Below are 141,410 nucleotides of genomic sequence, written 5' to 3'. Positions count from 1 at the left end.
GCATCCCTGAGCTGAGTGGGGAAAGCATCCCTGAGCTGAGTGATGAAAGCACTGAGCTGAGTGAGGAAAGCACCCCTGAGCTGAGGTGAGGAAAGCATCCCTGAGCTGAGGAAATCATCCCTGAGCTGAGAGGGGAAAACACCCCCTGAGCTGAGGTGGCTCCTTCAGGGCCATCAGGAGGTTTGTGTGTGGTACCACACTGTGACAGCGGATTAGAGAAGTACCTGAGCAGGAATTTGTGCTGCTGATGGGTAATTGCTCTCCAGCTGCAGCAGTTCCTTCCTCATCCTGATTTGTGTCACAGCAGCCAAGATATTTCCCCTCTTTCTGGGGAGCGGATCTGCTTAATTATTCCCTTGGTGTACGGATAATAAAGGGATGGAGCCAGGCAGGTACCTTGTACTTCTGGAATCTGTGCACTAATGAGATTTCTTGCATGGGCAATTTTGGGCAAGTTGTATTTCTGTGCTCAGTTTTAGAAGGCAGTGGCACCAGGCAAAGCCTTCCCCAGATGTTCCACCCTTGAGCTGGCTGCACGCCTGATGCTGAAAGGTTTCGAGGAAAATGGAAATGTGCAGCAGCACAAGTCTTTATCGAGGGCATCTCTGGGTTCAGAGTGCAGAGGGGCAGATCCTGGGGATGGACTGGACAGACCTGTTCATAGAAACCATGAGCCGTGTCAGAGCTGCCGTAAGGAGGGAGGGCCTTGGGTCCATCCGTTTGTGTCCCTGTCTCCAGGCTGAGGGGACAGAAGGAGCTGGGAATGAGCAGTGAGTGGCCCCTGCCATGGGATGTGCTAACATCAGCTCCTGTGTGACATTCCTGTGTGCCATTCCCAGTATGATATTTCCAGTGTGACATCCCCAGTGTGACATTCCTGTGTGCCATCCCCTGTGTGCTATTTCCAGTGTGCCATCCCCTGTGTGCCATCCCCTGTGTGACATTCCTGTGTGCCATTCCTGTGTGCTGTTTCCAGTGTGCCATCCCGTGTGCCATCCCCCGTGTGCCATCCCCTGTGTGACATTCCCAGTGTGACATTCCCAGTGTGACATTCCCTGTGTGACATTCCCTGTGTGATATTTCCAGTGTGCCATTTCTGTGTGCCATTCCCTGTGTGCCATTCCTGTGTGCCATTCCCAGTGTGACATCCACAGTGTGACATTGGCCCTTGCCTCTCACCCCTTTTCCCTCATCCCTTCTCCCAGCCCCTGTCCCTGTCCCTGTCCTTGTCCCATCCCCTGTCCCCGTCCCTGTCCCCATCCCTGTCCCTGTCCCTGTCCCTGTCCCTGTCCCTGTCCCTGTCCCATCCCTGTCCCTGTCCCTGTCCCTGTCCCTGTCCCCATCCCTGTCCCTGTCCCTGAGATCAGCTCCTGTCCCTGTCCCCATCCCTGTCCCTGTCCCTGTTCCCGTCCCTGTCCCTGTCCCCACACCTGTCCCTGTCCCAGTCCCTGTCCCGTCCCATCCCTGTCCCTGTCCCCATCCCTGTCCCTGTCCCTGTCCCTGTCCCTGTCCCTGTCCCTCTCCCTGTCCCCATCCCTGTCCCTGTCCCTGTCCCTGTCCCTGTCCCTGTCCCTGTCCCTGTCCCATCCCTGTCCCTGTCCCTGTCCCTGTCCCTGTCCCCATCCCTGTCCCTGTCCCTGAGATCAGCTCCTGTCCCTGTCCCATCCCTGTCCCCATCCCTGTCCCTGTCCCTGTCCCTGTCCCTGTCCCTGTCCCTCTCCCTGTCCCCATCCCTGTCCCTGTCCCTGTCCCTGTCCCTGTCCCCATCCCTGTCCCTGTCCCTGTCCCTGTCCCTCTCCCTGTTCCCATCCCTGTCCCTGTCCCTGTCCCTGTCCCTCTCCCTGTTCCATCCCTGTCCCTGTCCTTGTCCCTGTCCCTGTCCCTGTCCCATCCCTGTCCCTGTCCCTGTCCCTGTCCCTGTCCCTGTCCCTGTCCCTGTCCCTGTCCTTGTCCCATCCCTGTCCCTGTCCCTGTCCCTGTCCCTGTCCCTGTCCCTGTCCCTGTCCCTGTCCCTGTCCCTGTCCTTGTCCCATCCTTGTCCCTGTCCCTGTCCCTGTCCTTGTCCCATCCTTGTCCCTGTCCCTGTCCCTGTCCCCATTCCCATCCCTGTCCCTGTCCCGTGCTGGCTCTGTGTCTCAGAACAGCCTCCTCAGCCCCATCTGTTCAGGACCCTCCTGATGCCTTTGGAAGCACCAGGGAGTTCTTGTGGGTTTTGTTCTTTTCCCTCCCTTCCCTTGCCCACTGCAGGTTTGCCTTTGGCTCCCACTGGGCATTTTCCCTCTCTGCTCTCCCTGTCCCATCCCAGACTGTCCCTGCCCTGGCCATCGCCTCTTTGTTTGCTCCTTCCTCTGCACAAGGACTGGGTTCCACCTTTTGGCTGACTGCTCGTGTTTTTCAGCAATTTCTCTTTTTTTTTTTTCTGGTCTTTCTGTAGGATTTTTCGCGTGCTTTCCAATAGCTCTTCATCAAATGTGATTAATCTGGATTTGATTCTTTGGCAACTTTCCTCACTCGTTTCAACGAGGGATTGAAACACATTTATTGCAGTACCAGGGTGGGAGGAACTCTTGTTATTGTTTATGGTTTACCTGTTCTTTGGAGAAAACACTTTCATCTCCAGCACCACCAGACTTTTATAAACATTAACTGTGTTAATGAGAGTGAGAAAAGAAATTGCATTTGTGCCAACAGTGGGAAAAAAAATGTGTAATTTCTCCATTAGTCGATCAGGTTTGCTCATGTAAACAACATGATTAAATTTGTCTGCGTGCATCGTGCTATGTGAATAATAATGATCATTAAAAAGCCATGCCAGGCTCACAGATAACAAGATTGTGTTAGGGAAGAGCTGGGAGGGGGTGGCAGTGCTGGAGCAAACAAAGCTGGGCTGAATTTGTCAGTGCCAGAGCCAGCTCAGGGCTGGTGGGGCCACTTGGGGTGGCTCAAGTCCCAAAGCTGAATTTCCCCCAGGACCCTCTGGGACAGGGTCAGGGCTGCAGGAAGGGACAGATCCTCGCTGCTGAGGGACTCTGCTCGTGTGGAGAGCACTGTTACCAACGTGGGGGCTCTGAGGTTGAAACCTGCTTTGTGTTAAACACAAAATGCTGTTCAGACCAGGGCTGGCAATGCTGCACTGGTGGGCAAGGAGAAGGGTCAGAGTGCATTGGAGAATGGTCAGAGTGCACTGGACAATGGTCAGAGTGCATTGGAGAATGGTCAGAGTGCATTGGAAAAGGGTCAGAGTGCATTGGGGAATGGTCAGAGTGCACTGGAGAATGGTCAGAGTGCACTGGAGAATGGTCAGAGCGCATTGGAGAATGGTCAGAGTGCATTGGAGAATGGTCAGAGTGCATTGGGGAATGGTCAGAGTGCATTGGAGAAGGGTCAGAGTGCATTGGGGAATGGTCAGAGAGCATTGGAGAAGGGTCAGAGTGCATTGGAGAAGGGTCAGAGTGCATTGGAGAAGGGTCAGAGTGCATTGGGGAATGGTCAGAGAGCATTGGGGAATGGTCAGAGTGCACTGGAGAAGGGTCAGAGTGCACTGGACAATGGTCAGAGTGCATTGGAGAAGGGTCAGAGTGCACTGGACAATGGTCAGAGTGCATTGGGGAATGGTCAGAGTGCATTGGAGAATGGTCAGAGTGCATTGGAGAAGGGTCAGAGTGCACTGGACAATGGTCAGAGTGCATTGGGGAATGGTCAGAGTGCACTGGAGAATGGTCAGAGTGCATTGGGGAATGGTCAGAGTGCACTGGAGAATGGTCAGAGTGCATTGGGGAATGGTCAGAGTGCATTGGGGAATGGTCAGAGTGCATTGGGGAAGGGTCAGAGTGCATTGGGGAATGGTCAGAGTGCATTGGAGAATGGTCAGAGAGCATTGGGGAAGGGTCAGAGTGCATTGCCCAAACCCTCAGACAAGGTTTGGAGCTCGTGAGTGCGAGGGTCCAGTGTGGCACAAAGGTTTGGCTGCTCTGCAGAGTTTCCATGGCTGTGGCACTGTGTCACCGTGGGCTGGAGCACTGGGAAACGGCTGTGACGTGTTTGTGTGCTGAAACTGGGGCAACACAGCCTGGAAACGCCACAGAAACTGGTATTTGGGTTACACAGAAACTGGGTATTTGGGTGTTATACAGAAACTGGTATTTGGGTGTTATACAGAAACTGGTATTTGGGTGTTATACAGAAACTGGTATTTGGGTGTTATACAGAAACTGGTATTTGGGTATTATACAGAAACTGGTATTTGGGTGTTATACAGAAACTGGTATTTGGGTGTTATACAGAAACTGGGTATTTGGATGTTATATAGAGAAATTTGGTATTTGGGTGCTAAATGCAGAAACTGGATATTTGGGTGTTATGTAGAAACTGGGCATTATATACAGAAATTGGGTATTTGGGTGTTATATACAGAAATTGGGTATTTGGGTGTTATATAGAAACTGGTGGATATTTGGGTGTTATACACAGAAGCTGGTGGATATTTGGGTATTGCAAACAGAAACTGGTGGATATTTGGGTGTTATATTAAAAAACTGGGTATTATACACGGAAACGGTGTTTGGGTATTATATAGACACTGGGTATTTGGGTATTTTATACAGAAAATGGGTATTTGGGTGTTATATACAGAAACTGGTGGATATTTGGATATTATATCAGAAGCTGGTGGGTATTTGGGTATTGCACACAGAAACTGGTGGGTATTTGCAATGCCAGGTTTAGTTAGTGGTGTTTGCTGTGATAATGTCGGTGTCTCCACCATGGAAAAGGAAAACTGAAACACGACTTGAGGCTGCTTTATCCTTTTTATCCCTGTGAGGCTCCCCAGAGTGCAGAAAGCCGAGGTGCAGATGTGTGTGTGCAGGTCTGGGGATGAGGAGCAGTGGGTGGCAGTCCCTCAGGGGGTCACCCCATGTGTGATGTGTCTGAGGCTGTCCCTGGGCTGAGGTCCCTGTGTCCTGGCAGGGATGGGCACCCCGAGCATCCACAGCCCTGCCAGGACCTGCCCATCACACACTTCAGAGCCTCTGGGAGGAAGGTTTGTAAATCCTCCAGAAGGAAATACCCACACGGGTGTTCCCTGATGGATTCCCTTTCTTTAGAATGTTTATGTAAATAAAATTATTTATTTAGAAATCCAAAAGTTGGATGCCTGAGGGTTTGCTGTGCTGTTCAGAACTGAGATTTTTATCAGAATTCTCAAACTCTGTAACAAAAGAAAGGGACAGTGCCATGTGGGCTGTGGAGCACTGCAGGTTTGGGGCTTCCCTGAAAGCCTGGGGAAGGTTCCAGCAGTCCCTGAACCCCTGTGGAGGTGTGGGACACCCGTGGGGCTGCAGAAACCCACCTGCTCAAAGTGTGAGTGCTGTGGGATCAGTGTCAAACACCCCAAGAGCAGAGCCAGGGCCAGCTCTGACTGTGGCTGCAGGGAGATCGTTGGTGTGAGAGCAACAGGAATACAGTCGTGGGGGCAGGACCCTCCTGCCCAGGGGGCTGGGAAGGTTTTCCTGGGATCCACAGCCCTGATGCCCCAAACCCCACATCTCTGCCATCCAGCACCTTGTCCTGCTTTGATTGCATCCTCCATCCCGTAATTACAGCGGCCAAACAAACCCAGCCCTGCCAGGGATCTGAGGCAGCACCTCCTGCCCAGGAGCTGGGGCTGCCCTGGACCCCTGGAAATGTCCAAGGCCAGGCTGGACACTGGGATGGGATAATGGGATGGGATGGGATGGGATGGGATTTGGGATGGGATGGGATTTGGGATGGGATGGGATTTGGGATTTGGGATGGGATAATGGGATGGGATTCGGGATGGGATAATGGGATGGGATGGGATTTGGGATTTGGGATGGAATTGGATGGACTTTGAGGTCCCTCCAGCCCAACTCGTGCTGGGATTCTGGGGCTGGAGCTGGAGTTTGTGCTGAGGGTCCTGCTGAGTTTTGAACCCTCTGATGCAGCTCGGGAGGCAGCTGAGCAGATCTCCACAGCAACCCCATGTGTGCCATAAAATTGTGAATTGCCTTGTTTGGAAGGGGTTCATTAGGAAGATTAATGAGGTATTATTCCTCCCTCATTCACTGTCCTGATACAGAGGGGACACAGTAATTTTCCCAGCTGTGCACAGCAGCGATTGCTCCTCTCCAGGGTTCCGGCAGCGCTGCCTTGTCATCACTTAAACTGCTCAATCTCTGCAAGTGTTATTTGTCAGCTTAATTAGCCCTAAAGGAAGCACTCCTTTTAAAATGAGACAACAGTTTTGTTTTTCCCTGAGAAAGACATAATGTTCCTAGCAGAGGCAGCTTGTTTAAATAAAAGAGCTTTTAAGCTGAGCTTTGTATCAGCCCTAAGAATCATTGCTAGGTTGTTCCTCACCTTGTCTGTACCCTGTGCCTTGTGTGTGTGTGTCTGTGTGTCTGTCTCTGTGTGTGTGTCTCTGTGTGTCTGTCTGTGTCTGTCTGTCTGTGCACACACAGCCCTGTTTGCTGTTGCTCTGTGGCTGTCTGTGTGTCTGTCTGTGCACACACAGCCCTGTTTGCTGTGTCTGTGTGTGTGTGTCTGTCTGTCTGTCTGTGCACACTCAGCCCTGTTTGCTGTGTCTGTGTGTGTGTGTCTGTCTGTCTGTCTGTGCACACACAGCCCTGTTTGCTGTGTCTGTGTCTGTGTGTGTCTGTGTGTGCTTCTGTGTGTCTGTCTGTGTCTGTCTGTCTGTCTGTCTGTGCACACTCAGCCCTGCTTGCTGTTGCTCTGTGTCTGTGTGTGTGTGTGTGTTTCTGTGTGTCTGTCTGTGTGTGTCTGTCTGTCTGTCTCTGTGTATGTGTCTCTGTCTGTGTCTGTCTGTGTCTGTCTGTCTGTGCACACTCAGCCCTGTTTGCTGTGTCTGTGTGTCTCTGTGTCTGTCTGTCTGTCTGTGCACACACAGCCCTGTTTGCTGTGTCTGTCTGTGTGTGTCTGTCTGTCTGTGCATACTCAGCCCTGTTTGCTGTGTCTGTCTGTGTCTCTGTGTCTGTCTGTCTGTCTGTGCACACTCAGCCCTGTTTGCTGTTGCTCTGTGTCTGTGTGTGTCTGTGTGTCTGTCTGTGCCCACACAGCCCTGTTTGCTGTCTCTGTGTCTGTGTCTGTCTGTGTGTCTGTCTGTGCACACACAGCCCTGTTTGCTGTGTCTGTGTGTCTCTGTGTCTGTCTGTCTGTCTGTGCACACTCAGCCCTGTTTGCTGTTGCTCTGTGTGTCTCTGTGTCTGTCTGTGTGTGTTTCTGTGTGTCTGTGTCTGTCTGTCTGTCTGTCTGTGCACACACAGCCCTATTTTCTCTTGCTGGGGGCACAGATGGGAGCAGGAGCAGCAGGGAGAGCTGGGAACCTTCCCAGAGCTGACACGAGAGCTGAGCTGCAGAGAGAACAGTTCTGGAAATGTTTTTATTCCAGAGAGAACAGTTCTGTGAATGTTTTTATTCCAGAGAGAACAGTTCTGAACACGCTTTTACTCCTTGGTGGGATCCACGTTCTCCTCATGGTGCCTCCCCAAGCACCAGCTGGAGCAGCCCCTAATCGAATTTCCCGACTGGTCCGAGGGCACAGCCCCAGACAGAGCCTCGAGTGCCCAGCAGGAGCCTGGGCAGGCTCTGGGGACACTGCTGTGCCCTGCAGAGGGACAGCACCCCAAACACCAGCAGCACAGCTGGACAGAGGTGTCCCTGTCACTGCCCGGGGCTGCCCACTGTCCCTGTGTCCCTGTGTCCCCACTGTCCCTGTGTCCCACTGTCCCTGTGTCCCCTCTGTCCCCGTGTCCCCACTGTCCCTGTCCCTGTGTCCCACTGTCCCTGTGTCCCCTCTGTCCCTGTGTCCCTCTGTCCCCTCTGTCCCTGTGTCCCACTGTCCCTGTGTCCCCTCTGTCCCTGTGTCCCCACTGTCCCTGTCCCTGTGTCCCAGTGTCCCTGTGTCCCCACTGTCCCTGTCCCTGTGTCCCCACTGTCCCAGTGTCCCCTCTGTCCCCTGTGTCCCTGTGTCCCCACTGTCCCTGTGTCCCCTCTGTCCCCTCTGTCCCTGTGTCCCCTCTGTCCCTGTGTCCCCTCTGCAGAACCAGCCCATCACAGACAGGAGCCACAGGAACGTGCTCAGGTCCCGTGGGCTCAGGGAGGAAGAGTTTAGGAAGAGTTCATCCCAATTATCGTGACTTTTCTTTCAGGAGTTTTTACTTCCCAGCCAGGGAAGTCCTGAAGGAAAGGCACATTCAGAGGTCACCAATTCAAGCTGACTTTGCTGATTCCACCCCATTTTCCACTCCCCATCCAAGTGCCCAAGCTCCAGGGGATCCCTCAGGGGTGCAGGATCAGCCCCAGAGCTCAGCCACGTGAGTGATGATTCTTTATGAATAACCTGCCCCCACCAAGGCGCAGAGCTTTTCATTTCCATGGTGCTCCCCGTGCATTAACCAATAAATCTCCACAGAATCCCAGAGAGAGTGGGAAGTGCTGTTATTCTTGTTTTATGAGAGGCAAAATGAGATGCAGAGAGGTTAACAGCAAGTCTAATTGGACAATAATTACCCACTTACCACATGAAAATTAAGAAATAATCCTCCCATTGTCATTACATCAGCAGAACAAGGCGAGAGCAGTGCTCACGTCCTCCCCATCCCACCATTCAGCCAAACAGCTGACATGCAAATGAAAGCAAAGGGAGCACAAGAGCAGATAAATAAATTGTTCTTTCCTTGTTTAACATCTATTTTGCACCATTGAGTCACTCAGGATAGAAGAAAATTATTAAATTTCCTCTGGAATCTATTAGGACATGACAAAACAAAGGCAAGCTCCATTTGTAGAACACATCTGTTGGAAAAGAAATGGAAGAAATAGGATTTAATTACTGCTATGGACTGGTTTCACTTCATTTTGCTGGGGAGGAAAAAAAATGTAGGATAAAAATTTCTGCCTTAAAAAAGACCAATGCTCTGATGATCCTGTTTCTCCTTATGTTTTGCCTTTCCTCTGCCAAGCAAATAATCCCAATTATATCAATGGCACCCCCTGTATTGATTGAATACTCTGAATATTGGCTCTTCATTGACTCAGTTTACAAAGGGAGTTTTTCACCCAGGTCAGCACTTAGAAGCTGTTCTGGCAAGCAGTGATACTCCAATTTCAGTGCTGTGAATGAAACTGTCCCAGGCTGCTCCAGCCCCCGTGTCCAGCCTGGCCTTGGGCACCGCCAGGATCCGGGGCAGCCCCAGCTGCTCTGTGAATTCCAGCCCAGCCCTGCCAGGAACAATTCCTGCCCCATCTCCTGTGGCAGTGGGAGCCATTCCCTGTGTCCTGTGTCAGGGTTAATAAACCTCCAGGCGCTCACACATTGTCGAGTTTTTAAAACTCTCTGAATTAATTTGGAAATGTGGGTTGAGTCCTAAGGCCGGCTTTGGCAGCTGGAGTGTTCCAGGAGGGGTTACTGGGAGGAATGGCCCAGCCCTGGCACAGAGACCCGGGCCAGCAGAGCAGCTCCCTGTGAGGCCTTTATGGAAAGATCAGCTGGGGTGGGAAAGCTCGAGGAATCGCGCACACCACGGCTCCCGACGGATGGCCCAGAGCAAGAGGAGCAGCACAGCTTTGTCTTGGAGAGCTTTGTCTCTGTCTGCAGAGCAGAGCAGGGGCTGCCATCCACACAGGAACCCCGAGGGAGCGGGGGCTGGCTCATAGTCCAGGCCATGCTGGCAGGGTGCTGCTGAGGTCATGGCGATGGAGAAAAGCAGCTCGGGATGATAAACTCACATTCTGCACTGTTTTTCCAACCTGAGAACACTACTCTCAGCTCCAATTGTCATTTGGGTTCGTTGTTTTAAGGGGTTTTTAACTCTGAATAGTGTCCCAGTGTCCTTTGCACCCCTTTCATTTGCATACGGATCGATGACGTCACCTCCTCACCGGCGCCATTTCAGGGCAGCAGCAGCAGCGTTACCCAACGGGAGGGAAAGGGCAGAGAGGTGACAATTGGGGACTGAAACAGATTGGGGCCAATAATTTAACATTAACAATTAACATCAATTAGCAATCAGAACAGGGTAAGCCTTGGAATCAAACATTAACAATTAACACGAGAACCGAACAAACTTGGGAACTTGGTCCTAACACTGGCACAGCCCTGGCACAGCCCAGCACAGCCCTGGCACAGCCCAGCACAGCCCAGCACAGCCCTGGAACAGCCCTGGCACAGCCCAGCACAGCCCTGGCACAGCCCAGCACAGCTCTGGCACAGCCCAGCACAGCCCTGGCACAGCCCAGCACAGCCCTGGCACAGCCCAGGCACCCTGAGGCTCCAGTTTGTGGTACATTGTGATCAGCACCACTGGGTTATTTGTGAATAAAACTTAGCAAACTCACAATAACAGAAAAGCATTTTGCAGGTTTTTCAGAAGTCTGTAACATCCAGAACAGAACCATCATCTCTATCTGGCTGTGAGTTCTGTAGCACAGACTTAACTTCAGATTAAATCCCTAAAGGTGATCGATAAATCTGCAGAATCCAGTATTTGCAATTAAATTCTCTAGAGCTGCTGTCTAAGTGCACAAATTGGGAGCTCAAAAAGGACCTCTGCCTCTTGATGCATCATTTTTTGCTGCGAATGCTCCTCCAATGAAAAATGATGGCAAACAAAAATAGATTTTCTGTCATGGGGGTAATTGTTCTTTTTCTTAGTGCACTCCAAATATTTCTGTAAAGCATAATCTGCTTTTTAAACACATGCTGTAGAACATCAATGGAAGTCAATACCTTTTGTCAATGAGTAAAATATTAAAAGTAATGAGCTGACCTGTTCCTTATTTAGCTATTGATCCTGCCTCTGCCCTGGTTTGCCTGCTGCAGGTGCAAGGTTTGGGATTTGCTGCTCAGCCCCAGCTGGCAGGGACTGACCCAGCTCACAGGGTTTGTTCCATTCCCGTGCTGAGGGGGGAATTGCACTCTTAATTATTCTTAAATTGTCTTGAGTAAAGCAATCAATGAGGTGCTGAAAGGCAGGGGCTTCTGGTTTTATTTACACTGATGTTGCTGTTAGTGGGGAAATGGAAGTTCTGGTGTATAGATTTTAATTAAGGCTGCGAACAACCTCTCAGAGATACAACTGAGATTGGAGGGAAAAATTAATTTTTGTCAGCCTGAACTGCTTTTTTCAGTAATTGTGAGGATTAAAAATGGAACTGGGGAGTGGAGATACCAGATTAAATAAACAGTAGAGTTTCATGTTGCATTCAGTGCTGCTGCAAGTGGCTGGCACAGGAGAGGCAGGAGGGCAGCAATTGTCACCCCTTGGTCACTCCTGCCAGTCACCACGGCAGGGATTCATCTGCTGAGCTCTGGGAAATGCTCTGGGCACTTCTGGGAGCCCCCAGTTCCGTGGAAATAAATTCCTTCCCCTGGGGCTGTGGGGCACTGGCTCAGCCCTGCAGGATTTTATTTCTCTGGATGGTTTTGGGGACAGCTCTGCCCCTGGGGAGGGTCCCTGAGCCTGCTGGGGAGGCAGGCGTGACCCACCTGGCAAAAACACACCTTTGTCATCAGCAGTGAAAACACACCTTTGTCATCAGCAGTGAAAAACACACCTTTGTCATAAATAGTGAGAAAAACACCTTTGTCATTAGCAGTGAAAACACACCTTTCTCATAAATAGTGAAAAACACGAATTTCTCATAAATAGTGAAAACCACACCTTTGTCACCAGCACTGAAATCTCCCTCCCCACTTTTGGGGTCTGCACTGCTTCAAGCCTGTCTCTCATCCAGGGATGGATTTCCTTATTTCTCTTCTCTCCTGCCACCCCCCAGGAATGGGGTTAAATCTCAAAACCTGAGAAGTGCAGTGAATTTTCAGGGGAGGGAGGCAGGGCTGGGCTGTCCCCCCAGGCTGGGCATTTGGGAGTCCTGCAGGACAAAGTTTTCCTGAGAGATTTCTTGTCTTGGCCAGCCTGGGGCTGCTCCAGAAGTGTGGAAACCAGTCCAGGCAATATCCCAGAAACATCCCCTGGACAGAAGGGATAGGACAGGGTTACTGTCTGGGGGCTCTGGACTCCCTCCCATCTGCTGGCAAGGTAAAGTCTCTCCTAACGTTGCAGGAACTTCCAAATCCCCAGCAGAGGCTGTGTGTGAAGAGGGGGAGTTATTGACAGTTTAGCAGTGACAGAGCAGGAGAGAGAGTAAATGTTAAGTGCGCTTTACTATACAACAAATTTTCAGTTTATGGCATCCCAATACATCAAGAAATGTTGCTAGCTTCTGGCCAGGAAAATGCCATTCATTTTGCTATTCATATTGCTTGGAAAAAATAAGTGCAGTGCTCATGGTTATTTACAGCCTGCCAGCCCCTGGGAAAAGCTGCTCCCACCCTTCCCTGAGCGCAGAATTCCTGCTCCTCCCTGAGCTCTGGAGCTGTGCTGCCGGCCCAGGACGGGTCTGCTCCAACAGGCAGGTCCCAGCTCACCCCTGGGAGGGAGAGCCAGGCAAACCTGCCCGTGGAGGGACCAGACTCCAAAAACCAATTCCAGCCTGAAGGAAATGGGGCAGGACAGCTCTGTCAGCTCCTGTGCTGCTGTGTCCCTCACCTGGGGCAGGGGAGCACAGAGCTCAGGGACATCTGGGTTATAGGGCAGAGCTCAGGGATGTTTGGGTTATAGGGCAGAGCTTTCCCCCAGGGATATTTGGGTTATAGGGCAGAACTCTCTCTGCCCCAGGGATATTTGGGTTTTAGTACAGAGCTCTCCCCCAGGGATATTTGGTTTATAGGGCAGAGCTCTCTCTCCCCCAGGGATATTTGGGTCACAGTGCCCTGATGAAGACCCTTTGTCCCTCCTTTGTCCAGCACTCACAGCAGGGCAGGGCTGGAGTTTTGCTGCTCCTGATCTGGGCTCTGGGGGTTCTCAGCCTTGCTCTGCAGTTTCTTGCCCAGGACTGCTTTGGACCAGAAGCCACTTTAATGAAGTGAGCTTGGTGTGCCCTGTGTGCCACTGCCCCTGTTGCACATAGAGTGAGTCCAGACAAAATGACAAATTCGATGTGTTTGCCTCTTGTAGCAGATCATGGCTGTAAAAAGCACAATAAATAAAGCCCAGTCCCCTCTCTGGAGCCCTTTGCAGCCACGTCCCCTGTGGGATGGGGACACCTGGCAGTGCTCTGATGGGACAGGACACTCAGCTCTCAGGGAGGGTCCCTGTGCAAACCCAGAGCTGTGCCTGGCAAGGTTCACTGCTGGACTCGCTGCTCTGAGTGCTGCTGGCAATTACTGGAGTGAGATAAAAGTGTTCCAGGAAGAGAGGAGCAGGAAGGAGAAAACAACCCCTCCAAGTGTGCAGAGGAGTGTCTTGGTTTTACAGCTGCACACAGCATCCATCAAAATGCCACCTGCACACCCTGGCTGCTACCTGGAGTTACACAGATCCCTCGAGCTTACAGCATGCATAAAATGCACATTTAATGAAGCAGGCTCTGTCTGTGCATCCAGGAGCCTTAAAAAGTGAAGCACAGAGTACACGTGTCCAATGCCTGCTCATGGCAGAGGAAAGGGATTCATTTCACCAGCTCTGGTGGTCACAGTTCAGAAAGTGAGTTCTGGAGTGTTCACTCTGAGTTCAGGAGCTCTCAGAGCCTTTGGGGCTGTGCAGGTCCTTGTCAGGTGTGCAGCAACCCTGGGCAGGCTGAGCAAAGGCAGGTGTTGGAAATGTCAGAGGTGTCTGCACAGAACAACCCCAGACTGGGCTGGGCTGGAAAGGACCCTGCAGCTCCTCCAGGGACACAGTCTGTCCCCGTCCAGCCTGATGACCAGTGGCTGAGGCCAGCCCCGAGCCCTCAGTCTGTGCAGCTCTGTCTGTCGCTCCTCACACCCCCAGGGCTGAGCTGGGGGAAAATGGCAGGAAAGAATAGGCTATTTTTATTTCTGTGTGCATCAAATCCTGCTTTTATAACTTATTAATGATAAATTGATCTCAGGAGATATTAACTCTGTATTTACAGAGTGTTTAGACATGCTGGGGGCTGTTTTAAATGTACCAGCTGCTCAGTGCTGATTTAAGTACACAGATGTTCTTATTAGCATAACATTCAAATCCGATGCCCTCCTTCTCTGCATCCTGCCAAAACACAAAAACAGCGGCTCCAGAGCCCGGGAACAGGAACAGCCCTTCCTCCCCTGGGACCTCGTCAGCTCCTGTCCCAGGGATCCCATGGATCCCATGGATCCCATCCCATGAATCCCATGGATCCCATGGATCCCATCCCATGGATCCCATGGATCCCATGGATCCCATGCTATGGATCCCATCCCGTTCCATGGATCCCATCCCATGGATCCCATCCCATGGATCCCATCCTATGGATCCCATCCCATGAATCCCATGGATCCCATGCCATGGATCCCATCCCATCCCATGGATCCCATGCCATGGATCCCATCCCATGGAACCTATCCTATGGATCCCATCCCATGGATCCCATTGATCCCATCCTGTCCCATGGATCCCACAGATCCCATCCCATGGATCTCATCCTATGAATTCCATGGATCCTATCCTATGGATCCCATCCTATGGATCCCATGGATCCCATGGATCCCATCTTATGAATTCCATGGATCCCATCCCGTCCCATGGATCCCATCCCATGGATCTCATCCTATGAATTCCATGGATCCCATCCCATGGATCCATGGATGCCATGGATCCCATGCTATGGATCCCATTGATCCCATCCCATCCCATGGATCCCATCCCGTCCCATGGATCCCATTGATCCCATCCCATGGGTCCCATCCCATGGATCCCATCCTATGGATCCTATCCCATGGATCCCATTGATCCCATCCCATCCCATGGATCCCATCCCATCCCATCCCATGGATCCCATCCTATGGATCCCATCCCATGGATCCCATTGATCCCATGGATTCCAACCTATGGATCCCATTGATCCCATCCCAAGGATCCCATTGATCCCATTGATCCCATGGATCCCATCCCATGGATCCTGTGGATCCCATCTGGGGAACCTTTTGGGCACACAGAAGGAACCTTTTGGTGTCCCCACAACAAACACCCGGCAGCAGAAGCACGGGGCATTGACCACTGGCAGGGATGGAAACGGCTTCGAAGTCTGGCTGGGGTCCTGAGCACCATGAGGGGAGGAAATCTCTGAGGATCTGCCAGGCTTTGTTCGTGCCCCTGCCGAGGCAATCAGGACTAATGGGGACATTAGAGCAGCCAGGAGCACACATCAGAGAGTCCCCGGGGCAAATAACACACCCAGGAACTGCAGCATCCCCAAACCACCCCCCTCTGCTCAGGAATGAGTAAAAGCGTCGTAAACAGCAGAGAGAAAATTTTTGCCTGGTGACTGCAAATAAGCACCCAGCAGAGCTGTTAAAAGTTGCTTGCTGAAGAGAAAAATATGATTCTTCCAGTTTTATGGGCCATGTTCAGATAGCTCTTACTCCTGGGCCATAAATCCAATTTTCACATAGATGAAATGGAAAGGCAGCAGAGGCTCTGCTGAATAATGCACGGGTTGTGGCGGGTCTGTGAGGGGCAGGGACGGATCCAGCTCAGGGATGGATCCAGCTCAGGGATGGGCTGCTCCAACTGCCATCCACAGCCTCAAACATTCCCAGGCTCTGTCCAAACCAGCACAGGTACATGGGGCTCATGGAATTCCAACTCCAAAGTTACTCTGGGGCTGCTCCAGCCACCACCCACAGCCTCAAACCTTCCCCAGGATCTGTCCAAACCAGCACAGGTTCATGGGGTTCATGGAATCCCGACACCAGAGTTGCTCTGGGCTGCTCCAGCCACCACCCACACCCTCAAACATTCCCAGGCTCTGTCCAAAACTGTGCAGGTACATGGGATTCATGGAATCCCAACCCCAGAGTTATCTGGGGCTGCTCCAGCCACCACCCACAGCCTCAAACATTCCCAGGCTCTGTCCAAATCCATGCACAGGTTCATGGGGTTCAGGGAATCCCAACCCCAGAGTTGCTCTGGGGCTGCTCCAGCCACCATCTCTATCCTCAAACATTCCCAGGATCTGTCCAAATCCATGCACAGGTTCATGGGGTTCAGGGAATCCCAACCCCAAGGTTACTCTGAGGCTGCTCCAGCCACCATCCCTATCCTCACACCTGCCCCAGGCTCTGTCCAAACCAGCACAGGTTCATGGGGTCCATGGAATTCCAACTCCAAGGTTACTCTGGGGCTGCTCCAGCCACCACCCACAGCCTCAAACCTTCCCAGGCTCTGTCCAAATCCATGCACAAGTTCATGGGATTCATGGAATTCCAACCCCAAGGTTACTCTGGGGCTGCTCCAGCCACCATCCCCAGCCTCACACCTGCCCCAGGCTCTGTCCAAACCAGCACAGGTACATGGGATTAATGGAATTCCAACTCCAAAGTTAATCTGTGGCTGCTCCAGCCACCATCCCCATCCTCAAACATTCCCAGGCTCTGTCCAAAACTGTGCAGCTACATGGGATTCATGGAATCCCAACCCCAAGGTTACTCTGGGGCTGCTCCAGCCACCGCCCACATCCTCAAACACTCCCCAGGCTCTGTCCAAATCCATGCACAGGTTCATGGGATTCATGGAATCCCAACCCCAAGGTTACTCTGGGGCTGAAGCCGGAGGAGCAGCCTGAGCACAGCTGGCTCCTGCAGGAGGATGCTCTGCAGGATGTACCAGGGAGCAGGGACACACAGGAACGTCCCCAGGGTGACATTTCTGAGCCATCTGCTGTGTCTGTGTCCCCAGGGCCCGTCAGCACCCTGCAGGGCTCAGGACCAGCAGGGCTCACCTGTTCTGGGCTCAGGGGCAGAGGTCACATCCCTGCTGTGGGGTTTTCCTGCGGCTCCACGTGCAATTCAGTGCTGGAATAAGTCCAGGTTTGGTGAGGACACGTTTTCCCTCTGGGAATGCTCCTCAGTGCCCCTCAGTGCCCCCCAGTGCCACCCAGTGCCCCCCAGTGCCCCCAGTGTCCCCAGTGCCAGGTAACCCAGCAGGGATGGGGGTTGCAGGGGGGATCCCCAGGAGGAAAGAGCTGAGGTGTCCTGTGGGACAGGACATTTGGGTTCATTTGGGTCCATTTGGGTTTACTTGGGTTCATTTGGGTTTATTTGGGTCCATTTGGGTTTATTTGGATTTATTTGGGTTCATTTGGGTTTATTTGGGTTCATTTGGGTTCATTTGGGTTTATTTGGGTTCATTTGGGTTCATTTGGGTTTATTTGGGTTCATTTGGGTTTATTTGGGTCCATGTGGGTCCATTTGGGTTTATTTGGGTTCATTTGGGTTCATTTGGGTTTATTTGGGTTCATTTGAGTCCATTTGGGTCCATTGGGCTCCATTTGGGTTTATTTGGGTCCATTTGGGTTTATTTGGGTTCATTTGGGTTTATTTGGGTTTATTTGGCTCCATTTGGGTTTATTTGGGTTCATTTGAGTCCATTTGGGTCCATTTGGGTCCATTTGGGTTTATTTGGGTCCATTTGGGTCCCTGGGCCCTGCTGACACCGGTGGTGTCCCCAAAGCCAGGCTGTGAGCGGGTGGGGGCTGCAGCCTTTGGCTGGAGGGGCACAGAAAGCAGCACAGGGAGCGATGAATGTTTGCACTTCCCTGGAGCACCTTTCATCTTTGTCCCTAAATACCCCAGGAACCGAGCTGTGGGTTCTTCTCCTGGAGTGGAGAAGGGCTGGTGGCTGTCCCCAGGGTGGTGGCTGTCCCCAGGCTGGTGGCTGTCCCCAGGGCGGTGGCTGTCCCCAGGGCGGTGGCAGTGCCTGCTCTGCTGTTTGCTGTTGTGTCACCGCTGTGTCACCGTTGTGTCCCTCCCTGTGGGACAGACCCTGCCGAGCCCCCAGCCCCCCCTGCCCTGGGCCGCTCTGCTGAAGGGGTTAATTTGTTTAAACACAGATTTGTTCTCCTGAGTTAGGGCTGGCTCCTGCCAGCCGGGTGGAAAAGCGATTTGATTTTCCAGTTTGAGCGTGGCAGATGTGTGTGTGGGAGGGCTGCGAGGGAAAGGGGGGCTGTGCTCGTTTGGGGGGTGACCAAAATCTGCTCCACAGATCGACTCCAAGCCAGCTCCAGCCCACTGGGTGTGACAGCTGACACGGCACTGCTGCCAGGGGGGCACGGGGACAGAATGGGGGGGACAGAACAGGGGGGGACAGAACAGGGGGGACAGAACGAGGGGGACAGAACAGGGGGGACAGAATGGGGGGGACAGAACAGGGGGGACAGAACGGGGGGGACAGAACAGGGGGGGACAGATCAGGGGGGACAGAACAGGGGGGACAGAACAGGGGGGGACAGAACAGGGGGGGACAGAACGGGGGGGACAGAACAGGGGGGGACAGAATGGGGGGGACAGAACAGGGGGGACAGAACAGGGGGGACAGAACGGGGGGGACAGAACAGGGGGGACAGAACGGGGGGGACAGAACAGGGGGTCCCAGGGCAGGGGTCTTGCTGGGGGTGAGGGGCTGGGGACCAGGGATGGAGTGGGGACAGATTCAGGGCAGGGATGGGGTGGGAGCAGTTCTCATCCCTGCCCATCCCTGCCCTGGATCTGCTCCCACACCATCCCTATTCCAGAAGCTGCTCCCACCCCTGCACCTGGAGCTTCTCCCACACCATCCCTGCTCTTGGAGCTGCTCCCATCCCTGCCCATCCCTGCCCTGGATCTGCTCCCACACCATCCCAGTTCCTGGATCTGCTCCCCCCATCCCTGCCCATCCCTGCTCTCCCCATCCCTGCCCTGGATCTGCTCTCCCCATCCCTGCCCATCCCTGCTCTCCCCATCCCTGCCCATCCCTGCCCTGGATCTGCTCTCCCCATCCCTGCCCAGACTCTCCCTGCCCATTCTCTCCCTGCCCAGACTCTCCTCGTGCCTCCTGCCCTCTGCTCCCCCAGGATTTGCACATTATTTGCCTGAAAATGCGTCTTGCTTTAACGCTCAGTGAAGTGCTGTGAAGGTCAGAGCCCTGCCTTGAGCTGGGCCTAACAGGTGAAAAGCTGTGATAAAACACCCAGCGTCAGAAAGCTTTTCCACTTCCATCTGTCAGTGCAGGGAACACTTGGCTGGTGCCTGCAGAGCCCTGGGCAGGAGCTGCAGCAAAGCTGAATTCTGTGTTATGCTTTTCTTTCTGTTCTCCTTTTAGAATAATCTGTTATTAATAGATAATTTAATAGACAATAGTAATAGATAATAATCCTATTAGAATAATTAGGATTATTCTGCACAAAACAATCTTTGCGAACCTCATCTTTCTTTACTCTCCAAAAGGAGTCTCTGCCCTGGGGCTGTCGGTGAGGGAGCAGGGGGCAGGGAGCAGGGTTTGTGTGGTGGCTGACAGGCATTTCTTTGCCATGAACAAATGCAAGCTCCTCACAAACACCAGGAACGAACAGCAAAGGGTGCACATGCACAGCCAGGCAAGGAAAATGGGCAATCAAGGTAAATGGGTAATCAAGGTAAATGGGCAATTAATGCATCAGAGCCACCAGGGCTGGGGACACTGAGCCCACCAGGGGTCTGCACACCTCAGGAGAGGAGCCCAGGGCTCTGGGGTTGTGTGTCTCTGTCACACCCAGGGGCTCTGGGCTGTGTTTGTGTCTCTGGGCTGTGTTTGTGTCACACACCCAGGGCTCTGGGCTGTGTTTGTGGTTCTGTCATACCCAGGGGCTCTGGGCTGTGTTTGTGGCTCTGGGCTGTGTTTGTGGCTCTGGGCTGTGTTTGTGGCTCTGTCACACCCAGGGCTCTGGGCTGTGTTTGTGTCACACCCAGGGCTCTGGGCTGTGTTTGTGGCTCTGGGCTGTGTTTGTGTCCCTGTCACACCCAGGGGCTCTGGGCTGTGTTTGTGGCTCTGGGCTGTGTTTGTGTCACACCCAGGGACTCTGGGCTGTGTTTGTGTCACACCCAGGGGTTCTGGGCTGTGTTTGTGTCTCTGTCACACCCAGGGGCTCTGGGGCTGTGTTTGTGGCTCTGGGCTGTGTTTGTGTCACACCCAGGGGTTCTGGGCTGTGTTTGTGTCTCTGTCACACCCAGGGGCTCTGGGGCTGTGTTTGTGGCTCTGGGCTGTGTTTGTGTCACACCCAGGGGCTCTGGGCTGTGTTTGTGTCACACCCAGGGGCTCTGGGCTGTGTTTGTGGCTCTGGGCTGTGTTTGTGTCACACCCAGGGGTTCTGGGCTGTGTTTGTGGCTCTGGGCTGTGTTTGTGTCACACCCAGGGGCTCTGGGCTGTGTTTGTGTCACACCCAGGGGCTCTGGGGCTGTGTTTGTGGCTCTGGGCTGTGTTTGTGTCACACCCAGGGCTCTGGGCTGTGTTTGTGTCTCTGTCACACCCAGGGGCTCTGGGCTGTGTTTGTGGCTCTGGGCTGTGTTTGTGTCACACCCAGGGGCTCTGGGCTGTGTTTATCTCACACCCAGGGGCTCTGGGCTGTGTTTGTGGCTCTGGGCTGTGTTTGTGTCTCACACCCAGGGGCTCTGGGCTGTGTTTTTGGTGATTCCTGCTCCGTCCTCCCATGCTGGGCAGGGGTGGCAGCAGGGCCAGGAGAGGGGACCCTGCTTTGGGAATGCTGGCAAGTGCTGGCACTGGTTTGGGGTCACATCGGGCTGGAGCTGTCCTGGGGCAGCACACAGGGCTCTGTGTCCAGCTCTGGGATGCCCAGGGGCAGCAGCAGGGTCCTCCCAGGTCTCTGGGGGCTGGGGGAGGTGGCTCTGGCTCTGTTTTTGTGAAATCAGCACAGGAACTGCTCTTGTACCTCTGCTACGTCCAGAACTCAAACTGGGAGAGGTTGGAGGAGATTGTTTTTAGAGGTTGTTTTGAACCTTCTCTGGTTTTGCAAATTAAATGAATCTTTCCCAACAGATTCAATTTCTACTTCCAATAAGCAGTGTTTAGGCTGGGGAAAAAACTCTTGAGACCGCAGAGGAATTGAGCAGTAAATCAATGGCAGAGGCAGTTAGTGATGCTGAGGGGCTGAGAGGGACAGGGGTTGATTGGAGGGCTTTGGGAAGACACAGAGTGAACCCCCCTTTGGGGTCAGAATTCCAGAAATCTGGGCAGTTGATCCTTCCTGGGTCCTTCTGGATCCTTCTGGAACCTTCTGGATCCTTCCTGGATCCTTCTGGATCCTTCTGGATCCCCCCAGAGCATGGTGGTGTCTCCCTGAGGAGGCAGCAGGACTGGTTCCACTTTTCCAGGGCTGAACTCTGGGACAGTCCCAGAGCTGTCACATCCCTCCCTGCTGCTCCTTGCTCAGTTTCTGTTCCCAGCCCCATCCCTCAGCTAATCCTTCCCCACACCAGCCCCCAGTGTCCTCTCCTGTGCTGGCTCGACATGTCTGCTTGTGATTAATCTGTCTCCTGCCTGAGCTCTGAACCCATTTAAACAGCCTCAGCAGCCTGGGACTTCCTACAAGGTTTTCCATTTTCTTCTGCTATTTACTGTAGAAAATTGCTGATGGAAGAAAAGAAGAAGTTCCCCTCTGGCTCAGTGCCCACAGCTTGAAGGGATGAGGAGCTGAGGTCCATCTGGCTGGGATGGGAAGGCAGCAACAAAAAGGGAGAGATGAGAGTGAGAACATCTGGATTTGTGTCCCACGGTGTCCCTGTAACAGATTGAAGCCCTGAAACACCAAACCCACCACATTAAATGGTCCTGGTCCGTGTGGCCCTGCTGAAAGAGAGGGATGGAGAGAGGGGAAGGAGGATGAGCAGGGAGTCCATGGAATATTAACCAGTGCCAGGCTGCCTCTCAGCAGCTGGGCCTGGAAATTTTGGGTTTCCTCTGGAGTCAGGGAGTGTTTGCATCCTGCCAGCCTGTCCTGCTGACCCTGCCAGGCTCTGTGTGTGTCCCTGCTGTGTCATCAGCTCTGTGAGGTTGGGAAACACCTCAGAGGTCCTGAGTGCAGCCACTCCCCAAGAGCCCAGCAGGAGCAGCAGCTCCCAGAGCCCAGTGCAGTGACCTTGTCAGAAAGTTTTGTGCACTGCAACACTTGGAGGTGACTTAGAAAGCGATGCTCAAGGTTTTTATGGCTGGGAGTGTTTATCACTGTCTCAGCAGTACCTCAGGACACGAGGAACATCGCAGCAGCACTTTGAGCTTATTTGACAGTAAATGTTTTGTGGCCGTTCTCTGTTCCTTCCCCTTGTATTTTAAGCTGCTGAGCTGTGCCCTCAGTGTTTATGAGCCCAGAGTGCAGAGCTGTGCTGGGGGGAGATGGAGCCTGGCCAGCACTGGGCTCTGGGGGAGCCTGGGGGGCCCTGCAGAGGGCAGGGGCTGCTCAGGCCATCCCATCCTGGCTCCATGGAGAGCTCTGCAGCTCCCATGGCAGGGGAGGAGTGGCACATCTGTATTGCATGTGGCACATCTGTATTGCATGTGGCACATCTGTATTTCATGGGGCACATCTGTATTTCATGTGACACATCTCTAGTTCATGTGGCACATTTGTATTGCATGTGGCACATCTGTATTTGATGTGGCACATCTGAATTGTATGTGACACATCTGTATTGCATGTGGCACATCTGTATTTCATGGGGCACATCTGTATTGCGTGTGGCACATCTGTAGTCAATGTGGCACATCTGAATTGTATGTGACACATCTGTGGTCAATGTGGCACATCTGTATTTTGTGTGGCACATCTGTAGTCAATGTGGCACATCTGTATGTCATGTGGCACATCCGTAGTCAGTGTGAAACACCTGTATTTGATGTGGCACATCTGTATTTGATGTGGCACATCTGTATTGCATGGGGCACATCTGTATTTGATGTGGCACAGGGTGGCCATGCTGGAACATCTGGGATAATGACCTGTACAGCTGCTGGCCCAGAGCAGCAATAATTCTGAGGTGAATGGGGGAAGAGCATCAGTGCCCATCCCTGGAGTGCCCGAGGGGTTCTGGGGGTGGCCCCGAGGGCTCTGGGCTGGGACAGGGTGGGGATGGGGCACAGCTGGCACTCCATGGTCTTGGGGGTCTTTTCCCCCCCCGGTGGCTCTGGGGGAGTCCCCTGTGCAGCACACTGCTCCTTGTGAGAGCAGCAGTTCAGCCATGGAGCCGTTCAATCACCGAGGAAAAGCACATGGGGAAAGGGAAGGAAGTCTGAGTGCAGGGAGGATAATTTTTTTTCCCTTGTCTTTTTGAGTAAACGTTGTGGAAATCAAGGGCAGGCTTGGATGGCAGGCACTTAACCACTAAAGATTTTTGCAAGAGTCATTTCCACAAATGTCTTACAGCCCCTCTATAGATCTGGAGCCCGTGCTTTTAATGGACTGACAAATGTACACTAACCCCAGCTGACTGCTGCTCCATTGCTTGGCTATCCAGATAAGAGGAATGCTTTCCTTTGATTGAGATCTTAAATCAATTGTTTCTTTACCCAGTGCCTGGTGGTTATTATCCAAGGAGAAGATAAAGTTCAGATGGTAAATTGTTAATATTGTAAGAAAAATGTCTGTTGTGTCCTGCTTAAAGTTTCCTGTCTGGATGAAATACTCTCTGCTCTAATATTTCCCATTGTGTGCCATCCATCAGAGCCTGTGCAGCAGTGGCACTGCTGCCATGGCCTGCACTGCTGTCCCTGCTGTCCCTGTGTCCTGCTGTCCCCATGTCCTGCTGTCCCTGGGCTGTCCCCATGTCCTGCTGTCCCTGCTGTCCCTGGGCTGTCCCTGCTGTCCTTGTGTCCTGCTGTCCCTGTCCCTGTGTCCCTGTGTTGTGCTGTCCCTGGGCTGTCCCCATGTCCTGTGTCCCTGTCCCTGTGTCCCTGTCCCTGTGTCCTGCTGTCCCTGCTGTCCCTGGGCTGTCCCCATGTGCAGCTGTCCCCATGTCCTGCTGTCCCTGGGCTGTCCCCATGTCCAGCTGTCCCTGCTGTCCCTGTGTCCTGCTGTCCCTGCTGTCCCTGGGCTGTCCCCATGTCCTGCTGTCCCCATGTCCTGCTGTCCCTGCTGTCCCCATGTCCTGCTGTCCCTGGGCTGTCCCCATGTCCTGCTGTCCCTGGGCTGTCCCCATGTCCTGCTGTCCCCATGTCCTGCTGTCCCCACATCCTGCTGGACCAGCCCTGGCCCCTGAGCCAGCAGCTCTGGGAGTGTGGAGTCCTGAAATGCTTCCTGGGATTACTCATTCATTATTCATTGCCTTTTTGAGTTCCATGGCTACAGTTAGGAATGAAAACTATTTGGAGGTTCTTCCTTTATAGCCGTGTTACCAAAGATACCAAATCCTCTCTCAAGCACTCAAAACACATCGTCTCACATTTGCTTCCCAAATGAGCACTGACTGCAATCCCTCATCGGCTCATCCCTGATTTAGCTGGGGTCTCAATATTTCATACCCCCTTGCTATTGAATTTTCACCTCTTGTCATTGAGAGAAATAGTTCTGTTATTTTGTAATGGTGACTCATGTTGTACCTTATGAACTTTAACTACTCTCAGGGTCATTCTCCTGACAAATTGCTCCAGGCTGTTGCAGTAATTATTTGTCCTTGGGAAGATGCATATCCTGTATTGAATGTGCCCTAAGAATAAAACAGTCTTCAGTATTAAAATGTCTGGTCTACCACTGGAAGATTAAATGCTCATCCTTTTGACCAGTTCATGGCAGTCCTTGAGCAGCAGAGATCCAGCAGGAAGCAGGAAAATGGGCTCCATGAAAGGCTGGGAGAGAAGGTGCATAATTAACATGAATGTGTATAATTAGCTCTGATACATTCCTATTTTAATTTCAGTTTTGTGTTTCAGATCTGACAGCGATCACCAAGGAAACTGGAATGTGCTGGTGCCTGTTGACATCCCCAGCACAGGGGGACACTGCTGGGGACAGTGCTGGGGACACTGCTGGGGACCTGCTGGGGACAGTGCTGGGGACAGTGCTGGGGACAGTGCTGGGGACAGTGCTGGGGACACTGCTGGGGACCTGCTGGGGACAGGGCTGGGGACCTGCTGGGGACAGTGCTGGGGACAGTGCTGGGGACAGTGCTGGGGACAGTGCTGGGGACACTGCTGGGGACATGCTGGGGACAGGGCTGGGGACCTGCTGGGGACAGTGCTGGGGACACTGCTGGGGACACTGCTGGGGACAGTGCTGGGGACCTGCTAGGGACACTGTTGGGGACCTGCTGGGGACACTGCTGGGGACATGCTGGGGACACTGCTGGGGGCACTGTGGGGACACTGCTGGGGACACTGTGGGGACACTGTGGGGACACTGCTGGGGACACTGCTGGGGACCCTGCTGGGGACATGCTGGGGACACTGCTGGGGACACTGTGGGGACAGTGCTGGGGACAGTGCTGGGGACATGCTGGGGACACTGCTGGGGACACTGTGGGGACAGTGCTGGGGACATGCTGGGGACACTGTGGGGACAGTGCTGGGGACATGCTGGGGACATGCTGGGGACACTGTGGGGACAGTGCTGGGGACACTGCTGGGGACCTGTTTGGGACACTGCTCCTCACCTGGGCAGGGCTCAGGGGCAGCTGTGGGGTCTGGGCTCTCTCTGGGGTTGGCAGCCCCCTCGAGCCCCCCTGAGATCTCTGCTGTCACTTCCAGCCCCTGCAGCCTGCCCTGAAGGAGGCAGGACAGGAGCTCAGTGTCCTTTCCTGCCCAGGTGACCTGAGAGTGTCCAGCAATGGCAGCCAGCTCTGACCACTGCCCTGGGGGCTCAGGGCAGGAAAGCAAACCCTACTGCCACCAAAGGTTGGGATAACAAACCCTACTGCCACCAACAGATGGGATAACAAACCCTACTGCCACCAAAGGTTGGGATAACAAACCCTACTGCCACCAAAGGTTGGGATAACAAACCCTACTGCCACCAACAGAGATGGCACAAACTGGGATTGGGCACAGAGTGGGACTGGGCACAAACTGGGACTGGGCACAAACTGGGACTGGGCACAAACTGGACTGGGAGCAGCAGGGGTGCAGGGCTCTGTCCCAGCTGCTGCAGCCCCAGCCCCAGGGAAGGAGCTGGACCCTTCCTTTCCCCTCCTCCTGCTCAGACCCCAAACTCCAGCTCCAGCTCTCCCTGGCCCCTCAGAGCCCTTCCCTTCCCATCTCTTTAGCCCAGATTTGTGGCTTTGCTGCTGTGCCAGATGCTGAGGGAGGCTGACAATATTTGTGGTGTGAAAAGCAGGAGTCCTCTGCTGACAAGCTGTTAAAGGAAAGATTGACTGTTAGGAGGCTGGCTCCCCTCTGGGGCATTTTTGAGAGGGAATAACTCTGGCTGTGCTGGCTGGGGATGTACAGGGGTGTCCCCCTGCCCTGGGCACCGAGGGGACAGGGCAGAGGGGCAGGCAGTGCCACTCCATGGCAGTCAGGACATGCCCTGCTCACAGCTCCATGCAGGCTCTGGCTCTGGGTTTGTGCTGTTCCTGCTGTGGGAACCAGGGTGGGGCAGGTGTCAGTCCAGGATTTTTGTTCCTCACTTTGGGGATTGAATGTTCTTTTGACTGCTCACAGAATTTACAGAGCTCTGCAGCTCCAGTTGCAGATATTCACCCCCAGTGTGGCACATTCCTGATGCTTTCCATTGGCAAGGATCAATAGGAGCCTGCATGAGCAGACAGATAAATAAATTTATATCTGGATAACGAGGGCTAAACAGCTCTTCAGAGCAAGTTTGCCTCATACATTTCTACTTGTCTCTGCATTTTTTCACGTTTTGGCTGAATGCTCAGCTCTGCACGTTGTCCCCTCACCCTGGATGTATCTGGACTCTCCAAGCTCTCTCCCTCGTGCTTTTCTGCAGCGTCAGATGTTGCTCACAGCTGTAAGAGCAATTACCTTTTATACTTCTTTAAAGGCAAAGCAATTGAGAGCTTTTCCATGAGCAGAAAGAGGCTCCTGGAGGGGCCCAGCCCGGGGGGAGCTGGTTCTGGCTCTGCTGGGCTCAGCCAGAGCCGTGCTGGGGGAGTTAATGAGCGCCTCTGCACAGCAGCCCTCACATTTTCTGCAGGGCCTTTATTATTCACACCAATCTGTCTTTCAGATCATCTTCCATAGACACTCCAGATTAAATTTTCGTCATTATCATGATAGAACTGGATGAATAAGTGGCACATCTGTTCATGAAGTGCTTTATTATCTGTTCTGATGAGGTTTTGGATGAATAGTGGGATGACTTAAACACGGAGCAGAGCAACGCACACAGGTTTGTGCACAATCTGAAATTCATGGCCAGTGCTGCCAACTCGAGGCATCTGATTTTATACAGGAGAGGTAATTATTAATTAGAGATTTGGGCCAATCTGTCATGAGGGCCAACCTAATGAAGTGACAAGAGGAGACAGAGCAAACCTGACAGTGGAGCAGCACTAATGAAGCCCCACGCATTGTTAAACTGCTTCTTGTTCCATCACTGCAAAGGAAAACTCCATAAATATTTTATAAACACTCCATTCCGGCCATGTAAAACCAAATTGCACCAATAAATCTATTTATCCAGAAGTTATTCCCTAATCTCTTCCAGCTGCACCCCTGACAAAGGAGGGCTCTGCTCATTTGGGTGTCAAAGGCACAGAAGGGCTGCAGGGAGCTCCACGGACACTCCTGAGCTCCAGAGCTGCCTCAGGATCCTGTTCTGGGTCCTGTTCTGGGTCCTGTTCTGGATCCTGTTCTGGGTCCTGTTCTGGGTCCTGTTCTGGGTCCTGTTCTGGATCCTGCTCTGGGTCCTGTTCTGGGTCCTGTTCTGGATCCTGCTCAGGATCCTGTTCTGGGTCCTGTTCTGGATCCTGTTCTGGGTCATGTTCTGGATCCTGCTCTGGGTCCTGTTCTGGGTCCTGTTCTGGATCCTGTTCTGGGTCCTGTTCTGGGTCCTGCTCTGGGTCCTGTTCTGGGTCCTGCTCTGGATCCTGTTCTGGATCCTGCTCTGGGTCCTGCTCTGGGTCCTGTTCTGGGTCCTGTTCTGGATCCCGTTCTGGGTCCTGTTCTGGGTCCTACTCTGGATCCTGTTCTGGGTCCTGTTCTGCTCCAGAGCCCCCAGCAGCCAAGATTCTCTTCTGGAGGATGATTTCTCTCTTCCACACCACAGATTTTGCTGGAAGTCCTGAGGAAATGTCCCAGTAAAGGAATCCTGCTGCACTGGAGTGCACTGAGCACAGCTTGATGCCAAAATCCCAAAAATCCCAGAAGGGTTTGGGTTGGAAGGAGCTCAGATCCCCCCCAGTGCCAATTCCTGCCCAGGATCCCACCCAGCCCTGCCCTGTGGCACTGGAGCCGTTCCCTGTGTCCTGCCCCCATCCCTTGCCCCAGGTCCCTCTCCACTCTCTTGGTCCCCTCACATTTATTTGGTGAGACACTTTATTGGCCCCTGCAGAGGAGGTCACACAAAGCCTCAGGTCCCGGTGTGATCTTTACATCTCCGTTTAGGGATGTAAAATGTGAGCCTGTGTCAGAGGGAGCAGCCCCAGCCCTGGAGCTCTGTCGGGGTCCAAGGCTGCAGGAACATCAGCAATCACAGCTGGAAGTGCAGAGCCATCAGAACTGCTGCAGGGCCACAGGGCCAGCCTGGGTGTGACAGCAGCACTCAGTCATGCTGCTCTGACAGGCTCTGTTTACAGCAATAAACATCTCCAGCTCTCCCCTTGTCCCCTGCATAACAGACAGCAATTAAGGGTTTTGTCAGAAGAACAAATCTGAGACCCTGGCCATGCCACCAGGGACGTGACAAACACCAGGAGGAGGCTCCTCAGTCCTGTGGGGAAAAGAGAGGAAGAGAAGAGAAGAGAAGAGAAGAGAAGAGAAGAGAAGAGAAGAGAAGAGAAGAGAAGAGAAGAGAAGAGAAGAGAAGAGAAGAGAAGAGAAGAGAAGAGAAGAGAAGAGAAGAGAAGAGAAGAGAAGAGAAGAGAAGAGAAGAGAAGAGAAGAGAAGAGAAGAGAAGAGAAGAGAAGAGAAGAGAAGAGAAGAGAAGAGAAGAGAAGAGAAGAGAAGAGAAGAGAAGAGAAGAGAAGAGAAGAGAAGAGAAGAAGCAGGGTGTGGGTGTGGGGTGGGCTCTGCTGCAGCTGCCACAGCACTGGATTTCTCATTTAATAGAGAAAAAATCTCATCTAATCCCTTTTGATGGTCTTTTGCAGTCTAGAACTATGTGAAAATATTTAACTTCCATCTGCAAATACATAAGGAAAGTTAATTTAATATATCACTTAAAGAACAGGTCATTGTACACTCAGCTCTCTGCCTTATTAAGGCATTAAGAGCTTAATTTTGGGCTTGAGCTGGGATCTGGGCGAGCAGAGCCAGTCCCAGCCTCCAGGCTCAGGCCTTCAGAATCTCTCCATTAAAACCTGTTAATATTTTATTAAAAAATGCCAATTGAATACTGCCACTTTCAAAAACAGTGCAGAAAATGCAGCCTGGTCTGTACTCAGGCTGTGCTTGCCTACAGATTTTGGGATGCTTTTCTTTTCTTATTATTTTTCCAGATTTAGAGAAGATCTTTACCATGGCTTTCCGAAGGAGGAAGATTCCAAACCCAGCTGCTGTTGTAGGAATTTTCAGTATTTCAGAAGAGTTCTGTTCTGCTTGATTCAGACCATTGTTTTTGAGATCTGCCACGGTGGCAGATCCTGCACAGAACATTTTTGTCTCCTTCTGAAGATAGCATCAATCACGTCTGCTCCTGACAAGCCCTGAGGAGAAGAACATTTATCAGCATCTATTAGAACAGTCTAAAAAAATTCTAGAAATGACATTTCATAGCATGGAGGGTATGATCTGGTTGGAAAATAGCAGAAGTTTGATGCTTTCCCTCAAGAATTCTGTGCTGCCTCCTTATATAGCTGCTGGCATCACACCCTGCTCACACCTCACTCCTCCTCCTCCCAGAGATCCTTTTTGGGATCCCCACTCAGGGCAGGGGAACTTTCCAAGAGGGGCTTGAGCAGAGAGCAGAACCCCAGCCCCGAGTTCTGCTCTGGCCCCAGCCCCAGGCAGGGCTGGAGTGGGGTTTGGGATTTGGGATTTGGGATTTGGGGTTTGGGATTTGGGGGTTTGGGGGTTTGGGATTTGGGATTTAGGGGTTTGGGGGTTTGGGATTTGGGGATTTGGGATTTGGGGTTTGGGATTTGGGGATTTGGGATTTGGGGATTTGGGATTTGGGGTTTGGGATTTGGGATTTGGGGTTTGGGGTTTGGGGGGTTTGGGATTTGGGGGTTTGGGATTTGGGGGTTTGGGATTTGGGATTTAGGGGTTTGGGATTTGGGGGTTTAAGGATTTGGGGTTTTGGGGGTTTGGGGATTTTGGGGGTTTGGAGATTTGGGATTTGGGGTTTTTGGGGATTTGGGATTTTGGGGGTTTAAGGATTTGGGAGTTTGGGGGGTTTGGGATTTGGGATTTGAGGGTTTGGAGTTTGGGATTTGGGATTTGGGGGTTTGGGATTTTGGCAATTTTGGGGGATTTGGGATTTTAGGGGTTTAAGGATTTGGGATTTGGGGTTTTGGGGGTTTGGGGATTTTGGGGGTTTGGGGATTTTGGGACTTGGGATTTTGGGGGTTTAAGGATTTGGGCATTTGGGATTTGGGGATTTTGGGGGTTTGGGTTTTGGGGATTTGGGATTTTGGGGGTTTGGGGGGTTTGGGGGTTTAGGGGATTTTGGGGGGTTTTTGGGTTCTGGCTGGCTGGGAGGGGGTGACACCCTGGCACAGGAGCCCAGAGCAGTGCCCAAGGCCAGCAGCTCCAGCCTGACACCACACACATTCATCTGTAACAGCAAAATCAGCGGGCCCATTAAAGCAGATTATGCACTAATAATTATGCAAATATTCCTTCAGTGAAACTATAAAAAATCTCATGAAGATTTAGCACATGGCCATTATGGGAGAGGAATATGTGGCAAATGAAAATGAAGATTGTCATTAACTTTAAGGAGTTCAGGGAATTTTTTTGCTGCCATTTGAATCCATGATTTGGGACATCTTTGGGTTTAACCTGAGGAGATGATTGCTCGTGATAGTGCTGAAATACAGCTGCAGGATGGAAACCTGCTCTTCCTGGGAAACAGAGCTCTTCTGCTTTGTCCTCTTAGAAAGGACTTGAACCCTGTGCTAGGGCTTTTCTAAAAACAGAATAACATTTGTGTTCCCACCAGGGAATATCCCCCTCCTGCTCAGGGCACAGCTCAGGGCTGGGGAGGAATTCCCAGCTTTGGGAATCCCCTGGGCTGGGCTGTGGCTGCAGGGGGAGCAGGGAGCTGCCCTCAGCCCAGAGCATCCCTCTGGGGATGGGGGATGAGATACTGGCTGAAGGGACCACCCAGAGGAGAAAATCCTGATTCAGGGACTGCAGCTGGGTTCCGCACCCTGATAAAATGCTGTGTCTTTTATTCACTTCAAATCCTGATTCATGGATTGAAGCTGGTTCAGCACCCTGATAAAACGCTGTGTCCTTTATTCACTTCAAATCCTGATTCAGGGACTGAAGTGGGGTTCAGCACCCTGATAAAATGCTGTGTCCTTTATTCACTTCAAATCCTGATTCAGGGATTGAAGCTGGGTTCAGCACCCTGATAAAACGCTGTGTCCTTTATTCACTTCAAACCTCCAGGGGCTCTGGAGGTGCCACAGTGACAAGAGGGTCTCAGAGCTGATCTATCCCAACAGAAATTTCAAAAAGCAATTTTTCATGATGCTTGGTGGTGTCAGAGCCCCAGAGAGGACCTGGCTGGCTCAGGAATGTGTCCAGCTCAGAGCCAGCCCTGCCTGCAGGGGCTGCAGGGATCCATTCATTGTGCAGGGGGAGGGCAGAGAGCTGCTGGCAACAGGAAAAATTGGGTTTGTGTCTCAGCAGGCCCTGCCTGTCCTGCAGCACCACACAGCCCAGCACCACTGCACTAACTGCAGCACCTGCACACAGCCCTGCACCACTGCAGCAACTCCTGGGCTCTCACAGGGCTCAGGCTGGGCAGGGAGCGCCTCATGGCCACAGCAGGGGCCAGCTGGAATGGCTCCAATTTCCAGATTTTAGATTATTAAACTTGATGCTATTATATTTAATATTAATAATTATGTAGATGTAGATATAGGTATATAGATATAGATATATAGCTTTATAGATTTATAGATGTAGATATAGATATAGATATATAGATGTAGATAGAGATATAGATTAGATATATAGGTATATAGATATAAATATATAGATATATAGATGTAGATATAGATATAGATTAGATGTAGATATAGGTATATTGATATAGATATATAGATAGATGTAGATACATACATAGGTGTAGATGTAGATGTAGATATGTAGATATAGCTAGATATAGATATAGATATATAGATAGATGTAGATATATAGACAGATGTAGATGTAGATATATAGATATAGCTAGATATAGATATAGATATAGATATATAGATCGATGTAGATGTAGATATATAGATATAGCTAGATGTAGATATAGATGTAGACACAGACTTGTTCCCTTGGCCTAATGATGACAATAAAAGCTCACAGCTCCATGACTGCAGCCATTGATTTTAGCACTGGTAATAGCACTAAACTACTATTCCCAACACATTATGGTAAAATAGCACATATTAGATGTCTTTATTGGATTTTTAAAATAATTAGGGTGGCTTAATAACAGCTGCAATAGCAGAGACAAGAGCACAGAAAGCAGAACTCACATTTTGGCTTCCAGGTGTCCAGCTGGGCTCAGCTGGAGCTCAGGGTGAAAGTCTGGCAGGGAATGAAAGGGGGCAGTTGTGCAGAGTCTCTCCAAATTCCTTCTGCTCTCCAGCTCCATTTCACGGGCAAGTGGCCACTCACAGGGTCACAGACGTCACCTCCCCTTCTGTCAGCACTGAGTCCCAAATCCAGCAATGCTTTGCTCTGATAAAAACCGAACAAAATCGGCTGCAGGGTTGGATGTGGCAGCCTGGGGAGGCACGGGCACACCTGCCCAGGAGCTTGGTCAGAGCTTTTGGCACCTCCTGGCTGCTGCTTGCTGGGACTAAACAACCCAAAGAGCTGGGCCTTGTTTTCTCCTCCCATGAATTGGGCATAATAATAAAAACACATCTGGAAAGATGCAAAATTTATGCCATGGAGAGGATGTTTATAGCATTAATGGTTTCAGTATTTTTTAACGAGTCTCTGATGAACCCATTTTTCTCAAGCTTTTCTTTGGGAGGCAGCTCATTAGGATGCAGTTTAATTGCTGCAAGTTTTGCTTTTCTTGCTGTGCTTTAAAAACCCTGAGCGTTTTGGGATGGTTTTGCAGCCTCAGTGACATTTGTGCCACCGCAGCCCTGCTGGGTGACTCGGTGTCACAGGGCACACCAGGGACGGTGACAAACTGGGGCTCCTCTTCCCATGGAGCCCAGGGGATGTTTTCTCTCCCCTCCATCCCTGTGTCTGGGGGATTGCAGGGGCTGGCACAGGATGGGCTGAGGGTCCTGCTCGCACAGACAGCACCAGACACCAGTTTTGTCTTTGGTTGGTTTTTATTTATCAATAAAACAATACTACAAAACATGGGAAACATCTGCATTAAATACAGACTCGCTGATACTGTGCCAGTTTTTAACCTGCTGTATTTACAGAGTTCTCCCCCCGAGCCCTGGGCATGGGAGCAGCCCCAGCAGCATTGGGGGAGATCCGCGGGGTTCAGGGTGTGTCCTGTGTCCCCCTGTGTCCCCCCTGTGTCCCCTCTGTGTCCCCCCTGCTCCTGGCCCTGCCTGGGGACAGCCAGGGGGGCTGGAGGATGCTCTGCACCCCAGCCTTGCCCTCCTGCCCTGGGCACCTTGGAGGGTTTTGGGCATGGCCAGAATTCAGCCCCATCCTGGCCAGAATTCAGCTCCATCCCGGCCAGAACTCAGCCCCATCCCGGCCAGAACTCAGCCCCATCCCGGCCAGAATTCAGCCCCATCCCGGCCAGAATTCAGCCCCATCCCGGCCAGAATTCAGCCCCATCCCGGCCAGAATTCAGCCCCATCCCGGCCAGAATTCAGCCCCATCCTGGCCAGAATTCAGCTCCATCCCGGCCAGAATTCAGCCCCATCCTGGCCAGAATTCAGCCCCATCCCGGCCAGAATTCAGCCCCATCCCGGCCAGCCCACCGTGCCCTGCAGGGTCACCCTCACTGCCAGGGTGACAAGGACTGGGCACAGCCTCCCCAGCTTTGGGCCAGCTCTGAGCTCGAGTGCAGAGGGCAGGGCCAGCCCAGCCCTGGTGCTGCCCACGCTGCCCCAGCCACAAACACACCTGGGGACAGACAGACAGACACACAGACAGATAGATAGATAGATAGGTATTTCTATATATAAGCTCTCTTAATTATATAGTTGTAAGGCAGATTAAAATCATGTTCTGGTATCACCTGGTATCAGAGGGAATCTCTCCTCCTTTCCATGCACATCACCAGTGCTGCGTGGGGAGGTAATTACATCCTCACTAATTATCCTGCAGGTGCTCTCCCCCAGCACCCCCCGCTCTCCCACATCTGCCCTGAATGAAAAGCAGGCAGGACAGTGCTCAGGAGCGCTGCAGTAACCAAACCCAGCTCCTGCTCTGGATGTGAGCCCTGCCCAGCACCGGGAGTGTCACCAGGAGAGGAGCTGTCACCAGCAGGGACCGGAGCAGCCCCTGTGCTCCCTGAGCCTGAGCCCCAGCCCAGCCAGGGGCCGCCTGCACAGCCCAGCCTGGCAGCAGGAGTGCCCCTCACTCCCCCTGTGCTGTGCCCTGGGCTCCACACAGGGCTGGTTATTGGGGAAAAGCTCTTCCCAGGGCTGGGAGGTGCTTCAGGGACACAGGGACCCTCTGAAGCGCTGGCTGTGCCAGGACAGGAATGCTGGTGCCACAGAGGAGCTCAGGGAGCATCCCTCACTCTGAGGGACACAGCTCCCAAAACCCAAACCCCAAACCCCACCTGTGGGGAGGCACCACATGGGGCAAACCCTGCAGAGATGGATCTGCCACCTTCTCCTAGGCTGGAAAGGGCTTCCCCCAGCCACAGCCAGAACTGCAGGATAAAAATAACAATAACAAACCCAGAAATAAACTGGGGAAAACCCCAGTGGTTCCATGAGCCAGTGCTAAATCCCTGTGAGCAAGAAAGCCTGGAGGTGCCCATGGGTGCCCTTCTGTGAGAGTGTGTGACAGCTGCAGGTCACCAACCCCTCTGTCCCAGTCCGTGCCCTCCCAGTGTGCACTCCCTGCTGGACTGGGGTGATCACCGACTCCCGGTTTGTGTCCACTGGGATGGAAATCACCAACTCCCAGTTTGCATTCACTGGGATGGAAATCACCAACTCCCAGTTTGTATCCACTGGGATGGAAATCACCAATTCCCAGTTTGTACCCACTGGGATGGAAATCACCAACTCCCAGTTTGTACCCACTGGGATGGAAATCACCAACTCCCAGTTTGCATTCTCTGCTGTACTGGGATGGCAAACATCAACTGGCTGCAGCTGTGAACCCCAGCATCCCATGCAGGATGCAATACATCCCATGCAGGGTGCAATACATCCCATGCAGGGTGCAATACATCCCACAGAGGATGCAATACATCCCATGCAGGGTGCAATACATCCCATGCAGGGTGCAATACATCCCATGCAGGATGCAATACATCCCATGCAGGGTGCAATACATCCCATAGAGGATGCAATACATCCCATACAGGGTGCAATACATCCATGACAGGATGCAATACATCCCATGCAGGGTGCAATACATCCCATGCAGGATGCAATACATCCCATGCAGGGTGCAATACATCCCATGCAGGGTGCAATACATCCCACAGAGGATGCAATACATCCCATGCAGGATGCAATACATCCCACAGAGGATGCAATACATCCCATGCAGGGTGCAATACATCCCATAGAAGATGCAATACATCCCATGCAGGGTGCAATACATCCCATGCAGGGTGCAATACATCCCACAGAGGATGCAATACATCCCATGCAGGGTGCAATACATCCCATGCAGGGTGCAATACATCCATGACAGGATGCAATACATCCCATGCAGGGTACAATACATCCCATGCAGGATTCAATACATCCCATGCAGGGTGCAATACATCCCATGCAGGGTGCAATACATCCCATAGAGGATGCAATACATCCCATGCAGGGTGCAATACCTCCCATGCAGGGTGCAATACATCCCACAGAGGATGCAATACATCCCATGCAGGGTGCAATACATCCCACAGAGGATGCAATATATCCCATACAGGGTGCAATACATCCCACAGAGGATGCACAGCCCCTGCCTGTCACCCAGGTGAGTGTGTCCCCACCAGTGCAGTGCCCTCTGTGCCCAGAGCAGGGCTCAGTCCCCCCAGCCCCAGCCCAGGGCCAGCTCTGCCCCAGCAGCGATGCCAGAGGTGCCAGGTGCTCTGGGCAGCAGCAGCCCCTTCCCTCACCCTGCCAGCCTCTGCAATTTCAGCCCTTGCAGCAGCCACCCCGCGGGGCTGTGCATGAACCGCCCTGCTCAGGGCACAGCTGTGACTTCATTCCTCCCAGACCTCTCTCTTTCCTGGAGCTCTTTGCCCCAGGGAAATACAGCAGGCTAAAAGCTACAGGGTTTTTTCACACACCACAGCAGAAACAGTTACCGAGTTATATTAGTCAGAGTCACAGTAGTTGATGCGTATTTGCTATTCACAGACTGCAGAATATTGCCAATAACCTCACTGGTGGGACTGACAACACGGATACATGCATTCAGGTGAGACCATTAGCAAGGATGTCTATACTGTATTAAGCACATTCATTTTTTTAAACACCTTCCAGTAAAACCGATTCCTTTAAATTTGCAGTTAAAACTTTTGTTTTTCCACGATTACGCACAAGAGAACCTGTAAACAGTTTGACATTACACTTATGTACAAGTGAACCACGTTGGAAAGTCGAGAGGTAATTCAGTGGGTGCCACTTAATCTACACCGATGTGCAACAGGCTGACTGAGCCTCAGCAAAGTCATTTAGTGCTGGATGAGGTCTGGAAATGGAACGAGAGCAAAGCCCCGAGAGATCCCAGCGGCACCAAACCCCCGGGCACCCCTGTGGGCTGCAAATATTGCACTGGCAGCACCTCGGTACAGCCCCAAGGGGGACAGCCCTGGCACCCGCTGGGGACAGCCAGAGGGGACCACGGGGACATCACACCAGGGGTGTCACACCCAGGGAGATCACACCAGGGGTGTCACACCCAGGGGTGTCACACCAGGGGTGTCACATCAAGGACATCACACCCAGGGGTGTCACACCCAGGTATGTCACACCAGGGATGTCACACCCAGGGGTGTCACACCCAGGGATGTCACACCCAGAGGTGTCACACCAGGGTTGTCACACCCAGGGATGTCACACCAGGGATGTCACACCCAGAGATGTCACACCAGGGGTGTCACACCCAGGGGTGTCACACCAGGGGTGTCACATCAAGGACATCACACCCAGGGGTGTCACACCCAGGTATGTCACACCAGGGATGTCACACCCAGGGGTGTCACACCCAGGGATGTCACACCCAGAGGTGTCACACCAGGGTTGTCACACCCAGGGATGTCACACCAGGGATGTCACACCCAGAGATGTCACACCAGGGGTGTCACACCCAGGGATGTCACACCCAGGGATGTCACACCAGGGATGTCACACTCAGGGATGTCACACCCAGGGATGTCACACCAGGGATGTCACACCAAGGATGTCACACCAGGGATGTCACACCCAGGGGTGTCACACCCAGGGATGTCACACCAAGGATGTCACACCCAGGGATGTCACACCCAGGGAGGTCACACCCAGGGGTGTCACACCCAGAGGTGTCATACCCAGAGGTGTCACACCAGGGATGTCACCTCCCTCACCCACAGGGCCACTGGGCCCTGCCACCCTCCTGCTTCACCTCGCTCATTTGCTCTGTGGAACTCTGAATTCGTGTTTGCTTGAGCATTGCTATAGTTTAAAATCTGCAATATCCTATTTATAAACTGATCTTTTAGCTAAGTGACATCAACGCCAAGAAAAATAAAGAATGTCTTTTTATAATATAAATAATTTAAAAGTGCTTTTTCTTTTTTTTTCTTTCTTTTTTTTTTTTTTTCTTTTACTATTAATCTACAAAACCCCGTTGGGGCATAAGCTATCCATAAGACTGGACAATTATTTTGTACCATGATACACATGGGGCCTTGTGCATAAAGTACTCTGAAAGTCAAGTCTGTGCTGGAGGGGCAGGGCTGAGGGACTCGGGCACGTGTGGCCAATAAACCCCAGCCTTGTCTCGTCCTTCAGCCCACAGCCCAAAGAAAATCAATGAGTGCACTCACCCAGCTGAAACCCAAATGGTTCTCCAGAGCCTCTGTGCCGTGTGTGCAGATGGTTCAGGGACAGACCCAACCCTGGGTCCCCATGGCTCTGTGGAAATGACATTGTCTGTGCGTCCCCGAGGCTCTGAGTCCTGCTCAGGTGGCTCAGGGGGTTTGGGGTGCCAAAGCCTGGGCTCCCAGCAGGCTGGGCCTGCCTGGGACTGCTGGAGTGCAAGACTTTTATTTCTGTAGCACTGCAGAGTAATAACCATTTCATCTCAGACTGGAGACGTGAAGGCCACATAAATCAAGCCCACTTGGGCACATTTCATTTGGTCTGATGTTTGCCCAGTTATTAATCATGGAGCAATCCTGGCAATCCTGTGTCCCTGGGAACACACACACAGCCCCAGTGCCTGCTGCTCCTCTGCACACACAGCTCAGAGCTCAGAGATCACAGCTCCCAGCTCCCAGTTCCCAGCTCCCAGCTCCCAGTTCCCAGCTCCCAGCTCACAACCAAGGGCTGGGCAGGTACACAGAGACAGGGCACGATCTGCAGTGAAAGCACCAGGCTTTAGCTGCAGTCTCCTGCCAAGGAACAAAGGTGCCCTGTCCTGAACCCTGTGCCCTGCTGCAAATCCAGAGAGCCCTGACTGTTCCCCAGCTCTTGCTGGTGCCAGAGCAGGAATCCCAGGGAGACAAGATGCAGGAAATGTTGAGTAGGGAGAGAAAAATGCAATAAACTAACCATGAAATAACTAAGCAGGGCCAAATCTGTGGAGCTTGTACAGAACATCGATTTCTGTGGCCTTTTGAGCCTGGGGGTAGAGAGTGGCACAAGAGCTGGGCCTGAATTGCAGTGGGAGGGAATGTCCTGAGCCCTGAACTGGCTCTAAAGCACAGCCCCAGGAGTGCTGAGTGTCCTCACTGAGAATTCCCAGGCAGAGCCTCCCCTGTGGCACTGACAGAGGGGACAGCTCTGCCAGGGACAGCTCTGCCAGGACAGCTCTGCAGGGACAGCTCTGCCAGGGACAGCTCTGCAGGGACAGCTCTGTCAGGGACAGCTCTGCCAGGACAGCTCTGCAGGGACAGCTCTGTCAGGGACAGCTCTGCAGGGACAGCTCTGTCAGGGACAGCTCTGCCAGGACAGCTCTGCCAGGGACAGCTCCTCCTCCTCCCACTGACCCCAGTGCATCCCAGAGCTCACCCCAGTGGATCCCAGAACTGACCCCACTGCACAGCCCAGAGCTGACCCCACTGCACAGCCCAGAGCTGACCCCACTGCTCAGCCCAGCCCTGCTCTCCAGCTGCAGGTCTATTTTGGGAGGGTTCCCTCCCTGCAGCCAGCTCCTGCTGTCGATCCTTGCTCAAGTATTGCTTCATTTTTCAGCTGGGCAAAGGGAAAAGGAGCAGCCGAGCCCAGCAGGGCTGTGGGGTCATGGAGAGCTCAGGGATCCCTGCCAGCCCGGCAGGATGGAGCCCTGCAGGCACCGAGGCTCCTCCTGGCTGGAGCTGCAGCAGGATCACAGAACCTGCACAGGCAGGACAGCATCTCCCACAGCAGCTGCTGGAACTGAGGAGGGGGAAACCCTGGAACCTGCAGGACATTTACTGACTCAGAGTCTGAGAGTTCTGTCACCAGCACTGGCACTGCCCACAGCTTTAGATTCATATCTATAAACAAATCTTCTTCCTGTGCCTTTAGAAAACAAATCATTGATCCCAAATCCTCCAGCTGGTCTGTGGGGGCACAGCTGGGGCACTGGAGTGTGCTGTCCCTGTCCAGGGCTGCCCTGCCCCTGCTCTGGCTGTCCCTACAGCTGTGCCAAACCCTGGCCAGCCCGTGCCCCCCTCCCCTGGGACAACCCCACAGACCCCCCTGGCCTTCCCCAGGCTCCAGGAGAGCCCAGCCCTTCCCAGGGACACAGGACACGGTTTGTGCAGTGCCACCATGGCACTGGCACAGCTGGCACTGCAGGGAGCTCCCCCAGGGCTGTGTTTGTGCAGTGTCACCACAGCACTGGCACAGCTGGCACTGCAGGGAGCTCCCCCAGGGCTGTGTTTGTGCAGTGCCACCATGGCACTGGCACCCCTGGCACTGCAGGGAGCTCCCCCAGGGCTGTGTTTGTGCAGTGCCACCACGGCACTGGCACAGCTGGCACTGCAGGGAGCTCCCCCAGGGCTGTGTTTGTGCAGTGCCACCACGGCACTGGCACAGCTGGCACTGCAGGGAGCTCCCCCAGGGCTGTGTTTGTGCAGTGCCACCACGGCACTGGCACAGCTGGCACTGCAGGGAGCTCCCCCAGGGCTGTGTTTGTGCAGTGCCACCACGGCACTGGCACAGCTGGCACTGCAGGGAGCTCCCCCAGGGCTGTGTTTGTGCAGTGCCACCACGGCACTGGCACAGCTGGCACTGCAGGGAGCTCCCCCAGGGCTGTGTTTCCCCTGGCACTGCAGGGAGCTCCCCTAGGGCTGTGTTTTCCCTGGCACTGCAGGGAGCTCCTCCAGGGCTCTGTTTTCCGCTGGCACTGCAGGGAGCTCCCCCAGGGCTGTGTTTGTGCAGTGCCACCACAGCACTGGCACAGCTGGCACTGCAGGGAGCTCCCCCAGGGCTGTGCTTTCCCTGGCACTGCAGGGAGCTCCCCCAGGGCTGTGTTTCCCCTGGCACTGCAGGGAGCTCCCCCAGGGCCGTGTTTTCCCCTGGCACTGCTCTGTGCCCCACAGCAGAGCCCCCCAGGCGGGCTGGGCTGGTTTGTGGAGCAGAGGGGGCGCAGTGCCCGCTGCTCCTGGCACACACACCTGGCACCTGCAGGTGCAGCATCCTCCCAGCACCCCCTGCCAGCCCAGAGCCATCCCTGCAGCTTTGGGGATCAGCAGCCCTTCCACCCACGGGCACGGAGAGCCTGGGAAGCACTGGAGCTGTGGGAGGACACGGAGGGACAGGAGCATCCCAAACAAACAGAGAATTCTGCTGATGGTGACACAAACCCACAGAGGCACCCTGGACTCCACTGGGACACATTCACAGTGCCCCAGGGGGAGAAGGACCGGCAGGGGAGCAGGAGAGAGACAGGGAGATGGATTTCTACTGCTCAGCCCTCAAAGGCTTGGAGAACAAACCAGACATCCACAGACTAAAAAAATGCTCTTTTCTGAGAAAGTGCAGTTATAAGGAGAGAGCCAGAAAATCTTTAAGCAATATATATTGATATATATATACATATATATATACACAGAGATATATATACACACATATATATATGCACATATATAAATACACATGCTTAAACTGCCGGGGCAGAGCTGGGGCTTTGTGCTGTGCTCCTCCCTCCGGGCAGGGTGCAGGGGCACAGAGCCCTCCCCATCCCACCCTGCCTGCTGCAGGGCCACACAAACGTCCCTCGGGGTGGGCCTGGCCGTGCCCTTAAGGTTTTTCAGCTTGTGTAAGACTCCAAGTTTACAAACAAAAGCGTTTGTCATTGTGCTTCCAGGACTGCAAAAATATCGTTCCCCTACGACTAGAAATGTTAAGGTGAAAGAGGCAAATTAGGCAGTACTAGAGATGGATTTTGGTTGAGGTGACCTAACAAATAGTTATTGTTGGGAATTGCTGTTGTGTCACTCGGGATAACGTAAGCAGTGCTCTCCCCACACGAGACCTAGAGGTGGTACTTCCGCAGCAGTTCTGACTGCCAGGGGTGCTTCCTCTCGGGAAACCTGTCGGGGATTTTGATCTTGAGGAAATCCTGGATGCATTTTTCCAGCTCTTCCTCGATGGACAGCTTCTCCTTGACTGCCTTTTTCTTGCTGGAGTTGGACTCGCGGGAGCCGGAGGTGAGAGTCCGGAGCAGGTCGCTCTTCCTGCGGATCTCGGACTGCTGCAGCAGCTGCAGCGGGCCCTTCTTGGCCGGCCGGTCCAGAGTCTGGATGTTGGGCTGGCGGGTGACAGGCCCGCAGATGACAGTCTCCTGGGGCGAGCTGGCCTCGGACTGGCTGTCGCAGCTGGACGTGGACAGCTCGTTGCAGGACGTGCCGCTCTCGCCCTCCTTGTCGCCCTTGCCGTTCTTGCAGCAGCAGTCGCAGTGGGACGAGGACCAGCGGGAGGGTTCGCCTGCAGGGACACAGAGACGGGGTTAGGGCAGCTCCAGACCCCCACACCCCAGGACAGGCTGCTGATCCCCCCAGGGCAGCCAGGGCTGGGGGAACCCTCGTGGGGACCTCCCCAGGGCATGGCCACACACGGCCAGCAAAGCTCCCAGACCCAAGAGCCGCTGATCCCGCGAGCCTGGAGACCTCCATCCATCCATCCATCCATCCATCCATCCATCCATCCATCATCCATCCATCATCCATCCATCATCCATCCATCCATCCATCCATCCATCATCCATCCATCCATCCATCCATCCATCCATCCATCATCCATCCATCCATCATCCATCCATCATCCATCCATCCATCATCCATCCATCCATCCATCAATCCATCCATCCATCCATCCATCCATCCATCATCCATCCATCCATCCATCCATCCATCCATCATCCATCCATCCATCATCCATCCATCATCCATCCATCCGTCATCCATCCATCCATCATCCATCCATCATCCATCCATCCATCCATCATCCATCCATCCATCCATCCATCCATCCATCCATCCATCCATCCATCATCCATCCATCCATCATCCATCCATCATCCATCCATCCATCATCCATCATCCATCCATCCATCTACCATCCATCCATCCATCCATCCATCATCCATCCATCCATCATCCATCCATCATCCATCATCCATCCATCCATCCATCCATCCATCCATCCATCATCCATCCATCATCCATCCATCATCCATCCATCCATCATCCATCCATCCATCCATCCATCCATCCATCCATCATCCATCCATCATCCATCCATCATCCATCCATCCATCATCCATCCATCATCCATCCATCCATCATCCATCCATATCCATCCATCATCCATCCATCCATCCATCCATCATCCATCCATCATCCATCCATCCATCCCCCACGTGCTGCTCAACACCCAGCCTGGGCTGGAACCTCTCCTGGGCTCCTCAGGGAGAGCCAGCACGTGAGGATCTGACTGAGCAACCATGGCTGGAGCCCCCTGACCTCTCCAAACACCGTTTGTTCTCTGAGGCTCCACAGCACTGCCAGCATTACCAGCATTGCCATTACTGCCAGCATTACCAACATTTCCAGCATTGCCAGCATTTCCAGAACTGCAGCATTTCCAGCATTACCAGCACTGCCAGCATTGCCAGCACTGTCAGCATTACCAGCACTGCCAGCATTTCCAGCATTACCAACATTTCCAGCATTTCCAGTATTTCCAGTATTTCCAGCACTGCCTCCATCCCGGTGGGCATCCCCCCCAGCATCCCCTTCCCTCCCCAAACCCAGCCCTGCCTCCCCACACAAGGCCTGGCACGCCCAGCCCAGGATTTGGGGACACAGGGTCCTTCATTTGCCTGAGCCCAGCCGTGGCCAGCCCAGGGCAGTGACAATTGCTGCTGCTGCAGGTTTTGTTTGGCAGCTGGAGCCCTGCCCAGCCGCAGCAGCCCGTGAGCAGGGGCAGAGCTGGCAGCAGCTCCGTGCCAGGTCACAGGAGCATCCACCCTCCCCTGGCATGGCAGGGGCACTGCCAGCTCGGGCAGGGAGCTGGACTGTCCCCAGTGTCACCACTGAGGGGCCCTCACAGGGGACAGGGGCTGCAGGAGGGGCAGAGAACAGGGCTGGGCTGGTTGGAGCTGCAGGGACAGGGACAGGGACAGGGACAGGGACAGGGACACACAGGGACACACGAGGACAGGGAGAGGGACAGGGATGGGGACACACAAGGACAGGGACGTACAGGGACAGGGACAGGTACAGGGACACACAGGGACAGAGACACACAGGGACAGGGACAGGGACAGGGACAGGGACACACAGGGACACACGAGGACAGGGACAGGGACAGGGACAGGGATGGGGACACACAGGGACAGGGACATACAGGGACAGGGACAGGGACAGGTACAGGGACACACAGGGACAGAGACACACAGGGACACACGAGGACAGGGACAGGGACAAGGACAAGGAAACACAGGGACACACGGGGACAGGGACAGGGACACACCATGACAGTCACAGCTGCACCAGAGCTCCCGTTGCCAGCTGTGGAAATTTGCTCTCCCCATGGGCTGAGGTGACTTTTTGCTGCTCTGCCCCCACTCCTGACCCCCACTGAGAAATGAGGGGAAAGAAAGAAAAGAGAAGGAGCCCCTGGTGGCAATTCAGGGCTGTGAGCCCTGTCCCTGCCCTGCCTGTCCCTGCCCTCCCTCTGGGTGCCCATCCTTCCCCAGCCAGGAGCACGGTGCACACCATTTACAGGAACAGCAGCAAACCCAGGAGTCAGGACAGCTCCTCATCTCCTCCTTCCCCTTCCTGCTCGATGATGAAGGAGTCTCTCAGTCTGGGAGTGCAGGGCTGCTCTGATTCACAGACTCACTCCAGAGCTGCCCTGTGTCTGCTCTGAAAACAGTCAATAATGGCTAAAGTGAATCTTTTATCAATCTCTGGGCTTGCACACAGACATTATGAGCCCTGTAAAACCCTGCCCCACACACTCTGAGAGCTCCCAGGAGCTGTGTGGGTTCCAGCTCCCCTCTGCAGCTCTCACCCACATCCACAGCTCTGGATTAGCCCCTGGAGCCCCCAGGGCTGTGCTCACCCAGCCCAGGAACCAAGCTCAGGCTGTGCCCTGAGCACCCAGAGCCTTCAGCTGAGCCCAGCCATCCCTGCAGGGCTCAGGGCACTGCTGGAGCACCAGGGGTGTTGGGGAGGATGAATCAGGAAAACCTCATAAATGTGATTGTCCAGCAAAGGATTTTGAGAATATGGAAACCATAAGCAAGATAGAAATGATGGCAGTTTTTACTGTGTGCCTGAGAGCAGCAATGTGGATGCTTGAAGGCTCCTTCCTTTGTTTAGATAATGCCAGATGCCACAAGTACCAGCTGAGATCCTCTCCAGGTGTAACAGGAAGGGTCTGAGATAAGGTTTAGAGATAAGAAAGCAGTAAAACATGGTAATATAGCAATTTCTATAGGTTGCATGCAAATGTTAGAGAATTTGTATCTTGTATTAGATTGGTTAGTGGAAATTAGAAAATTCAACATAGAAGACAATTCATTGTATTGTAACAGGAAACTCACTCTTTTTACTGTCTCTTTATTCGCTCTCTTTACTCTCTCTTAGCTCTTTATTCTCTCTCTTGGTCCTTTGTTCCTTCTCATAATCTCTTAGCTCAGCTCTTACCTCTCTTACCTCTCCTCTCACTCAGAACTCCCACCACCCCACCCTCTCCTCCTGCCCTGCTCCAGCTGTGGCTGCAGCTCCAAGGTGGGCCCTTTTTACTCACAAATAAACTGCAAACTGAAACACCTGCCTATAGAGACCTCTCTGTTTGTCTGACCGTCCTGCCCAACACCATCACCCCAAAATTCCCACACAGGGGAGCCCTGCAGAGCTGCACACAGAGCCCAGGCCGTGGGCAGGCTGCTCTGAGCTGGGGCTGGGGCTGTCACATAGGATGTGTGGGACAGGAAGGGATGTGAATCCCCCCAATCCCCCTGCACTGGAGGGATTGTGAGAGCTGTCCCAGCCCTCCAGGCTGCTCTGAGCTGGGGCTGGGGCTGTCACACAGGGGGTGTGGGGCTGGAAGGGATGTGGATCCCCCCAATCCCTGCCATGCAGGGACACCTCCCAGCCCTCCAGGCTGCTCTGAGCTGGGGCTGGGGGCTGTCACCTAGGATGTGTGTGTGTTCCAGGGTGTGTCCCCTCAATTCCCTGCCATGCAGGGATTGTGAGAGCTGTCCCAGCCCAGCAGCTGCTCTGAGCTGGGACTGGGGGCTGTCACACACAGGGTGTGTGTCACAGGGTGTGTGGGACAGGAAGGGATGTGGATCCCCCCAATCTCCCTGTATTGGAGGGATTGTGAGAGCTGTCCCAGCCCTCCAGGCTGCTCTGAGCTGGGACTGGGGGCTGTCACACACAGGGTGTGTGTCACAGGGTGTGTGGGACAGGAAGGGATGTGGATCCCCCCAATCTCCCTGCATTGGAGGGATTGTGAGAGCTGTCCCAGCACAGCAGGGTCTGGGGGCTGTCACACACAGGGTCTGAGTCCCAGGGTGTGTGTGGGACAGGAAGGGATGTGGATCCCCCCAATCCCTGTCCATGCAGGGACACCTCCCAGCCCTCCAGGCTGCTCTGAGCTGGGGCTGGGGGCTGTCACCTAGGATGTGTGGGACAGGAAGGGATGTGAATCCCCTTAATCCCCCTGCACTGGAGGGATTGTGAGAGCTGTCCCAGCCCTCCAGGCTGCTCTGAGCTGGGGCTGGGGGCTGTCACCTAGGATGTGTGTGTGTTCCAGGGTGTGTCCCCTCAATTCCCTGCCATCCAGGGACACCTCCCAGCCCTCCAGGCTGCTCTGAGCTGGCTCTGAGCTCTCCAGGGATGGGGCATTCCCATCTCCATGGGCTGTGGGGAAAGGAAGGGATTGAGCCGAGGTGGGGCTGGGCCAGAGGGACCCGGCAGCGACAGCACAGATTTCATTAGCACAAAACAAGGCTTTTATAAGCCAATTAAGACCTATTAGATGCTAATTTCACTTAATGAATATTCACCAGCAGTGGGCACAGCAGGAGGCAGAAGGGACTTTGCCCTGAATGCAGAGCTGTGCTGGAGCCCAGGGCCAGCTCCAGGGGCTCAGGGGAGCTGGGCTGGGGTCTGCAGGGAGCCCCTGTGCCCAGGGCTGGCTGGCACAGCTGGGCACAGCTGGGCACAGCTGCAGCACCTCACAGCTGCCCAGCCTGGGGCTCCTCAGGGTCAGGCAGGACCAAAGGGATGAAGGAACCATCTCTGAGTGACCAAAGGGATCAAGGAACCATCTCTGAGTGACCAAAGGGATCAAGGAACCATCTCTGAGTCCTGGGGAAGCCCCTGCAGCACCCCCAGGCTGGGCAAGGGGGGCTGGCCCGAGCCCGCACTGACTTAACACAGCGCTCATTAATTAATGTCTAAATGCTTGGAGATTCTTAGATAAAAGTGGCTAATTAATTCTGGCCTGGCTTTCCTGCTTTCCTCCCTGATCTCAGCACATCCCTCTCCCAGTGCCCTAATTATAATAATTATTATTAGAAGCTTCTGAAGCAGCAGCAAAGCTTCTGATGTATAATTGACACACAAACCAGCAGCCACCCGGTTCCCTTCCCCTCTCCCTGTTTCCCAGAGCCAGGCTGAAGCAGGGAAGGGGAAATCCCTGTGCAGATGCTGAGGGAAGCAGGGAGAGCTGGGGCAGAACCGGGGCTGACCAAGGCAGAGAATGCCCAGCCAAGGCCAGGGGCTGCAGAGCCCTGGAGGGGTCTGGACGTGCCCAGGGCTGTGCCACAGATACAGTGCTGCCATATTTCATTAAAAAATTCATCTCCATTCTCTGGGAACCCTCAGCATTCTCATTTTCACTGCTCTGGCACCAGCACTGGCAGTCCCAGCTGTGCAGGGGACGGGGCTGAGCTCTGCCCTCACAGCCTCCCTCTCACAATCATGTTCCTTTAACTCAGCTCCTGCGGTTTCAGCTTGCACAGCCTTTTCCCCGAGGTTTGTGGGCAGGCTGGGGATGGTGCCACGGCTGGGAAGGGACAGTGTCCCCAGGCAGCAGCTCAGCCACATCTGGTGCCCGTTTTGGAGGCAGACAGGGATGTTTTCTGTATCCAGACACTCATTTACCTCCACACGAGTGCCTGTAACAACCTCCCAGCCTGGGAGCATCACTTGAACCATTTTCCTCCTCTTCTCAATCCACTCCAGCCCATTTATATTTTCCTCTCACCTTTTATTCCTTTCCCTGCTCCTTCTGCTTTAGGGCTTTGTTGTTGCTTTGATTTATTTCTGTTCCACGCTCCTTTTCTCCTTCCTGTCCTGTGACTTTCACCTCTCCTCTCTTCTGGGTTTTGCTGCCTCCTCCTCCTCCCTTTCTGTCCTGTGCTGGGGCTGCTGGCAGAGCTGGTTTGGGCTGTGATGGGACACTGGGGACAGGGGGACAGAGGGACAGAGGGACAGGGGGACAGGGGGACACGGGGACAGGGGGGAGAGGGGGACAGGGCAGACAGGGGGACAGAGGGACAGAGGGGACACGGGGACAGAGGGACAGGGGGACAGAGGGACAGAGGGACAGAGGGACAGGGGGACAGAGGGACAGGGGGACAGGGGGACAAGGGGATTGAGGGGACAGAGGGACAGGGGGACAGAGGGACAGAGGGGACAGAGGGGACAGGGGGACAGAGGGACAGGGGGATTGAGGGGACAGGGGGACAGAGGGACAGGGGGACAGAGGGGACAGGGGGACAGAGGGGACAGGGGGACAGGGGGGACAGAGGGACAGAGGGACAGGGGGACAGGGGGGTTGAGTGATTTTCAGCCAGGCCCCAGCAGCACACACTCCCATCAGGAGCCTCCCAGCACATTGTCGTTTTAGCAGCACTCCTAAAACACTTGGTTCTGGAAGTGAACTTCTGCAAGAGCATCAAATTTGTTTGAGAACAAAAATAAATTCCCCAAATGGTGGAGAAAAAGAGACCTGGTGTTAAAATACCAGAAGGCATATTAAATGAGCCAAAATATTTATCTAGGGATCTTCTCAAAGTACCATGTGATGAAGTTCAGATTTGGAGAGGAGGAGCAGGCTGCAGTGTGAGCAGCAGGATGGGGAGGCACAGGGGTGTGGGCAGGAGCTGCTCCCATGGCCGTGGCCCTGCCAGCTGTCTGAGAGCTGGGGGCTCACAGGCATCACCTGCACTGAGCCAGGAGAGCACAGGAACCTCCTGCCCCGCTCAGCTCACCCTCCTGGCCATCCTTCCCTGTGCAGGAACAGCTGGGGCTCTGCTGCTGCCCCTGTGCTGGGCACAGCTGCAGGGCCAGGGCTTCCCTGGGAGCCCTGCAGGGCTGGGGTACACCCCCAGTGCCAGCTGAGAGCCCCCTGTGCCAGGATACACCCCCAGACCCACCTGAGAGCCCCCTGTGACAGAATAAACCCCCAGCCCCAGCTGAGAGCCCTGCAGGGCTGGGTGCACCCCCAGACCCAGATGAGAGCTCTGCAGGGCTGGGGTACACCCCCAGTGCCAGCTGAGAGCCCTGCAGGGCTGGGGTGCACCCCCAGACCCAGATGAGAGCTCTGCAGGGCTTGGTGCACCCCCAGACCCAGCTCAGAGCCCTGCAGGGCTGGGGTACACCCCCAGACCCATCTGTGAGTCCCCTGTGCCAGAATAAACCCCCAGCCCCAGCTGAGAGCCCCCAGTGCCAGGATACACCCCCAGCCCCAGCTGAGAGCCCCCAGTGCCAGGATACACCCCCAGCCCCAGCTGAGAGCCCCCAGTGCCAGGATACACCCCCAGCCCCAGCTGTGAGCCCCCTGTGCCAGGATACACCCCCAGCCCCAGCTGCCCCCAACCCCAGCTAAGAGCCCCCAGACCCATCTGAGAACCCCCTGTGCCAGGATACACCCCCAGCCCCAGCTGCCCCCAGCTCCAGCTGCCCCCAGCTCCAGCTGCCCCCAGCCCCAGCTCAGAGCCCCCAGCCCCAGCTGAGAGCCCCCTGTGCCAGGATAAACCCCCAGCCCCAGCTGCCCCCAGCCCCAGCTGCCCCTGCCCTGCAGTCCCACCCTCAGGGACCCTCGGGCCAGGCTGCAGCAGGAGCAGAGCTGAGCCCTTCCAGCCCTCCCTGGGATCTCTCTGGTGGTTCAGCAGGGGCTCTGCCTGGAGGAGAGCAGGAGAAGGATGAGCCAGCCTGGGGGAAGAGCTGAGGTGTCAGCATTCAGCACTCCAATACACTGGAGCACCTGAAGGGATGGGTCAGTGCTGCTGGCTCCGTGCTCCCCTTCCCCAGGACTGTGAATAGAAACAAGATTTGGCCTTCAGGACTGAGCCATTTCAGGCCATTTCCCTCTGGGAAAACCATGTTGATATGAAAACCTGACACCTCAGTTTTCCTCTGCCCACAGCGTTTGCTCCTTCTGTTCTGCCAAACACTCGGGTGAGTTTGGGGCACAGAGAGCTCACAGCTGCCACTCTGCATCTTCCTGCTCCCCCTTCTGCCTTGCCCCCTCAAACTGAAGAGTTTTCTGAATCTCTTTTGATTTATCAATGCCATATTTACCAGTACCTTAGCACAGCCTTTCCTTCTGCTCTCTGTTATTTTCAATTTATGCTCAAGTCCTTGAAAGGGGAGTTGGATGGGCAGGAAGCAGTCTGGGCTAAGGAGAAAAGGTTTCCTTTGGCTGATCCCTGCAGTGAGCCTGGCCAGAACCTCTGGGAGCCAGCAGAGCAACAGCCCAGTCCAGAGAGGGGCTGCAGGATCATGGGCTGGATCTCTTACTGAGAGAGACACCCCAACCGTGCATTAATTACAGCACAGGTTCACTAAACCACGTCAGTGAACGATCAGAAATCCTTCCCTGCCCTGCCCCAGCCCTGGGACTGCTCTCAGGAGCTTTGCAGCAATGCAGAGGGGGCAGAGTCAGCAGAGCCTGGGCACTGCCAGGGTGGGAGCCCTGGGCTCTGGGCAGCATCTGGATATTTCCATACCTGGATGGGACCCCCAGCTCCCTGAAATGAGCCCGTTTTGGACACCTGCTTTAATTAGCAAAGCCAAAGTGTTTATTGCTCCTGCTTCTCCAAGGCCTGGGTGAGAAACTGCTGCCAGATGGTTGTGGTAATGTGGGAGCCAGAATTCTTGAATTTTTGGAAATTAGAGCTCATGAACTCAAAAATGCTCTGGAGATCCGAAGCTATCGTGTCAGCCTATGTTGTTCCAATTAATTGCAATCAATTGCTAATTGAGAGCTATTTTAAGACTTGTCATTACTCTGAACATAATGGAGAATAAATTGCATGTTCCCCTTTACCCCCACCACAAATGACATCCGTGCAGAGAAATCTCAGGGAACAGAGAGAGGAGGAACAGGACTGGGCTCCTGCTGTGCTGTCCCCTGGCAGGGACAGTGCCCCTGGGGATGCAGCAGGGAGGAGAAGGGGCTGAGCCAGGGGATGGCAGGGACAGGGGGAGCTGAGGGCTGGGGGACAGCCAGGCTGTCACTCACTGTCACCGTGATGGGCACCAGCTTGACAGGCAATTCCAGCAGTGCTCCCAGGGAAATCCCCAGGCTGGGAGATAACCAGCTCTTAAATGAGGAGCTCTGCTCACAGCCAACGACTCAGGGAGTTTTTAATCCAGCTGCAGTTCTGCTGCCTTCCCATGACACTTTATTTTGGATGCAGTTGGAACAAACCCAGCTCTCCTTTAAAAGACCCACGTTTCCCTTTTTTCTCTCGGTGATTTAATCCCATTCATTTCCCTCCTGCTCCTCACCCACAGCATTTGTGAGTCTGTGTCTCCTTGGATCCTGGTGGTGGCCTCTGTGCCACCATCCCATGGAGAAATTCACCCCTCTCACCTCTCATTGTTCTGTTCCTGCACTCGCTCCAGTTTCTTCTCTCTCATCCTTTACTCTCAGTATCAAGTGATTTGCTATTCTTGGAGTATCCTCCCCTTGTCCCTTTGTCTGTGCTCCAGTGCTGTTCCCAAAACTCAGTGCTGTTCCCAAAAGTCACTGCTGTTCCCCAAAGTCAGTGCTGTTCCCTAAAGTCAGTGCTGTTCCCTAAACTCAGTGCTGTTCCCTAAGTCAGTGCTGTTCCCTAAACTCAGTGCTGTTCCCAAAGTCAGTGCTGTCCCCAAAGGTCAGTGCTGTTCCCCAAACTCAGTGCTGTTCCCTAAGTCAGTGCTGTCCCCCAAACTCAGTGCTGTTCCCAAACTCAGTGCTGTCCCCAAACTCAGTGCTGTTCCCAAACTCAGTGCTGTTCCCAAACTCAGTGCTGTTCCCTACAGTCACTGCTGTTCCCCAAAGTCAGTGCTGTTCCCTACAGTCAGTGCTGTTCCCCAAAGTCACTGCTGTTCCCAAAGTCAGTGCTGTCCCCAAAGTCAGTGCTGTTCCCTACAGTCACCCTTTCCCAGCAGCTGTCCCCAGGAGTTCTCTGCAGCCCCATTCTCCTTCCCCTCGGGGTTACCAGCTCCCCCAAAATCTCTGCTTTCCCCATCCATTCCCTTCTCACAGGCACACCAGAGGCTCACAATACTATCAATCAATAATTAGGCTGTATAACAGGGCTATCAATCAATAATTAAGCTTTATAGCAGGCAGTGAGCTGTTACAACACACCACTGAAGTGGCTCTGTTGAGAAGGGGTGGTGGTGGGAGGAGATCCTGAGAATTTGAGGCAAATATTGCTGAAGGTGAGTGGGTGCAGGGTGCTGCTCCCCGCTCCTGGCACACCCACCCAGCAGGGTCCAGGTGGGCACAGCAGCTCTGCCAGCTGGGCAAGGGTGGCCCAGGGCCTGCCAGGAGCCTGTCCCGTGTGGAGGGGCCACAGGAGCCTGTGCAGCCCCAGTGCCACCCCTGCACAGGGACAGGGGCTGCAGCAGCCTCACTGAGGCCACTATTGCCTCCCTCCCTGTTCAGCCCTGGGCTGGCACTGCCCTGGGCTGGCACTGTCACAGGCTGGTGACACTGTCAGAGGCTGGTGGCACTGCCCTGGGCTGGTGACACTGTCACAGGCTGGTGACACTGTCACAGTTTGGTGGCACTGCCCTGGGCTGGTGACACTGTCACAGGCTGGTGACACTGTCACAAGCTGGTTGCACTGCCCTGGGCTGGTGGCACTGCTCTGAGCTGGTGGCACTGTCACAGGCTGGTGGCACTGCTGTGGGCTGGTGGCACTGCTCTGAGCTGGTGGCACTGTCACAGGGTGGTGTCACTGCTCTGGGCTGGTGGCACTGCCCTGGGCTGGCACTGTCACAGGCTGGTGACACTGCCACAGGCTGGTGACACTGCCCCGGACTGGTGGCACTGTCACAGGCTGGTGGCACTGCCCTGGGCTGGTGACACTGTCACAGGCTGGTGGCACTGCTCTGAGCTGGTGGCACTGTCCCGGGCTGGTGACACTGTCCCGGGCTGGCACTGCTCCGGGCTGGTGACACTGTCAGAAGCTGGTGGCACTGCCCTGGGCTGGCACTGCTCTGAGCTGGCACTGCCCCGAGGTGGTGACACTGTCACAGGCTGGTGGCACTGCCCTGGGCTGGTGGCACTGTCACAGGCTGGTGGCACTGTCCCGGGCTGGTGACACTGCCCCGGGCTGGCACTGTCCCAGGCTGGTGGCACTGCCCCGAGCTGGTGGCACTGCACCGAGCTGGTGACACTGTCACAGGCTGGTGGCACTGCCCCGGGCTGGTGACACTGCCCTGAGCTGGTGGCACTGCCCTGGGCTGGTGACACTGTCACAGGCTGGTGGCACTGCCCTGGGCTGGTGGCACTGTCACAGTTTGGTGGCACTGCCCCGGGCTGGTGGCAGCAGCAGAGCCCCAGCAGCAGCTGCTGCAGGCTGGGCACAGTGACATGATGGATGTCCCCATTACAGAGGGACTCGGAGCGTGGCTGCTGCACCTGGGCCGGGCACGGGGACAGGGACAGGGACAGGAGCAGCCAGGAACGGCTCTGCTGAGACACCCCGCTGGAAAAAATCCTTGTGAAAACAATTACTGCGGAAATGACTTCCCCTCTCCTGCTCAGAGCCATCGCTGAGCTCCTGATTAGCGGTGCTTGAGAGGGGACAGCAGCCCCTTCCCCAGGCAGAGAGGGAGGGGACAAGGGGAGGGGGGCTCAGGGTGCCCCAGGGGACAAGGGGAGGGGGGCTCAGGGTCCCACAGGGGAGGGGACAAGGGAAGGGGACAAGGGGAGGGGGCTCAGGGTGCCCCAGGGGAGGGGACAAGGGAAGGGGACAAGGGGAGGGGGCTCAGGGTGCCCCAGGGGACAAGGGGAGGGGGCTCAGGGTGCCCCAGGGGAGGGGACAAGGGAAGGGGACAAGGGGAGGGGGCTCAGGGTGCCCCAGGGGACAAGGGGAGGGGGCTCAGGGTGCCCCAGGGGAGGGGACAAGGGAAGGGGACAAGGGGAGGGGGCTCAGGGTGCCCCAGGGGACAAGGGGAGGGGGCTCAGGGTGCCCCAGGGGACAAGGGGAGAGGGGCTCAGGGTGTCCCAGGGGACAAGGGGAGGGGGGCTCAGGGTGCCCCAGGGGACAAGGGGAGGGGGCTCAGGGTACCCCAGGGGAGGGGACAAGGGAAGGGGACAAGGGGAGGGGGCTCAGGGTGCCCCAGGGGACAAGGGGAGGGGGCTCAGGGTGTCCCAGGGGAGGGGACAAGGCGAGATGGGCTCAGGGTGCCCCAGGGGAGGGGACAAGGGGAGGGGGGCTCAGGGTGCCCCAGGGGAGGTTCTGATCGCATTGCTGGGGAGAATTTCTGTACAGGCTGGCCAGGGAAATGGTGGAGTCTCCATCCCTGAAGTGTCCCAGGCCAGGCTGGACAAGGCTTGGAGCAGCCTGGGACAGTGGAAGGTGTCCCTGCCATGGCAGGGGTGGGAACAGGAACAGGTTGGGATATTCAATCCCACAGCTGCTGGGGTTCTGTGGTTCTACAGGAGCTGCCCAGCAGTGCCACAGGGCATCCATCCCCTGATTTTCTATTTATTCATTCATCCCCTGATTTTCTATTTATTCACCCCCTGAATTTCTATTTATTCACCCCCTGATTTTTTATTTATTCACCCCTGGGATGACGTGGAGGGCCATGGGGACAGGGCTGATCCCCTGCCCCTGTTCCTGCCAGGGAAGCAGGAGGGCTGAGGGTGCAGGAGCCTGCAGAGCTGCTGGTTCTGGTTCTGTGGAGCAGCACGGTGAGCAGAGCTGCAGCACAGCAGGGAGGGATGCTCTGCCCTGGGCAGGAGCACAGCCAGAGCCCAGCTCTTTTCTGGGGCTATCAGAGATCCCTTTCCATTGGGGCAGATGCTCGGGTTTTATCAGCTATTTAAGACACCCTCTCTGGAAGTTTTCTTATTTTTTCCCTGTCTGAACCTCATAAACTGGGCTTCTGCTCTACAGAGATAAATTTGATTTATGTGAGAAACATTCCCAGGCACAGTGGGCTTTGCCTTAAACCCCGTATCTCGCTGCTCAGTGCTGCTGTGGCTTAGCTTGGTTTATTTTCTATCCTCTAAGTGGTGAATTGAACTTTCAGAAATGAATGGTTTGGTTTATCTGATTTAGCATCTTGAGCAAAGCACTTTTGCATCAAATAAAGGCAGGCAGTGGGAGACCCTCCAGACACTGCTTCACTCCAGACATTTCCAGCTCTGCTTTCAAGGCCAATTAAGTTCCCCGTGCCTGGGCAATCCTAAATGCTCTGGGATCAGGAGCTTTTCCCTTCTGTGGGGGTTCAGGGGATGGGCAGGGTGCTGGGCAGGGTCCCCAGCTCCCTGAGCTCCCCTCTCTGCAGCATCACCCAAAAACACCCCCTGGTTCTGCTTTTGCAAGGCCTGGAAAGAACAAAAGCAGAAGCCAGCCCTGGGCTTGGGGCTCTGTTGTTAATTCTGAGTTCACAGAGGGATGTGAGGAGGGGATGGGCAAGTCCAGAGAATGGAACAGGGCACTGGGCACCTGTGGGAGCAGCTCCAGGGGAAATTTGGGGTGCTGGCACTTCCAGGTGGGCACAGAGCCCATGCTCTGGGACACACAGGGACAGACAAATCCCTCCCTGGGAAGAGAAGGGAAGCAGGCACTGAGAGGCTCTGGGGCTGTGGGATCCAGCCCTGCCCTTGGCCCCAGACCCCAGCAGCTGCACACACAGCCCTGCAAACCCTGGGGAGGGGATGGGCAATGCTACCAGGTCCTGGAAGATTTTTCCCTAATGAGTCCAAGGATCATTTGATTTTTTGTGAGATGGGCACACTGGATTGGACAGGTTTGGGGAAAATCAACTAAACTGGTTTGGGTTAACTGATCTGCAGCTCTGCCCTGCAGTTCCAGAAGAAAATATCCTTTTTTTCCTGCCAAATCTAACAGATCATTTGATATTTGCTTTATTATTTTTTTAAAGGAGGATGCCAGAAGTCCAGGGAGATATTAGAGATTTCTATCAAACCTCTCCACAGGAAGGCAGAAAGTCTGAAGGACTGTGAGTGCAGTCCCTCTGTGCATTCCCAGGAAGGCTCCCAGCATCTCAGATGTTCTCAGAGCCAGAACAGTGGAAGGAGCTTTCCACAGCAATGTGGGAGTGCACCAAGCATGGGAGAGCTGGGCTGACTCTCCTCTGACCTAGAAGAAATGCTGAACATGTGAGAAAGCTCTGAGCTCTGCTCAGAGGGGATGCTGACCCCTCTGAAATGGTGGGAGCATTTCTGCTCCCTGGGAAGGAGCCCAAAGAGCCCGGGGCTGCAGCTCTGTGCTCCCCCCTCACACACCATCAAATCAGCACAGACACAGGGGTTTGGCCAGGGAAGGAGCTTTCAGGGAATGGGGCAGCTCCATGCACGAGAAACCAGAGCCCAGGCAGGTTCTGTGTCCTGACAGACAGACAGACAGACAGACAGACCCAGCAGGACAAGGCGCTTTCCTGGTGGGAAGGGGAGGAACCCCCAGCATGGTTTAAAATCCCTCAGCCCCCAGCCCTGAGGAAATGACCCAGGGTTTTTGGGAGTCATTTCTGGTGTGCCACAGGAGCTCTCAGCTCTCACCTCTCGCTTTGTTCCAGCTTCAGCTGGTGCAAACCCAGCGCTGCAGCCCAGCTCCTCTGCTGAGCAAAGATAAATCACACTCTAACTGCAGGTGTGACCTGCTGGTCAAGGGGCTCGTTCTGGTGCTTTATGGTCATTATTTATTGACCAGCTGAGTCTGAATCTGCTGCTTGGAGCTCTCAGAACCAGGCTGGAGCTTTGGGGGGACAGGCTGGGCCAGGGGGAGCCCTGGGGGTGCAGGGTCTGCCCCAAGGGCAGCCTCAGCCCCACCGAGCATCCCTGCTCAGCCCCAGCCCCACCGAGCATCCCTGCTCAGCCCCACCCAGCATCCCTGCTCAGCCCCACCGAGCATCCCTGCTCAGCCTCACCCAGCATCCCTGCTCAGCCCCACCGAGCATCCCTGCTCAGCCTCACCCAGCATCCCTGCTCAGCCCCACCCAGCATCCCTGCTCAGCCCCACCGAGCATCCCTGCTCAGCCTCACCCAGCATCCCTGCTCAGCCCCACCGAGCATCCCTGCTCAGCCTCACCCAGCATCCCTGCTCAGCCCCACCCAGCATCCCTGCTCAGCCCCACCGAGCATCCCTGCTCAGCCTCAGCCCCACCCAGCATCCCTGCTCAGCCCCACCGAGCATCCCTGCTCAGCCTCACCCAGCATCCCTGCTCAGCCCCACCGAGCATCCCTGCTCAGCCCCACCCAGCATCCCTGCTCAGCCCCAGCCCCACCGAGCATCCCTGCTCAGCCTCACCCAGCATCCCTGCTCAGCCTCACCGAGCATCCCTGCTCAGCCCCAGCCCCAGCACAGCATCCCTGCTCAGCCCCACCCAGCATCCCTGCTCAGCCCCACCCAGCATCCCTGCTCAGCCCCAGCCCCAGCACAGCATCCCTGCTCAGCCCCAGCCCCAGCACAGCATCCCTGCTCAGCCCCACCCAGCATCCCTGCTCAGCCCCACCCAGCATCCCTGCTCAGCCCCACCCAGCATCCCTGCTCAGCCCCACCCAGCAGTGAGGGCAGGGATGGGATGGACCAGGAGAGAAAAAATGTCCAAGTGGAATGTGGAGAGTGGGAATGTTTGAGCTGCAGCTGAACCCCTGAGCGGGTGAGAGCAGCTCCTGTCACCCCATGCTCGCTGTCCTGAGAGCTGCTCAGGCCCCACAGCCACACCTGGCCCTGGTGGCCCTGGTGGCCCTGTCCCACCCTGGCCCTGTCCCACCTGGCCCTGGTGGCCCTGTCCCACCCTGTCCCATCCTGGCCCTGGTGGCCCTATCCCACCTGGCCCTGGTGGCCCTGCAGCCCTGCCCAGCTGCCCCTGACTGGCCACAGCTCTGGGATTCCAGCAGGTGACTCCTGCCAGGAGCTGTGACCCTCACCTGGCTGGGACCCTGCCCGTGGTGGCACATGCCAGGGGTGCAGGGGGCACAGAGGGGACACAGAGGGGTCCCAGAGTGGGGCCAGCACTGGCCCCTGGGTGCTCTGGGTGCAGCTGAGCCCCTGGCAGCCAGGAGGGAGCAGCTCTGTGCCAGGGGCAGCAGCTTTCCCACCCAGCTCTGGGGTTCTTGTGCAGGGCACTGGGCTGGGCTGGATTTATCCCTGACTGGGGCTTGGTGCTGTATTTCACTCTCAAATTCAACCCATTGCCTTGAAAAACTAGAACAAACTCCTGCTCAATGTGGGAGATTAATCTGTAACACAAAATATTTAATTAATACAGTGAAATTTCATTTCATGGGTACTTGCATTTGTGCTGTGATAAGCAGTAGCTGAAGATCAGGGATTCACCCACGACAAAGGAATTGCTCGTCTGCATCACGCTGGAGCATGACAAACAGCCAAGGAGCGTTTTGGCATGGCTGGGATGTTTGCTGTATTAGTCCTGTACATGAATCATTTACAGCTAAAGCTCTGTGGCGCTGCCATCACCAACCCCAAACCCTCTGCTCCAGTTATGATATCACAGTGACAGCTTGGCTCGGGCTCCGTGCCCCTGCCAGCTGAGGGATTCCAGCAGTGCAGGAGATTTCTGCTGCACGGGGAGCAGCAGTGAAATTAAAGCAGCAATGAAATTAAAGCAGCAATGAAATTAAAGCAGCATTAGCAGGATCTGGGGCAGAGGCTGCTGTGTGCTCGGGTTCAGTCCTTCTTTGGGGAGCAGAGAGGAGCTGAGCTCACCTTGTCCCTGGGCTGGGGTACCAGGGGTACCAGGGGGTTCCAGGGGTGCCAGGGGGTGCCAAGGGGTGCCAGGGGGTGCCAGGGGGTGCCAAGGGGTTCCAGGGGGTGCCAGGGGGTGCCAGGGGGTACCAGGGGTGCCAAGGGGTTCCAGGGGTGCCAGGGGGTGCCAAGGGGTGCCAGGGGGTTCCAGGGGTGCCAGGGGGTGCCAAGGGGTTCCAGGGGTGCCAGGGGGTACCAAGGGGTGCCAGGGGGTTCCAGGGGTACCAAGGGGTTCCAGGGGTACCAAGGGGTGCCAGGGGGTACCAGGGGGTGCCAGGGGGTGCCAGGGGTGCCCAGGGGGTACCAAGGGGTACTAAGGGGTACCAGGGGGTTCCAGGGGGTGCCAGGGGGTACCAGGGGTGCCCCAGGACCCTGCCAGCCCACGGGACAGCCCAGGGAGCTGCTCCACCTCAGCGTGTGCTGCTCCAGCCACGGGGAGTTTGGTGTGGGGAAAGTGTCACAAATCCCAGAGCAGCGCAGTCACAGCCTCATTTACACATTAAGCCTTTTTATATCTCTCTTGCTGCATACAAGGGCCATAAACCAAGCAGCAAAGTGATTTACTTGTGTTTCAAGGCCCCTTTACAGAGACAAAATGATTTATGGGGCCCCCGTGCACATGACCAAGAGGCCCTTAATATTTAACAGCTGTAAAAATCCTGCACAGGGCTGTGCATTAGCCAGGCCTCCAAACAGATTAAGGTAACTCTGCATACACTGTGCCTGGTCAAATATTAATCACTGAATAATTTATCCCGAGAGTTTATTTTGTTTTAAATCATTCCGCAGATAAATTTGCCCGTTCCAGTGCAAATACATATTTATGATATGGTTATTGGTCTAATGTATGTTTTCTGGTGTCCTCCTGCCAGGATATCCATAATAAAAGTCAAATCCATCCCTGCAAAGGAAGGGTGAGCCCAGCAGAAGTTTCCATGCGGGGCTGCACTGGGCTGGAGCTGCTGCACCAGGGAGCTCTGGAAATGAGCACTTGCAGCCTCTTGAAATATTGATGGTGTGGCTGGAACGGTTATGAAAGCACTGGGAGAGCTGGGAGGGGTGGGAGAGCCCCAGCACGTGGAGAGGAGTGAGCAGGAATCCCAGCAGGGATGTGCTGCCCTGGCACCCACTGCCCACCCCAAAGGTGCTGAGAGAGCCCCAAGGGAGCCCCCAGACCCCAAGGGAGCTGAGAGAGGCCCAAGGGAGCCCCTGAGCCTGAGAGAGCCCCAGGGGAGCCCCCAGACCCCAAGGGAGTTGAGAGAGCCCCAGGGGAGCCCCCAGACCCCAAAGGAGCTGAGAGAGCCCCAAGGCAGCTCGTCCCTGGGGCACACGCAGGGCAGGGCCCAGCCTGGCAGCTCCAGGGCACTCAGGCAGTCACCAAACCCCAGAACACAGCAGCAATCCCCAGCTCTGCATGCCAGGACTGCAGGGGGGTCACACTGAAGGGGACTCCAGTGAGCAAAGCCCAGCTGCACTGGGGAGGGCTGTGCTGGACCCACACACACCCCTGTGCCAGACACCCTAAATCCATTCCCAGCTGGTACCCCTGTGTCACACACCCCAAATCCATTCCCAGCCAGCATCCCCTGTGTCAGACACCCTAAATCCATTCCCAGCCAGGTACCCCTGTGTCACACACCCTAAATCCATTCCCAGTGAGGCATCCCCTGTGTCAGACACCCTAAATCCATTCCCAGCCAGTATCCCCTGTGTCAGACACCCCAAATCCATTCCCAGCCAGGTACCCCTGTGTCACACACCCCAAATCCATTCCCAGCCAGTATCCCCTGTGTCAGACACCCTAAATCCATTCCCAGCCAGTATCCCTTGTGTCAGACACCCCAAATCCATTCCCCGCCGGCATCCCCTGTGTCACACACCCTAAATCCATTCCCAGTGAGGCATCCCCTGTGTCAGACACCCTAAATCCATTCCCAGCCAGTATCCCCTGTGTCAGACACCCTAAATCCATTCCCAGCCAATATCCCCTGTGTCAGACACCCTAAATCCATTCCCAGCCAGGTACCCCTGTGTCAGACACCCCAAATCCATTCCCAGCCAGGCATCCCCTGTGTCAGACACCCTAAATCCATTCCCAGCCAGTATCCCCTGTGTCAGACACCCTAAATCCATTCCCAGCCAATATCCCCTGTGTCAGACACCCTAAATCCATTCCCAGCCAGTATCCCCTGTGTCAGACACCCCAAATCCATTCCCAGCCAGTATCCCCTGTGTCAGACACCCCAAATCCATTCCCAGCTGGTACTCCTGTGTCAGACACCCTAAATCCATTCCCAGTGAGGTCTCCCCTGTGTCACACACCCTAAATCCATTCCCAGCCAGGTCTCCCCTGTGTCAGACACCCCAAATCCATTCCCAGCCAGGTCTCCCCTGTGTCAGACACCCCAAATCCATTCCCAGCCAGGTACCCCTCTGTCAGACACCCTAAATCCATTCCCAGCCAGTATCCCCTCTGTCACACACCCTAAATCCATTCCCAGCCAGGCTCTCCAGGCTTTGTTCAGCAGACCAGCAGCATGGCAGGGATTCAGGATTTGCAGGTGCCCAGATGGAAGCTCAGCCCCTCCAGCCCCAGAACTCCGTCAATCAGAGCAGACAAGCGAGCACCCCCTCAGTGCCCACCCTGCAGGAGCTCTGGGTTTGTGTTTTGGGCACAAAAGGCCGAGGTGTGTGAACCTCCCGGGGATAATCAGTGGCAGTGGGGTCCTCACCAGTCATTATGTGCTCAGAAATCTTCACTTTTGTGATTAGCACATTGTTTCCTTGGCTCTCCTCTTGATTAACAGGAACCACAGAGAAACACTCACACATGCTATCATTACTGGCTCAGGAGCTCTGCAATTACAGATTTTAATTAATATCCTGCTTCATTTCAGGGGAACTCTGGCTTTATAATACATTTTTTGGGACCCATGGCATAGATGGAGAGTTCTCCTCCAGCAGCCTGGGGAAAGGGCAAATGAAAGAACATTGCTCAGGAAAACTTTGTTCTTTTCTTCTGCAAACTTCTGTTCCAAACAAAACTCTGGGTTTAACCCAAGCCAAGTGGGGATCTGTTCCCATACCCTCATGCAGAGGCTCCTTTTCTGCAGTGCCACAAACTCTGCAGGTTTTGGGGAGGTCACCATGACAATTCTCCAAAGTCATCCTGCCAAGGCACTGAGTGGATGCCAGCCCTGCCAGCAGCACAGACAGAGCTGGGGTGTGAGCACAGGGGGCACAGAATCCTCTGAGAGCTCCCAACATCCATCCAGCTGAGCCTGACCCCAGTCCTGATCCCAGCCCAGCTGAGCCTGACCCCAGCCCTGACCCCAGCCCAGAGCTCTGAGCGCCTCCTCCAGGGATGGGCACTCCCCCAGGATGGATCAAAGTGAATCCCTGTGGGTCTGGGGGCTGGCCCTGGCCAAAGGAGCTGTGGCACTCACCTGGCCAGGTGAGGTTGTGTGGCTGTGAGCTCTGAGCTGAGCCTGGCCTGGCTGATGCTGCAGCTCCCACTCCTCAGTGACTCCATCCTTTCCCTCCTTTCATCATTCCCTTCCTTCCTCATCCTTTCTCCTCCCATCCCCTCTCCAGAGCTGACTTTTCTCTCGGGGCTGTTCCTTTCCCGATGGGAAGCAGGAGCTGGGAGCTTTCCCTGCAATCAGAAACAAACCCTGCAGGAGGGGCATGCAGGCAGGGGAAGGAAAAAGGGAATTGTTGTGTTTTTAAAATAGGGGGACATCTCTGTGGGGAAATATAAATTGCTTTCAGTCTTGAAATGTCTTTTTTTTTTTTTTGTAACACAGCCTGCCTGTGTTAAAATGATGGATAGTGTTATCTGTGCACAATCTCCTGGCTGTGCTGGGGAAAACGACCCGGTGGCCCTGCCGGGCTCCAGACTGAGGGCTGTCAGAGCTTTGCATCCAATTTGTCCTGCTGCAGTGGCAGTCAGGGGAGCTGCATTTCGGGCATCCCTGAGCCCAGAGAGAGATTTTTATCCTAAATGAGAACAAGCCAAGCAGACGCTGAAGTTACAGGGGACTTGATGTGAGCATCCCCTTGAGCACCAGCCTGCAGGACCCAGCGGGGTCTGGGGGCTCTCTGGGGCTGCTGCTGCCCCTCCAGCCCTCAGCACACCCGGGGGGCCAGGACAGGCCCACAGAGCCCTCCCTGGGTGCCAGGGCTGCTCCTGCCCATACCCACTCTGATTTGCCCCCCAGAGCCACAGTGAGACAGCCAGGAGCAGCTCCTTAATGGCTTTGATCTGTGCTCGGGTGAGAGCATGCAGCATAATTATATTCTTGCTTTAAAAAGAGGGAAGAAATAAAAAAAAGGCTTTATTTTGATGTTTTAGTGTTTGCTTCCCAGCAATATGTGCTTAAAGGGAACTATGGTAATTTATCTTTCCAATTCCTGCTTTCTACAGCTGAAAAATACAGGAATAGCTCCTGTACATTTGCATTTCATTTTTAGCTCAAGCACCTCGCTGAGGATTCAGCCAAACGAGTCAGTGCTGCTTGCAGCAAGAGCAGCTCAAGGAAAGAAAACCTCCAGGGATGCTGACAAAAACAGGCACTAAAATCAGGAGCTGCTCCCCCACGGGGAGAGGAGCCGGCACTGGAGCAGGAGCCAAAGTTTGCTGAGCTCCTTCCATCGGCTCTGCGGGTTCTGGATGGTCCCAAAGGTGCAGGGATGGGACAGAGCCGCTCTGCAGAGCCTGCCGGGGCCAAATTCACCTGAGAGCTCAGCCCACCCTGCCCAGGGTGCAGAGGGGAGCAAAAACACCTGGGTGGTGCCGGGACATCCCTGTCCATGGCACAGAGGGGAACACAGGGCTCTGATGGTCCCGGGACATCCCTGACCCCTCCCCATGGCACAGAGGGGAGCAGAAACACCTGGATGGTCCCGGGACATCCCTGTCCCCTCTCCAGGGCACAGAGGGGAGCAGAAACACCTGGATGGTCCCGGGACATCCCTGTCCAGGGCACAGAGGGAGCAGAAACACCTGGATGGTCCCGGGACATCCCTGCCCAGGGCACAGAGGGAGCAGAAACACCTGGATGGTCCCGGGACATCCCTGTCCCCTGTCCAGGGCACAGAGGGGAACACAGGGCTCTGATGGTCCCGGGACATCCCTGTCCCCTGTCCAGGGCACAGAGGGGAACACAGGGCTCTGATGGTCCCGGGACATCCCTGTCCCCTGTCCAGGGCACAGGAGGGGAGCACAGGGCTGAGAGCGGAGCTGGGGCTGAGCCGGGCTCGGCAGAGCGCTCTAAGCCGGGCTCGGCGGAGCTGGGGCTGAGCCGGGCTCAGCGGAGCGCTCTAAGCCGGGCTCAGTGGAGCTGGGGCTGAGCCGGGCTCGGCGGAGCGCTCTAAGCCGGGCTCAGTGGAGCTGGGGCTGAGCCGAGCTCGGCGGAGCGCTCTAAGCCGGGCTCGGCGGAGCGCTCTAAGCCGGGCTCAGTGGAGCTGGGGCTGAGCCGAGCTCGGCGGAGCGCTCTAAGCCGGGCTCAGCGGAGCGCTCTGAGCCGGGCTCAGCTAAGCCAGGCTTAGCGGAGCGCTCCGATTGCTCAGCCTGGAGCTCCATGCCCTGACCGGCACAGGCACAGAGCAGCTCGAACGCTCTGAGGTGCCCGAGCAGCTCCCCGGCTCTCCCCTGCTTTACTCGGAATTCCGTGTGAGACAGCCTGGCCAGCAGGGAAATCATCCCCAGGGCTCCGTCCCCAAAAAGAGCACCAGGCACCGAGCTGAGCAAACCGCATGAGGAGCTTTCCTTCCGCTGCAAACCCCACACTCAGAACTCTCGGTTTTACATTGTTGTTCAACATCTCACCCCGAGCGCACTGCAGAGGTGGCTGGGAGGGCTGGTGGCATTTCCAGGTAACCAGGAGCCAGGTAATGCCGGGGCTGTGTGTCAGCATCACCCCCAAATCCCCCTCCCGCAGGTGGAATTCTGCCCCTCCTGAACAGAAAGCTAAAACAACCCGAGCATCTCATTTTACCAAAAAAAGCTTCAGAGGAAAAGATGAACGTGTCTTCCTTGGGAGCGGGGCGGTTGTTTCTCGGGAGCAACATGAGGTAAGTGACACAAATAGCTAAGGATGATTCCTTCCCGAGAGCACCTGTGTGGCCATTTTTATCTGAGGCAGGAGCGGCAGCAGCCTCAGACACGGAGTATTTTTGGTGAAATATCTCAGGAGCACTCCGAGCTAGAAATGACTACAGCAGCTCCCCTCTAGCAACAGATTGCTCTCTAATTCACAGAATGCAAATGCAGATGCTGTTCCTGGCGCCCAACCAAATTAGAGCACAACACATTTGTTTCTAGAGGAGCAGCGTTTAATACAGCAGGAATGAGAGGGGAAACAATACCTGACATCACCTGTGTGTGCCTGGCTTTGTCATTTCTGCGTGTGGCACCTCAAAGATCCTGAACTGACAGCAAACAGCAGCCTGGAGGCGCCTCATCATTACCTGTCCTGGCAGGGATGGGCAGGGAGGAGCTGGAACGAGGATTCCCAGCAGGGGAATTTTCCATCTTGGGGCTCTTTGTGGGGTGGGGTCACCAGCACAGACCCTGCCCAGCTCCAGGGAAAATGGGGAAGTTAAAAATCTTATCACAGCCAGGGATTCAGAGTCTCCCACATCCCTGAGATCCTCGAGTGGATCTGGTTTTAAATGCAAGGTTCACCTGACCTCAGCTGTGACATCTCCTGATTTCTGCCCCAGATTCCATCACAGCCCTGCTCCCTGGAAAACGCCCTTGGAAAACCAGGGATTGCTGATTTGCCAACTCCTCACACAAATTGCTCCTTATCAAAGAGGCATTGAAGTACATAATGCAATTACTCAAAGAAAATTTTCTGGTGCCAGAGCCAGCATTTTACATCTGCCACGGTATCTGCAGGCGGGGGCTGAAGTGTCAGTGAGCACTGCTGTGACACTGCTCCCTCCTCGGGGCTTTTCCTCCCTCCTCGGGGCTTTTCCTCCCTCCTTGGGGCTTTTCCTCCCTCCTTGGGGCTTTTCCTCCCTCCCCCTGCTGGGGCAGAGCCCCAGGCTGGGCCAGGACAGCCCTGGCAGAATCACTGGTGCAGCAGCACTTTGTGCATATTTAATATTTGATATTTAATATTTCACAATCATATAAACAGGTGTGTAGATGAAGACTCCTTGGTGCTCGAGTTCACCAAATCCACCAGAGTTTTTTGGGAGCTGGATCCTCCTCACTGCAGGTGACAGTGACACAGCTCCCAGGCCTGGGGACGTGCTGCCAGCTCAGTCCCATCTCAGCTCCCCTCAGGCAGCCTCACCTTCCATTACTGTGTTAATTATAAACACAGTACCCAGATTTTGATCTGTTTATTGGATTTCTGTACATACAGTAACCTTATTTACCTAGGGGGATGGAGGGGGCACCAGCAAGCAAATATTTGATGAGTGTTATCTGAACTTTAAATGTTATTCCTGGTAAAAATGTCAGCTTGAAAATCAGTGAAGTCCCATGGAAGCAGATTTGCAGTGGAGAAGAATTGGTTCAATTCTGGGGAAGTCAATGGAGTTAAACCCATTTCCAGAGCTGCTAACCCCCCCTGAGTGCTGGACAACAACAAAAGGTCTGTGCTTCCCTGGCCTGCAGCAGGAACACGTTCCTTGTTTGAGCAGACAGAGCCAAAGCAGCTCCTGAGGCTCTGGCCTGGGACAGACCCCCCTTCCCTCTTTAACCCCGACAGAGCCGGGCTGTGGGCGCTGTGCCCTGTCCTGAGAGCTGCACTCAGAGTCCCTGGCAGGACAGGGCTGTGCCCTCCATCACCCACCACAGCCCTCCTCTGAGCCAACCCAGCAGGGCTCCACAGCCCCCTGCCCCAGGAATCCTCCTCATCTCCCCCAAACTGCCTGGAACAGCTCAGGCACGTCCCCTCTGTCCAGGTGTCCCTTTGCAGAGCAGCCTGTGGGGCCTGGGCCAGCTCAGGCACGTCCCCTCTGTCCAGGTGTCCCTTTGCAGAGCAGCCTGTGGGTCTGAGCTGCAGGAATCTCTTCCCAAGGCCCATGGGGGCTGCCAGGGTTCTGTGAGGAAAGTCTGACAAAACTCCTTTTTGTCACTATTTAAGTCGAACTAAAGCTCCCAGTTTTTATGGCCCCCGAGGTCTCCCACACAAATAATTCCTGCCAGTTTTGTGAGCACAAATTGCCAACACTGACAAGTGATTAAGGAGGATGGGGTGGATTGTCCCTGCTCCTGATGAGCCCAGGAGGAGGCACCAGGGCTGAGAAACCTCTGCTGCTCCTGGGCAGGTCCTGCCCACGCAGCTGCTCGGGGTCAGAGCCCCCAGGCTGGGCAGAGATTGGGATGGAGCAGAGCAGGGCTGAAAACACAGCACAGCACAAACCCAGCCCCTCTGCTGAGCCCCTCTGCTGAGCCCCTCTTCCCCTCTGCTGTCAATGGACGTACTGTACCATAAATATTTAATTACAGGCAGCTAATGAACACACTGAAGTTAATCAAAACCTCAAGGTAACGTGCACAAACCCAGCAAGGGACCTTTTTACATGGAAATGAAAAAACCAGACAGCAAATACTCTGGGCAAAACTTTTAACGCTGCTTAACTGAATTCATTCAGGTTAATTAAATCCTTTCCAAATCATTATTTGTTTCCTGTTTGTCACAGAACACATCAAAGCACGTTCCCTCACTGCTGTAGTTACCCTGCCTCGCCTCCTGTGCCGGGTTTGAGGCTCCCCAGGCTCCTGCAGAGCACAAGAGAGAGCTGAGGTGTCACCCCCGTGTCTCCCTCAGAAGCTGGGACACCGATCTCAGCTTAAAAGGAAAGAGCCAAAGCCAGAAGGAAAAGGTACAGAGGTACAAAATTCCAGTTCAGTGAGAGACTGAGGCAGTTTTCCAGGGAATTTCCCTTCCCATGGGCTGGCAGGGTCAGGAGTGGCAGCAATGACATTTCCCCACCCCTGCATTTGGGATTCAGGGCTATAAAAGGAGCACAGAAAAAAGAGCAAACGGGGACCTGGGGGCCCTGGGCAGTGCTGGAGGGCACTGGGAGCTCAGCAGAGGGGGACTGATCACCCAGGCACTGCTGGGTGCAGCTCTGCAGCAGCTGTGGGGTTTCCTGTGGGATTTCCCCTGCACCCCAATCCACACTCCTGGGGATTCCAGCGCACCCCTGTGCAGTGAAATGGGGTGAGAGCAGAGAGTGGCTGCAGACACGAGCACAGCAGCTGCTCTCCCCAAGAGGCAGCTCCCATTCGGTTCTGTGGAGCCGCTTGTGCAATCGCTGCTTTCCCAGAGCTTCCCCCAGCCCCTCCCTGCTCACAGAGTGCTTCAGCAGCACCGGCAGCCTCGGGCTCTGCTCCTCATCCCTGCCACTCCAGCCCCGCTCACATGTTCCTTTCTGTGCTGAAAAGGGAAATAAAGAGGAGTCAGGAGTGCAGACCAGCCCTCCTCAATGCTTTCCCTATAAAGGGATTTTTCCCCTCTGAGCCCCATAAAATGGCAACACTGAGAGGCTGAAATCAGGGGGATGCAACTGGAGATGTGCTGGGAACGTCTGCAGGGCAGAACTGCAGCTCCAGAGCTCCTGGTTTGGGGCCAGGTAAATCCCAGCTGGGATGTGAGCTCGGGGAAGGGACAGGCACAGGGAGAGCCCATGGGGGGCACAGCTCCAATCCCCAACAGCCCTTCCAGGGAGAAATTCTTCCCGATGTCCAGCGTGTCCAACAGCTCCCCAGACAGCCAGAACACTCCTGCCCAGCTCAGCACAGCCCTTGCTGGGGTCACTGCTCCCTGCCCAGCTCCCCAGACGGACAGAACACTCCTGCCCAGCTCAGCACAGCCCTTGCTGGGGTCACTGTTCCCTGCCAGACCCTGCTACAGCTTGGAGATTCCCTCAGCAGGAGCTGGGCACTGCCTGTCCCAGCAGAGCAGGGCTCAGGAGCTGCTGCTGTTCCTGTTCCAGGAGCTGAGGCAAAGGGACACACGAATTCTGTAATTGGAAGGTACCTGGGAGTTGTCAGTGCTATCAACAGAAAGGCAATTACTGTTTGAAAATTAATCTATTTTTTTTTTGTTACCCTATTGTTATTCCCTTTCTAATGTCAGAATAAGCAAACCGGGAGATTACCTGGTGTGTTCTCCCTCGGGGGAAAATGCAGTTAAAATGGAAATGAGCAGCGGGCTGGCAGCACCTGCTCCTGCCCAGGGCTGCCTGTCCCAGCCCAGCTCCACGGCCAGGCTGAGCCCTGCACTCCTCTGGGCCCTCTTTTCCCAGCACAGCTCCCCGCTCCATCACTCATCACCTCCCTCCACCAAACCCCACTGCCACGGGAACAGCGTCCCTGTCACCCCACACCTGCTCCTGCACCGCCCCTGTGTTCTCCCAGCTCATTCAAAGCTTGGAGGGTGGCTCATTTATGGGATTTCCTTTCTTCCCCTCCCTCCCCAAGCTCCCAGCCCCAGTCCTGGCCACCACACGCTGCTGGAGCCTCTCCTGGCCCTGCTGTGCCACAGGAGGGGAGGCACCTCTGGCAATCCTCCAGCACAGGGCTTCAGACAGCTCCTCTCCTCCAAACTGCACATCTGACACCAAATCCCTCCTGAAATCCATCATCCCACTGCTTCCTTGGCTTTCTGTGCAGTTCTCAAACTGCCTTGTTTGTCTTTGCTTCTCATTCGTTTCTGTGTGATTTCATCCCTCAACACATCTTTAATTAACAGCTCTGTGCTGATGACTCAGAGGCATCTCCCAGCCCCAGACACCTCTCCTTCAGCTCAAGGCCCAGATCCAGCACCCTCCCAGCCCTGGCAGCTCTGTCCTGACCCTCTCTCCCTCTCCAGCTTCCCCACATTGATCTCCGTGGCACACAAATAACTCAGTGCCGTGGTTTGGCAGCACCTCAGCAGGGCTGGCCTGGCTGCACCCACCCCGTGCCAGTTCTGTGGCCTGAGGACTGGAGACACCCTCTCTGCAATCTCCTGGTAAAAGAAATCCCATCTCTAGAATTGTTAAATTCTTCTCTTTGGCTGTTCCCTGCCAGAAGATCCTGGGAAAGGTCACAGCCCCAGTGTCACCTCAGTGTCCCCCTGCAAACTCCTTCTCTGCCTCCTCTTCCTCAAACCGTGACTGCTTCCCCTCCTTCCTTCTCTGCTGAAATGGGGCTGGCACAGAACCCCAGAATCCCAGAACCCTAGAACCCCAGAATCCCAGAACCCCAGAACCCCAGAATCCCAGAATCCCAGAACCCCAGAACCCCAGAACCCCAGAATCCCAGAACCCCAGAACCCCAGAACCCCAGAATCCCAGAATCCCAGAACCCCAGAACCCCAGAATCCCAGAACCCCAGAACCCCAGAACCCCAGAACCCCAGAACCCCAGAATCCCAGAACCCCAGAACCCCAGAACACCAGAACCCCAGAATCCCAGAATCCTGGAATCCCAGAATCCCAGAACACCAGAATCCCAGAACCCCAGAACCCCAGAATCCCAGAATCCCAGAATCCCAGAACCCCAGAACCCCAGAACCCCAGAATCCCAGAACCCCGGAATCCCAGAACCCCAGAATCCCAGAACCCCAGTACCCCAGAATCCTGGAATCCCAGAATCCCAGTACCCCAGAATCCCAGAACCCCAGAACCCCAGAATCCTGGAATCCCAGAACCCCAGAATCCCAGAACCCCAGAACCCCAGAATCCCAGAACCCCAGAATCCTGGAATCCCAGAATCCCAGTACCCCAGAATCCCAGAACCCCAGAACCCCAGAATCCCAGAATCCCAGAACCCCAGAATCCTAGAACCCCAGAATCCCAGTACCCCATAATCCCAGAACCCCAGAATCCCAGAACCCCAGAATCCTGGAATCCCAGAATCCCAGAATCCCAGAATCCCAGAACCCCACAATCCCACAACCCCAGAACCCCAGAACCCCAGAATCCCAGAACCCCAGAATCCCAGAACCCCAGAATCCTGGAATCCCAGAATCCCAGAACCCCAGAAACCCAGAATCCCAGAACCCCAGAACCCCAGAATCCCAGAACCCCAGAACCCCAGAACCCCACAACCCCAGAACCCCAGAACCCCAGAACCCCACAACCCTCATCCCATTCCACCCCACCATGGCCAGGACACTTCAGCCCCCCGGCTGTGACCCCTGTGGGCAGCGTGGCTCCCTGCACTGCCCATCCTGGCACCAGGGCAGTGCCCAGCGCCAGGGAGGGAGCTCCAGCCCTGCCACCTCAGATGGCTCTGGGACCATCAGCCAAGCTCTGGCTGTCACCATCACAGGCAGCAGTGGAGAAAACTCACAGGCTCCAAGGCAACTCATGACTCAAAAAAAATCGTGTGGGGGTGGTGGGGGTGGCTTGAATTCACACTGGTGCTATGCAAGTAAAAGAAAAACTAAACTTTGGCTCCTTTAGCAAATCATGCAGTTGGAGAGCAGCATCCAAAACCAAATAGAATAAAAAATTATGTTCTTGGTGCGGCAGAGGAGGCTGACACAGAATGAGGAGATGCCAGAAAACACAGGAGGAGATGAAAAGCTGCACTGGCTGGCTGAGGAGGCTGGGAAGGAGAAGCAAGGAAAACTGAGAACGGCAAAAGGGAATCATGAATGATGCCTATTTCTTGTAAAAACAAATTTAAAAAAAAATCCATCTCTTCCAGCCCGTAGAGATTTTGGAGTCGGTGCTGTAAACAGGCTCGGGAACACAGCAGATGCCTTTTCCTGCGCTGCCCCCCCGGCAGGAACCTGCAGCCCCCCGGGAGCAGCAAAGGATGGCAGAACAGATTGCCTGGTGCCAGCCTTCACCTTTCTCCTCGCTGGGAACGAGCGGGGACATCGGATTGTTAGAGCGAGGGAGCCGTTAACGATGTGTTGATGAACACAAAGTTAATTTTCCGATACATTTCCTACAAACTGTTTCTTTAGGAATTCTCCTCGGGGCCCAGAAAGCAGCTTGAAAGAGCTGCTGTTAAATATTGACTGCTGCTCCGGGATCATTAGGGGAAATGTGTCGGGGTTGTGTTTTCCAGGGCAGGTTCGGGAGGGGGAGCCGGGCACGGCTCGGTCCGAGCGCGGCTTCTGCTCCCCAAAAACCTCCGACATCTCCGAGGGGACAATTCCCTGGGCTGGGTCACGCAGGGAGAGGAAATTCAATAGGAAAATGGAAATATCTCTCACTGCACCGCAGGGGAAAGCGAGAGCAGGGCAAGGGGAGGGGGGACGGGCACGTGGAGAGGTGACTTTGGGACAAAGAGGGGACAGGGACAGGGGAGGGAGGGAATGAGGAACCGGCTGGGAATGGGGAACCGGCTGAGAACGCGGCAGAGCCCGAGCTGAACTCGGGACGGGAGCGCCCCGGCAGCACCGGGGGATGCTTGGGGACACCGGGAGATGCTCAGGGCACACCGCGGGATGCTCGGGGCACACCGGGGGATGCTCAGAGCACACCGGGGGATGCTGAGGGCACACCGGGGGATGTTCAATGCACACCGGGGGATGCTCAGGGCACACCGGGGGATGCTCGGGAACACCGGGGGATGCTCGGGGACACCGGGGGATGCTCAGAGACATCGGGAGATGCTCAGAGCACACCGGGGGATGCTCAGGGACATCGGGAGATGCTCAGAGCACACCGGGGGATGCTCGGGGCAGGGTAGGGAGATGCTCGGGGACACTGGGGGATGCTCAGAGACATCGGGAGATGCTCAGAGCACACCGGGGGATGCTCAGGGACATCGGGAGATGCTCAGAGCACACCGGGGGATGCTCGGGGCAGGGTAGGGAGATGCTCGGGGACACTGGGGGATGCTCAGAGCATACCGGGGGATGCTCAGAGAACACCGGGACATGCTCGGGGACACCGGGGGATGCTCAGAGAACACCGGGGGATGCTCGAGTCGCACCGGGGGATGCTGAGGGCATCCCTGCGGGCACACCCGGCACAGCAAATGCTCCAGGAGCTCTCTCAGAGCAGCACGGGAGGCACTCTCAAGAAGGACACGAGAAATGTGCCCCGGGAGGGTGCGGAGCTGGCAGAGCCCCCCGGTCCGGAGCGGCCGTGGTGGGAAGCAGATGTTCTGCACACGGCGAGCGGCAGCTCTGCATTTCTGTGCCCCGAACCAGAAAGAACCAATTTAGCAGCAAAGGCCGCGGACAAAGAGCTGAGGAGCAGCGCGGTGCTCGGTCTGGTTTGCGGTGCCCGGTCTGGTTTGCGGTGCCCGGTCTGGTTTGCGGTGCTCGGTCTGGTTTGCGGTGCTCGGTCTGGTTTGCGGTGCTCGGTCTGGTTTGCGGTGCTCGGTCTGGTTTGCGGTGCACTGTGTCAGGGATTGCCCAGGCGCTGATTGTCCGGGATTGTTAAACCCACACACGGAGCACATGTCAGGGATCTCAGTGCCCGCAGCTCTGAGCTCTGCTCGCTGCCGAGGCCGGGCAGGGCTCAGCCCCAGCCCCGGGGTGCAGAGCCCTGCAGGGACGGTGATCAGGGACACGGGAGTGGCTCGGTGCCCTCCGGGACAGAGGGGCAGGACAGCGGGGACAGTCCCCAGCCTTCCCAAAGCTCCGGCCAGGGGCAGAGGGAACAGCTCCGGCCAGAGGCAGAGGGAACAGCTCAGAGGGGGCACAGCAGGAATTTCCCCATGGAAAGGGGGCTCAGGGTTGGAGCTGCCCAGGCAGGGTTGGGTCCCCATCCCTGGAGCTCCTGGGGTGCCACTCTGAGCTCTGGGCACAGCCAGGGCTGGGTGGGTTGGGAGGGCTTTTCCAACCTCTTCCCCTTTTTACCCACTCACATATAAATTAATTTTCATTTACAGATCATGACCTGAAATATTTGCAGCCAAGGGTGGGGCGGAGACAAGGAACCCATGGACATCACCAGCTGAGACATTTCCCGTTCTTCCCATGTTTGAAACACTGAAGCATCCCAGACAGGACACCCTGTCCTTGTGCATCACTCACATCTACTTGGGGATGACATTTATTTTTATGTAATAAATGGTATGTGGAGGAGAGGGAACAACCAGATCCATTTTGTACTTTGGATTCCATTTTACTTGGAAGATGAGCTAAAACCACTGTGACTCCTTTTTAAAACAGTCATACTTTCAAAAATGGAAAAATTCTCACTTTTTCCTTTAAAATTAAAATTCACTGATGATACACACTCAGCACTGAAACAGCTTAATTTTGCTCATCATCATCAAGAAGCTTTTGAGTGACAGAGACAAGTTAAAAAGCCCTGATTAGCACATGGAATGACATAAAAGATCCAAACAAAAGCAGAGCTTCAGATCCCTCAAACATCCCAAATAAATAAAACGTTGGTGTTGGCAAAGCTTGTTTGTGGGATCTCCAATTCATGAGAGAAAAGAATCCCCTTTTTGTCTTGGAGAAGCCTCAGATGTGGCTACAACAAAACCTGATGTGGGCAGGAGAGCAGCGACCCTGCAGTGTCCCCTGTCTCCTCAAGGTGATGTGTAAATAATTCCTGAGTCTGAGCCTGAGCCTGGGGCTGAGCCTGAGCCTGAGCCTGAGCCTGAGCCTGAGCCTGAGCCTGGGGCTGAACCTGAGCCTGAGCCTGGGGCTGAGCCTGGGCCTGGGGCTGAGCCTGAGCCTGGGGCTGAGCTTGAGCCTGAGCCTGAGTCTGAGCCTGAGCCTGAGATTGAGCCTGGGGCTGAACCTGAGCCTGAGCCTGAGCCTGAGCCTGGGGCTGAGCCTGGGGCTGAGCCTGAGCCTGAGCCTGAGCCTGAGCCTGGGGCTGAGCCTGAGCCTGAGCCTGAGCCTGAGCCTGGGGCTGAGCCTGAGCCTGGGGCTGAGCCTGAGCCGGGGGCTGAGCCTGAGCCTGAGCCTGAGGCTGGGGCTGAGCCTGAGCCTGAGCCTGGGGCTGAGCCTGAGCCTGAGCCTGGGGCTGAGCCTGAGCCTGGGGCTGAGCCTGAGCCTGGGGCTGAACCTGGGGCTGAGCCTGAGGCTGGGGCTGAGCCTGGGGCTGAGCCTGGGGCTGAACCTGAGCCTGGGGCTGAGCCTGAGCCTGGGGCTGAGCCTGAGCCTGAGCCTGAGCCTGGGGCTGAGCCTGAGCCTGAGCCTGAGCCTGGGGCTGAACCTGAGGCTGAGCCTGAGCCTGGGGCTGAGCCTGAGCCTGGGGCTGAGCCTGAGCCTGAGCCTGGGGCTGAACCTGAGCCTGAGCCTGAGCCTGAGCCTGAGCCTGAGCCTGAGCCTGAGCCTGAGCCTGGGGCTGAGCCTGAGCCTGAGCCTGAGCCTGAGCCTGAGCCCAAGCCCGAGCCCAAGCCTGAGCCCAAGCCTGAGCCTGAGCCCAAGCCCGAGCCCGAGCCCGAGCCTGAGCCCAAGCCTGGTCCAAAGCAGCCCCAGCAGTTCGGGGAGGGGAGCAGAGCCCTGGGAAAGCAGCCCTGGCCCCTCTGCTGCAGGAGCTCACAGCACTGCAAAGGCAAAAAGGGCCCATTCACATTTAAAGAGAGTTAAAGGCTGTGCTCCTAATGGATTATCGTGCTTTAAAGTAAAGCAGGTCTGAGCTGTCTCCCCTGACACCCCGGGCTTTTAGAAGTGGCCTCAGCCCGAGCCCACTAAAACTCCATCAAATAATTACCAGCACTTTGGCTGGGGTAGAGCTTTAACCTCAGCCTGCATCATTTGAGGAAAAATTCAAAATCCAGCGATGGCTTCTGACTCGTTAAAGGGATTTCAGTGCTCTGAGCTGCTCCTCACAGCTCCCGTTTATCCCCTGGCTGTGGTGAGCCCACACCTGCCCAGGGCTCTGTGTCCTCCTTGGGGTTTGCCCTCTGGTGTCCCCAAACCGTGCCAGGACAGGAGTGGCTCCCTCAGGGAGGCTCTTTTGGAAATGCCAGCTGGGCTGTGGCACCAAGCAGAGCCAGTGCCAGGGACAGCTCCGAGGTGGGACAGGAGAGCCCCTGCCCCAGGAGAGCCAGGACAGCCCCACAGAGCTGCTGAAAGGTCACTGCTTGTCTGGACACACACATCGTGCTCCCACTCCAGCATGGGGATCGAGTAATTGTTTGGATTTTAATATTGAGTCTACGTTTCACTGATTTGCATTTAAATGTGTTGTCAGAGAACTTGCAGAACTCTTTAATAAGAAGGCCGATTTGCATTTTAATGTGCACTTAAAGAATTTGAAGGAGTCTTTTCATGTGAGCTGTGTTATCTGAGGAACGTTCACACTGGAGGGGGATGAGAGATGCAAGCACGAGTCTGACAAAACTGCTGCTGAGAGACAGCCCGGCCTTGTTAGACCCGGGTCTAACATCTGTCTCATGCAGCTGTGGTTTAAGGGGGGCTCTGGGATGGCAGAGGAGCAGCTCAGGGCTCTGGGGGCTCTGCAGGGCTCAGCTGGAGCTGTCCCAGCCCAGCTGGTGGCAGGGGCTCCCTGGCACTGCCCTCCAGGTCAGGGACACCCAGCTCCTCCTCTCCAGCTCCTCTGCCTTGGGCTTTCTCAGGGAGCATTTGGACGTGCCTGCAGATTATCTCAACAGAAAATTGGATTTCTCCACTGCTCTTTGTGCTCTCATCTGAGCATTAAATGTCTTCAATCTGCGGATTAACTCAGCTGATCATACAGTAAAAGCATAAAGAAATAAAACTTGGAGTTATAGAATATCCTGAGTTGGAAGGGGCCCACAGAGATCACCAAAGCCCAGCTCCTGGCCCTGCCCAGGACAGCCATAGCAATTATCTGGTGTGTCTCCAGATTATAGAACAGGCACAGGACCCACTCTCTACAAAAATAAACCTCTCAAGTTCAGTTTATCCTGAAAGCAAACCAGGTCAAAAATCTGTGCATAAATACCCAAAGCAGCTGAGAAATTCCCATTCCATCCAGGAGCAGAGTTCCAATCCTGCCTTCCCTCCGAGCCTGGGCTGGGCTGGGCTGGGCTGGGCAGGGACAGCAGGGGCTGTCACAGATGCAGGCTGAGCTCGGCTCAGCTCAGCTCAGCTCAGCTCAGCTCAGCTCAGTTCGGCTCAGCTCAGCTCAGCTCAGCTCAGCACAGCTCAGCTCAGCTCAGCTCAGCTCAGCTCGGCTCAGCTCGGCAGGTGGAGGCACCTGGAGGCTCCTGCAGGTTGGGATCAGCTCCCAGCAGCTCTGTGCTGTGCTGAACAAACGCACGGCTGAGCCATCCATCAGCCATAAATGACTTGGGGAAACAAATCTATTTTTAGAGGATGGATCCTTCCCTGCTCAGCTCACATCACTTCAGTGCAGCCACGGCTCGGGCTGTGACTCCATGGCCTGGGGGGGTGGCTCTGGGGGCACTGCTGTCACCCTGCCCTGCACTGCTGTCACCCTGTCCTGCACTGCTGCCACCCTGCCCTGGCACTACTGCCACCCTGCCCTGGCACTGCTGCCACCCTGTCCTGCACTGCTGCCACCCTGCTCTGGCACTGCCATGTCCCCAGGTGCTGGCACTGCCATGTCCCCAGTGATGGCACTGCCATGTCCCCAGTGATGGCACTGCTGCCACCCTGCCCTGCACTGCCATGTCCCTGGGGTGCTGGCACTGCTGCCACCCTGCCCTGGCACTGCCATGTCCCCAGTGCTGGCGCTGCCATGTCCCCAGTGATGGCACTGCCATGTCCCCAGGTGCTGGCACTGCCATGTCCCCAGTGCTGGCACTGCCATGTCCCCAGTGATGGCACTGTCATGTCCCCAGTGCTGGCACTGTCATGTCCCCAGGTGCTGGCACTGCTCTGGCCCTGGGCAGGGACTGCAGCTCTCAGGGGCCCTGCACCCTCCTGGCTAAACCTGAGCTCAGTGCTACCCAGGAAGTTAAATTAGAGAACCTGTAAGGCTGGAAAGATCCAGGCTGAGCTTTGATAAATGACAGAATGACAGAATGACAGAATGACAGAATGTTCTGAGCTCACAGTGACCCACAGGGACCATGGGGTCCAGCCCTGGGGGATGTCCCACACAGGGATGGAAGCACAGCCTGGCACCGTGCTCTGCCCAGCTGGGCCAATGCCAGGGCTAATGCAGAGACAGAAAATAGACACAAATATACTGAAATACATCCCCACATGTCCAGCTGTGCCAATGCCAGGGCTAATGCAGAGACAGAAAATAGACACAAATATACTGAAATACATCCCCACATGTCCAGCTGCTGCAGGCACGGCCGCCCTCCTGCAGAGCTCTGCCCAGCCCACAGCCCCAGTGCAATGCAAAGTTAAAAACTGCAATTAGCCAAGGGGAGACAGATGCAGGGAGCAGCACAATAATTAGAGCCCAGCAAAGTGGGTGCTTCAGAGTTTCCATTCCACAACACATAATTGGTGCATAAGTGAGAGTGTTTGTTTGTTTACCCAGAGCGGGGTCACCTACTGCTGTCACCGAACAAAACTGTCACGGGTTTACATGGAATAGGCTTCTACTGCTTAAGCCAATTATTTTCTCACCAGAGATCAGAGCATCAATAAAAACTGACAAATAGACCAGTTCTGATCAGCTGCAATATTGGTTATGTGGGGGTTTTGTCATGTTTTCACTGCAATAAACAAACCCAGTGTCACATCCACATGGCACTGCCAGTTCCTGGGCTGCTCCTGAGCCTGGCCTGAGCTGAGCTTTGTCCCTGTGCAGCTGCCCAAAGCGAGGGCATGGAGGAGAGAACACAGTGACAGAACAGCTTTGTGTCACCCTGAATTTAACCCACAGCTCCAAAGCCAAGGGACCTTCCCTTGCAGTGGGAAGCAGAGCAGTTCTGGTGGCTGTGGGACAGTCAAAGTGACACAGGCATGTTGGTGTCAGGGTGTGCAATGCCACCAACCCAAACTTCAGCTGTGGAAAACCTGATAAAGGTCTCACTGAAAGGATTTCAGCCCCACTGGTGGATGGGCTCAGCAATGCTGGTCCTGCTGCCACAGACAGATCTTCCTTTTTTCCTCAGGATCAGCTGCAAGGGCCCGAGTGAGAGCTCGTCACAAGGATCCAGCTCCTCTGGGGACATATGGGACATGTCCCTGTCCTGCAGGAGGAGCCTGCTGTGCTCTGTGTGAGGCTCTATCCAGGTGGACATGTTCAGAACAGCTCAGTAAAGATGTGACTCCTGTACATCCAAACAGCTTTTGGCAAACGGTGTCGCTCTGCATTTACCAGCTGGATGAGCCTGGAGTGGCTGTGTCCCAGAGCTGGCTGGCACAGGGCAGGACAGACCTGGCACTGCCAGACCTGGCACTGAGAGCAGGGCACAGAGGGCAGGACAGACCTGGCAGTGCCAGACCTGGCACTGAGAGCAGGGCACACAGGGCAGGACAGACCTGGCACTGAGAGCAGGGCACAGAGGGCAGGACAGACCTGGCACTGAGAGCAGGGCACACAGGGCAGGACAGACCTGGCACTGCCAGACCTGGCACTGAGAGCAGGGCACACAGGGCAGGACAGACCTGGCAGTGCCAGCCCAGGGACAGGGACAAGGATGGCACAGGGACAGGGATAGGGACAGGGACAGGGACAGGGACAGGGACAGGGACAGCACAGGGACGTGGGGCACAGCCCTCCAGCCCAGGGACAGGGACAGGGACAGGGACAGGGACAGGGACAGGGACAGGGACAGGAATGGGACAGGGACAGGAATGGGACAGGGACAGCCCAGGGATGTGGGGCACACCCCTGCAGCCCAGGGACAGGGACAGGGACAGGGACAGGGACAGGGACAGGGACAGCCCAGGGAGGTGGGGCACACCCCTGCAGCCCAGGGACAGGGATAGCACAGGGACAGGGACAGGAATGGGACAGGGACAGCACAGGGATGTGGGACACAGCCCTCCAGCCCAGGGACAGGGACAGGGACAGGAATGGGACAGGGACAGGAATGGGACAGGGACAGGACAGCAATGTGGGGCACAGCCCTCCAGCCCAGGGACAGGGACAGGGACAGCACAGGGACAGGGACAGGGCACTTTCGTGAGCTCCCTTTTCTGGAAGGCTCTTGGAACACCCTTGGAGCTGGATCTTCCTCCCCGGGGCTCAAGTGTGGCACCCAGGGATCACTGCCCACTGCTCACAGCAGCACTGACAAATGCAAGCCAAGGCCCTACACCAAGCCTGTTCAAAGGAAATACAGTGTTCCCCCACAAAACGTTCTTTAAGGTTTATCTTAATCTCTTCTTTTCAGTCACTGCATCCCTTGGGAATAAGCACATTAAAGCACTGATGATCTGTGCAAGCAAGGAAAGGCATTACAGTGCTATTATCAATACAAACCAATTTTAAATCCTTCCAATATTTGGAGAAGAGCTACAGCACAGTTGCAAACAAAATCTCTGATCACTTTTTCAAACAATATTTAATCTGTCTTATAGACATTGTCTGTAAAAACTGCATCTGCAAACAAAAAATAGTATGGGACTGAGGCTGTCACTCCAGCTGAGCAAACACTTCCCAGTGGCTCTGATATTCCACTTATATTCCATTTACTTGACTCACCAAAACACACTGAGGATTATTCCCTGCAGTGGATAAACCTGGCGGGGTCAGCTGCAGGAAATTTGGGCACAGGAAATTCTCCCTGGCCCAAGGTGATGGCCCATGTCACCAGCAGCACAGGGGACACCTGGAACTCAGTTCTGGATGCTTTGGCAGATGAACAGACACTGATTTCAGACCTGGCTGGATTCCGAGGCGTGGAGATGGAGATGGAGATGATGGAGATGGAGATGATGGAGATGGTGGAGATGCAGTGATGTGTGGGAGGAGCTGAGTGGGACAAGAATCCCACAGCAGGGGTGGCAGGGAGGGAGCAGGAGGGCAGAGTGTGTGCAGAGGGAATGTGGGAATGGTTTGGGAGAGTGGAGGGATGGGATGGGATTTGGGATTTGGGATGGGATTTGGGATGGGATTTGGGATGGGGTGAGATTTGGGATGGGATTTGGGATGGGATTTGGGATGGGATTTGGGATGGGATGAGATTTGGGATGGGATTTGGGATGGGATTTGGGATGGGATTTGGGATAGGATGGGATTTGGGATGGGATGGGATTTGGGAATGGATGGGATTTGGGATGGGATTTGGGATGGGATTTAGGATGGGATGGGATTTGGGATGGGATGGGAGTCAGTTCCTCTCGCTCACAGCCTTGTGATGATTGCCATGGAACATTCATCACCCAGCCCAGCCCCAGTGGCACTGCTGGATGCTCCCCTCAGTCCCTCCCTGCCCGAATTAGCTCCAACACCTCTGGCACAGCACGGCCTTCTCAGTCAATGTCATCTTATCCAGGACAGTTATGGAGAGCGCTCATTAGCAGAAATAGGTGGGAGGGTGATTTTGTGTGCTCCAGGGGATCCCAAAAGCCCAACCCAGCAGAGTGGCTGCCCCAGAGAGAGGGGACGTGCCAGCCCTGCGGGGACAAAGCATCTCAGAGCCTTTGGAGATGTAGGCCAGCATCCTGAGCCTCCCTGCAGCACTTCCCTTCACATCTCCAGCAGCTCCTGGAAGCAGAAACAGTGCCAAGTGAGGGCCCTGAGAGGGGACAGGGATCGGGGTCCCTGGGTGCCTCCATCCCCCCAGAGCTGCATTCCCAGCCCTGCAGGGTTGGGAGGGGGAGCAGAGCCAGCAGAGCTCCGTGGGCTCCAGCAGAGCTGGGATTGCACATTTGCATGCAGGACAGGCCATGAGCAGAGGCAGAGGGAGGAGTGACTGAGCCCCATCACCCCACAGCTGCACTGCTGCCTCTGCCCTCGCCCAGATGTGCTGGGGTTTGGGATCCTTCCCTGCAGGACGGGCACGGGAAATGAGCCAAGGCCAGGAACAGAGGAAGATTTATTCCTGCTGGCCCAGGCACTCCATCACAGCCAGAGCTCAGCGACTGCTTGTTAGGAGTGAGCTGGGCAGACACTTCCCCGGTGCTTTAACCCCTGGGAAATGTTGTTTTCCCCAATCTACAGATCTCAAACACCTCCAGCTTGTTTTAACCACGATGAGCTCTGGGTCTCTCCTGCTCTCTGGGCTGGGCTCTCAATGAAACACCAGCACCAGCTGGCACCAGCTGCACACAAAGCTGCAAGAGACAGCTCGTGTGCCATGTCACACTCAGCCCTCCCAGGAGCTGCCACCAGCCCAGCCCAGCAGAGACAGAGGCACAGCACAGCCCAGGCTGGCACAGGGGACAGGGAGCTGCTGGCTCTGCCCTGGGACAGGCTGGGACATGTCCACAGGTGCTTTGTGCCAGACACAGGGGCCTTGGCATGACAATCACTGCTGTGTGCTGCCTGTGAAATATTCAGGTGGACATTAATAATTTGTAGCAGTACATGTATTTTCTTTCTATAAATAATTAAACAAGCTTATAAATTATGACAAAAATACAAGCCCGTGTTTCATGACAGGGTTAGATAATCACATCCTTGCTGGTGTAGATGTGGCGTCAACCTGGGTTTATTCCAGTGCTACCAGAAACAGAAACCTGCCCTGCTCTCCTCAGTCCCCAGGTGTGCAAACCCTGCTCTCCTTAGTCCCAGATGTGCAAACCCTGCCACCCTCAGTCCCCAGGTGTGCCAGCCCTGCCACCCTCACAGCCAGAGCTGCCTCCCCCTGAACCTGCAGGACCCACCTGGGCACTGGGACAGTTTTACCAGAGGAGATTGGGCTGAGCACATGGGAACAGTAAATAAGATCTAGAGAGAGGAGTTTTAGGCAGGAATGGGGCTATTTCAGTCTGTCATTGCATGGAAAAGAGATTCTGAGGCTGGTACATGTGCACAACACAAACACACTCAGGGAAAGATGGCAAGCAGAGCAGCAACAACAATAGGCAGAGAGTAATTTGTTCTTAACCTGCTCAAAACAAAAATAACTGGTGAACAAGTTCACTCCTTGGACCATCTGCATCTCATAAGCATAAGTTAAAATCCTGCCACCATCTGTTCCATTGGAATTTTAATGGCTCACCAATCTGCCAGCTCCCAGCCCTGCAGCAAGGACAGAGCCCCTCACTCACTGCAGCAAGGACAGAGCCCCTCACTCACTGCCCTGCAGCAAGGACAGAGCCCCTCACTCACTGCAGCAAGGACAGAGCCCCTCACTCACTGCAGCAAGGACAGAGCCCCTCACTCACTGCCCTGCAGCAAGGACAGAGCCCCTCACTCACTGCAGCAAGGACAGAGCCCCTCACTCACTGCCAGCCCTGCTCCAAGGACAGAGCCCCTCACTCCTGCAGCAAGGACAGAGCCCCTCACTCACTCACTGCAGCAAGGACAGAGCCCCTCACTCACTCACTCACTGCAGCAAGGACAGAGCCCCTCACTCACTGCCCTGCAGCAAGGACAGAGCCCCTCACTCACTGCAGCAAGGACAGAGCCCCCCACTCACTGCCCTGAAGCAAGGACAGAGCCCCTCACTCACTGCTCTGCAGCAAGGACAGAGCCCCTCACTCACTGCAGCAAGGACAGAGCCCCTCACTCACTGCAGCAAGGACAGAGCCCCTCACTCACTGCAGCAAGGACAGAGCCCCTCACTCACTGCAGCAAGGACAGAGCCCCTCACTCACTGCCCTGCAGCAAGGACAGAGCCCCTCACTCACTGCAGCAAGGACAGAGCCCCTCACTCACTGCCCTGCAGCAAGGACAGAGCCCCTCACTCACTGCCCTGCTGCTGGGCAGCTGCACTGGGAGGAACTGGAGCCACTCAGGGCACAGCAAACCAGGGGCTTCTCCAGCCCCAGGCCAGCAGCAGCACCCTGGGAGCCCTCACAGCCCCGGTGGGACTTTGGGCAGGACATCTGAGCAGCAAAACATGAACAGAAAAAATCCTCTGACTTCTCAAGGAATGTGTTTTGTTCTCCACAGCAGCGCCCATTCACCATCCTGCAGAGTCAGCAGCACCTGCAGCTCTTCCAGAGGGGATCAGCCCTTCCAGCAGGGATCAGCCCTTCCAGCAGGGATCAGCCCTTCCAGAGGGGATCAGCCCTTCCAGAGGGATCAGCCCTTCCAGCAGGGATCAGCCCTTCCAAAGGGGATCAGCCCTTCCAAAGGGGGATCAGCCCTTCCAAAGGGGATCAGCCCTTCCAGAGGGGATCAGCCCTTCCAGCAGGGATCAGCCCTTCCAGAGGGGATCAGCCCTTCCAGAGGGGGACCAGCCCTTCCAAAGGGGATCAGCCCTTCCAGAGGGGGATCAGCCCTTCCAAAGGGGATCAGCCCTTCCAGCAGGGATCAGCCCTTCCAAAGGGATCAGCCCTTCCAGCAGGGATCAGCCCTTCCAAAGGGATCAGCCCTTCCAAAGGGATCAGCCCTTCCAGAGGGGATCAGCCCTTCCAGCAGGGATCAGCCCTTCCAGAGGGGGATGAGCCCTTCCAGAGGGGATCAGCCCTTCCAGAGGGGGATCAGCCCTTCCAGAGGGGGATCAGCCCTTCCAGAGGGGATCAGCCCTTCCAGCAGGGATCAGCCCTTCCAAAGGGATCAGCCCTTCCAGCAGGGATCAGCCCTTCCAGAGGGGATCAGCCCTTCCAGAGGGATCAGCCCTTCCAGAGGGGGAAATGGCAAAAAACATCCTGTGAAGTGTCTAAAAAAACCCTACTTTGCTAAATTAGCCTAGCAAGATTTATCCCATCTTCTAATTAATCATTACTGGAGAGGTTGTTGAAAGTCTTTGCATATTTTTTATTGGTCCTAGTGGGAAGAAATCCATTTTAAAATGGAAATTAATATAATATCTGCACGGCCTTCTTCAGTGATTTTTTTTGCTTAGCAATATTGTAGAGTTACAAACCATACATCATGTCCTGTGCTGCTCAGAATCAATTTCTTCACGGAGGAAAACCAGAAATGTGCTCCCTCACCACTGTGGGAAATAAAGTGAATGAAGCTGAGGGAGGGAAGAAAGGCAAAGCTCAACCCAGCAAGTAAATCTTACAGACATAGCCCATACCCGTTTTTTCCTGATCAATGGAACTATGTAGGCATGTTCACAAAATTTAATTAAGTTCTGTTCCCTAAGAAATCTATGTGCAACGTTTCCCTGCAATTATTTATTTACTATCTGCCATGTAGCTTTTAGCTTTCCTCGGGAGAGTGCAGGATTTCACTGCACTTCCATCAGCACAGCTGCTCCAAAGGTGTGGGGGAGGATTTGCTCTTCCTGAGCTGGGGCCGATTGTCTTCTTGCACAGAAAATCTGGGAATGATTCAGACACACCTCAGTGCCATGGGGTCACAGAGCCACGGATGGCTGGGCTGGAAGGGCCCTTAAAGCTCACCCAGAGCCACCCTGCCATGGCAGGTCCTGGAAGGGCACAGCTGGGCCCAGGGATCAGGGGTGGGGATCAGGGATGGTGCTGTGGGATCAGGAATGGTGTGGGATCAGGGGTGGGGATCAGGGATGGTGCTGTGGGATCAGGAATGGTGTGGGATCAGGGGTGGGGATCAGGATGCTGAGGGATCAGGATGCTGTGGGATCAGGGATGGGGATCAGGATGCTGTGGGATCAGGGTGCTGTGGGATCAGGGTACTCTGGGATCAGGGATGCTGTGGGATCAGGATGCTGTGGGATCAGGGTACTCTGGGATCAGGATGCTGTGGGATCAGGATGCTATGGTACTCAGGGATGCTGTGGGATCAGGGATGGGGATCAGGGTGCTGTGGGATCATGGTGCTGTGGGATCAGGGTACTCTGGGATCAGGATGCTGTGGGATCAGGATGCTATGGTACTCAGGGATGCTGTGGGATCAGGGATGGGGATCATGGTGCTGTGGGATCAGAGATGCTGTGGGATCAGGGTGCTGTGGGATCAGGATGCTGTGGGATCAGGGTACTCTGGGATCAGGATGCTGTGGGATCAGGGATGCTGTGGGATCAGGGATGGGGATCAGGGATGCTGTGGGATCAGAGTGCTATGGGATCAGGATGCTGTGGGATCAGGGATGGGGATCAGGATGCTGTGGGATCAGGGATGGGGATCATGGTTCTGTGGGATCCAGGCCCCCTCTCTGCTCACAGCCAGTGCTTTGACCCCAGTCTGTAGCTGCAGGATCCCACACTGGATGTCCTGTGCCCCAGAGCATTTGTCTGGGCCTGGCACAGCATCCCAGGGATGGAACATCCCATGGCAGGAGCAGAGCAGCCCCAGGCAGCCCTGTCCCTGCTGTAGCTGCTGGAGATCCAGGCAGAGGTGGGCAGCTCTGCCACCTCCCCCAGTGCCACCTGCCTCGCTCAGCCTGCCAGGGACACGTGGGCAGCTCTGGGGGCAGGGATGCAATTATTGGCACTCCACATGGATCAGCTCCAGTCCCTCCAGCTCCAGCACTGCAAAGATTATTTGGGTTTCTTAAAGCCTGAAAACTTGTATAAAGTGAACACTGCTTCCTAGGCAAAAGTCAATATTTTGAAAATATAGAAATAGAAATAAGATAGAGCAGGGTTTGATCCTCCCCACCAGTGACCTCCTCTAGATCTGGGAGCTGGGCTCTCCCCAGCACTGCAGATGTCTCTGAGTTGTGAAAACTCTTCTCACAAACCAAATTTAAATGAACTTTTCAATCCCTCTGCACAAAATGGCACCTCTTGACTTCTGCCTTCACCTACAGGACTCTAAAGCAGCAGATTCTTTAATCAAGTCCTTAGCAGTGAAAGCATTTTTATCAGCATCCTTATTTAAATATTCTTTGTCTCTGCAAGGGAAGGCAGGGAAGGTTTGTCTCTGCAGACCCTGCTCCGAGGGAAGGGAATGATTCAATCCTCACATAATACAAGTGCATTGACTTGAGAGAATAGAGGGTTTGTTCTCCTGAATGCTCACAAATTAATGAAATCAGGAGTACCTGGGAGCTGCTCTTCTCCCAGCCAGAAGGAGAGGGTTTGCATCCTGGCAATTGTGGCTCTGCCAGGCGGAGTGGAGCCACCCTGGGCTGGGTTAAACAGAGCCCCAGGGAGCTGCTCAGGGGCTGGCACAAAACCTGAGGAGGGGATGGCAGGACTGAGACAAAATCATCGTGGGCAGGGCTGGCAGGGGGCAGAGAGCGGGGGATAAAGCAGGAGAGAGCAGTGCCCATCCTGTGCTGGCACTGCTGGGGCAGCTCCAGAGCTTGTCCAGAGAGGGGAACGGGCTGGGGAGGGGCTGGAGAATCCCTGAGGAGCTGGGGAGGGGCTGGAGAATTCCTGAGGGGAATGGGAAGGGGCTGGAGAATCCCTGAGAGAGCTGGGGAGGGGCTGGAGAATCCCTGAGAGAGCTGGGAAGGGAGTGGAGAATTCCTGAGGGAGCTGGGAAGGGGCTGGAGAATCCCTGAGGGAGCTGGGAAGGGGCTGGAGAATTCCTGAGGGAGCTGGGAAGGCTCAGCCTGGAGAAAAGGAGGCTCAGGGGGCCCTTGTGGCTCTGCACAAGTCCCTGCCAGGAGGGGACACCGGGGGGATTTGGGATTTTTCCCAGGGAGCAGGGACAGGAGCAGAGGGAACAGCTCAGGGTGGGCACAGCAGGAATTTCTCCATGGAAAGGGAGCTCAGGGGTTGGATCTGCCCAGGCAGGGTTGGTCCCCATCCCTGGAGTATACCCAAGGAATTCCTGGAGGTGACACTGAGTGCTCTGGGCTGGGGACAGGGTGGGGATGGGCACAGCTGGGGACAGCTGGCACTGGCTGGGCTGGGAGGGATTTTCCAGCCCCGCTGATCCATGATTCTGGGACTCTGTGACAGCATGACACAACCAAACCCCGAGACAGAAGGAATTCAACTTTTTTTCCACAGTGACCTCCCAAGGAAGCCCAGCTGCACTTAACCAAAGCACACAGAATATTTCCCAGAGTCACAAGCAGAGGTTTGCCATGGCAGCTCTCCCATCAGGGGAGCAGCAATGCAGGGCAGAGCAGCAATGCAGGGCAGGGCAGCAATGCAGGGCAGGGCAGCAATGCAGGGCAGAGCAGCAGAGCTGGGCCAGCTCTGCTCTGGGGAGCTGCTGCAGCCCTGCTGGGCTCAGCTCTACTGGGCTCAGCTCTGCTGGGCCAGCCCTGCTGGGCTCAGCTCTGCTGGGCTCAGATCTGCTGGGCCAGCCCTGCTGGGCTCAGCTCAGCTCCTGCCCTGACCCCAGCTCCTCAGAGCTGCTCCTCTGCCTGCAAATACAACATCAACAAGAAAGGGCATCAATAATATAATAAATGGCATTATTTATGCATAAAGATTATGTTACCACTGACCACCACTGGACCATTAATTCACAAACAGAATTCCCTCTGCAGTTCCACAGGAGGACAATGGTCATTTATTTTCCCCACAGTTATGCTGCAACGTCAAACCAAAGGAAAAAGCAGCAGGCAGCCTCTGGAGGCCCAGCTCCCTGCCCTGACTGATGGTCAGGACAGAAAACCAAAGAGAACCAGAGCCAGCATCCTTTTAGAACAGCAGTAACTCCTCCAAGTCTTTATTATTGATTTTGGCCCGTTAGAGCAGGGGGGTGAGATCTCCAGGAGCACCTCAGTGTTTCCCTGAGCTCTCCTGCCCCATGGCACCACACTGAGACAACAGCACTGGGACAGAAAATTCCCTTCTGCTGTCTGTGAGAGCCCCACCATGGCTCCTGCTGGTAGATTTGGTGTAAGTATTGGTTAAAAAATCCCATTTTTATAGGACCATCGAAGGGCAGATCTGCAATAAGCCATGTTCCCCTCCCTGCCTTGGGGTCACCTCTGAGATCCTTCACAGGGGCAGGGCTGGACCTGTCCCCACCAGGGAAAGCTCTGAGAAACCCAGTGACATTCCCTTTAGTGTACAAGCACCTTCCCCAGCTCTCTGGTGGTGTGGTCTTTCCTCACTCAAGCTCTGCTTGGAGTTCTTGGCTTTGAAAATATTTAAAGTGCAAAATTCAGTCAAAATCAGCATGTTCCACTGGGTTCTATTTCAGCCTGATTTAATTCCACTGTAAAAACACACTGTGATTCAGTTTGATGGAAATCCAATCTGAAGTCCTGAAATGAGTCTCCTCCAAAATATGCAGAGAAGATTTTTTTATTTTTTTCTCTAAACCCGGCTCTGAGGCTCTGCTCCCTCCAGCCTGTTCTGGACCCTCCCAAAACTCAGCATCATTTTCCCCTTTGGAATGGAGTGTTTGGGGTGTTGTGCTCCCTTTCCAACAGCACAGGAACAGCATTTCCAGGCTGGCCACAGCTCTCCTCACTTTGTTCCTGGTGGAGGAATTTTTCAGCTGCCCTAGCAGCTAATCAATGAGCTCCTGGAAATCGTTAATCACGTCCTTAGGAGATCCAGAGGCAGTGCAGGGAAATTTGTAGCACAAGTGATGTATGAACAGCTCCTGGATGGGAGGACATGAGTGAGGGTCGATAGAGAGGGGTCACCAGGGTGACCAATTTACATTTGTGGGCATTTCGACACAGCTTGGAGCAGCTGCTGAAACGCAGCACAGTTCTAACAGCTCCAGACTCTCCCTCTCCTTCAAACACCATTACACAGCTGACTTAGCAAACTGCTCTGGGAGCACTGAGGCAGAGAGCCCAGCCAGGGCTCTGCTGGGCATTCTCTGTTTCATTTACCCAGCCCAGCAGCAGGGACAAGCACCCCAAGGAACATTCCTTCCACAAGCCACAGAACCATGGCATGGGCTGGGTTGGAATTCCTGTCACTCCATGCCCTGGTAAAAATTCCCTCTCCAAAGTCCAGAGGTGCTGGGAGGGCTCAGCCAGGTCCAGGAGCCTGGGACAGCACAGAGCCAGGAGGGGACAGGAGGGACAGGAGGGACAGGGGACACAAGGGACACAAGGGACACAAGGGACACAGGGGACACAGGGGACAAGGGACACGTCACCTTGGCACTGAGCTCTTGCAGCACCCCTGAGCCCTGGGAGCAGCCCTGGATGAGCCCAGGGACGTTCCAGGTGATTCCCAAACCATCCCAACCCCAGCACCTCTGCAGCCTCAGCTCGGGGCCCTGGCAGCAGCCCTGGGAGCCTGGCAGTGGCAGCAGTGCCTGGGAGTGCCCAGAATGGGCTGGGAACGTCTGAGAGCAGCAGGGACATCACTGCCACAGCCAGCTCAGGGACATCACTGCCACTGCCACAGCAGGGACATCACTGCCACTGCCAGCTCAGGGACATCACTGCCACAGCAGCAGGGAAATCTCTGCCACAGCCACAGCAGGGACATCACTGCCACAGCCAGCTCAGGGACATCACTGCCACAGCAGGGACATCACTGCCACAGCCAGCAGCAGGGACAGCACTGCCACAGCCAGCAGGGACATCACTGCCACAGCCAGCAGGGACATCACTGCCACTGCCACAGCAGGGGATCACTGCCACAGCCAGCAGGGACATCACTGCCACAGCCACAGCAGGGACATCACTGCCACAGCCAGTAGCAGGGACATCACTGCCACAGCCAGCAGCAGGGACATCACTGCCACTGCAGCAGGAGGGACATCACTGCCACAGCCAGCAGGGACATCACTGCCACAGCCAGCTCAGGGACATCACTGCCACAGCCAGCTCAGGGGATCACTGCCACAGCAGGGACATCACTGCCACAGCCATCAGCAGGGACATCACTGCCACTGCCACAGCAGGGACATCACTGCCACAGCCAGCAGGAGGGACATCACTGCCACAGCACCAGGGACATCACTGCCACAGCAGGGACATCACAGCCACAGCCAGCTCAGGGGATCACTGCCACAGCAGCAGGGACATCACTGCCACAGCAGGGACATCACTGCCACAGCCACAGCAGGGACATCACTGCCACAGCCAGCAGGGACATCACTGCCACAGCCACAGCAGGGACATCACTGCCACAGCCAGCAGGGACATCACTGCCACAGCCAGCTCAGGGACATCACTGCCACAGCCACAGCAGGGACATCACTGCCACAGCCAGCTCAGGGACATCACTGCCACAGCCACAGCAGGGACATCACTGCCACAGCCAGCAGGGACATCACTGCCACAGCCAGCAGCAGGGACAGCACTGCCACAGCCAGCTCAGGGGATCACTGCCACAGCCAGCAGGAGGGACAGCACTGCCACAGCAGCAGGGACATCACTGCCGCAGCCAGCTCAGGGACATCACTGCCACAGCCAGCTCAGGGACATCACTGCCACAGCCAGCAGAGGGGACATCACTGCCACAGCCAGCAGCAGGGACATCACTGCCACAGCCAGCTCAGGGACATCACTGCCGCAGCCACAGCAGGGACATCACTGCCACAGCCAGCAGGGACATCACTGCCACAGCAGGGACATCACTGCCACAGCCAGCAGGGACATCACTGCCACAGCAGCAGGGACATCACTGCCACAGCCACAGCAGGGACATCACAGCCACAGCATTCCTGGGTCCGGCCAGCTCGGGCAGCATTACACCTCAGCGACAATTGAAATGATTTCACCAAGCCTAAAGCACTTCAATCTATTTTCTGCCTTCACAAAAAATACAATTTTGAGCAAGAAAGCTCAAAGGAAAACGGGTTCCTCTTTCTGTGTGCGAAGATGTAATTTAGATTTTGCTTTGTGTCTCCATATTTATTGTACGTTAGCCTTGAACTTGAAAAGCCGAAAAAAAAAAAAAAGGAGAAACTGAGAAAATATTGTAGTTACAAAATTAAACAAATCCAGGATGGCTGGGCAGAAAAAACCCAACCTGCTGCAAGGAAGTGTTTGTCTGTGTGCACAATATGTTGCTGGTATTTACTGAACAGCAAACCTTGGGGTGTGTTTTTTTATTTACACTCCTTCACCCTTTCTGTTTTCCTGAGGCCCACAGGCACACTTCAGCAAACTCTGGAAAGGCTCAGAGCCCCTTCCCCAGGCTGGAGGAGCTGCAGAAAGGGGCAGGTGGGAGCCCAGGGTCACAGTGCCACCCCCACCAGGACTGTGTCACCCTGGGGCAGCAGAGCAGGCACTCCTGGCACACACCTGCCTCCAGCACAGCCAGCCCTGCCCAGGGCCAGCAGGGTCACAGTGCCACTTCCACCAGGACTGTGTCACCCTGGGGCAGCAGAGCAGGCACTGCTGGCACACACAGCCCCTCCTGTGCTCACAGCCCCTCCTGCCCACACAGCCCCTCCTGGTGCCCCCAGCCCCTCCTGGCACCCACAGCCCCTCCTGGCACCCACAGCCCCTCCTGCACACACAGCCCCTCCTGCCCACACCCGCCTCCAGCACAGCCAGCCCTGCCCAGCTCCCACCCCAGGGCTGTGGGACCTCATCTGCTGCTCCTGCCACACATCAAGGCTGCACTTTCAAATACACTGATTTTTTTTTCCCCTAAATGCCAGCTCTCCTTGGTTAATGCTTTAGTCATTCTGGTCTTTTTCTGGATCACAGAGCAGCAGCAGCAGCAGCGCTGCAAGTGCCTCCAGTCCCTCCCTGCTGGCCCTGTGGCAGCTCTGGTGGCTGGGGACAGTGAGATGTGCCCACAGCCTGTGCCCACGGCCAGCCCTGCCCCCTGAGTGCTGGCAGTGCCCCTGGCACAGCGCCCCTGACAGCTTGGGGACAGGGGTAACACAGAACTGCAGGGCACGACCTGCCAGACTACTGCAGGCTGGGCTGGGCTGGACTGGGCTGAACTGAGCAGAGCTGAGCTGGGCAGGATGGACTGGACTGTCTGGACTAATTGATCTCCTCAGCCACAAAGCCCCTGCCTCCCCCAGAGCCACAGAGGGACAGGGAGACAGAGGGACAGAGGAACAGAAGGACAGAGGGACAGCAGGACAGAGGGACAGCAGGACAGAGGGCAGTGGCTAACGGGCAGAGAGAGCCCAGGAGCCAAAGCCACCCTTGCTGCCTCCTCAGCATCACTTCCCATAGGTCAGAACAATCTCTGAGCCCTAAATCCAACCAACTCTTCCATCAGGTTTTGCTTTGCTCACTCCCTGAGCAGCAGGTCCTTGGCCTAGTCTGACAGTCAGAATGGACTCTACTGGTTTCCAATAAATGACAGCATTTCTCACCTATGGAGTAACTCCAATCAACAGCTCTGCCCGATTTCCAGGCACATTTGGGAGAGCGAAAAAGCTCGGAGCAAGGTCTTTCAGCCATGCACAGGCTGCCAGACCTGGCTGGCTGCAGCCCCAGCACCTGCAGATGATCATCCTGGTGAGAGTTTGCTTTGGCAACAGGGGCCAGAGGCATCGATGATGACAATAATTACCTGGGAACAGAAACATCTCCTGTCAGCGGGGAACAATCTTGCATTATTCATTGGATTAGACTTCATTTTGCTCGCTTTGGGGTCATTTTGATCTTCACTGATTTAAAATCAGACAGAAGCAGCTCCTGGATCATATGACAGTGCTGGTTTAAAGAGCTGGGTGATGTTCCTCTCCCACATCTTGCCCGTTTGACAGCACAGCTGTGGGTGTCACTGTGCAAAGGCTGCTCCGTTTTGTGAGTCAAATTCCTGCCACACAATGAATTTATGAGTCAGTGGTAGGCACATCAGCATGGGATCCTTCAGCTCAGTCACACACGCACGGTGACAGGTCCCAGCTGGCTGCAGCAATCCCAAATGGATCCTCCAAACAGACACCAGGATTTCCCAGAGAATCCAATGGGCAGGCACCAGGAATATCACTGACATTTCTCCTCCTGCTGCACATCCCCACCCAGGAGCACTCCTCTCTTTATCCCAGCATACTCTGAATTCTCCATCACAAACATCTCTGCACACCAGCCCCCTGCCAGCTGCAAGGCACACCTGGCCAGCTCCTGCACAGGGCAAGGTGAGGCTGCAGCACCCACAGGGTCCCAGCTCAGGGCCTGCAGGAGCAGCACCCATCCACATTTGCCTTTCAGAGCTCTCACAGTTCCCTGTGCACATCTGCAGGTGCCTGGGCTGCTCCCTGTGTGCAGCTGAGAGGGGCCAGGGCAAGGAGAGGCTGCACCAGACCAGACCAACTGTCCTGGCTGAGAGAAGGGTCCCCAGGGAGCACCCACTGCTCCCCACAGCCCCAAATCCCGTGGGGACCCCGGGCTGTGTGACACTGATGGGGCAGGGCTCGGGCAGCACACGCTGCACCCTGTGAGAGCTGCTCAGCTCACACCCCCTCCTCCACCCCAGCCACTTCCAGATGGATTTGCACATGAAAAATGCTCTTTATCTTTGTACCAGGCATTACCTTCCCAGTGGTATTTGGAGTGTTCAATGATTTGGTGTATTGAAGCCCTATTCCTCCCTGTATTCTTCCTTCTGTGGAACTAATCATCCTTTTCCAGCCAGGAAGATTTCCTGCTCCAGGAGTTCCTGAGCAAGGAGCAGCTCTGCCTCTGCCTCCCCAGCTGCGTTAGACACCTCCCAGGTTCAGCCCCATTAACCTGCTCACAGCAGCTTGATGGATTAATGCTTACACAGACTCAGTTGGCAGCATCTAAATAAATAATTATGGCAAAGCAGCTGCAGAGGAGATGCCATGCTCCACTGCAAAGCCTGATGGCAATTCTATTTGTCCTCAAAGTTTCAGATGAAATGGCTTTGGGACAATTGGAATGAAATAATTCCAGGAGAGGGAAATCCTTGGTTCCAGGTGAATTCTGGAGCTGCTGTCAGGTGCCTCAGCTGCAGCCAGCCCTGAGTGTGGGGCAGGGAGGATCTGCAGCTCCAGGGCAGCAGCAGCACTGGGCAGAACTCGGGCTGGGACAAGAAAGGCTCATCTGGCACCACGACCATGGCTTTGGATTCTACCTGGGGATGGCCCCTCTGAAAATCACCTCTGAAACTGTGTCAGGGTCAAAACCCCACACAACTGATCAGAGCCAGAGCCAAAGCCTGCTGAACTGGACAGGAACCTTTCCAGCAACTTCAATTGGATTTAACTGATGAGAGAAGATTTTGTGACACCTGCTGTGGATCTTCATTCTCCAAAATTTCCTCTCCTCTTGGTCCCTACCCTGGCTGTAGTGATGTGGGAGCAGTGAGCAATCCTTGGAGGTAAAAATTTGAGAAATATGGAAATCAGGAGTCTGTGTTTGCTAATTGAGGGAAAACCTGGGTCCATCCTCTCTTCAATTAGCAGAGACCATCGTGCCTATAAAGAACTTATATTTTTTCCTCATTTTATATATAAATGCCAGAACAATTTGTTCTAATCCATTCCTTTACCTACATTAATTCTCCTCCTAGAACTTGTACAAGGCACTGTAATTTCATGCAGAAGCTTCTTAATAACACAAATCATCTATCCCTGTTGGAATATAAGCGGATCCATGACCTTAGAACTGTTTTGCTAAGAAATCCAGCTAGAAAACTAATTTTAAGTAAATCTACAGATGTCAAAAACCCAGATGGCTTTTCAGGATGCTAACTTAAGCTTCATTGCATAAGCAGATTAGGGCTGCCTGTTGAGCCCCACACAAGAGTAGATGGCGCTGAATCCACGGAATTACACCCAAACTCTTCACTTCCTGCTGCATCTTCCATGGAAAACTTTTGTCAGCTCCCCACGCCAGGAGCTGCTCCCAGTGAGCACCAAACCCAGGGCAGCAGCTCTGCGCCATCCCTCTGTCCCTGCGTGTCTCTGTCCTGCTGTCCCCCTGTCCTGCTGTCCCTGTGTCCCTCTGTCCCTCTATTCCTCTGTCTCTGCGTGTCTCTGTCCTGCTGTCCCTGTGTCCCTGTGTCCCTCTGTTCCTCTGTCCCTGTGTGTCTCTGTCCTGCTATCCCTGTGTCCCTGTGTCCCTCTGTTCCTGTGTCCCTGTGTGTCTCTGTCCCTCTGTCCCTGTGTCCCTGTGTCCCTCTATCCCTCTGTCCCTGTGTGTCTCTGTCCTGCTGTCCCCCTGTCCTGCTGTCCCTGTGTCCCTCTGTCCCTCTGTCCCTGTGTCCCAAGGCCACCAGCAGCTGGCCGCACTGATGGACAGAGCAATTTTTCCACCCTTCATCCACCTCAATCGCAGATGGAGGCCACGAGCCCCGTGAGCCGCTGCAATGTCTTGGCCCAGAGCTGCGGAGCGGTTTGGTGCTCGGGGCTGGCAGGATGCGCACGGGGCCGGTGTCACCATTGGTAACCGGGCTGTACCGGGCCAGCACTCGGCACGGGTGAGCCCTGGAGCGCTCGGAGATTGGTAACCGGGCTGTACCGGGTCAGCACTCGGCACGGATGAGCCCTGGAGCGCTCGGAGATTGGTAACCGGGCTGTACCGGGCCAGCACTCGGCACGGGTGAGCCCTGGAGCGCTCGGAGATTGGTAACCGGGCTGTACCTGGCCAGCACTCGGCACGGATGAGCCCTGGAGCCCCGCGGCTCGGAGATTGGTAACCGGGCTGTACCTGGCCGGCACTCGGCACGGATGAGCCCTGGAGCGCTCGGAGATTGATAACCGGGCTGTACCGGGCCAGCACTCGGCACGGGTGAGCCCTGGAGCGCTCGGAGATTGGTAACCGGGCTGTACCTGGCCAGCACTTGGCACGGATGAGCCCTGGAGCGCTCGGAGATTGGTAACCGGGCTGTACCTGGCCAGCATTCGGCACGGGTGAGCCGTGGAGCGCTCGGAGATTGGTAACCGGGCTGTACCTGGCCAGCACTCGGCACGGATGAGCCCTGGAGCGCTCGGAGATTGATAACCGAGCTGTACCTGGCCGGCACTCGGCACGGGTGAGCCCTGGAGCGCTCGGAGATTGGTACCCGGGCTGTACCGGGCCAGCACTCGGCACGGGTGAGCCCTGGAGCGCTCGGAGATTGGTAACCGGGCTGTACCGGGCCAGCACTCCACACGGATGAGCCCTGGAGCGCTCGGAGATTGGTAACCGGGCTGTACCGGGCCAGCACTGGAGCGCTCGGAGATTGGTAACCGGGCTGTACCGGGCCAGCACTCGGCACGGGTGAGCCCTGGAGCGCTCGGAGATTGATAACCGGGCTGTACCTGGCCAGCACTCGGCACGGGTGAGCCCTGGAGCCCCCGGAGCAGCGCGGATGTGAGTGCGGACAGCGGGGCACGCACTCCTGGGGACAACTGTGCTGCTCCACGGCCGTGTTGTGTAACAGCGCCCAGCCCCTGCCCCTCGGTGCCCTGAGCCCTCATTCCAGAGCGCAGCAGCTGCCTCCGAGAGGGCCCCGCTGAAATGCGGCCAGAGGGATGGAATTGTGCTTTCCCCTCCCTGCGTGCAAGCGTGTCAGCGCTGCTGACAGATGGCTCGGCCGCCTGCGCCGGGCGATTATCGAGCCGCTATTACCTTTGCAAAGTGAATCGCAACGGAAGGTTCTCTGTAATGAATCCCGCAGTGTTTGCACCCTCGCTTTGTGTCCCGCCCGTGCCGGGGAGCGGCCGGAGCGCTCGGGTGCTGATTTACAGAGCCGGAGGCAGCGCGTCCTGCGGGCACGGCGCTTTCGGCAGTCTGTGCTGCCACCTAGCCCGGCCCGGCCCGCCGAGCCCAGCCCGCACAGCTCCCAGAAAAGCGTCCCCGGGATGGGAGCCCAGCCCGGCTCCGTCTGCACAGCTCTCTCAGAAAAGCGTCCCCGGGATGGGAGCCCAGCCCGGCTCTGTCTGCACAGCTCTCCCAGAAAAGCGTCCCCGGGACCGGAGCCCAGCCCGGCTCTGTCTGCACAGCTATCCCAGAAAAGCGTCCCCGGGATGGGAGCCCAGCCCGGCTCCTCCTGCACAGCTCTCCCAGAAAAGCGTCCCCGGGATGGGAGCCCAGCCCGGCTCCTCCTGCACAGCTCTCCCAGAAAAGCATCCCCGGGATGGGAGCCCAGCCCGGCCCAGCCCGGCCCGGCTCGGCTCGGCCCGGCTCGGCCCGGCTCGGCTCGGCAGCAGCAGCCGCAGCTCGGGGCTCCGCTGCCCCCGCGCCGCTCGTACTTACGGTAGAAGACATATTCGGTGTAGCTGGACCAGACCTTGTCGTCTGTGTACTGGTTGACGAAGGAAGCCGTCACCGAGGAGTTGCAGGCCACCATGTGGAATCCACACTCGGACAACATGTCAAAAGCCCTCTCCAGGTGCTTGAACTTGAGATAAAACCTGGAGGTGTACCTTTCTGGAGCCCTGTCCGGGTCTCTGCTTTCATTCAAACTTTCTCCAAAAACCTCTTTGACCAAAGAAATCCTTCCACAAACCAAAATCCTCGGGACCCTCCTGAATTTGGCGTCGGCTTGGCTCTCCCTGCCGATAGTGCAGGAGCCGCGGTAGCCGATGGTGATGAATCCCCACTTGCGCTCCGGCGGCAGCAGCGAGGGCGGGCAGATCCTCGTGTCGCTGCCCTGGGACACCTCTTCGTAGTCACTGTGGCAATAATCGTCAGGGCTTTGCTTGCTGTCGTCGGGAGTCAGGAGCTTGACCAAGTCCGGGAGCTGGAAGTACTCAGCCTCCCTCTTGAGCCTCCCCTTCTCTGGGAAGTGGTCGGGCAGAACCACTTGCTTGTCCCTGAGATAGTCCAGAATGTAGCGGAAAAGGAAACCATCTCTGTCGATGAAGAATCTTCCCTTGGAGTCCTTGGCCAGGTCGTTGGCCGTGTCTCTCTTGGGGGTGAACATTTTCCAGAGCAGGGAGTGAGGGGTGCCCACCAAGGTGGAGTGGCGAGTGAAGTAAACCTGGCCGCCCACGTTGAGCTCCACCACCTCGGGGAAGGAGTGCAGCCCCGAGCCCTGCTCCCGAGCAGGAAGGTAAGTCCTGCAGTTGCCACTCAGAGCCATTGTAGTTTAAACTGGAAATCGGCAGCGCGGAGAAGCAGGACTATCAATCACATCAGAGGGCAGAATAAGGCTCCCGACATTAAGGAGAAACGAGGGGCGAAGGAGAAGTGAGAAAATAAAAATAGCCAAAAGGATTGTTGGATTGTTTAAAAGAAAAATCTGAATTGTCCATGAGTGACAGTGTGGCAGAAGTGGTTTATACACTGAGCCACGGAGGCTGGAGAGCAATCACCTCATGACATGCAATCACATCATCAGATCTTCCAACAAAGCCATCAAAATCAAGGTCAAGCCAAGCCTATGGCCATTCACAGGTCTGTGAAAAGGGAAACAACACAAGGCACGAATTACTCTTCTAAGCATCACAGCTGCCGCAACAGAGAAAAGCAGAGCAGTTTGTAAAGCCAAGCTAATCTGCTAAATAGGTCTCCTTTTTTTGGCAAGTTCTACGCTTCTATTTCACAAGTATTCATCAATGAAAGGGCTACATATGACTCCACTGTTTAAAAGAAACCGCACAGTTCATCTTTAAAGAAACATCTAAATTAGACATGCACACGAGGGAACGAGAACGGGGAGTCTTACCTTGGTTACAATTAACGCACAGCTCTTGTAAAGAAAACCAAAATGTCAAGACACTCAGAACACACATACAGGCACACAGGGTCCGGGCAGTGTGAATCCGATCCCAGCAAGGGACAGCAAAGGCAAGAGAAGTGCTCTTAGCAGCATCCACGGAGCTCTCAAGTGTTAAAGCGAGTCACAGGGAAGTGAACCGTGGCGGGCGGCGAGGAAACCAGTACATACAGCACGGCAGAGGGAAATAAATAAATAAATAGATAAATAAATAAAAAAATTCCCGAGTGGATGCGCGGGGCAGGGGGAGCGGGAGGGCAGCGCCCGCCCCGATGACTTGCAGAAAGCCCGCAGCCTGCGCTAGGCACTGCCGGGCTCCGGCGGCTCCCCCATGGCCCGCAGGGAGCGCGGGCACCGCCGGGGCCGCCCCGCGCCGCCGCTCCGCCCCGCTGCGCTCCGGGCTCCGGGAGCCGCTCAGCCGCACTCCGGGCTCCGCGCTCCGCCCCGCTGCGCTCCGGGCTCCGGGAGCCGCTCAGCCGCGCTCCGGGCTCCGCGCTCCGCCCCGCTGCGCTCCGGGCTCCGGGAGCCGCTCAGCCGCGCTCCGGGCTCCGGGAGCCGCTCAGCCGCGCGGGGCCGGCGGCGCGGACGGCGATGCTGATTGCATCATCTTAAAGGAGTCGGGCCGGGATGGGCGCCCGTGTGCGGGACACGGCAGCGGGCAGGGCTGCGAGCGGGCACGGCAGGGCACGGCCGGACACTGGCATGGCCGGGCACGGCCGGACACCGGCACACCGGACACGGGCACACCGGACACGGGCACGGCCGGACACCGGCACACCGGACACGGGCACACCCGGACACGGGCACGGCCGGGCACCGGCACACCGGACACCGGCACAGGCCGGCACAGGCGGGCACAGGCACAGCCGGGCACTGCCACACACGGGCACAGCCGGGCACTGCCGGGCACGGCCGGACACGGGCACAGGCGGGCAGAGGCGGGCAGAGGCGGGCACAGCAGGGCACAGCAGGGCACAGCAGCACACGGACAGTGCCGGGCAGCGCGGCAGCACCGCGGACAGAGGCGGCACCGCGGACAGCGGCAGCACCCGGACAGCGCCGCTCATCGCCTCTCCGGTTCCGCCGCCCGGGCAGCGCTCACCGGCCCCTGCTCACTGCCCGCTATTCACTGCTCGCTGCTCACTGCCCACTGCTCTCTGCTCACTGTTCACTGCTCACTGCTCACTGCCCCCTGCTCACTGCCCGCTGCCCACTGTCCACTGCTCACTGCTCACTGCCCCCTGCTCACTGCCCGCTGCCCACTGTCCACTGCCCCCTGCTCTCTGCCCCCTGCTCTCTGCCCGATGTTCTCTGCCCCCTGCTCACCGCCCCCTGCTCACCGCCCGATGCTCACTGCTCTCTGCCCGCTGCTCTCTGCCCGCTTCTCACCGCCCCCTGCTCACCGCCCGATGCTCACCGCCCGATGCTCACTGCTCACTGCCCGCTGCTCTCTGCTCACTGCCCGCTGCTCTCTGCTCACTGCTCACTGCCCGCTGCTCTCTGCTCACTGCTCTCTGCCCGATGCTCTCCGCCCCCTGCTCTCTGCCCCCTGCCCCCTGCTCACCGCCCCCTGCTCACCGCCCCCTGCTCACTGCCCGCTGCTCACCGCCCGCTCTCCCCCCCGCTCCGTCCCCTGCCCGCCCCGAACGTGCCTGTCCCGGCTCCGCGGGCTCCTCGCGGGGGTCCCGGTGCTCGCGGCCGGGCAGGACCGGGGTTCTCTCCGCCGCCGCCGCTCCTCATGTCCCCGGAGCGGGCAGGGAGGAGGAGCAGGGCCCGGGGGCGGCTCCGGCGGTGCGGAGCGCCCGCTCTGCTCGCGGTTCTCTAACGGGGGAGCCGCGGGCGGCACCGCCACCTCGTGTCCGTCCCGCTGCTCGGCCGGCACAGGGAGCGGAGCCGGGATCCCGCCGGCAGCCCAAACCCGGCACAGGAGCTCGGGAGCCTGGAGCACACCAGGGACATCCGCGGGAACGGGGCAGCACAGCCCTGTGCCAGCTCTCACCTCCTCTGGGCAAAAATACTCTACTCGGAATGATAAACATATGAGGGAAGAAAGTCTTTTACTCAAACGCTGACCTAAAGCTTTAGAGTGAAGCCTCTGTGTGATGCAGTCACCGTGCAGGGTAGATTTTGCTGGCTGCACTTAAGCTCACAGATGCACAGAATATTCTGAGTTGGAAGGGTCAAGGATCATCACACGGGGATTGAACCCACAACCTTGGTGAGTTAGCACCGTGCCCTGCAGCTCAGGCTGCACATACTTCAGTGAGACTCTTCTGAGAACATGGCCATAATATAAAACAAAACAGCCAAAAGAATAATTTTCAAGGCTAAGACAGAAAATCATTATTTGTGTACCTACAGACTTTTAAAATCAAATCTGAGGGCTGAACAGTTAATCAAAGCCTTGATTTTTACATTAATTCATTAATTCTGAAGCAACTGCTGCACTCCTGAGCAGTCTGTCCCTCACTTCAAGATCTTTCTTTGCAAACCAGCAGGATCTGGGCTAGTTGTGGCTCAGAGGAAAGCCCAAGTCCTGTGTCCTGCCCCTGTGGCTCTGCAGAGCAGCTGAAGCAGTGCGGGGCAAGTGCTCCATAACCCCTGCACAGAGGATTTCGGGATGGGATGTGAGATCACGTTCCCTTCAATGTCTTCATTACTTTTTGAAGAGCCTGGTGCAGTCGGTGCAGACAGGATTTAACATGTGCACAACAGCCAGAGGGAACAGCAGCTGCCTCTGGGAGCACAGCGCTGTCCCTGCTCAAAGCAGGGAGAATTGCATCAGCTTCTGCAAATACTTCAGCTGTCCACGCTCGCTGACATGCTGCAATCTAATTAAAATCCAATTCCACAAAGGCAGGGGTGCCATATGAATCAGTTCCCTGTCCCCAGTGAGAAGTGACAGTGCTCAAACCAGCACAGAAGGGTTTGTGATGTCCCTGTGACACAACCAAGGGGCACAGAAGGGTTTGTGATGTCCCTGGGACACAACCAAAGGGCACAGAAGGGTTTGTGATGTCCCTGTGACACAACCAAAGGGCACAGAAGGGTTTGTGATGTCCCTGTGACAACCAAAGGGCACAGAAGGGTTTGTGATGTCCCTGTGACAACCAAAGGGCACAGAAGGGTTTGTGATGTCCCTGTGACAACCAAAGGGCACAGAAGGGTTTGTGATGTCCCTGGGACAACCAAAGGGCACAGAAGGGTTTGTGATGTCCCTGGGACACAACCAAAGGGCACAGAAGGGTTTGTGATGTCCCTGGGACACAACCAGAGGGCACAGAAGGGTTTGTGATGTCCCTGGGACACAACCAAAGGGCACAGAAGGGTTTGTGATGTCCCTGGGACATAAATAAAGGGCACAGAAGGGTTTGTGATGTCCCTGAGACACAACCAAAGGGCACAGAAGGGTTTGTGATGTCCCTGGGACACAACCAGAGGGCACAGAAGGGTTTGTGATGTCCCTGGGACACAACCAGAGGGCACAGAAGGGTTTGTGATGTCCCTGGGACACAACCAGAGGGCACAGAAGGGTTTGTGATGTCCCTGGGACACAACCAGAGGGCACAGAAGGGTTCGTGATGTCCCTGGGACACAACCAGAGGGCACAGAAGGGTTCGTGATGTCCCTGTGACAACCAAAGGGCACAGAAGGGTTTGTGATGTCCCTCTGACAACCAGAGGGCACAGAAGGGTTTGTGATGTCCCTGGGACATAAATAAAGGGCACAGAAGGGTTTGTGATGTCCCTGGGACACTACCAAAGGGCACAGAAGGGTTTGTGATGTCCCTGGGACACAACCAAAGGGCACAGAAGGGTTTGTGATGTCCCTGGGACACAACCAAAGGGCACAGAAGGGTTTGTGATGTCCCTGTGACAACCAGAGGGCACAGAAGGGTTTGTGATGTCCCTGGGACATAAATAAAGGGCACAGAAGGGTTTGTGATGTCCCTGGGACACAACCAATGGGCACAGAAGGGTTTGTGATGTCCCTGGGACACAACCAAAGGGACCCTGGGGGTGGAGCTCAGCCCAGCCGCTCTGGGGCCAGGACAGCACTGAGGGATGTGCAGGTGCTCAGTGAGCAGGGACAGGAGTTCTCCAGCCACACCTGGGACTCCTGCCCAGCACCAGGCACGGACTCCGTGTCATTAGCCGGTACAGACAGCTCTAAGCTCAAAGTCTTTTTGAAACATTATCATCAGAATTGCCCTTTGAAAAGAACAAAAACCTTAGAATTTTAATCACAACAGCTTTAGAAACGCATCTGCACTTTTCAAATAATAATGAAAGCAATTCAGCACCTGCTTTTATTTCTTTACACGGGACATTCCAATCATTTCACTGTAACACAATCTGCTTTGATGAAACGACTTCAGTAGTAAAAGCATCACGTAATGCTCCCCAGCTAAATACAAGCCATGGGCCAAATCCATCTAAATGCAGCCCGGGAGAGTGAAACTTTAAAATCTGGGCCAAATGCATGGTGACCTAAATGGAAAATATGTGTCAGGACCACACCAAGGAGTAACTACAGTTCTGATGGAAGAGAAAAGCAGCATCCATCAAAGGGAGCAGAATGAAGCACTTCTGACAGATGCCTTCATAACCTTCAGCACAGGCAAGGGAAAATTTAGCCTGAGCTTAAAGTGTATGTTCCAAAAGCCCCAGCATAGCTGTGCTGAAAGCCAACCCAGGAATGCTGGGACATCATTCCCAGCTTTGAGGCCATTCCTTATGACAAAGTGCTAAACTGGCATTTCAGGAGCTCATGGAACCACTGACTTTATGGAATTTTGGTGGGGGTTAGAAATAGGTGTCAGAAAAGCAGCAGCAATGAGTGCTGGAAAGGAAGAGCAGCATTACCTGTGCCTGTGTGTGTGTGTTTGGGTAGCACCTCCCATCTCCAGAGGAAACACACAGGCTGCAAATTCGAATCAAGTCACCCACACATAGTGAGAAACGTGGAAACTGTTTATCAGCAACAACACAAGAGCTTGCAGGTGCTTGGAGAAGGAGCAATTGAAGGTAGCAGAAACTCAAGTAGCAATTCTGAGGAAAAAATACATCCAAGTTGGATTTTGGACAGAAGGTTCCACCTAAAAAGCCACATGAGGACTTTCATCACCCTGTGTGATCTTTACACACAATAGTTAAAATAAGAAAGGAAGAAAGAAGGGCAGCACTTCCAGTTCCAGGCCTGCACTTTGATTCAGGAACAACTTCAAGGTGCCTCCTAAGGATCCTCCAGCCCTGTTCCCTGTAACATTCTGTGCTTCTCAGCAGGCTCGTGTCCGAGTGCTGAGCCAGGGCACAACTCCACCAAGGCAGCGAGAAGAGGGCAGAATGGGAATGTGGCATGGCAGGAATGAGGGAATGTTTGCACTGGGGCTGCCATGAGGGCCAGGGGTTTCCCAGAGGGCAGGAACCGTGTCCTGCACTGGTGTTCACACACAGGACTGCCAATCCAGCCTCAACCCAGCAAAGAACAGAGCCTGAGACAAGCCAAGCCCAGACTGTTGCCATTCCAGCCTCTAACCTCTCCAGCAGGGCTGAGTCCTTGCCACCACCCAGCTCCAGAGACAGCTCCCTGCATCCCATCACTGAGCTCCAGAGACAGCTCCCTGCATCCCAGCACCCAGACACTGAGCTCCCTGCATCCCAGCATCCACAGACTGAGTTCCCTCCATCCCATCACCCAGAGACTGAGCTCCCTGCATCCCATCACTGAGCTCCAGAGACTGAGCTCCCTGCATCCCATCACTGAGCTCCAGAGACAGCTTCCTGCATCCCAGCACCCAGACACTGAGCTCCCTGCATCCCAGCACCAGAGACCGAGCTCCCTGCATCCCAGCACCCAGACACTGAGCTCCCTGCATCCCAGCACCCAGAGACTGAGCTCCCTGCATCCCAGCACCAGAGACCGAGCTCCCTGCATCCCAGCACCCAGACACTGAGCTCCCTGCATCCCAGCACCCAGAGACTGAGCTCCCTGCATCCCAGCACTCACAGACTGAACTCCCTGCATCCCAGCACCCAGAGACTGAGCTCCCTGCATCCCATCACCCACAGACTGAACTCCCTGCATCCCATCACTGAGCTCCCTGCATCCCATCACTGAGCTCCCTGCATCCCAGCACCCAGAGACTGAGCTCCCTGCAAGGGAAGCCAGGCAAGAGGAAGTGATGCTGAGCTAAACCAGAGATTATCCCCTGATCCAGCAGCGTGAATTACACAGTGAAATTCTCATCTGCTCAAATCCAGCAGTACGTGTGAATGGGAAGAAAAAGCGTGAGGCAACACTAAATGGCTGAGTGTCCCTGAGAAAGGATCTTCCAGCAAAGAGGGTGAGGGCCATGAAGAGAGTTTATTCACACAGTAAAGCATTACACAGATCTGCCCTTGATCTTTTATTCATAACTCCAGTGCATCGTGTATTCTCATCCCAAACAAGCAAAGGGGCAGAGCAGCTTTCCCAGCTGCTCAGGATGTGAGCACAGGCTCGGAGCAAGGCTCAAAGGGCTTTTTGCCATGGGCCATGGCTTTTTGCCATGGTGTATCAGAGAGAGGAGTCCCAGCTCCTGCACAGGAACCCTCTGCTCCTTCTGCTGAACACCAAACCCACAGCACACACACAGCACAGGCTCTGAGCCTTGCAAAAGCTGCCAGGGCGAGGGAATCATGTTCCAGTGATCTCCATATCAACCACTGCACATCAGAGAACGTTCTGGAGAATAATTGATATATGTGTGCTGACAACTCCTTTGGAATTCCATGGCCACTGTTCAACAAAGCAATGTGCTACACAGACAGCCCTGACCCTGCAAGAGAGCCAGCACGTGCAGGCAGGCAGAGACCTCATGGACACGCTGGCAGCCAAGGATTAAAACAAGACAAAAATCGCAGTTTTCAGTCCCTCTGCAAGGCACTTCCTTCCTCCCTTCCAAGTTCTGCCATAGCAAGGCCCATTTCAGCAGACATCTTCCTCCTCTGCCTTTCCTCATCCTCCCATTCCTCCAAAGTTCTTTGAATAATGCTTTTATTCTCAGCCTGATTCAAGTGATCCTGTTATTAACACTGGTGTAATTATAGTGTGCTATTTAACATTGCAGCTAAAACAAAGCTTTGGTAGCACTACCATGACACCAGCAGTGTGCAAGCCATGTACTAGGTGAGTACTTTTACGAGTACTTTTACTCTTCCCAGGCTGAAGCCATTTCAAGGTCCTTTGCAAACACAAATTCCCTGTCCAGGTGGTGTTCAAGGCCAGGTGGGGCCTGGAGCAATCTGGGCTATGGATGGGTTGAGTTTCAGGGTCCTTTCCACCCTGAAGCAGTGTGGGATTCTGGCAGTGTGTGGAAGCCCCAGTGCAGCTGGTGCCTGGTGTCTGGTGCCTCCCAGCCCTTCCCAAAGCCCCAGCAGGAGCAGTTGTGCAGCTGCAGTGCCTGCCCTCCCCTGCAGCCCAGGGCAGTGCCAGAGCAGGGCTGGGAATCCATCCTGCACCATTCCCTACAGCGGTGCTGAGATGCCTGCTGCAGGGAGAGCTCGTCAGTGAAAGCTCGACCTAAGCCTCAGGCAATCCTAATAATCGAAGCAAAACCAAACAGATTTCTTGGCACAGAGCATTTCCCCAGCAGGTCCTAATTACCCAGTGCAGTGCCTGGATTTGGGGTCCCAATTACTCAGCACAGTGCTGGGATTTGGGATCCCAATTACCCAGAGTAGTGTCTGGGATTTGAGATCCCAATTACCCAGTGCAGTGCCTGGATTTGGGATCCCAATTACCCAGAGCAGTGCCTGGATATGGGATCCCAATTACCCAGAGCAGTGTCTGGATTTGGGATCCCAATTACCCAGGTAGTGCCTGGATTTGGGATCCCAATTACCCAGTGCAGTGCCTGGATTTGGGATCCCAATTAGCCAGAGCAGTGCTGGGATTTGGGATCCCGATTACTCAGAGCAGTGCTGGGATTTGGGATCCCAATTAGCCAGAGTAGTGCTGGGATTTGGGATCCCAATTCCCCAGGCAGTGTGCTGGGATTTGGGATCCCAATTCCCCAGGCAGTGCCTGGATTTGGGATCCCAATTACCCAGAGCAGTGCCTGGATTTGGGGTCCCAATTACTCAGCACAGTGCCTGGATTTGGGATCCCACTTACTCAGTGCAGTGCCTGGATTTGGGATCCCAATTACCCAGAGCAGTGCCTGGATTTGGGATCCCGATTACCCAGTGCAGTGCTGGGATTTGGGATCTGAATTCCCCAGGTAGTGCCTGAGATTTGGGATCCCAATTACCCAGTGCAGTGCCTGGATTTGGGATCCCAATTACTCAGCACAGTGCCTGGATTTGGGATCCCAATTACTCAGTGCAGTGCTGCGATTTGGGATCTCAATTCCCCAGCACAGTGCCTGGATTTGGGATCCCAATTACCCAGAGCAGTGCCTGGGATTTGGGATCCCAATTCCCCAGCACAGTGCCTGGATTTGGGATCCCAATTCCCCTGGCAGTGCCTGGATTTGGGATCCCAATTACCCAGCACAGTGCCTGGATTTGGGATCTCAATTACCCAGTGCAGTGTCGGGATTTGGGATCCCAATTCCCCAGGCAGTGCCTGGATTTGGGATCTGAATTCCCCAGGCAGTGCCTGGATTTGGGATCCCAATTCCCCAGGCAGTGCCTGGATTTGTATCTCATTTCCCAGCCCAGTGAGCTGCAGTGAGTCGCACAGCTCAGCCGAGGCCCAGCAGATGCAGCCCGCACACTGAGCAGGTCCTGCATGAACGCTGCCATCGTCTCAGCCTTCAAACACCGATTCTCCTGAAGTGTAAATGTGCATGAAGCAGCTTAGGGCACAGGGACTGATCCCTGTTATTTGAGGCTGTAATTCCCCACTGTTACTCTGCTCAGCTCTGCACAGTGACACATTTCCCCGAGCCTGATCTCAGCAGCACCGTGCACTCTGCACGTCAGATCTGCTTTGCAGGTGAGGCTTGGAACAGGGCTGGCATTTAAATACAGTCATTTCATCAGCAGAATATTACATACACAAGTGTGTAACAAAATGACTGAAACTGTGTCCTGAGCCAAAATGAATTAAAATAAAGAACGGAATGACACACACATCCATAAACCAGGAACATGACTCCAGAATCTCCTGTGCCCCTGTGGCTGGTGCTGGGCTCCAGGAGCTGCCAGAGCTCAGAGCACATCGTGCAGGGGATGGAAACGGGTCCAGAGCTCAGAGCACATCGTGCAGGGATGGAAACGGGTCCAGAGCTCAGAGCACATCGTGCAGGGCATGGAAACGGGTCCAGCGCTCAGAGCACATCGTGCATGGATGGAAACGGGTCCAGAGCCCAGAGCACATCGTGCACAGATGGAAACGGGTCCAGAGCTCAGAGCACATCGTGCACAGATGGAAACGGGTCCAGAGCTCAGAGCACATCGTGCAGGGCATGGAAACGGGTCCAGAGCTCAGAGCACATCGTGCAGGGCATGGAAACGGGTCCAGAGCTCAGAGCACATCGTGCAGGGCATGGAAACGGGTCCAGAGCTCAGAGCACATCGTGCATGGATGGAAACGGGTCCAGAGCTCAGAGCACATCGTGTGCAGATGGAAACGGGTCCAGAGCTCAGAGCACATCGTGCATGGATGGAAACGGGTCCAGAGCTCAGAGCACATCGTGCAGGGCATGGAAACGGGTCCAGCGCTCAGAGCACATCGTGCATGGATGGAAACGGGTCCAGAGCCCAGAGCACATCGTGCACAGATGGAAACGGGTCCAGAGCTCAGAGCACATCGTGCACAGATGGAAACGGGTCCAGAGCTCAGAGCACATCGTGCAGGGCATGGAAACGGGTCCAGAGCTCAGAGCACATCGTGCAGGGCATGGAAACGGGTCCAGAGCTCAGAGCACATCGTGCAGGGCATGGAAACGGGTCCAGAGCTCAGAGCACATCGTGCATGGATGGAAACGGGTCCAGAGCTCAGAGCACATCGTGCAGGGCATGGAAACGGGTCCAGAGCCCAGAGCACATCGTGCAGGGCATGGAAACGGGTCCAGAGCTCAGAGCACATCGTGCACAGATGGAAACGGGTCCAGAGCTCAGAGCACATCGTGCAGGGCATGGAAACGGGTCCAGAGCTCAGAGCACATCGTGCAGGGCATGGAAACGGGTCCAGAGCTCAGAGCACATCGTGCAGGGCATGGAAACGGGTCCAGAGCTCAGAGCACATCGTGCATGGATGGAAACGGGTCCAGAGCTCAGAGCACATCGTGTGCAGATGGAAACGGGTCCAGAGCTCAGAGCACATCGTGCATGGATGGAAACGGGTCCAGAGCTCAGAGCACATCGTGCATGGATGGAAACGGGTCCAGAGCTCAGAGCACATCGTGTGCAGATGGAAACGGGTCCAGAGCTCAGAGCACATCGTGTGCAGATGGAAACGGGTCCAGAGCTCAGAGCACATCGTGCACGGATGGAAACGGGTCCAGAGCTCAGAGCACATCGTGCAGGGCATGGAAACGGGTCCAGAGCTCAGAGCACATCGTGCAGGGCATGGAAACGGGTCCAGAGCTCAGAGCACATCGTGCAGGGCATGGAAACGGGTCCAGAGCTCAGAGCACATCGTGCACAGATGGAAACGGGTCCAGAGCTCAGAGCACATCGTGCAGGGCATGGAAACGGGTCCAGAGCTCAGAGCACATCGTGCAGGGATGGAAACGGGTTCTGGTGTAGTTCTGAACCTTATCACCACACACCCTTCAGCGAGGTGTAAAGCAGGATAAAGCAGGAGAGGTGTAAAGCAGGATAAAGCAGGAAAGGTGTAAAGCAGGATAAAGCAGGAGAGGTGTAAAGCAGGATAAAGCAGCCGTCCTGACTCGGTCATTCAGTTTTAGCTACGCTTGCTCAGCCAGGGTTTGTCACCTCAAAGGCCACCCAAGCCAGCAAAGCGTGGTCGCTCCTGCCTGTGCTCACTTTGGGACATGAGAGAGTTAATAAATCAAATCCTACTTAACAAGCTTCTGAAGGCTGCTCAAATGCTTTCCACCAGCCCTGGGGTAAACAGTGAGTGACACTAAAAGGAGTTTCTTCGCGTGAGTGTCTTCACAGTGCCAGTCATGTTTTCCTCAATTCCCCTGTTCCCAGCTAATTCTGCAACTAATTTGGGAGGGGTGGGCCAACAACCGAGCTGTAAGAAAGCCAAGAAGATTCACAGCTGTAGCAAAGCTTTCGTGTGGCCACAGGAAAATATTTATTGTGGATATGTGAAAGGGAGTGAAGGGGCTGCGCCGGAGCCACACCGACACCATGCGGCTAAAGCGGGCCTGGAGGGAGGGACGGGATGAGGAGGGATGAGGAGGGACTGAGAGATGGGATGAGGAGGGACGGGCTGAGGGAGGGATGGGATGAGGAGGGGATGAGGAGGGACTGAGAGATGGGATGAGGAGGGACGGGCTGAGGGAGGGATGGGATGAGGAGGGGATGAGGAGGGACCGAGGGATGGGATGAGGAGGGACGGGCTGAGGAGGGACCCGAAGAGGAGGGACGGTATGAGGGAGGGATGAGGAGGGACCGAGGGACGGGATGAGGGAGGGAAGGGATGAGAGAGGGAAGGGCTGAGGAGGGGATGAGGAGGGACCGAGGGACGGGATGAGGGAGGGATGAGGAGGGGCGGGATGAGGGAGGGATGAGGAGGGGCGGGATGAGGGAGGGAAGGGACTGAGGAGGGACGGGATGAGGAAGGACGGGATGAGGGAGGGAAGAGGCTGAGAAGGGACGGGACTGAGGAGGAGCTGAGGGAGGGACGGGCTGAGGGAGGGAAGAGGCTGAGAAGGAACCGAGGGACGGGCTGAGGAGGGACTGAGGAGGGACGGGCTGAGGGAGGGAAGAGGCTGAGAAGGAACCGAGGAACGGGCTGAGGAGGGACTGAGGAGGGACGGGCTGAGGAGGGACGGGCTGAGGAGGAGCTGAGGGAGGGAAGAGGCTGAGAAGGGACCGAGGGACGGGCTGAGGGGGGATCGGGGCGGTCCCGGTCTGAGGGCCGGGCTGAGGGGGGATCGGGGCGGTCCCGGGCTGAGGGCCGGGCTGAGGGGGGATCGGGGCGGTCCCGGTCTGAGGGCCGGGCTGAGGGGGGATCGGGGCGGTCCCGGTCTGAGGGGGGATCGGGGCGGTCCCGGTCTGAGGGCCGGGCTGAGGGGGATCGGGGCGGTGCCGGTCTGAGGGCCGGGCTGAGGGGGGATCGGGGCGGTCCCGGGCTGAGGGCCGGGCTGAGGAGGGATCGGGGCGGTCCCGGTCTGAGGGCCGGGCTGAGGGGGGATCGGGGCCGTCCCGTCCCGCCCCGCGCAGGCGCGCAGCCGCGCGCGCTGTCCCGGAAGTGGAGGCGCGGCCGTGACACGTCGCAGGGGCCGCGGCGGCGGGAGCGGGGCCGGGCCGGGGCCGCAGGTGAGGCCGGGGCCGGGCCCGGGGCCGGGAGCGCGGGGCACACACGGCCCGGGGCACGGGGAGCGGGGCGGAGCGGCGGCCGGGCCGGGCCGGGCCCCGGCGCAGCGCGAGGTGGCGGGGCCGAGGGGCCGCGGCGGGGCCGAGCGGCCGCAGGGGCAGCGGCAGAGCCGCGCGGCGCCGCTTCGGGAGCGGTCCGGACCCGCCTCGCTCTTCTCTTGCACAGGGGGCGATGTCCGGGTTCGACGGCTTCAACACCGACTTCTTCCAGACCAGTTACAGCATCGAGGACCAGGCGCAGCCCTACGACTACAGCGGGCGGCCGTACAGCAAGTAACTCGTGTGGCCGGCCCGGGGCTCGGCTTGGGGACACCGCGGATCTCAGCCCGTGCCAGCCCTGCCGTGGGGACACCTCCCACTGTCCCAATTCCCAGTGTCCAGCCTGGCCTTGGGCACTGCCAGGGATCCAGGGGCTGCTCTGGGCACCTGTGCCAGCCCTGCCAGGGAACAATTCCTGCCCAAATCCCAGCCAGCCCTGCCCTCTGGCACTGGGAGCCATTCTCCTGGTCCTGACACTGCAGGCCCTTGTCCAAAGTCCCTCTGCGGCTCTCCTCTGGGCTTCCTTAGGATACTTGTGGGACAGTCTGTGTCTCCAGGAAAGCTCTGGCACTTCAGCCAGCTGCTGGTTTCTGGAACTGAGTCCCAGATGCTCTGTTTGGTGGAGAGCTGAACTCTCTGTAAATGGAGATCTGAAGTAGTTTTGTGTTGAATTCTCTGCCTGGTGGATTTCAGAGCAAGTGTTAGAAGATTGAAGGACAAGTTATGTGAATGATCTTAATTGTATGAGTGATCTGCATGTCCTTGGGAGAAGAAATACTGCTATTCTGCAGCTGCACCTCCAGTTACTCACTTGGGAACTAGAACTTAGTGTCACCTAAGGAGCCTGCAGTGTCCTGGTGGCTCCCAGGCTGCAGCAGGGAGGTGTGGTGGGTGTTCCTGTGAGCATCCAGCCTCGGGCTGAGGGTTTGGTCCCTCTGTGTGACCCCTGAGATGGATGGAGCAGCTCAGTGCCATTTGTGACCTGAACAGGATCACAGGGCTGTGCTGGGGCTGGACTCTAACACGAGCATTTTCCATAGTTAAAGATTTTGGAAGTGTTTATGGAAATCTCTGTGGTTGGACTTGGGATAGATCAGTGGCAAGAATACCTGAAGAGTTTGTTGAGGGCAGGGGGTGGCTGTGATTGGGGTTTTTGTGGAGGATGTGTGATGGGTTTGCTGTGGTGTCCTGGCTGGAAGCAGCCTTGCCTCACAGGAGGTGTTTCAGCAGCAGCTCTGGCTGTGCCCTAACGTGGGGTTGTGCTTTGCAGGCACTATGGAGGCTATGAGTACCCCCAGCAGGCTGGCTTTGTGCCCCCTGACATGATGCAGCAGCAGCAGCCCTACACAGGACAGATCTTCCAGCCCACCCAGGCCTACACTCCAGCCTCTGCACAGTCTTTTTATGGAAGCAACTTCGAGGATGAGCCTCCGCTGTTAGAAGGTAAAACTTTGCTGTGGCCCAAATCCAGAACTCCTCCTAGTTTGGGGATTAGCTGGTAGCAGTGTGCATTCCCTGCTGCTGGGAGTGCTCAGTGTGTTTGAAATTCTCATTGATTTATTTTTTTAACCTGCATTTTGGCACGTGAAATCCTTGTTCCTGTGTGAACTTCTGCAGTTGGGAGTTTGTGCTTCCTTGCTTCACACCAGCTGCTGTGTGGCAGATTAAATCAGTTCACTGGGAGTCCTGACTTTGTGACAAAACACTGAATATTCCTCTTGGTGCAAATAATAATTGTTACTGCTGCTTTGTAAAATAAGTGGCTGCAGATGCTTTGAGTTGATTCTTGGTTAGAACAGGAATGTTTCATTGCTAACAAGGAATGCTAAACACTGCAGAAATGCCTGTGTGGAGTACAGCCTGTGCAGAGTGCCAGGCTGGACATTCAGCTAAGTCTGGCTTGCTGGGGTCAGTTTCCAGCGTATTTCTGTTATTTTTCACTTCCAGACAACTGAATAAACCCTCACTGTTACTGGGTGGAGAGACAGGCATCTGTCACCTGTCCCCAGGCATGATGCCTTCCACCCCCTGGGCTTTTCAATTAAAAATATTACTTTATTTACATCAATAAAACAGGACCAGGGAACTGAAGGGACCTCTGTGAACCCAGAACTCTGTGCTTGGGCTCTTCCCTGGTCCTTCAGAAACCACCTGGGCACTTCCCAGCACCTGGAATGTGTGCAGGCAGCAGGAGGAAAGAGGGGAGGGCTCAAGTCCCTGGTGCCCATCCCAGATCTGGGGGAGATGGGAAGTGGGGAAGCAGGGAAGACAAAGAGTGGAGCAAGTGGAGCAGGCAGGAAGGGAAGGAATGAAATCCATGTTCTGTTCACTTGCAGAATTGGGGATCAATTTTGACCACATCTGGCAGAAAACACTAACGGTGCTGCACCCCCTGAAGGTGGCTGATGGCAACATCATGAACGAGACAGACCTGGCTGGGCCCATGGTGTTCTGCCTGGCCTTTGGGGCCACCCTGCTGCTGGTGAGGCACTGCCAGGGGCTGCTGGGCTGTGCTGGGACCCACTGGGCTGTGCTGGGCTGTGCTGGGACCCACTGGGCTGTGCTGGGCTGTGCTGGGACCCACTGGGCTGTGCTGGGACCCACTGGGCTGTGCTGGGACCCACTGGGCTGTGCTGGGGCCCACTGGGCTGTGCTGGGGCACTCTGGGCTGTGCTGGGACCCACTGGGCTGTGCTGGGACCCACTGGGCTGTGCTGGGGCACACTGGGCTGTGCTGGGGCACACTGGGCTGTGCTGGGGCACACTGGGCTGTGCTGGGACACACTGGGCTGTGCTGGGCTGTGCTGGGGCACTCTGGGCTGTGCTGGGACACTCTGGGCTGTGCTGGGACACTCTGGGCTGTGCTGGGACACACTGGGACCCACTGGGCTGTGCTGGGACCCACTGGGCTGTGCTGGGACCCACTGGGCTGTGCTGGGCTGTGCTGGGGCACTCTGGGCTGTGCTGGGACCCACTGGGCTGTGCTGGGCTGTGCTGGGACCCACTGGGCTGTGCTGGGCTGTGCTGGGACCCACTGGGCTGTGCTGGGACACACTGGGGCACACTGGGCTGTGCTGGGAACCACTGGGCTGTGCTGGGACACTCTGGGCTGTGCTGGGCTGTGCTGGGACCCACTGGGCTGTGCTGGGACACTCTGGGCTGTGCTGGGACACTCTGGGCTGTGCTGGGGCACACTGGGCTGTGCTGGGACCCACTGGGCTGTGCTGGGCTGTGCTGGGACACTCTGGGCTGTGCTGGGACCCACTGGGCTGTGCTGGGGCACACTGGGGCACTCTGGGCTGTACTGGGACACACTGGGCTGTGCTGGGCTGTGCTGGGACACACTGGGCTGTGCTGGGACCCACTGGGCTGTGCTGGGGCACACTGGGGCACTCTGGGCTGTACTGGGACACACTGGGGCACACTGTGCTGTGCTGGGCTGTGCTGGGACACTCTGGGCTGTGCTGGGACCCACTGGGCTGTGCTGGGACACACTGGGCTGTGCTGGGCTGTGCTGGGACACTCTGGGCTGTGCTGGGGCGCACTGGGCTGTGCTGGGACCCACTGGGACCCACTGGGCTGTGCTGGGACACTCTGCAGGAGGGGCTGCACCACTGCAGGGTCACTGCAGCTCTGGGCATTGGGGCCAGGACAGCTCATCCTTCTCATGGAGTGTCCTGAGTGGCAAGGGACCCCCAGGGAGCTCAGAGTCCAGGACAGAAGTTGGTGTGTGAGTGGCAGAGGCACTGGGGCTCTCTGTGAGCTGTGACAGGTGTGATTTCAGTGCCAGCTCACTGGAACAAACCTGCTTTCTCCCTGCTTGCATTGCTCAGTGGGGCTGGCACTGCTGCAGCCTGGTCAGTTTTTCTAACTGAGCTTAGTTGGAGTAAAACTGTGCTTTAATGACTCAGGGGTGTCAGTGATGACACAACAGCAAACAGAGCTCCTTGGCATTGAAAACTTCAGGGGTTTAATCTGCTTTAGCTTGAAATGCTTCAGGCACTGCTTTTCATTTCTGCCTCAAATTTCACGTTGCTGTGACAGTTAAAACACACTTGGGTACCAAGGGGACCTCAAGCCTACTTTAATAAGTAACTTTTATTTATGGAAAGTAGGCCAGTCAAATTAATGAACATCTTTGTAATAGATACGTTTGAATTTTATTTTCCTAAAAAATTATTTTTCCTGTCTGCTTTAAAAAAAATCCATGGAATGTGGTGAGAGGAAGTGGGCTGAGCCTGGCACAGAGGCCACAGCATGGTTGTTTCCTGAGCTGCTTGAAGAAGGAGAGCTGGGTCTAAGCACATCCAGTTTGGAAGTTGGTGCAGGGGGACAGCAGCTCAGCCTCAGCTGTTCCTGGGGTTTTCAAATTCTTCCTTGTGCCATAACTTCGTGCATTCTATCACAAATTAAAGGACTTCAGCTCTGGATTTGTCAAGAAGTTCCTGAATTAGAGTTTTGTTGTCTTTACACATCAGTTCTGTAAAGGTTATTATAGCAAGTAACCAATCAGCATGAGAAGTCCTTGATTAAACCCTGAGCAGTTGCTGGGCTGAGATCAGAGAGCAGTCAGATCAGAACCTGTTCATTGAGATCCACAGAGTCAGGAGGAATTCCAGGCTCCTGGAGCATGAGCTGTCCTGGGACTCTGGGGGGGAAACCCTCTCTGTGGGGTGGGAATGAGGGAGCTGGGGGACACTGTGCCCACTCTGCTGTGTGCCAGGCTGGGTAAATCTGCGCTGGGTGCTGGTTCTGTTCTGTGCTGGTTCCATCCTGACCCATCCTGTGCTGGTTCCATCCTGACCCATCCCGTGCTGGTTCCATTCTGTTCTGCTCCCATCCTGACCCATCCTGTCCTGGTTACATCCTGACCCATCCCATCCTGACCCTGTTCTGTTCTGGTTCCTTCCTGCTCCCATCCTGACCCATCCTGTGCTGATCCCATCCTGACCCATCCCATCCATCCCATCCATCCCACCCTGTCCCATCCTACCCATCCCACCCTGAGCAATCCCCTCCTGTCCCCCCTGACCCATCCCATCCATTCCCCCCATCCCAAATCCCATCCCAAATCCCATCCCAAATCCCATCCCAAATCCCATCCCAAATCCCATCCCAAATCCCATCCCAAATCCCATCCCAAATCCCATCCCAAATCCCATCCCAAATCCCATCCCAAATCCCATCCATTCCCCCCATCCCGAATCCCATCCCAAATCCCATCCCCCTCTGTCCCATCCCATCCATCCCCCCCTGTCCCATCCCCCCCTTGTCCCATCCATTCCCCTCTGTCCCATCCCCCCCTGTCCCATCCATCCCCCCCGTCCCATCCCCCCCGTCCCATCCCCCCCTGTCCCATCCCATCCATCCCCCCTGTCCCATCCCATCCATCCCCCCTGTCCCATTCCCCTCTGTCCCATTCCCCCCCTGTCCCATCCATCCCCCCCTGTCCCGTCCCATCCATCCCCCCCTGTCCCATCCATCCCCCCCGTCCCCTCCCATCCATCCCCCCCTGTCCCGTCCCATCCATCCCCCCCTGTCCCATCCATCCCCCCCTGTCCCATCCATCCCCCCCTGTCCCATCCATCCCCCCTGTCCCATTCCCCCCTGTCCCATCCATCCCCCCTGTCCCATTCCCCCCTGTCCCATTCCCCCCTGTCCCATCCCCCCTGTCCCATCCCCCCTGTCCCGTCCCCCCTGTCCCATTCCCCCCTGTCCCATCCCCCCTGACGTGCCGTCCCCCCCAGGCTGGCAAGATCCAGTTCGGGTACGTGTACGGGATCAGCGCCATCGGCTGCCTGGCCATGTTCTGCCTGCTGAACCTGATGAGCATCACCGGGGTGTCCTTCGGCTGCGTGGCCAGCGTGCTGGGCTACTGCCTGCTGCCCATGATCCTGCTCTCCTCCTTCGCCATCGTCTTCTCCCTGCAGTAAGTGCTGCCTGCCCCGGGCTGGGAGCTCCTGCAGGGGAGGGAGTCACCCAGGGGAGCTCCCACCTGCAGTGCTGGGCCTGTGTCATGTGAACAGGACAGCAATCTTTGTGTATTTACTGGGGAAAGGGGGTGAGTCCTGGCTTTGCCTCTGAGCTTTTGAATGCACAGACTCCCAGAGCAATCTCAGGTTTGTTTCCAGCCAGCTCTGAGTCTGACAGGTCTCAGCACCTGTCTAAAAGTAACACTTATTGAAGATGCAAATTAGGATTTTACAATGAATGATTCCTCTTGGCTCTGTGCATTTAGGGACTGAAAAGAAACAGCTTGGCACAGTTCCTTTCTCACTGCTTTGAAATTTCATATGCTCAGAGTTAATTTTGAGGAGGCTTTCTGCTGTCAGAATTGACTGATGTTGTTCTGAAATTCTAGACTCCCAGAGTGGTTTGGGTTGGAAAAGCTCCTCCAGTGCCATGGCAGGGACACCTCCCACTGTCCCAGGGGCTCCAGCCCCAATGTCCAGCCTGGCCTTGGGCACTGCCAGGATCCAGGGGCAGCCACAGCTGCTCTGTGCCAGTGCTCTCCCAGTGCTCTTAGTGGGAACATCTCATTTAATGCCCAAAGCTGAAATCCATCCCAGAAATGCCCAGCTGTGACTCCCCCAGGTGGGTGTACCCAGGGCTCACAGGAATTCTCTTCTTTCTGCCTTTGCAGGGGGGTGATGGGGATTATCCTCACGGCTGGAATTATTGGCTGGTGCAGTTTTTCTGCCTCCAAGATCTTTATCTCTGCCTTAGCCATGGAGGGCCAGCAGCTGCTCGTGGCCTATCCCTGCGCACTGTTGTACGGAGTCTTCGCCCTCATCTCCGTCTTCTGAGCAGACTCTGGGGGATCCAGGGGGCCAAAAGGAAAATCCCAGCTTGGAACATGGACTTGGACCACAAACAGCTGCAAACAACCGTCTCGTGTTGCTATCATGAAACCTAGACCTGTTTGAATCACCTGGAACAATGGGAAATGTCTCGTGTTCCCTTTTTTAGGACTTTGAATACTGTTTTCAGTGACCTGGGGAGTCCAGAGCTTTAATATGTGTTCATGCTTATCAAGTTCCTGTGATTTCTTTCCCATTCCTAGATCTTTAGAAAAAGTAACTTTCAGTTGTTTATTTGAGGGTTGTGATTTTTGTTCCTTTTGTTTTGTTTTGTTTTGTTGTGTAGGGGAGGGCCAAGGTTGCAGTTAGCAATTGGTAACTTTCTATCCAGACCAGTTCAAGGAGCTGCTGTGGATTTGGGGACCTCTGGATAAATCTGCAGGAAAGAGGAACCTGCTCCTGACCCCTCTCACCAGAAATGCACAAATGAACAAAAGTAATTCCAGTATGTCCTGTATTGTAACCAATATCCTCCAAAGCTCTCTAGTCTCAATTTTCTGTTCATTTGCTGTGAGAGTATTTCAGGATTTAAGATACTTAAATTATGAAGTAGAAAAGAGATGCTTAAAAGTGAAAGGGATGTGTAATTCTGTCACACTTGAAACATGACCACCCTGGGGTGTCTGTAGCTTTATGTTGACTGGGCTTTCTGAAGGACGTGGCAGAGGTTCCTTCCCTGCTGGGTGAGAGGAACCTCCCAGTGCTTCCAAGGAAAACACCATTTGGAAAACGTTATGCTTGTCAGTATTGTAGTTATTGTAAAGTAATTTAAGGCATATTGATTAAATTTTCCTTAAATTTTGAAAAAGGTGCTTGATTTTCCTAATCTTTATTTTTCATGTTCGCTTACTGAAATAGAAACTTTGATGTTGAAGCAAAATCACGTTTAAAATTGAATTAATTGGGTGGGTTTGGTGTTGGCTTCAGTGAGTGAAGAGCAGGAGGCAGCCCCAGTGCTGTGTCTGTGCAGATCAATGGCATTGATTGCCAATGAGCCTAATTAAACCCAGTTCCAGGACATGGAAGAGCTCCCTCAGCTGCCTGAGCAGGTCAGGTTCCAGCACTAACATTGTACTTTGGGAGCAGCTAATTCAGCTTGTGCTGCACATTCCAGAGGGAAGCTCTTAAAGCTTTGCAGTGCTTCCATAGGTACCTTCCAGGGTGATTACCTGGGTATTAAAGTGTTATAAATAATGTTTTCTTTCACCCCAGCATGAGCAAACTTCAGTGCACAGGATAAACAACTCAGTGTTGCCCTGGCAGTAGAGCTGCTGAATTTGGAGAAGCCGTAGGAAAAGGGATTTGTTTACATTTAAATGCTCCCAAGGTCAGCAGTGGGGGACACTGCAGGTTTTACTCCAGCAGTGAGGGTTGACCCAGGAGTTTCCAGGAGCATTTTGTGTTCCTCTGCAAAGCTTTTAGCAGCTTGTAGCTGAATTTCTGAGTGGTCTCTGGGGAGCAGAGAGAAGCAGCTGAGAGGAGCAGGTCAAGCACTTGACTTCTTGGAGGACTTGATAAAAACCAGTGTTATGTCTAGAGTGGTTGTCTTAAAGATCCCAAACTTCTGCTACAGTAATTAATGGGATTGACTCTTTATTGCCTTTCCAAAACCTATCCCATCAGTTTTCCTCAATGAAGTTTTGTCCTAGTTCTTGCTTCAATTTTAGTTCCATTGCAGATGATTCAATCTCCCCATCCCACAGCATGTCAGGTTCTGTTCCTGCACCAGCAAATTCCAGGGCACCCCCTGTGCCAGCCCCGTGTTTTTAATGTCACCCCTTGCAGGTCTGGAGTGCCCTGGCTCCAGGGCCAGCCCTGGGCATTGCTCTGGCTCCTCTGCAGCTGGGAGTGCCCTGGGTGAGCTGGGCTGGCACAGCCCCTGGCCCTGGGGTCACCTGCTGCAGCTCCTGTGGTGTCCCAGTTCCTGCAGCAGCACCCAGCAAGGTTTGGTACTGGCTTTATGGACTGGGGGAGTTAAAGAACTGCCCGAGCTTTGGTGCCACAGCCTGGGTGCTGCCCAGACACGGGGGCAAAGCCAGAGACCCTCTGCTGACCCCTGTGAGCCCTGGTGTTGTCCTGGTGCTGTCCTGGTGCTGTCCTGTCCCGGTTCTCTCCCGGTTCTCTCCCGGAGCTGCTGCCGAGCCGAGCCGGGCTCTGCTGTTTGCAGTCTCTCCACTGGGTGGACCTGCAGCCCTCCCGATGTGCTCCCGGCATCCTGGGCACAGCATCCCGGCATCGCTGGGGAAAAACCCTCCCAGCCCCTCGAGTCCCAGCTCTGATCCCCCCTGTCCCCAGCCCAGAGCTCTGAGTGCCACCTGCAGGGAGGGGATCTGACAGCCCTGACAGCCCCTGCTGTGTTCAGCCACCCTCTCCGTGCAGAAATCTCTGCTGGATCCGTGATGTGCACAAACACTGAGTGCCAGGATCTCCCTGCTGCACCCAGAGCTGGGCTCTGGGCAGCCCTTGGGCAGCCTTTCCCTCCTCCTGTGTCCCACACCAGCAGCAGTGACATTCCCTGGGCTCACAGCCCTGTCCCTGCCTGTCCCATTCCAGCAGTGACATTCCCTGGGCTCACAGCCCTGTCCCAACTGTGGCTGTCCCTGCCTGTCCCATTCCAGCAGTGACATTCCCTGAGCTCACAGCCCTGTCCCTGACTGTCCCTCTCCAGCAGTGACATTCCCTGGGCTCACAGCCCTGTCCCTGGCTGTCCCATTCCAGCAGTGACATTCCCTGAGCTCACAGCCCTGTCCCTGTCTGTCCCATTCCAGCAGTGCCATTCCCTGGGCTCACAGCCCTGTCCCTGGCTGTCCCATTCCAGCAGTGACATTCCCTGGGCTCACAGCCCTGTCCCAGCTCTGCCTGTCCCATTCCAGCAGTGATGGGGATGCTGCAGTGCCTGGGACCCCTCCCAGGAATGGGGAACCTTTGCTGTGTCTCATTCCTTGGATCACAGGGATTTCAGCATCTTCAGCCAGAATGCATTGATGTATTCACATGTGTGCACAGTCAGGATGACAGTTCTGACACCATGGGGTAGTTTATTTCTGTTCATTTATTTAATTATCTGCTTTAAATATCGAGGTCTGTGTGTGGGTTTTGTTGGTTTTTAAGTGCATGGGCCTCTCCTCGTTTCACTTCTTTATCCCTGGTGATTTCCCTGTCATTGCTGGATGCACCATCAGAATTAAGTTTCCAGAGTGCATATTGACAAAAGAGAAGATAATAATTACAAATGATTGATCAGTGCAAGCCCACATCATTGGATTAGTTCTTCCCTCCTTCCCACCACCGTTAATTCAGAATAAATTTGCAGCAATCAAGAGATCTTCACTCATGTGCTGATGATCTTCATGTTCTGCCTGAGCTTTAATTGAGCTTAAAAGGCCTAATTTTGCCTCAAATCTATTCTTGGTGTTGTGTCAGACCTGAATGTAGAGATGGAATTTGAAAATGATCCTCCTGCCTGCATCTTAGCTGGGATTAGTTTCCCCACCCAGTCAGTGCTTCCACAATGGGCAAGGTGGGAAATTGGGATGGGATGGGATTTGGGATGGGATAATGGGATGGGATAATGGGATGGGATGGGATGGGATGGGGATGGGGATGGGATGGGATGGGATGGGGTGGGATGGGATGGGATCAATGGGATGGGGTGGGATGGGATGGGATGGGATTTGGGATGGGATCGATGGGATGGGATGGGCTGGGATAATGGGATCCCCCCCTGCTCCTCAGATCCCCTGCCACGCCCAGGGGAGTGTCTGGAGGAAATAAAGCCACAGGGCTGGCACAGAGGTCTGGGGAGCACAGGGAGCTGTGGGGGACACTGAACACAGAGCCAGGGTCCTGGGGGAACAGCAGGGTTTGCCTTCAGCTGTCTCCCTGCTCCTGCCTCTGCACATTCCCTGTCTGCCCCCTGATTGCTGAGCAGGTGATGGAATAACCACAGAGGCCCTTTCTTGGACCTTCATTATTTTCAGAGCAAACACAGGCCCAGTTCTGGACCCTGGAGGAAAGACAGTGAAGCTGAATTTTGGAGCTGTAAAGTGCTGGCAGCAGCAAGATAACACCCATTAAAACCATCAGGCTGGAGCTCTGAAACCTCTGCAGTTTACCCAGTAATTTGTCTGGAAGGCTGTTCTGAGGGAGCTTTTTCCATGGAAACCTGCAGTGTGATCCCCCAAACAGCTCCCTGCTTCTGCCGGAGCCAGGCTCGTGTTTAGATCCCACCCAGCTCTGTTGGCCTGGTTGCCATGGCCCCGTTTTCTCTGCAGACCCTGCTGGATGGAGCAGGAGCTGGGGCTGGGCAGCCTCTCCCTCCTCCTGCAGGGAGCTGGGGCTGTGCCTGTTCCCTGGGCAATGAGCTGGGCAGGGGCGAGCTGGAGGGGCTGGAGGTGCAGGAACGCTGCCAGGCCCTGTCCAGCCCCTGTCCATCCCCTGTCCATCCTCTGTCCATCCCCTGTCCATCCTGTCCATCCCCTTTCCATCCCCTGTCCACCCCCTGTCCACCCCCTGTCCATCCTCTCTCCATCCCCTGTCCATCCCCTGTCCATCCCCTGTCCATCCCCTGTCCATCCCCTGTCCATCCTCTGTCCATCCCCTGTCCATCCTTTGTCCATCCTTTGTCCATCCGCTGTCCATCCTTTGTCCATCATGTGTCCATCCCTTGTCCATCCTTTGTCCATCCCATGTCCAGCCCGTGTCCATCCCTTGTCCATCCCCTGTCCATGCCCTGTCCATGCCCTGTCCATCCTTTGTCCATCCCCTGTCCATCCTTTGTCCATCCTCTGTCCATCCTCTGTCCATCCCTTGTCCATCCTTTGTCCATCCCCTGTCCATCCCCTGTCCATCCCCTGTCCATCCCCTGTCCATCCCTTGTCCATCCCTTGTCCATCCCTTGTCCATCCCCTGTCCATCCCCTGTCCATCCCTTGTCCATCCCCTGTCCATCCCCTGTCCATCCCTTGTCCATCCCCTCTCCATCCTGTCCATCCCCTGTCCATCCCCTGTCCATCCCCTGTCCATCCTTTGTCCATCCCCTGTCCATCCCTTGTCCATCCCCTGTCCATCCTCTGTCCATCCCCTGTCCCTCCCCTGTCCATCCCTTGTCCATCCCCTGCCCAGTCCCTCTCCCTGCAAAGATGTTGGTTAATTATTGCTGTAATTTCTGCACGCAGAGGAGGAGTGGGAAGCGTTTATTGGAGGTCACTGAGCAGGACCCAGGCCCCCAGTCCTGCTGAGAAACAACCCCAGAGTGTCTTTACCCGTTATCAGCAATTTATCTGCATGGCTCTGTGAACCAGCAATGTCTGACTGCTTTTTAATTGCTGTGCTCTCGGTCCTTGTCACTGTTTCCGAGTGCATTTCAGAGCCAGCCGGTGCCACCAGGGCTGGGGACAGAGCAGGGACCCGGCTGGGGACAGAGCGGGACCCAGCTCCGGGTGCCACCAGGGCTGGGGACAGAGCGGGGACCGGCTCCGGGTGCCACCGGGGCTGGGGACAGAGCGGGGACCGGCTCTGGGTGCCACCAGGGCTGGGGACAGAGCGGGGACCCGGCTGGGGACAGAGCGGGACCCAGCTCTGGGTGCCACTAGGTGGCAATGGGCGCATTGCGATGGGATCCGGCCGGGCTGAGGGATGGGGATGAGAGATGGGGATGCGGGATGGGGGATGTGGGATGGGGATGATGAGGGATGGGGATGATGAGGGATGGGACTGTGGGATGGGGATGCGGGATCCGCTGCCTTGGCCGGGCGCTGGAACCTGGCCGGGGCCGGGAACCGGGCAGGAACCGGGCCAGGAGCTGGGCAGGGGATGGGGCAGGGGATGAGCAGGAACCGGGCCAGGAGCTGTCCCAGGAGCTGTCCCAGGAGCTGTCCCAGGAGCTGTCCCTGGAGCTGTCCCAGGAGCTGTCCCTGGAGCTCTGCTTTGCCCTCGCTGGGTACATTCTCAGCAGATCCCTTCCCTGCTGCCGGACTCAGCTGCAGGAGGGGACAGGGAGCAGTAGAAGGGGACAGGAAGCAGCAGGAGGGGACAGGGGGTGCAGGAGGGCACAGGGGGTGCAGGAGGGGACAGGGAGCAGCAGGAGGGGACAGAGGTGGCAGGAGGGGACAGGGGGTGCAGGAGGGGACAGAGGGTGCAGGAGGGGACAGGGAGCAGCAGGAGGGGACAGGGGTGCAGGAGGGGACAGGGAGCAGCAGGAGGGGACAGGGGGAGCAGCAGGACGGGACAGGGGTGCAGGAGGGGACAGAGGTGGCAGGGCCCCAGAGCAGAGCAGGGCTGGGGCACAGCCCAGCAAACACATCCAGAGCTGGGGCTGCTGTTGGACACACTGCTGCCGTGTTTGGATCATTCACAGATCAGAGGCAGGGTGCTCTCCTCATGCTCTGACACTGTAAATGTCCCAAAGTTTCCTGCTGGTGCAGGGATTGCAGTTTCAGGGAAATGCAGGAATGGTGGCACTGTCCGTGGCTGTGCCTGCTGGCCCGGTGGGTGAGGAGGGCAGGTCCTGCAGGAGCCCAGAGCACAGCTCAGCCTGACCCGGAGCTGCAGCACTCTGCCAGCCTGGGGCACGCTGGGCCCGGCTCCTGCTCATCCTCCCAGCTCCAAACCCTGCTAAAAACCCCAGAGAGGGGTGGGGAGGATAACGGGCTCTGGCCAGCTGCCACTTCCCTTAGCAGGGAAAAGTTACTGCTGTTCCAGTGACCTCCACAGTCATTTAACCAGCTACACTTAATTATGCTGAGTAACAGAAAAAATTCCTTCTATTCTGCAAGCAAATTCCTCCTTGGTCGATGGAAAACAGAAATCCAGCGGAGCAGGAAAACGCCTGTGCCTGACAGCACTGCCTTATAATCTATTTTTAACTGAATTTCTCCATCTCCTTTGTGAAGAAATAACACTTCTTCATTGCCTCTGGCCATAATTAATGTGCTGTAACTCAAGTCCAAGAGACATATAAAACCAGACTTTAAACAGAGCATTAGCTTTCAAGCAGAGCAAATAATTTTTGGAGAAAATAATGTTTTCTATACTTAAAACTCTTTCCCCTGGTTTTCATTAAAGCCCTTCAGCTGCTCACACACAGAACGTGCCTCCCCCAGCCCTGTGCTGCTCTGAGCACGTCCTGCCCAGGGCTGTGGGCTCAGCTTTTCCCCAGGGGGGCTCACCTGCTGCCCTGCCCTGCCTGCAGGGTTTGGAAAGAACGTTTTCCTTGCACAAAGGGGGATACAGAGAGAAGAAATTTAAATGTTCAGTAATCTCAGTGCTGAGCTGGGCCCAGAGCTCCTGCTCTCAGTGACCTGGGGACAGGGCCAGGCAGCTCCTGGGAGCAAAGTCCTGCTGCAGCAGGAGAAAAGGATTTCAGACCAGGCACATTCAGAGCAGTGAAGAGCTCCTGCACAGAAATAACTGCAAGGAAACTCTCAGGGGTGCTGGAGCCTGGCAGCAGCAGCTCCCTCCAATCCTATCCCATCCCATCCCATCCCATGCCCTGCAGTCACCCCAGTCCTGGCTCAGGGGGCCACAGCAGCCAAGGTTTGCATCCTGAAGTGCCAGGGGAGGGGGTGAGGCCCTGGAGCTGGGGCAGGGTGGCACAGAGAGCCCTCCCTGCCTGCTCCTGTCCCCCTGGCCAGCACAGAGCATCCTGCCCTGCCAGCCTGCTGGGCTGGGCATGGGGACAGAGGGGCCAGGGAGGGGCCAGGGAGGGACCAGGGAGGGGCCAGGGAGGGGTCAGGGAGGGGCCAGCGAGGCTGCAGGTGTGTCTGTGCACCTGGGGGCATGGCAGAGAATAGAATAGAATAGAATAGAATAGAATAGAATAGAATAGAATAGAATAGAATAGAATAGAATAGAATAGAATAGAATAGAATAGAATAGAATAGAATAGAATAGAATAGAATAGAATAGAATAGAATAGAATAATTGAATGGAAGGGATCTACACCAATCATTTGGTTGATCTGGTTGATCTGATCTGATCATTTGGATGATTTGGTTGATGACCAATGTGTGCCCCTCCCCACAGGTGTCCCCAGTGTGTGCCCCTCCCCACAGGTGTCCCCAATGTGCCCCTCCCCACAGGTGTCCCCAGAGTGCCCATCCCCACAGGTGTCCCCCTGCCCCAGCTGTCCCACCCCCCCTGTCCTGGCTGTCAGTGCAGCCAGAGGGGCTCTGCTGTTCCCCTGAGGGTCACTCTGCTCCTGGGGACAGGTGAGAGCCTCTCTGGGCTGTGGGGGTGTCCGGGGTGCTCCTGGGGCTGTGCTGAGCCAGCCCAGAGCTCCTGGTGCTGCTGGAGCTGTTCCTGTGCTGGGATTGCTCTGCTGGGCCCAGGGCTGGAGCTGGGGGTGCCCTGGGAGGGGGAGCTCCCTCCCCTCGGGCTGTGCTGGTGCTCAGGGCTCTGCTGCACCCCACCAGGAGCCAGACTCACTTCAGGATGTGCTATGTGGTAAAATATGTTGTTATGGCAACTCAAATTCTAAGAATAGACCAAGGAGAGAAAGATGATGTATATAAAAATGACCACATTTTATTTAAATTATGAGGGGTTTTAAATGTGTTGTGTGTGAAGAATTTTGAAGTTTTTATGTGTGTGACTTGCTGTGTCTGTAACTCTGAGCCTGGAAGGGTTGAGCAGTGCAGGGATGCTTCCAGAACTGCTGGGCTGCCATCCTCACCTGGGGCAGTGCTGGGCTCCCATCCTCACCTGGGGCAGGACAGGCTCCAATCCTCACCTGGGGCAGGACAGACTCCCATCCTCACCTGGGTCAGGACAGGGCTCCAATCCTCACCTGGGGCAGGACAGGCTCCCATCCTCACCCCAGGGCTCCCATCCCCACCCCAGGGCAGGACAGGCTCCAATCCTCATCCCAGGGCACTGCTGGGCTCCAATCCTCATCCCAGGGCACTGCTGGGCTCCCATCCTCACCCCAGGGCTCCCATCCCCACCCCAGGGCAGGACAGGCTCCAATCCTCATCCCAGGGCACTGCTGGGCTCCAATCCTCACCCCAGGGCACTGCTGATCTCCCATCCCCACCCCAGGGCTCCAATCCTCACCCCAGGGCAGTGCTGATCTCCCATCCTCACCCCAGGGCAGTGCTGGGCTCCAATCCTCACCCCAGGGCACTGCTGATCTCCCATCCTCACCCCAGGGCAGTGCTGATCTCCCATCCCCACCCCAGGGCTCCAATCCTCACCCCAGGGCAGTGCTGATCTCCCATCCTCACCCCAGGGCTCCCATCCCCACCCCAGAGCACTGCTGGGCTCCCATCCTCACCCCAGAGCAGTGCTGATCTCCCATCCCCACCCCTGCCCTGGGACACAAACCCCACTTTCCTCTGCACAGCTGGGGCAGTCCTGCTCCCTCTGGAACACAAATATCTGCACCAGGGGCCCAGAGAGGAAACTCTGCTGGTACAGAGGGAGCTGTGAGTGTCAGCTGCACGGGATGTGTACGGAGAGCAGCGTTTAATTCAATAAAGAAAATGTAAATAGAAATGTGCACGGGCTCGCTGTGTGCCACGGAGGGAAGGAGCTGCCAAGGAGCAGGAGTTCCCTGCCTGGCTCCTGCTGCCAGCAGAACACATTCCCTGCCCAGGCTGAGCCTTTCCCCTGGCTGTACAGACACAGAAATAGGTGTGTGTGTGTTTACCAAGCGCTGTAATTCCTTAGGTGCTATAAATTTCGTGCCTCTTCCAAATATTTGAGCACTCCTGTGACCTTCTAACCAAAACAGGCCGAGCAAACTGTGTGCAATCTGTATGTGCAGGGGCTGTCAGCGAGAGCCAACATTTACCCAGAGCCAGCGCTGTTTACATTGCAGCTGCAGCGTGAAAAATGGTAAACGTGGGGCAGAGGGGCTGCTCCTGCTGGGGGGCCCTGGGGAAGGGAGGGGGTGGGATGGGATTTGGGATGGGATGGGATGGGATGGGATGGGATTGATGGGGTGGGATGGGATTTGGGATGGGATGGGATTTGGGATGGGATGGGATTTGGGATGGGATGGGATGGGATTTGGGATGGGATGGGATGGGATGGGATGGGGCTGTGCCCTGGGATGGGATTTGGGATGGGATGGGATTGATGGGATGGGATAATGGGATGGGATGGGATGGGATGGAATGGAGCTGTGCCCTGGGGAAGGGATGGGGCTGTGCCCTGGGATGGGATGGGATGGGATTGATGGGATGGGATAATGGGATGGGATGGGATGGGATACAGGGATGGGATACAGGGATGGGATGGGGCTGTGCCCTGGGATGGGATGGGATTTGGGATGGGATGGGATGGGGCTGTGCCCTGGGATGGATCTGTGCCCCTGGGATGGGCTGTGCCCTGGGATGGGATAGATCTGTGCCCTGGGATGGGATAGATCTGTGCCCTGGGATGGGATTTGAGATGGGATTTGAGATGGGATTTGGGATGGGATTTGGGATGGGGCTGTGCCCTGGGATGGATCTGTGCCCTGGGAAGGGATGGAGCTGTGCCCTGGGATGGGATTTGGGATGGGGCTGTGCCCTGGGATGGATCTGTGCCCCTGGGATGGATCTGTGCCCCTGGGATGGATCTGTGCCCTGGGATGGGCTGTGCCACATCCCTGAACTTCCCCTGTCCTGTCCTGTGCTCTGTGCCCTGTGCCCTGTGCTCTGTGCCCTGTGCTCTGTGCTCTGTGCCCTGTGCTCTGTGCTCTGTGCTCTGTGCTCTGTGCTCTGTGCCCTGTGCTCTGTGCTCTGTGCCCTGTGCTCTGTGCTCTGTGCTCTGTGCTCTGTGCCCTGTGCTCTGTGCTCTGTGCTCTGTGCCCTGTGCCCTGTGCTCTGCCCTGTGCCCTGTGCTCTGTGCTCTGTGCCCTGTCAGTGACCACCAAACCCCCCAGTGCCCCCAGTGCTGCTTGCTGTGACTGCCCAGGGTGAGCACCCCAGAATTATCCTGAATATAAACCAGCTTATCCTGGCTCCTGGTGTTGGGTTAAAAAGGGTGAAACCAGAGTTTTGCAGCTCCAGTGCTGCCTGTGAGGTGCTCTGAGTGCCCCCTGACCCAGGCTGGGGTGGCTGTGTGGGAGCCCCACGGGAGCTCTGGGGGTCCCTGGGATCTGGGGCTGTCCCCAAACTGTGTTTGGCTCTGCCCCTGTGCAGGAAAGAGGTGATTTCTGATGGAGAGCACTCCAGAGCCACTAAATGAGGTGTTGGAGGTGTAAAACAGGACAGACATGTAAACTGTGGGAGGAAAAGGGATCTGTGCTCCTGCCAAGGGGAGCACATCCCAGTCAGCCCAGCACTATCCATGCACTGCACTGAAACCAGGCCTGGGAAACCTGCAGCCACTGCTGCCATTCCCTGCTTTCCTTGGCCGTTCTGTTGGCTGAATCCCTACCAAGCACTGCACAAAATCCTGACTTTTACTCTAAGGGAAGTTTGCATGTGCATGGTGTTGGGTTTGCCCTTTTCTGTTGAATGTTTTGGTTTTTTTAACTATTTATCTGTATTGTTACACTTCTTCAGGCTGGTATTCTTAATCCTGGATTTCTGAGCAAGGAATTGGTGGAGAAATAAATGGGAGCTCTGTAGCAATGCCCTGCTGATCCAGAATCATCTCCCTCCCTGGGCAGGCTCTGGGCTCACAGTGACACCAGGGACAGAACACTTTGGTTCCTGCTGGGTCACCCTTCCAGCCCCATCCCTGAGAGCCAGGTTTAGGTTTAGGCTGGAGCTGGTGCCTGCAGGGCCCTGTGGTGCAGGGAAAGCCACCCTGGCTGAGGCAGCTGCCAGCAGTGCTGGCCAGCACGCTGCTGGAATTAAGCACAAATAGGCAGGAGTACATTTTGTGCATGTAGTGTCTGCTGTTGACTCAATATTTCAGCTAAACATATTTACCTGAATATTCATAGTCACTCAGAGGTGGCTGCATCTCCTGAGCTCAGCTAATCATTTAAATCCTGTAATGGCCCCGCTCTGCTCCAGCCCCCAGCGCTGCTCACTGGGTACCTTTGCCTTCCAAAAACCCCAAAGAGCAGCAGCAGCAGCCCTGGCACAGCACACAGCCCAGCCTGGCTGAGCTTCCCTTCCCAGAGGAGACCCCAGACCCGGGGTCAGCTCAGAACCCCAGCAGTGGGAGCTGGGAGTGGAGCAGAGGGCAGAGCTGGGCACTGAGCTCCCCTCTGGCAGGGTCCAGCAGGAGCAGCTGTGCTGAGGTGCTGCTGGCACCCCACTGATCCCCAGGGATTTTGGGGTTTGTCTGGGGGCTCTGGGGTCAGAGAATTAGTGCAGGGACAGGCGCTGTCCCCAGGGATGGTTGGGTGGGTTTGAAAGGGAACTGAAGCTCTTCAGAAGGCAAGAAGGAAAGCTAGAAATGAAAAACATGATAAAAGTGACCCCAACACCCAGCTGAGCTTCTCCACCTGCTGGATTCAGGAACCTGGAGAGGAGCAGGAGGAGGAGGTTGTGGTCAGGGGAGTCTTGGCTGCTTCTCCCAGGGAACAGGGACAGGAGAGGGAATGGCTCAGGCTGGGCAGGGCAGCTCAGGATGGACACAGCAGGAATTTCCCCATGGAAAGGGGGCTCAGGGATTGGAACTGCCCAGGGAGGGTTGGATCCCCATCCCTGGAGTGCCCAGGGAATTCCTGGAGGTGACACTGAGTGCTCTGGGCTGGGGACAGGCTGGGGATGGGGCAGGTCCTGGAGATTGTTCCAGCCTCAGGCACCCCAGGATCCTGATCTGTGTCCCAGGGAACAGCCCTGCAGGGAATTCCTGCTCTAGGAACAGCCCTGCAGGGAATTCCTGCTCTAGGAACAGCCCTGCAGGGAATTCCTGCCCCAAGGAACAGCCCTGCAGGGAATTCCTGCCCCAAGGAACAGCTCTGCAGGGAATTCCTGCTCTAGGAACAGCCCTGCAGGGAATTCCTGCCCCAAGGAACAGCCCTGCAGGGAATTCCTGCTCTAGGAACAGCCCTGCAGGGAATTCCTGCTCTAGGACAGCCCTGCAGGGAATTCCTGCCCCAAGGAACAGCCCTGCAGAGAATTCCTGCTCTAGGACAGCCCTGCAGGGAATTCCTGCTCTAGAACAGCCCTGCAGGGAATTCCTGCCCCTGGAACAGCCCTGCAGGGAATTCCTGCTCTAGAACAGCTCTGCAGGGAATTCCTGCCCCAAGGAACAGCTCTGCAGGGAATTCCTGCTCTAGAACAGCCCTGCAGGGAATTCCTGCTCTAGGAACAGCCCTGCAGGGAATTCCTGCTCTAGAACAGCTCTGCAGGGAATTCCTGCCCCAAGGAACAGCCCTGCAGGGAATTCCTGCTCTAGAACAGCCCTGCAGGGAATTCCTGCTCTAGAACAGCTCTGCAGGGAATTCCTGCCCCAAGGAACAGCCCTGCAGGGAATTCCTGCCCCAAGGAACAGCTCTGCAGGGAATTCCTGCCCCAAGGAACAGCCCTGCAGGGAATTCCTGCCCCAAGGAACAGCTCTGCAGGGAATTCCTGCCCCAAGGAACAGCTCTGCAGGGAATTCCTGCCCCAAGGAACAGCTCTGCAGGGAATTCCTGCTCTAGGACAGCTCTGCAGGGAATTCCTGCTCTAGGAACGGCCCTGCAGGGAATTCCTGCTCTAGGAACAGCTCTGCAGGGAATTCCTGCCCCTAGGAACAGCCCTGCAGGGAATTCCTGCCCCAGCCCAGCCCTGCAGGGAATTCCTGCTCTAGGAACAGCTCTGCAAGGAATTCCTGCTCTAGGAACAGCTCTGCAAGGAATTCCTGCTCTAGAACAGCCCTGCAGGGAATTCCTGCCCCTAGGAACAGCCCTGCAGGGAATTCCTGCTCTAGGAACAGCCCTGCAGGGAATTCCTGCTCTACTCCAGCTCTGCAGGGAATTCCTGCCCCAAGGAACAGCTCTGCAGGGAATTCCTGCCCCAGCCCAGCCCTGCAGGGAATTCCTGCCCCAGCCCAGCCCTGCAGGGAATTCCTGCCCCAGCCCAGCCCTGCAGGGAGTTCCTGCCCCTGGTCCCTGAGTGCACATCCTGGCACCCTCAGCCCCTGCCCTGCTGCTCCTGGTTTGTGTTTCCCAGCTGAGATTCCCCACGGAGGAGACCCGGGCTGGGCTCTGCTGCAGGGGATGGAGCTGGGGGTGCTGCTGTGGGCAGGGAGCACTGCTGCCTCTCCAGGACATTGATTTCCATGAATCCCTGGTGCACCTCCTGTCCTGCAAAGGCAGATTTCCTTGGCTCAGGAACAGGAGCTTCCAGGTGTGTGCCCAGACTTTCCTAGAATTTCAGAACCAGGGCTGATGAGCTGTCAAATAAACAATAATGCTGCTGTTTTAAACCTCTGTTCAGTGCTTGAATAGAGGCTGATTTCCACCGGTGCTGCTGCCTCCAATCATCCCAGCTGGACCTCAGGCCCTCCCAAACCTCAAAAGCAGAGAGAAAATTTTCATTCTTCCATCTGTAGTTAAAAGCTGGGAAAATCTTTGTGATTTCTCTCACTAATGACACTTTAGCTATTTGATTTTCCACGTTTTTACACTGGTGAGTTTATTTTTCAATCCTTGCTTTTTCACTGGCTTCATTGCAGTAATTGCTGAGGAAAATCACATTGGAGTCGATACCAAAGTGCCCCAGAGCAGAGCAGAGGGAACAGAGTGAGCCAGGGTGAGGGCAGGGCCACCATCCCCTGGGCTGAGTGCTGCTGCTGGGGGAGGCAAAATCCCAAAGCCAGGAGGGGGGGTCAGCCCCAGGCTGGGCCAGCTGTGTCTGCCTGGGGCACTGGGAACCTGCCAGGGGTGCTGTTAAATGTGAATAAACACCTGCACTGGGAACCTCCCAGGGGTGCCAGGGGTGCTGCTAAACATGAATAAACACCTGAACTGGGGAACCTCCCAGGGGTGCTGTTAAATGTAGATAAACATCTGCAGGATGGAACCTCCCAGGGGTGCCAGGGGTGCTGTTAAATGTGAATAAACACCTGCACTGGGAACCTCCCAGGGGTGCCAGGGGTGCTGTTAAACACAATAAACACCTGCACTGGGAACCTCCCAGGGGTGCCAGGGGTGCTGTTAAATGTGGATAAACACCTGCAGGGTGGAACCTCCCAGGTGTGCCAGGGGTTGTGTTAAACACAATAAACACCTGAACTGGGAACCTCCCAGGGGTGCTGTTAAATGTGAATAAACACCTGCACTGGGGGACTCTGAGGTGTGCCAGGGGTGCTGTTAAACACCAGTAAACACCTGCAGGATGGAACCTCCCAGGGGTGCCAGAGGTGCTGCTAAAACACAGATAAACACCTGCACTGGGGGAACATCTCAGGTGTGCCAGGGGTGCTGTTAAATGTGAATAAACACCTGCACTGGGAACCTCCCAGGTATGCCAGAGGTGGTGTTAAATGTGGATAAACACCTGCAGGGTGGAACCTTCCAGGTGTGCCAGGGGTGGTGTTAAACACAATAAACATCTGCACTGGGAACATCTCAGGTGTGCCAGGGGCACTGCTAAACACAAATAAACACCTGCAGGGTGGAACCTCCCAGGTGTGCCAGAGGTGCTGTAAAATGTGAATAAACACCTGTACTGGGGGAACATCTCAGGTGTGCCAGGGGCAGTGTTAAACATGAATAAACACCTGCACTGGGGAACCTCCCAGGTGTGCCAGAGGTGCTGTTAAACACAGATACACATCTGCACTGGGAACCTCCCAGGTGTGCCAGGGGTGCTGTTAAATGTGGATAAACACCTGCAGGGTGGAACCTTCCAGATGTGCCAGGGGCACTGCTAAACACAGATAAATGCAGGGTGGAACCTCCCAGGGGTGCCAGGGGTGGTGTTAAACACAATAAACATCTGCACTGGGGAACCTCCCAGGTGTGCCAGGGGCACTGCTAAACACAAATAAACACCTGCAGGGTGGAACCTCCCAGGTGTGCCAGGGGCACTGCTAAACACAAATAAACACCTGCACTGGGAACCTCCCAGGTATGCCAGAGGTGGTGTTAAATGTGGATAAACACCTGCAGGATGGAACCTCCCAGGGGTGCTGTTAAATGTGGATAAAAACCTGCACTGGGGAACATCTCAGGGGTGCTGTTAAATGTGGACAAACACCTGCACTGGGAACCTCCCAGGTGTGCCAGGGGTTGTGTTAAACACAATAAACACCTGCACTGGGAACCTCCCAAGGGTGCTGTTAAATGTGAATAAACACCTGCACTGGGAACCTCCCAGGTGTGCCAAGGGTGCTGTTAAACACAATAAACACCTGCAGGGTGTGACAATGTGGGCATCCAGGGCAGTGCCAGCTGTGGCTGAGCCCCAGGGGTGGAGGGGGCTCACCCAGCACCTCTGGAATAATCATAGCCCAGAAAAGCTGGACGGACTTGCATGTAGGTATTTCTTGGTGGCAATTTGCATTTTTCCTCATTAGCAGCTGCTTATTCTGATAAGAAAGAATAAACTTTGCCATGGAGCATCTCAAGGCTCAGCAGTCCTTAATTAACATGCTAATTGTCTCTGGAGCAGGTGGGTGCTGCTGCACATCACAGGAGGGCAGGCTGGGCTGGGGGGCTGGAGTGAAACATTTCAGCTGTGACCTTGGGGGCTTGGCTTCACCCTTCTGGTGCCAAAACAGGAACAAATCTGTGCTGGGCACCCTCGGGAGCAGCCTGGGCACTGGCTGGAGGGCAGGGCTGTCTGTCTGTGTGTCTGTCTGTCTGTCGGTGTTGGAGGAGCTCTGGGTGCACCCCTAGTCATTTTTCAGTGGTGTAAGAGCCTGGGGTCGCTCGGGGTCCATCCCTGTTCATTTTTCAGGGGTGCAGGAGCTCTGGCTCCATCCCTGCTGGTTCCCCAGGCACAGCCTGGTGCTGCTCAGGGCTCTCTGTGCCCCCTGCTCCAGCTGGGGCATCCAGAGCTGCCCAGGGCTGGGCTGGCAGGGACACTGGAGCCCATGGCAGGGACACTGGAGCCCAGGCAGGGACATGGAGCCCAGGCAGGGACATTGGAGCCCATGGCAGGGACATTGGAGCCCAGGAGGGACATTGGAGCCCATGGCAGGGACATTGGAGCCCAGGCAGGGACATGGAGCCCAGGCAGGGACATTGGAGCCCATGGCAGGGACATTGGAGCCCAGGAGGGACATTGGAGCCCATGGCAGGGACATTGGAGCCCAGGCAGGGACATGGAGCCCAGGCAGGGACATTGGAGCCCATGGCAGGGACATTGGAGCCCAGGAGGGACATTGGAGCCCATGGCAGGGACATTGGAGCCCAGGCAGGGACACCTCCCACTGCCCCAGCCCAGTGCCCAGCCCAGTGTCCAGCCCAGCCCAGTGTCCAGCCCAGTGTCCAGCCCAGCCCAGTGTCCAGCCCAGCCTTGGCCACTGCCAGGGACCCAGGGCAGCCCCATCACCAAATTTGTGTATTAGCTCAGAGCCTGTGGCTGGGGAGACAAACCAACCCCTTCTGATGGAAAATGAGGTGACTGAAACGTGCAGACAGACAAATATTCCCCTTCTGTGCAGGCTGGGATGAGCTCAGTTAAACTGTGCTCCTTGTGCTGAGGCCTGGATTTATTTCCATGTACAACCTATTCCCCAATTCTGTTCTGAATTAGCTTAAACATTTGGTAAGGTCTTCTACTGCAAATATCTAATTTCTTATTCAATATTCAGAATTCCAAATGAAATAAATGATCTGTTTACATGCATCAGTCAGGCCATCTGGTTCCATAGGAGAATTCAACAAAGAATCCACTAATTGTCATGCATGTTTATTCATCATTCTTAATTCATAATTCTTATAAATAATTAAATCAGAAGATCTTCTGCAAATAAACAAGCCAAGTGATTATTTTGAAGCTCCGACTTCCATACCTAAAAGTAAACAAAATTAATAGCTCATGTGAACATCCAAGAAAAGGAAAACATTCAATTTGGTGAGTACATAAAGCGCTGTAATTTTCTGCAACCAGCTCATCCCTTTCATCTTGCATTTAAAACCATAATTACCATTGCCAGCAGAACGTGGAGAAGGCAGCAGGAGGAGAAAACAAAGTATGGAGAGAAAGTGGGAAGGTAAATGATGGGAGGGCACCAAGAAAAGACAATTTGTCTGTGCTGTCTCCCCAGCACCACCTCTGGGTATTTATAACCCTGTGCTGGGCACAGCTGAAAGAATCAGCACAAATGTCCTTTGCTAAAGACCCTGCAGGATTAAAAATAGAGGGATGAGCGTGGTCTCTGGAGGAAATTTGGGGGCACATCTGAATAGCATCCCTGCTCCCCTGTGGCCTCTGCACTCTGGGGCTCTTCCCAGCCACTCCAAGCATTATTTCTGGAAATCAAGAGTCCTTGGGCAAATAGTGCTCTCACTGTGAGTGATTCCAGCTGGAAAATGTGATTCACTGCAGCTAAAATGTAATTTTCAGAGCAGTCATCTCTCTCCGCTTATCTTCTGGGGAAAGATCTTGGTGTGTCAGCGGGTGGAAGGGCTGGGACCCGAGAGTTTTTATCACCTCCACATCTCTCCCTGCAACCTCACTGTCTGACACAGCCATTACCTGCTCAGGACAGAGTTTGTAAAAGTGCTGGGAGCCTTTGGAGAGCACTGAGCCGGGGGTAATGCCAGCCATAAATGCACTAATGCATCCCTGCCCTCCTGCCAGACTCTCCATGGCCTCAACCTCTGCCAGCCCGCTGCAATTCCAAACCTGGTGTGTTTATTGCACAGCACAGGGCACAAACCAGCAATGACTGAGGGGCTGCCCCTCTGCTTTACTGATCTGAGTGAGCACAGCGCCACAGGCTGTTCCTGGGGGATGCTTTTGAGGGGTCTGCATGGGCACAGGGGGTTGGAATTTTTGAAATTCCGTTCAGAATGAGGCCAGTCTGAACCATCAGGTGAATGGGCTGGGCAGGGGTGCCCAGAGGAAAAAAGAAAGGGAAAAATCCATCTCATGCTTCAACCCTGACCGTGAGTGGAGGCAGAAGGAAAAAAGAAAAACAAGCAGAAAAAAACAAGAAGGAAAAAGGAGACAGGGCACTGCTGTGTGGTGCACACCAGGGAACTGGTCCCAGTTCAGGCACTGGGAGCAGCTGCTCAGGGGCACTGCAGGCACTGGTGCTGGGGCAGGGACGGTGCCACAGGGCAGGAAATCCCTGGGCTGGGGCTGCTGAGCATCATCATCATCATCCTCATCATCAATCATCCTCATCCTCATCATCCTCATCATCAATCATCCTCATCATCACCATCATCCTTCTCCTGCTCCTCCTGCCCCTGCTCTCCCACTCGGGCTCTGCTGCTCTCTGCTGCTCTGGGAGTGACTCACTCCAGCATCGTGTGGGCATTCTATTCTCTGTGGTGCTGCTGGAAAGTTCTCTCTGCAGAGGCTTGGAGCACAAACTGGAGCAGGCTCAGGCAGTGAGAGCAGGGCAGTGAGAGCAGGGCTGTGAGAGCAGGGCTGTGAGAGCAGGGCAGTGAGAGCAGGGCAGTGAGAGCAGGGCAGTGAGCAGGAGCTGCTCAAACAGCACTGGGGGATGCTGAGGCTGAGCCCCTCCTGCCCCAGCAGAGCTCCTGCACACCAGAACTGAGATCCCATCCCTGAGTTCCCATCACTGCCTTCTCCTCACTTCATTCCTCTCCAGCTGAAAAGGAGATTTTCAATGTGCTGCTGCTGGGAGCTCTGGGCACTTTCTCCAAGATTGCGACAATCCCAGAGTTTCATGGATGTGGGTGGTTTTAACTCTCCCTTGCAATGTGCCATGGAGCAGCAAAGGGAGCCAGAGCTCACATTATTTCCTTGTTACACCCTACAGGAGCTGTCATCCAAGGGGTATGTGGCTGTTGAGTTAAAATTTAGCTGAGGAGATTTCAGCAGCACTGGGGGTTTCTTTCTGTGGCTCTTACACCGATTTCTCTGGTTGTGTTTCTGAGTTTCCATCATCAGCTGCCTGCACCCTCCTCCTCAGGGCTCCAGCTCCTAATGGGACATTTTTCCTTTAAGATTTCCCTGAGGAGCAGGTTTCACTCTCAGGATTTCCAGCCTGTACTTTTCATGTCTAGAGTGTTTTCCTTCTCCCTGCCAGCTCCTGGCAAAGTGGGGAGCTTTAAAACACAAATATTTATGGACGGGACAGTGTTTGGATTAGGGGATGAAGAGTCTGGACCAGCTGCTTTGCTGATCTGGGGAAGGCTCTGAGGAGTGCTGGGTGTGCTCTGAGACACCAGCCCAGCCCTGGCTCCTCAGGGAGCAGGAGAGGCTCATTTCAGCAACAATTCCCTCATGGCAGGGGCAGGGTTGGGTCCCCATCCCTGGAGCGCCCAAGGAATTCCTGGAGGTGGCACTGAGTGCTCTGGGCTGGGGACAGGCTGGGGATGGGGCACAGCTGGCACTGGATGGGCTGGGAGGGATTTTCCAGCCTCAGTGCTGCTGGGATTTGTGATTCCACAGCTTCCTGCAGCTCTTGGCACCATCTGAGCTCCTTGGCAACGTGGCCCTGCCAGGAGGAAAGGTTATGGGTGTAGAGAATTGTGAGGGAGGGATGGACCCAGGAGCTGCTGCTGCCAGGAGCTGGGCTGGGCTCAGGGAGCTGGGCTGGGTTCAGGAGCTGAGCTGGGCTCTAGGAGCTGAGCTGGGTTCAGGAGCTGAGCTGGGCTCAAGGAGCTGGGCTGGGCTCTAGGAGCTGAGCTGGGCTGGGCTCAAGAAGCTGGGCTGGGCTCAGGAGCTGGGCTGGGCTCCAGGAGCTGAGCTGGGCTGGGCTGAGCTAGGCTCCAGGAGCTGAGCTGGGCTCTAGGAGCTGAGCTGGGCCCCAGGAGCTGGGCTGGGCTCTAGGAGCTGGGCTGGGCTCTAGGAGCTGAGCTGGGCTGGGCTGAGCTAGGCTCCAGGAGCTGGGCTGGGCTCCAGGAGCTGGGCTGGGCTCCAGGAGCTGGGCTGGGCACAAGGAGCTGGGCTGGGCTGGGCTCTAGGAGCTGGGCTGGGCTCAGGAGCTGAGCTGGACTCCAGGAGTGAGCTGAACTGAGCTGAGCTGAGCTGGGCTGGGCTCAGGAGCTGAGCTGAGCTGGGCTGGGCTCCAGGAGCTAAGCTGAGCTGAGCTGAGCTGAGCTGGGCTGGGCTCCAGGAGCTGGGCTGGGCTCAAGGAGCTGGGCTGGGCTCCAGGGGCTGGGCTCCAGGAGCTGAGCTGAGCTGAGCTGGGCTCCAGGAGCTGAGCTGGGCTCAAGGAGCTGAGCTGGGCTCAAGGAGCTGATCTGAACTGAGCTGGGCTCAGCAGGTGCCCCTGGGGCTGGGGCACAGCAGGACTCTGGACCTTGGGCAGGGAAATCATTCTTGGCCCCCTGTGCCAGCAGAACCAGACCCTCTGTGCTGCAGGAAGTGATTTGTGTTTTGTGCCTGGCAAACACAGAACCCAGCCAGGCTCTGCCAGGGCAGCACCTTTCAGCCACACTTAAAGGAACTTTCAGAAAAATAATAAAAATAATGGCCCAGCCTAATGAATGCCTGAGGAATTCTAGAAAAGGCCTCGTGACACCTGCATTAATAGCAAATGAGTTCATTATGATTAATGTCAATAAAATAAATGTCATGGCCATGAATAATGGCCTGGCCATTATTTTAAAGTGTTGCCACTGGATCTATAAAAGCTCATGAGTCAAGCCTGGGGAAGGAATTCTGCACGTTCATGTCTAAAACCTGTGAGGAATTCAAACTTTTCTGCAAAAATAGCCCCAGCATGCCAGGGGAGGCTGTGAGCTCGGAAGGACAGAGCTGCCCTGGGCTGTGCTCTGTGTTCTGTGCCTCAGAGGTGGCCTGGAGCTTTTCCCACCCAGGAATTTCTTGGTGCTTGAGGATGATTCCAGAACTGTTTGTGCTGGTTGGTGTTTGGGCTTTTATCTGGCAAGATTTTTTTTTTTTCTTTTTTAAAAAATTCTATTTGAGGGGGATTTGTCTTCTTGGCTTTCAAAGCACAGCACAAGTTTTACAAATATCACAAACTTGTCCTTACAAAAAAGAAAAGGCTAAAAATGAAAATATTTTTATTAGTGACAGGTGAAAGTAACTATTTTCAGTGGGTTTTACCTTTGCAAATCTTTTCAGCAATTTGTGAAGCCTTAGGAGAGATGCACTTTAGAATCTTGATTAAAATCTCAGCTAGAATAAAACATTTAGCAAAAAGATGTTTCCCTACTCTTCAATTGCTCCTTAATTAATCATCTTTGTTAACTGGCTAGAGGACATCCTGCTTCATTTTTCCTTTTTGGGCTGGGATAATGCATGTAAATTAATTTGGGGTTGTACAATCCAATCATAAAAAAACCCAAACAAGCTTGCTGCCACTGCTGGTGTGGTCAGGGGGAGCAGAGGGAGCAGGGGGAGCTGGGGGACAGTGACAGGCTGTGGTGGCACTGGGCTGGGACAGGGACCGTGAATTGGCCAATAAAACCAGAGGGACCTGAGGAAAGAGATTGATGGATGGATGGATGGATGATGGATGGATGGATGGATCAATTGATTGATTGATTGGTTGATTGATGGATTGATGGATTGATGGATTAATTGATTGATCAATTGATTGATGGATTGATGGATTGATGGATTGATGGATTAATTGATTGATCAAT

The 141,410-nt window shown here is 55.3% G+C and overlaps 2 protein-coding genes across 2 annotated transcripts; one reads left to right on the top strand and one right to left on the bottom strand.

Moving 5' to 3' along the window:
• Positions 1–40,984: 40,984 nt before the first annotated feature.
• On the bottom strand, positions 40,985–99,777 carry KCTD16 (potassium channel tetramerization domain containing 16). Its single transcript, XM_033073587.2, has 3 exons — positions 99,378–99,777; positions 97,964–99,108; positions 40,985–42,427 (listed from the first exon to the last, which is right to left on the bottom strand). Exons 2-3 carry the CDS (start codon positions 98,790–98,792, stop codon positions 41,976–41,978), a joined length of 1,281 nt encoding a protein of 426 aa, XP_032929478.1. The 5' UTR covers positions 98,793–99,108; positions 99,378–99,777; the 3' UTR covers positions 40,985–41,975.
• Positions 99,778–111,784: 12,007 nt separating this feature from the next.
• On the top strand, positions 111,785–119,637 carry YIPF5 (Yip1 domain family member 5). The gene is made up of 6 exons (XM_033073581.2): positions 111,785–111,874; positions 112,098–112,204; positions 113,241–113,413; positions 114,307–114,452; positions 117,717–117,898; positions 118,613–119,637. Exons 2-6 carry the CDS (start codon positions 112,104–112,106, stop codon positions 118,773–118,775), a joined length of 765 nt encoding a protein of 254 aa, XP_032929472.1. The 5' UTR covers positions 111,785–111,874; positions 112,098–112,103; the 3' UTR covers positions 118,776–119,637.
• The last annotated feature ends 21,773 nt before the right edge of the window (positions 119,638–141,410 follow it).

Source organism: Catharus ustulatus, chromosome 15 (assembly GCF_009819885.2).
Source record: "Catharus ustulatus isolate bCatUst1 chromosome 15, bCatUst1.pri.v2, whole genome shotgun sequence".
Classification (NCBI taxonomy): domain Eukaryota; kingdom Metazoa; phylum Chordata; class Aves; order Passeriformes; family Turdidae; genus Catharus; species Catharus ustulatus.
Note: the sequence above shows the minus strand (reverse complement) of the source record. Positions and strands in the feature narration are given on the sequence as shown.

Excerpts from the sequence above, each read along its gene's own strand:
- KCTD16 (XM_033073587.2), bottom strand. The coding sequence starts at position 98,792 with ATGGCTCTGAGTGGCAACTGCAGGACTTACCTTCCTGCTCGGGAGCAG. Across the intron at positions 42,428-97,963 it reads CACCGAATATGTCTTCTACC|GCGAACCCTCCCGCTGGTCC; the intron begins GTAAGTACGAGC and ends GTGTCCCTGCAG.
- YIPF5 (XM_033073581.2), top strand. The coding sequence starts at position 112,104 with ATGTCCGGGTTCGACGGCTTCAACACCGACTTCTTCCAGACCAGTTAC. Across the intron at positions 114,453-117,716 it reads TTGGGGCCACCCTGCTGCTG|GCTGGCAAGATCCAGTTCGG; the intron begins GTGAGGCACTGC and ends CGTCCCCCCCAG. Across the intron at positions 117,899-118,612 it reads GCCATCGTCTTCTCCCTGCA|GGGGGTGATGGGGATTATCC; the intron begins GTAAGTGCTGCC and ends CTGCCTTTGCAG.